The sequence below is a fragment of the Arvicola amphibius genome, chromosome 5 (genome assembly GCF_903992535.2).
Source record: "Arvicola amphibius chromosome 5, mArvAmp1.2, whole genome shotgun sequence".
Lineage (NCBI taxonomy): Eukaryota > Metazoa > Chordata > Mammalia > Rodentia > Cricetidae > Arvicola > Arvicola amphibius.
The window spans coordinates 88557399-88701577 of NC_052051.1; the positions used below are offsets into that span (position 1 = coordinate 88557399).

Below are 144179 nucleotides of genomic sequence, written 5' to 3' on the forward strand. Positions count from 1 at the left end.
ACTGTTTCCTAGCTTTACTGCATGCCAGTGAGTCTTACTTACTTATTGAGGGGTATGGAGGTATGCAGACTTAGCACAGGATAAATATGTAATTTTATTGTGGCCTAAGCAAAGTATAACTTTTTAAAGAAATTAAGCTTTCTATTCCCCTTGTTTTTTAAGACAAGATTCCTTTGTCCCAGATTGACCCTATATTCAATATGTTGCAAAAAATGATCTTGAATTTCTAGTCTTCCTGCCTCTACCTTCCAAATGCTGGGATTATAGGAGTTCACTACTACGAAAGCTAGTTTATGCAGTGCTAGGGATAAACTAGGGGACTTCTTCATCTAGGCAAGCACTCTACCAACTGAGCCATATACCCTTGGGTTTACTGAAACAAAGTTTCACTTGTATCCCAGGCTATCCTCAAATTTCTGCTGCTTTGGCCTTCTTAGTACTGGGGATCACATGTACTCAACACGTATGGCTTGACTTTTTAAAATGAATATTTACAAATGACATGATCTTAGTTCAGGTTTTTTTTTTGATTTTTAAGATATATCTGATATATGGGTCTGAGGACATGGTAGACTATTTGCTGCTCAATCATGAGGACCTGAGTCTGGGTCCCCATAACTTACATAAGAAGCAGCCAAGTATGCCTCTGTAGACCAAGAGCTAGGAGTTGGGGGAAGGAATGGGAGAGGCAGATCCCAAGCTTACTGGCTAACCAATGCAGCCAGTCTTCAGACTATTGAAAGAAATTAGGCTCACCAGTTCAAAGTCATTTACTGTTTCACATCACAGATGACAATATCCAACTTTTCAAGCCATTCTCTTCAACAGATTTGACCATAAGCAACTTGAGCTTGTCTTTAAAAAAATTAAGCTTAATTTCAATGGAAAAAACTTGCCTCTTCATAATGTTCAGAAGAAACTTTTAGAACCAGGGAGTAGCTGGACAGTAGGATCTTTGGGATAGTCTCTGATCACCAAGGCCAGTACAAGTTTTGAAGGAATGACACTCACCTGACTTTAATAATGGTGATATTCTTTTATTTTGGGGGGAGAACAGTTTGGGGTTTTGGTTTTGAGATTGAATCTCATGTAGTCCAGGCTAGCCTCTTACTCAAGAATAGTTCTGAACTCCCTCCTGTTTTGTCCCAGCCTTCAGTATTCTGGGATTGCAAGTATGTCCCACCATGTCTGGGTGGTGATGTCATTTTCCAAGTTTTATACAAATGTAGCATTTGCTGCATAGAAGAACTGCAAATGCATTTCTAAAGAAGTTACCCGAGGCAGAGAGAAGGCTAACCAACAGGAGATTCTCCTGTATTATATGCTCAACAAAAGCCCTTGATTGGAAAAGCCACAGATTTTGACTTTACAGGTATAACAGTGAACTGCTGTGTAGCGAGGGAGCTATTTTTCTGGCTAAACTTGGGGAAAATTATTTATTTGAGCCTCATTGTCTTTGAAATAAAAAAAAACATTACTTTGCCAAGATAGTGTCAGAATTAGAAACAACTTATATAAGTTAACGTGTACAAATATATAAGGAAAGGGGATATTAAAAAATAAGTGAAATGTAGCAAAATGGAGAGGGCCAGAGAACAAGCACATCCCTCTCTCATACAGAGCGCAGTAGACTCAGGACATTGTTCAAAATAAGCATACCTCTTCACCTGCATTCAGCAACACTACAAAATAAACACACATCCTTGTCAGCATTCACTCCAAAATAAGCACATGTCCTTACCCTCATTCACCATCACTTCAAAACAAGCACATTTCCTCACCTGCATTCATCTGCAATAAGGAAAAAAGTTTGGGATCCAGTAGGGGAGATTTAAAATGTTTCGCTGGTAGTGGTAGGCTTGCAATTTATCCTGACTTCCCATCTCTCAAGCTACATCTTTCATCATGAGGAATTTGTGAGCCTGAGGTCCAGGGACAGAATCTGGCTATATCAGGGTTGCAGCTGAGCAGGTATCCATATCTGAAATGTGCAGCCAAACCACAAATGGAGGCTGAAATCCTGTAATGAGTCCAGGACTCTGCATAAGGGCCTGCTAAGGTTCCATTTGGTACTGTTCCTAGTCCTCTTTGCTCTGCCTGCCCAGGGAAGTATTTTTCCCTAATCATGCATCTTTCTGGAGGTCTTGCCATAACACTGTTATATGTTTTTCTTTTCTTTTTGGTTTAAGTTTTGAGGCACTGGGGATTGAACAGCAGAGCCTCACATATGCTTGGCAAGTGCTTTACTACTTAGCTTCATCCCAAGTCCTTTTTAAAAAATTGAGTTAGGTTGTATACCAGTCACCTTTGAGTTACTAAAATAAAATACCTGAGATAGGCTACTGAGACAATGTTCATTTAGCTCAGTGTTGGAGGCTCAAGGGTATGTCATTGGCATTAACTCCATTCTCCATTGTACAACATCAGGAAAGAGCAATGGCATCAATACAGGAGCTGGCAAGATAGTATTTCTCTGACCAGACAGAGGTAGAATTCTTTAATATCTTTTGAGGACTGCTGTCAGTGACTGGAGGACCCATCCTCCAGCTCACTAGATCTTACCCCTAGTGTTTTTTTTTTTTTTTCCACAAATGGCTCCATCCTGGGGGCCAATCCTTTAACACAAGAACGTTTGGGTAACACTTCTTCAGATCATAGAAGACATCCAATTTCACAGGCATATCTATATTTCTGGTTTAACAACAACTGGATATTGGGTTGTTGAGGCAGCACAGCAAGATAATTGAAGATAATATAACCATCCAGAAATTATATATATATATATATATATATATATATATATATATATATATATATATATATATGTGTGTGTGTGTGTGTGTGTGTGTGTGTGTGTGTGTGTGTGTGTGTGTATTTGTTTTTTCAAGACAGGGCTTCTCTGTAGCTTTGGAGCCTTTACCAGAACTAGCTCTTGTAGACCAGGCTGGTCTTGAACTCACAGAGATCTGCCTGCCTCTGTCCCCCAAGTCCTGGAACTAAAGGCATGTGCCACCACCACCCGGCATATCTTTACATTTTTAAAGGAGCTAGAAGAGGCTCATGCAAGAAGACTCACCATCCATACAAAACCACTGGCAAAAGTCACACAGTCAAAGAATAAACAGCATCTCCAAATAAAACTGCAGAGCACAGGGAATTCTCAGCTCAGCTTGCCTCCTTTTTCAAGCCAGGAGACCAAATGCACCAATTGCTGATAGTATTCTGAAAAGTCCTGAATACCCAAGCTACTGAACCTCTACATAGTACTTCTGGGTACATTAAGTGGCTTAGCCTACTTTTGATACTCAGTGTTCATCAGTGCCCAACAATGATGTTCTCTTTCTGCTTTTTGGGACCTTTCTCTCCACAATGAAACCACAGACACAAGCATAAGGCCATTCTCATTTGCCTTGCAGCAGAATTTTCAAACTCCTCTCTAAACATTGATGCACCCCTTCAGTTCTTGACAGTGATAGGTGGAAAAGTTTCCAGAGATATGTGGCAGCACTGTGACCAAGAAGAAATCAGACATTGTTGCCTAATAAAAGTACCGTAAGTGCAGAATGATGAACTACATGGGAAATGAGCTGATAGAGAAGGACACTCAGGAATGTGGAAGAGTATATCTGACTTCAACTTTGTATGACCTTGAAAAAGTCAGAGTGATCTATTTTCCCAAATCCCCCAACTAACAAATTGAGCTATATTTGTCTCCCTAGTCTTTCTGTTGGCTGAAGACCCCACCTTAGCTGTCATCCTTCCTGGGAATCTTCAGCCCTTCCTGTCAGCTTCCTGGACCTTTAGCACCCTTCTTGGAATAGGGCAACTCCTTTCATTAAATCAGCTCCTAGGTGGCGGTAGGTACAGAAATGACTCTCTGTGATAATTCCAAACAGTGGAGGGCAGAGGGTCAGGTCAACAAAACAAGCTGTAACACAAAATTCCTGGCTTGTTTTCTACAGCTGCTCCAAATTTTCCATGGGCTCACCTTTAAATTAAAAGAATTACCTGTACTTTCAAGAATTTCAAAAAAGCCATATGTGAGACTATGAGTACTTTTTTGCCCTTGTTGCTTGCATTCCCTTTTCCACACTATAACAAAAAACAAAAAACAAAAACAAACAAAAACTCCCAACAACTATTTTTTCATGCCACCCCAGAATGCCATATATGTAAATTATTCCATGTGCCCATGTTGTTTAGATTTATTACATTTTAAAATATATCCATTGTTCTCTCTCTCTCTCTCTCTCTCTCTCTCTCTCTCTCTCTCTCTCTCTCTCTGTCTCTCTCTCTCTCTGGTATATCTGTGTATGGTCTAATCCTATGTGTAGGGGGGTGGTATTGTTTGTGGAGAGGATCAGAAGAGAATGTCCCTGTCTTGCTTTCTTTCTCTCTCTACCTTAGTCCTTTGAGACAGGGTCATTTACTGAATCTGGAGCTAGGCTGGCATTTGGCAAGCCCCAGGAATCCTGTCTCTACTGCCCTCAGTGTTGAGGTTATAGGCCAACAGAGCAATGCCCAGATTTTTATGTGGGTGCTAAGATCCAAACTCACATCCTTATATGTGTGCAGCAAGTGCTGTTCCCTACTGAGCCATCTCCCTGTCCACATCTGCACTCTTTTTAACTTAAAAAATGTATATATTTAGTATGCATGTGTAGGCACAAATGGTGTGTACAGAGATCACAGGATTTGTGGGAGTCAGTTCTCTCATTTCATCATGTGAACTCCAGGAATTGAATTCAAGTCAACAGCCTCTGTGCTAAGTTCCCTTACCACTTAAGTGAGCAATCTCACTGATGCCCCTATTATCTCTTAACCAGCAAAGTACAATGAAACTATATATAGAGAAAATCATCAGTTATCAAATTCGCTTTTAAATGCCTCTAAGTGTTTTTGTGTTAAAGGTATGTGTGATAGAATTAGCAAATTCAGAGTTAGGTAGGGTTTTGTTTCTCATCCTTAATAGCTTTGTCATATTGGATATATTAACTTCTTTGATCCTTGATTATTTATTAAATTGTTTACTTTTATTTTAGTCCATTCTGGAGAACAGAATGCTAGAGGCCAAATCTGAGGCTTTGAGTATGCTAGTCAAATGTTCCACCAAGTCATACATCTCTCCCTTGTTTTATTCACCTAACAAATAGCTTTGGTGATGATACACATTGTGCTAAAAGACTAAATGATATTATATGTAAAATGTCTATGAGTGGATGATATAGTAAAAAAATAACAAAGGAAGCTCTTATTTTAGTTTTGTTTCAACTGCTTTATTTTGATTTTTGAGACAGGGCATTGTTAAGTGGTTCTGAGTGGTCTGAAACTCATTATATAGTGCACACACACTGGCCTCAAGTTCACAGTCCTCCTGCCTCAGCTTCTAGAGGGCTGGGTCTACAGTCATGCACTACTGCACCTGGTTTCATTATTAAGTTTTACATGATGTTTTAAACATTTAGGAAAATTAGTGCCAGCAAGATGGCCTAACAGGCAAAAGTGTTTGCCATCAAGCCCAATGGTCTGAGTTCAAGTCTTGGGACCTACATGTTAGAAGGAGAGAGAGAACCAACTCCTTCAGGTTTTCCTGTCTTCCAGATGGAAATACACTGGAAATACAGCTAAGGATAGAGTGCTTACTGGCATGCATAAGGCTGTTGGTCTGATCTCTAGCACCATGACAAACAAAACATCCTCAACTAACTTGAGTGCCTACTGTATGATTATCATAAATTGGTATCAACTTCTGTTGCTATCACAGTATCAAGTTTTGTAACTGTGCATGAAAAGTGCCAGCACATGATGTTTTTCTCTCTACATGAGAGGATTCTCTCTCCAGTAAATTGTGTATCTCCACAGAAAGTGATTTCTGTTTTCATATTCACATGCATGAATACTCAGTTCCTAGTTGGTTGCACTGTTTAGGGAGGTTGTTAGACTTTGAAGCTTAAAAAAGTGAAAAGACTGGCAGACAGGGCTTATATCTGACTCTCTCCCCACTTCCTAGTATATCCACATATGAGCAAGCTCTGGCTACCATGACTTCTGTGGTAGTTTGAAAGAAAATGGCCCCCAAAGGGAGAGGCACTATTAGGAAGTATGGCTTTGTTGGAGGAAGTATGTCACTGTGGGGCTTTAAGGTCTCTTTTCAAGCTTCACTCCGTGTGACAGTCAGTTGACTTCCTGCTGCATTCTGGTCAAGATGTAGGACTTTCAGCTCCAACACCACATCTTCCTGTAGGCCTCCATGTTCCCTGTCATGATGATAAAGGACTGAACCTCTGAAAGAGTAGGTGAGTCACACCAACTAAATGTTTTCTTTAAGAGTTGTGGTTATGGTGTCTCTTCACAGCAATAAAAATTTTAACTAAGAGGTAACCCATATTTAGCATAGGGCTTTTTATTTAATAGCCTATGATGTCTTGCTCCCCTTTATAGAATAACTATTTAAACTCTCTTTATATATGTATAGGTATCACATATCACACTCCTCCCCTCAAGGCTCAGTGATCATTGTGGAAGGAGTGGAAAGATTGTAAGAGCCAAAAATAGTGAAAATATGTAGCAGAACATTATTGACTGAACATTAAGTTCAGTCAGTCACAAAACAAGAAGACATGAAAATCAGTGGGGAACTCTTGGGGAAGAAGTAATTGTCCAGTGGGAGTGGGAAGGTAATGAGGAAGGCAATAAGGGATGAAAATTACTAAATACCTTATAAACACATGTGAAACTGACAAAGACTAAAGAATCTCTGATTGATTAAAAAATATCTTGTCTATAATTTCTCAATTATTGAATTTTAATGTAATAGCTGCTTAAGAAATTTTGCTTGGTTATACAAAGATGCATTGGACCACATTTCATGCTAGGTGCTGGAGCTCTAAGGATACAGGAGAAATGGGCCTGCTCCAGGAAGTTTCTACCTATAGAAATAGATGCATGCTCGTTTGTCTGTTTGCCACCCCAGATCCACTATTTACCTTTCTCTGCCCTGGTTCCTGCCTCAAGGAATTGAACCTTGTAAGCTGCATGACTTACTCCTTGTTCTGTGGTATTTGAGGGAGTGGAGCCATCATGAAGCATGATTTTGATATGTCAGCTCCTACACCACTACAGTACCCTCCCCCAAGGTTCCAGCACTCTAATAACTGGTGTATTATTTCCATCCATCACTGAAAATAGTCTCTTGATAAAATTATTTGCCTAATTTTCTCTGAATGTATTTTCTATTTCTTGAGCAGGAAGCTCTAATTGTTCCAGTAGGAAAATAAATCATTGAAATTAAAAGTATGAAAGTGAAAGAAGTGTCTACAAGTAGAGTGCTGCAATGACCTGGACTTGTAGCACTATGAAGACTGCCTAGAGAGTGTACATACATAGGTTCTTCTTGAGCTGAAGACTGAGGGACAAGTGACCAGTGAAGACTTGGAAGGTGGATTTCTGGCTTGGAGAGGGGGTGAGCCTTGCAACTGCCAGCTGTTTTGATATGAAGCATCAAGTATAGATGCTCCTTGACTTATGCTGGGGTAGATTCTAACAAACCATTGTCAATTGAAACTATCATGAGGCAGATATATTTAATGCATCTACCCAATATCAAAGCTTAAGTTAGCCTGCCTAGAATGTTCTCAGAACACTTACATTTGGCTATAGCTGGGCAAAATCATCTACATAAAGCCTGTTGCATAATAAAGCTGATGATTCTCTCATGTATTTTGTTGAATTAATTGAAAGTAAAAAATAATTTTGTATAATACAAAATACAAGGCCAGGCATGAAAGTAGTGCAAGACTGCAATCCTAATGCTTGTATAGTTGTGGGAGCAGGAGTAGGATCAGGAGTTTGAGGTCATCAGCAGTTACTTAGTGAGTTCAAGGCCAACCTGTGCTAAATGAAATCCTATTTCAAGAAATAAAACATTGGGCTGAAGAGATGGCTCAGTGGTTAAGAGCACTGCCTGTTCTTCCAAAGATCCTGAGTTCAATTCCCAGCAAACACATGGTGGCTCACAACCATCTGTAATGTGATCTGGTGCCTTCTTCTGGCCTGCAGGCACATGTGCAGGCAGAACACTGTATACATAGTAAATAAATCTTTAAAAACAAAAACAAAAACAAAATCCCAAGCAAACAAAAAATAAAAAAGTAGCTATTTTGGGAAATATGTTAGGAACTTGGTTTTTGTCACTGTGATAAAATACCTAAATAAAACAATTAGAGAGAGGTCAGATTTATTTGGTGTCATGGTTTCAGAATCTTCAATCAATCGTTGTGAAGAGATATTCAATTTACTGTGCTAGGAAGTGGAGGCAGAGAGGCAGAGAGAAAGATAGGGCAATGAGGTCTTTTTTTTTTTTTTTTTTTTTTTTTTTTTTTCACAATGTATCCATCTGAGCACCCAGGCCTGCTACACACAAAGCCCCAGGCTTCAGCAGCATTGTTAGGGCTCTATTAATCCAGTCAAGTGGACCAACACAAGACCCACCTGTATGTGGATAGAAGCTGTGAAAGGCAGTAGGGAGAAGTGGGCCAGGCTTAGGCATGTATGAATTTTGTTCATCTATGTATATACAGATGAGCATTTGCATACAAACAAAGCATACACTCTAGGCCAACCACTGTTCTAGGCACCGAGAGTCATTAGGTTTTTTTTTTTTTTTTTTTTTTGTTGTTGTTTTAATTTTCTTTTTTAAAATTTTTTAATTTATTTTTATTATTAAAAATTTCCATCTCCTCCCCACCTCCCAATTCCCTTCCCCTCCCTTAACTCCCCTCCCCCTCCCTTTCCAGTCCAAGGAGCAGTCAGGGTTCCCTGCCCTGCGGGAAGTCCAAGGTCTAACCCACTCCATCTAGGTCCAGGAAGGTGCACATCTAAACAGACTAGGTTCCCCAAAAGCCAGTACATGCGGTAGGATCAAAACCCAGTGCCATTGTTCTTGGCTTCTCAGTCAGCCTTCATTGTCCGCCATGTTCAGAGAATCCGGTTTGATCCCATTCTTTTTCAGTCCCGGTCGGTCGAGCTGGCCTTGGTGAGCTCCCCTTAGACCAGCCCCGCAGTCTCAGTGGGTGGGCGCACTCCTCTTGGTTCATTAGTTAAGAATGAAAAGAAACCACACCTGTCTTAGGGGTTTTATTGCTGTGAAAAGAAACCATGACCACGGAAACTTTTATAAAGGAAAACATTTAATTGGGACTACTTTACAGTTTCAGAGGTTTAATTCATTATCATCATGGAGAGAAGCAGGTGCCATGCAGGAAGATACAGTGCTGGAGGAGCTGAGAATCCTACATCTTGATCTGTAGACAGCAGGAGACTGCCATATTAGGCCTAGCTTAAGCATATGAGACCTCAAAGCTTGCTTCCACAGTAACATACTCCCTTCCAACAAGGTCACATATACTAATAGTGCTACTCCCTATGGGCCAAGCAAACACATGTATCTTCAAAGCACCACAATGATCATATGAACACACAAATAATAATCAATAGATTTAAGATATAGATGAATCACACAAAGTGTAAGAAGGTGGCACACTTATGGTAACGAAAATGTTGAGAGAAGAAAAGGGAGAAGTTGGGTGACAGACAACCGTGCTCTTAGAGAAGAAATGGGCCTTACTGCAGAGACCACACTGAGAAGGTGACTTGCTCGGAGTTGAAGTAATTGAAGGAGATAGATACAATCATTCTAGGCAGGAGTTAACTAGTGCACAGGCACCATGAGAAAGCATGTCTGGTGAATTTACCATCATCATTAATAAAATCAGAAAAGCTAGAGCTGGAGTGGAAAAGGAGACGGTAGTAGATGAAATCAGGGTTTCCGAATAGTGAAGATGTTAGTGGGCTGTGGGCCTTTGTGAAGTCTTACTCTGAGTCACAGGGAGCCACAGGAGACTTCTTTCTGACCAAAGAGATACACTCTGGACAAACTTTATTCTGTAGACAATGAAAATCAACTAAAAGATTAAGTTTGGGTGCAAACAAATAAGAAAGTACTAAGATCCTTGTGTGATATTTTATTTGTTTTCTGACAAAGTTTGCCTGATGCTCAGAGGGCAGAGCTAGTTACTAGTTAACCATAGAAGCCGGGCAGTGGTGGCTCACACCTTTAATTTCAGCACTTGGAACGTGGAGACAGGAAGTGATAAGGTGGAGTGGATACAGGATCTCAGGACTTTTGCATGGAGGAAGGAGACATGTAGAAAGCAGCTGATGGCTGCTCCCAGTTTTCTGGTCTTCCGGATCTTTATTTCCCAACATCTGACTCCTGGCTGTTATTAAGATTAACTAGATGAATGCTTCAGATCCTTGCTAATCAAAATGTAGTTTGGAATGCCATGACTCAAGGACTTGCTCCCAAGACAATAGTTTTCAATTCAATCTTTTAAAATACTTAATAAAATTTAAAATAGCATTTATTTCACATTTTAAAATACTTATGTGCTGTAGGAATTCCTACAGTCAGTAGCCTTTAAGTTACCCGCCCACTTGGGCATGGCCTCTTATACTATATATACCGATGTAAAGCATGTGTCTGGCCTCTCTCTTCCAGCAGTGTGGTTTGGTTTCTGTTCCCCATTAGTGCTGAGAACTGTAATCTGTGAGTCTACTCCTAAATAAATAACCCTCTATTATACTCAATTCTAAACTAGTGTGGAATTTAAGCATCTGTGTTCATTTATGTCATAGATTTTGTTTTGCTATTTTTGGAGGACAGGGTCTCATGTAGCACAGGCTAACCTTGAACTTGGCTTTGGCTCTCCATCCCCCTGCCTCTATTTTCTTAATACTGGTATTATAGATATGTACTACCACCAAACCTAGTTATAATTGTTTTGTTTATTTAGTTCATATTGTCTGGTTGTTTTGAGACACAGTCTTATGTAGCTCAGGTTGAACTTAAACTTACTTTGTGGTCCCCAACCTGAGCCCCTATCTGTACCACCAAGTGATGCAATTGCCGTATGGTGCCCTGCTTTGCTTTGTTTTCTAAGGTCTACTCTGTAGCATTGATTGGCTGAAACTCATTATGTGGCTGAGGCTAGCCTTGAGAGCTCATAGAAAGTCTCCTGTCTTAGTTTCTTAAGTGCTAGGATTACAGGCATGGGTCACTATAACTAGCATGAACTCCTGTTCTGAAAACTGCTGCTAAGAGCTATTACAACACCACAATGTTCCTTAACTAGTTTTTAATTTAATTTTAGTATGAAGGATAAACATTCTACAGTCCTGGAAAGTGTAAAAAATAAAAATTATCAAGATTACATGAAGAAACTGTCATATTTTTATTGTCTATAAGTAGAATAATTCCACACCCCTGTGAATGTATCTGATCTTATCTAATCCAATAGTGGTTTATTATTATTTTTCCATGTTTTAATGTATTTACATGGTACCCAAATGTTCTCCAGGCTCATATTTTCCTTTAATATTCAAATAATAGTAATTTCAGCCCTTACCTTGTAGATGGCAGAGATGCCAGTTGCTTCCACAATTGGCATTGCCTTGGGCTGTGAACTGCTCTCAGATCAGTATCCTCTTGGAACTTATTTGACTTCTATTCCTCATGTGCAGACAGACAGAGACACAAACACAGACACACAGACACACACACACAGAGAAGGTATAAAAGAAAGCAAGAAAGTCACCACACCTCTTGCCTCAAGGTATTGCCCTGTCCTAAGGATGCAAAGTCTGAATCCTAATTCCCTGCTTCTAGGCTTGATTCTAGGGATATAGCATAGAAAGGTTATAGTATCACTTTTCATGACTTCTTTAAGGGAAACTGCCCATTGACACTTCTTAGGCCTAGATCACTGTTCACGATACAAGATCTTTCTTCATGATCCTCCTTTGTAAGCTCTTAGGGTTCATAGCTCTGAGTCTCTGCCCATCTGCTCAGTCTCTCATTTCTTCCCCATCTTCCTCCCCTGCAACATTGGTCAGAAGCCAAGCAGGAAACCCACCTGTGCAACTTTTGCTTTTTTCAAGATAGGATTTCTCTGTGTAACAGTCCTGGCTGTCCTGGAACTTGCTGAGATCTGCCTGCCTCTGTTGCCCCCCCCCCGCCCCCCCCCCCCCCCCCCCCCGCCAGTGCTGGAACTACAGGCATGGGCCACCACAACCCTGACTTTTGTTTTGCTTTTTTTCTGTGATCACTCTGTAGCTTTTCATCTTGGAATTTTTCACAGATATGCTTACTTTTAAGTTTTTATGATTTTGCTTGCTTATTTGAGATAGGATTTTGCTCTGTAGCCAGGCTAGCAACCAACTCTTGATCATCATAGCCTGTTGAGTAGACTGTGCTACCATAACAGTTCAACCTTCTGTTTGTGGTAGCCAAAGTCTACTGGAGTCTTTTTCCAATTGAGAGATATTATCAAAGGCTTAGTGGTTTAAAAAATATTAAAGTTGTGGTGGAAAGATGGACCCACTCTTAAGAGCACTTACAGAGGACCTGACTTTAGTTCCTATCATCATATGGTGGCTTAGAACCATCTGTAACCCCAGGTCCAGGGGATCCAATGCCTCTTTCTGACCTCTGAGGACTCAAGGTACATAAGTAATGCATAGGCACACATGTAGGCAAAACACTCATACACATAAAGAAAAAAACAATAAAAATATTTTAATTAAAAAAGGACTGGAGATTGTCTCAGACTTACTTTTCTCATCATTTTAACAAAGATACTTGGCAATAAGTCTAAGACAGAAAAAGCTAATAGCAGTCCACCATAATGAGAAGGACATGGAGGCTAGAACGCTTTGTCCTTATCAGAGAGAACAAGCATTGTACTTGTTCCTATGGCCCCAATCAGGAGGCAGAAAGAACAGTCTAGAGCCGGGAGTAGTGTAACCTTCAAGGCTCACCTACTTCCTCCAAGCCAAGACCCACACCCCCAATGGCTACCCAGGATAAATTTCCAAGTCATGTGATATATGTGTCTGTTTACACTGTTTAATTTGAATTTTCAATGCTCACAGAATCATGGAACAGATGGTAAGACTCATGTCACTACATAATTGAGAAAAGAATTTATTTCTCTGTAGGTTATTGGGAGAAGCAACAATTATCAAACCGTTGAAGGATTTTACCCTGTTGTCATGGAGCCTGAGAAACAATAAAATACATTCACCAGAGTCATGATGATAGAGCCCAAACTTAAGAAAAAGCTCATTTTCCTTTAAAGATGTGGTCTTACTGCATAGCTCAGGCTGCCCTCAAACTTGTGATCCTCCTGCCTCAGCTTCCCAAGTACTGAGATTACAACTGTGTTCTACACTCAACTCTAAGCCTTTGTTTCAAAGTATCATGGCTACTTCTTAGCAGTGAAGCCTTTGATTCACTTAGGTCCTTACATGTATGACGTAGATGTAAAGCATTTTTGTGGTTCGTTTGGGTTGGCAACTGGATTTCCTGGGAGAGAAAAGTCGAAGTGATTCCAAATGTCTGAATCTGGTGACAGGAAGATATTACAGTGTGAACGTGAGTAGAAAAGTCAGGATTTGAGTTGTTGGCCTAAGGTCCCTGTGGATAGTGCGACAGATGTCAGTTAGTAGAAAGCTGGCTGTGCTTGTCTGTGTTCTAGACAGCAGAATCTGAACAGACTGCTGAGGCAGCTAAGGACAAAATCCTTGGGGTATAAACATGTGAGGGTGGAGCAGAACAGGGGTCAGGAAGGAGTCTGAGCATCTTGCATCTGGGAAAGACCCTGGCACACAGCTGATACTCAACAAGCAATAAGGGATGAACTAAAGGGATGGACACTGATCCTGTGCCCAGTGTCTGCAGTGGGTTTCTTAGGCCACAGAGCTCAGGTCATTCTTGCTCTGTCTGCAAACACGTGCCATGCGCTTGTCTCTCTGGCACTCTCCTTTCCTATTCCCCTCCAGTTTTCCACAGGGGTTTCTCTGAACTGGCTATTCCTGTTTCCTTTGACTTCATGTTCTCCAGAGTGGAGTCCTAAAAGGCAAAATTATTTTTTCAAAACAGTATTTTTTTATGCTTTGAGAATTTCACATCATACACACCCTAATCACACACACTTCCCAGTCCTTTAATGTCTACCCCCTGCCCTTGTGACCTCCCCTAAAAAGAACAATGATGTGGGCTGTCCTTCTGGATGATGTGAATATGCTTTATTACCATTGGTTAATAAAGAAGCTGATTTGGCCAATAGTCAGGCAGAATGCAGAATACAGAATAGATGGGAAATCCAAGCAGAGATACAGGGAGAAAGGAGGCCAAGTCAAGAAGACACCAGCAATCAGGGAAGCAAGATGTGAGGTAACAAGTCACGAGCCTTGTGGTAAAATATAGGATGGAAATGGGTTGATTTAAGTTGTAAGAGCGAGTTAATAAGCCTGAGATAATAGGTCAGTTTATAATTAATATTACAAATAATATTGGTTATTTTCTAAATGGCTGTGGGCCTGGGTGGAAACAACACTGGTGGTGGCAGAGGTGGGTGGGGAGAAGTGGTCCACTAGGACCAGGCGAGACACAAAAAAGTTTCTGGCTACATTTGGCGTGCCAATGTTGGACTCTCGAGTTTCTACATAAGACCTGAAAAGTTTTTTTTTTTTTTAAAAGGATTCGAGCATAGCATGTTGGATTCCTGTCACACTATACAGAGGCATCTCCAAGCTATACAGTGCACTGCATAGTGGATTTAGTTTTTATTCATACAGAAAAAAGATTTATGGGCAGTGTGCTATAAGTTGTTGTTGGTAGCATTGACCCACAGACTCTTAGAATTGGGCCAGTGAGCATGGCTCCCAGTGTAAATCCCAGTCTCTGGCCTCCATCTTTGGAGGCCCCGCCCATGTGCCCCTTGCACCTTGACCCCTCTTCAGAAAAGGTCAAGACCACTCCCTCAGGCTATTTAAACTGCTCCCTCCAAAATAAACAGGCCCGCCCCCCCCCCCCCCCCCCCCCCCCCCCCCCCCGCCAGTTGCTTTGCAGCTTTTCAGTTTCCGAGAGCACAGTAGTCCAATTAAATCTGAATATTTTTTAATTTGGTTTGCTTTGATTTGGCTTGGTTGGGATTTTTGCGTAGGCAGAGAGCTCGTGTTAGAAAATATTCTTAACACCCAGAATTAGTGATGATTGTAGTTTCACCATGTTGGAAAGCCGAATGGAGTAGAGCCAACAGCCAAAATCTGTGCTTTGGTCCTAGCCACGTCCACTTGCCAGTTTAAAATAGTTATCAAAAAATCTAATCTACATAGGAAGTAGAAAAAGACAAGATCTCCTTTGTAAATTGGGAATGTGGGGACCATGGGAGAGGGTAGAAGGGAAGAGGTGAGGAAGGGAGGTGAGTGGAGAAAATATATAGTTCAATAAAAAAATAAAAAATAAATAAAATGATTACAGCTAGACAATAAAGACAGATTCAGACAAAAAGAAACCTCTAAACCTCTAAACCTTTGAACAATGTGTTTAAAAAAATGTATGTAGACTTAAGAAAGAAAATGGGTATAGGCAGTTATAGAAACAGTTTTTAAAAAATAAAACAAACTCTTTAAAGAGACAGTAAAAATAATATAAAAAAAGTCACACACGGATAAAAAATTCACAGGGAATATGGATCCTGTATAGTATTGTGTTGATTTTAAATTTTTTGGTTGCTAAAAAACAAAGGACAAGAGATTAAAAGAGATGCTGATCAAATATCAGATTAAGAGACGCTGATAAACATACCAACTTAAATATTTTAAAAATGTCTTAGCTTTAAAACAGAAGTCAATAAATATATTTGTAAAATGTAACTTAAGAGATGTATTGCTTTGGAGAAGCAGCTTTGCTTTTGTTTCTGTGTGAAATATGGACTTGGAGACATATCAGAATGAACTTGGCCTCTGTGGCTGCAGAGGGGGCTCCAGCTCCGTGACCTCAAGTACTTTCCCTTTGCCTCTTGGCATCTTTTCCCTGTATTTACACTTTAGCTAGTAAATTTCCATATCTCAAAATAAACTCAATGACATTTTAGACAATACAATGCCAGGTACAAATACCTGATTCATAAGGTACCATGGTTTTCTGCGATTCCTCTAAAGTAAGTTTTGCACAGGCTTTGTATCCATGGGAAACTCTCAGACAAGATTCACATAGGGCAACAAAAGGTTTTTGCAGCACAAAGGAAGGATGAGGAGCTGGGTGAAAACTCCAGAGCTAGACCAGGTATAACCCAGTGGGGTTTCATGGCTAGTGGAGGTTGCTTGCTATCCCTCTGGTGCCAGGCTAGTGGGGGACATTATGCCACAGAAACCCTTGGGTGCAGATCACTGCTCTCTGCAATGAAGAGTGGCCACTCATAAGGGTTGAATGCGAAGTGAGGCATTCAGTGAAGGCAGCACTGAGACCACTAAGCTTACTCCTGATGTATGTATAAGAGATGTTTCTGTGATCTGGTTTATTCCTGATACTGGCATGCAGACAAATAAGCATGAGGCTGCCAAAGTCAGCCTTTTTTCAGTTCCAAGGAAAATAATCACTGAGCTCATTATGCATAGGAGCAAAAGTATAATGAGAGACAACAGAGGCATGGATTCAAAAAGATGTTGAGATAACTTTTCTGGTGTGACCAACTGTGACATGGTGTGCAGGAAGTAGAGTGCTATGTTTCAACATGTTGGTGGGAAACTGCATTTCCTTCTTTGTTCCCAGAGCCGGATTTCTGCAAAGTAGGACAGTCATGAGAAATCATTCCCTGCAGTCAGAGGGTCCTGAAGAAGGACCCTAATGATTGTTGGAAGACAATGGGCATTATTCCTGCCTCATCAGCCCCTGACCACTAAAAGTAAACCTGCCTTTCTGGGTGGTGGTGGCAAATGCCTTTAATCCCAGCACTCAGGAGGTAGAAGCAGTCAGATCTCGGTGATTTCGAGCCTGGTCTACAAGAGTTAATTCTAGGACTGGTATATCAAAAAACAAAAAAAAAAAAAAAAAAAAAAAAAGGAAGGAAGGAAGGAAGGAAGAAAGAAAGAAAGAAAGAAAGAGAAAGAAAAAAGAAAGAAAAAAGTAAACCTGCCAAGGTCTTGTGCTTGGGGTTTACAGAAGAAACTCTCTTCATTGGTCAATAATAACTCTTTCTTTTATAGGTGCCAGGCCACACCCTGAAATATATACCCCGGGAATTCCTGACCTGAGGACATGCATACTCAGCACTAATGCCAATGATGGAGGAGAGCACTTCTAGCCTCCTCATTCTCTGGCAAACTAGCAGGTCACTTCCTGAGTTTTAGAGCAGCTCAGAGGCTCCACACAACTTCAGAACATGTTGTGTAGGGCAATCAAATGGTTTATGTTCCAACACCCAACTGCAGACCACCGCCACCAGTTCTTAGCAAGTTCTGGGGACAACAGGAAGATTCCCTTGTGAAAGCCTCCCAGTGGATGTGTTATTGTGGAATCCCTTCCCTACTTCATTGTTGTGTACATTTTCACAGTGCAGAAAAGTCCCCAAGCCTCTCTGTCCTCACAGACGACCCAGGAAACCTACTTGAGCAGATAAAGTGCCTCAGCAGAGCCTTGGGATGTGAATGTGCATCTCTGCATAGCTTCTAGACTGAATTGCCTGAGAAGGTCCAGGGACCCTCTTTCCCAGGCCACCAATAATCATGAAAATGGTGCACTTGTATCTCACTGGTATTGGATAGAGACAACGTACAAACAAATACTGAGGTACAGAGGGAGAATTCCAACAGAATTTACTCTAGTTGGCATTCAGAAGACTTTAGAATGTCTGAGAAGAATCCAAAGGAACAAAGGAACTCTCAGATACCCCTGCTCCTCAGCAGCAGTCACTGTTGTTATGGAACAATTTTTTTTCACAGATAGACTCAATAAAATGATGCCCTAACACCAAATGTAGAAACCAACTGAGTCTAATCCTAGAACAGATGGCAGAGGGCAGAAAATTCCTCTAGACCCTGCAATTCTGGCCCAAGCACTTCTTCCCACAAAGCATCAGAGATCGAGAAAGTCCAATAGGGAAGTAATTGAGTCTGGACATATCCAATCCAACACAAACCCCAGTTGTAATGATCTGTTCTGTCTCTTTAAGAGACAAGCCATGCGCCCCCCCCCACCCCCACCCTGGTCTGCTGAGACAGGCTGATCTTCAGCTTACAGCTTGAGTTCTCCCCCTTTTCCATCTCCCTCTCAAAGAGGCAGCTTCTGCCTCTCCGCACTTCTCCCCTTCCCCCTTTCTGTCTTCCCCCTCTCTGCTCTTCTCCCCTTCTCCCTTCCCCCTCTATAACCCACTGAATAAATATCCAACCTCACTCTGCATGGCGTGCCTATCCATGTCTCTGTCTTTTGCCTGCCACCGCGTGTCTCCCTGCCCTGGACCAGCCATGACTTGGGGACCTGCAGCCATCCCTGCCTGGGACTGGCTGCTCTCAGAGCCCGCTGCCTGCTGCCACATGGCCCGCTTCCACCGCTTGGGGACCTGCAGCGTTTCTGCTTAATTTTTCCATTATACCAGCAACAGACTCACCTACATCACATCAGCTTATTTTGTCACAGGCATCCCAGGGAAATCAAGGTAGAAAAATGGTCTGTTCAGTAGGGGCTGCAGGACAAGTATGGAAAAGGAAACCATAAGGAACCCATTAGAAAACTGAACACAGTCTCAATATTACAGGTGACCCCAGATCCAAACACTACAATGTTCATGTAACAGTTACCGAAGAGACCTTCGTAAGTTTCTGCCTCATAAAAAAGGAGATCAGAAACAACACAGAGAAGATGAACTGTGGACATAAGCTCTGCATCCATCAGCAAAAACAAAACAAAACATTAACAAAAAACAAGCAAACAAAAACCAAACAGAAGCTGGAGCATGGCTAAAAGAGTCCACATCCTAGGACTTCTAGTGGAAACCTGGCGCTATCTCCATGGGAGACAACAAACCCCTGTTCTAGGCCAAGATGGTGGTTCAGTGCTAGGCAGCAGGAGGGAGTGTCCAGGATGACAAGCAGATGTGTTCTTCTCAGCACTCTTACACTTGTGTGACCCCAAGGTTACTGCATGAAGATGTGGGAAAGCAGCAGAATGAACACTGTCCAATGCTGGGGGTTCACTTCCAGCCCACTAGAAGGAGGATGTTGAAGGTAGCAGAAGTATAGGACTTGTTAGAGCTGCTGAGTCTCCATGCAGCTGCTTCTGGGGCCCAGAATGCCTAGAGTTGCACACTCCCCATCCCTGCTGTGGGAGCCAGCCATGATAAGCTAAGTAAGGGCAGGTCACCCAAAGGAAGTTCTTTACTTCTAACCATTATCACCTGTCAGAGTAGGACTCAGCCAACATTCCAACCAGGACACCCCTAGACAAATGTCAGTTAATCAGGGGTCCTAAACCTCAGAAACTCCTTACCCCCACCTTTTCTACTATAAAACCCCATTCTAAGTGAGCTCGGGGTTCTCCGATTATTCCAATATGCTGGACATGCGAAGAGACCGAGACCGAGTTTGCAAACTTGCTTGAAATAAAGGCTCTTTGCTTTTACACATGGGGCTCGGTCTCCTTGTTGGCTTTTGCGGGGACTTCGTGGATTGGGGAATAACACCTGCTCCACATACACTGCTAGATATCAACCCACGCAGAACCCACCATCCATCCTCCTGTTGCCTAACAATGACTTCAAGGCACCAGGTTGTGCTGGACATCCCACATACCACATATACATTTAGATATTAGGCCTTATCTGACGGTATTCCTTACCCCCACACTCATATATTTATGTTCACATACATTACAAGGTGTCAGTTCAGGATGCCTCCCCACCAATGACACAGCAGTAGGAGTCAAGATCCTACAGATATGCCCCTTCCAGCTGCTGTGCTAAAACAGCCTCGCCAGCATTCGGACTGCCTGACATTGCCTCTCCAGACACACACAAATGGTACCAACTAGCTGTTACATCCTGCTACATATACTCTCCCCTAACAACCATCTTTACTTGTACGCCACGACCTCGCCACCGAGGGCCTGCCCCCACACACGACGTCCCTGACTGCGGCGGCTGTGACACCGGAAGTCGTCGATCTCCGTCGGATCTCTAGCCAACCACCGAATTGCTTCTGTGACTTCCGCCGTAGCAACCACAGGAGCCGGAAACAGTAGTCGTGGTGGCGGAAACACTTTCATTTGGAAGCTGAAATGGCTCCATTAGGAGCCGGAAACGCCAATCCCGGAAGGTCCTTGGGAGAGGGAGTCCTAAGACATCACGAGGCCTATCGAGGCCGAGCAGGACTACTCAAACGATTGAAGTGAGTGTCACGACCGCGGGGGGTGGGGCGCCTCTCTGCTCTTCCTCAATATCCTAGACTTCCCCATGCTCTCATATGAGACAAACCGACGTCATGGCAGCGGCAGCCGTGTTTGTGCCAGGGATGACATCATCGCACCTTACCACAATCTCATGCCCCATACACAAGAACAGGCCCCCTACCTAAAGGACATGCCCCTCAAACAACACGCCCCACAATAAAGAACACTCCCAACCCACAAGGACACGTCCATTGCCCAAAGGACATGCCTCCTGCAGCGACAGGTGTCCTCACTCAACCACAAGCCCCTTCTCACAGGGACACACCCCTTCAAACAAAAATACACCTCCTGCTGTGACATTGTCCCTCCCTGAAGGAAAGGCCTCCTCTTAGTGCGCGCCTGCCCCCTCCCCAAAAGACACGACCCCTCTCACAGGAACACACCCCTCTCTCAAGGACACACCCCTCCCACAGTGCACCATGCCACACACACTTACACTAGAACAATTCTACTCTCACAAGACACGACTCATCTCTCAAGGACATGCTTCCTACCACAAGGACAGGCCCCTCTCATAAGGACACAGCCCTATGAAAAGGACAGGCCCACTCCCACAAGGTCATGCCCACACCCTCAAGCAACGCCCCTCTCACTATGACTTGCTCCTTGTAAGAAGGACATGCTCACTACCCAGACAAGCCCACTCACTGGACAAGTCTCATCCCACAAGGAAATGCTCCCTCCAAGAAGCATGCATCCCACCCACAAGGACACTTCCCACAATTATATGCTCTCTCCCACAAGTTCATGCCTCCTGCAAAGACACATCTCCTCTATCAAATCGTGCCTCTTCATGCTAAGTCAAGTCCCCCTCCCACAAGGACACTGCCTCTCCCTCAAGTACTGGCCTTCTAGGGCAGGATACTCGCCCTCCAATAAGGACACACTTCCTGTCACAAGGACACCCCCCCAGGACATGCTCTTTTCCACAAGGACACACTTGCTTTGATGAATATCTGCAAATGAGCTATATCAATCAACATTAATACATGCAAATGTACACTAATCCTCATAAGCACATGCAAACAAGCACCAATAGGAACATATACAAATGAACAGTCAACCACATGAATGTATGCAAATGAACATCCTTCCATACAAATACATGCGCAAGGAAAGCCATATGGAAATATGCAAACGAGCGCTCACCCATAGGAACACATGCAAATGAACACCCTCATGAATATGCACAAATGAGACAGTTCATGGGAATGTATGCAAATGAGCACCCATAGGAATACATGCAGATAAGAACCTATCCATAGGAATATATGAAGATGTGTAACCATAGGAGCCGTTAAAACAGAAAGGCTCTAAGAATTGCCACAGTCCATCCACTACTGTACTCTGCTCTACCAACCAAGCTATCGAAGACCTATGACTGAGCTATCAAATCCCTTCTAATGCATTAACTGGCTGTTTGGAGCCCATTTCCAATGAAGAGAAACCTTGCTCAGCCTAGACAGGAGCAGGAGGGCCTTGGTCCTGTCTCAATGTGGTGATGTGACACAATTTGTTGACTCCCCCACTTACCATCTCTGAGGAGCAGATTGGGGGTGGGGTGAAGAGAAGGTGTGGGGAATAGGGGGGAGGGAGGGGGGAACTGGAAATAGTATGTAAAAAAGGAAAAAAAATAAATAAGAAGGCTGGGGAGACAGCGGCAGTGGTGGAGGCAGCACCAAAGGTCAGACTGCTCTGAGTCTGATCTCTGGTCGACCACCGGAAGCCCTACCCAGACTTCATACAGTTAGTACACTTTCTGATTGCTCACTATTCCATATAAAGCAGAGTAACATTTATTTAACCACAGCTGCCTTGTATTCTGTATCATCTCTAGATGCTGCATGACCCCTAATGCTCTTCTGCTTGAGGAATAACATGAGATAAAACTTTTCCAGACCCATGGATACAGAGTAGTAACTGCTGTTATTATTATTATTGTTCCCTAGTTTACAATAAAGTCATATATGCACATCATAGGACATACATAAGTGTACCCCGCCAGCAGGTCAGCTATTCCTGAAGAGATGCTACCTGAAAGAACATGGGCCGGAGAGAGAAACGAGACCAAGCAAGATTCTATTGTCACTGGACTGAGCTCCCAAGGTCCTGATGAGGAGCAAAAGAGGGAGATCATGAGCAAGGAAGTCAGGACCGTGAGGGGTGCGTTCATCCATTGAGACGGTGGGACAGATCTAACGGGAGACCACCAAGTCCAGTTGGAATGGGACTGATGGAACAGGGGACCAAACCGGACTCTCTGAATGTGGTTGACGCTACAGCATGGACGGGCTCACTGTGAGCCTTGTCAGTTTGGTTGCTCACCTTCCTGGATTTAGGGGGAGTTGGGAGGACATTGGACTTAACATAGTGAAGGGAACCCTGATGGCTCTTTGTCTTGGAGAGGGAGGGAGTGGGGGTATGTGTGGAAGGGAGGTGAGGGAAGGGGGAGGAGGAGGGGAGGAGATGGAAATTTTTAATAAAAAAATGAGAAAAAAAAGAAAAAAACTCCCCAATATTATATAAAAAAGATTCTATTGTCAAGGTCTTCCTTTATTGGGGTAATGGTTGTGGCTTATATAGCCCTTGAATGAGGAACTTGGCTTGGGGTGGGGGTAGGGGTAGGAAGGAACTTTTGCCAGGGTAGCAAAGGTCATCAGTCAGCACCCCTGGTGTAAGCCGAAACATGTGATTCCATTAACATTTTTCAAGATAGTTGGAATATGGGGCGGGTTCCGTAAACAAATAGTTCTCAAGATAGTTGGGATGTGCGGCGGGTTCTCTGCAAACATCCTTAGGGCAATGACCCCTGCTATCTTTTTTTTTTAGGACAATGTTCCCCAACACATAAGAAAAATATACATGATCAACAACAATAAAACACCTAGAATTTGCCAATATTTTCATAGTAAGCAAGAAAAACATGTCGAAGGTCATCCTTGGCTACATAGAAAGGTTGGGGCCAGTCTGGGCTACGCGAGGCCCTGTTTGAAAATAAAATAATTAAAATTAGAATTTGCAAAGCAGAACAATATTTAAAAAAACCAAGTACTTCTTTCTTTCACACTGTTTACCTGTCTGTCAAGATGGGCCCCTTTCCCTAAAAGACCTAGTAGACTTACCCATAATTAGTTAATATGCCTTCATATCCGCTCATCCTCAGGTTTCCCCAGTCACGGCTGAACAGTGACAGCAGGTGTATGACGGGAGCCCCACGGCACTCTCAGTGCTCATTGTGTCTCCCTTTGTGCCTTCTCCCAGGATGATGGTGCAGGGCTACTGCCAGCCCCTGGAGAGCAGTGACCTCTGGTCACTGAATAAGGAAACACACATCAGAAGAAGTCGTCCCTGTGCTGGTAAAATAACTGGAAGAAGGAACGTGCTAAGTTGAGAAAGCGAGTGTCACGTTTCTGTGTTCTCTCAGGCAGATGTGGCCTATGCTGACCTATTGCCTTCCTTTAGCAACTGCGCCCTAAATCCTCTAAATTTCTTGTTCTGGGGAAACTGCATCACCTCCCTAGACTACAGTTTCTCCTTCATCAGATGGGGGTGGAGTGGAAGTGTTTAACACCAAAGGGAACTCCCAGAAACTCCCTCCTGTGTTGTCTGTAAGTTATATACCTTGACATCAGTGATTGATGAGCTCTCCAGAAGGAGAGAGGGGACCATCTGCCAGGCTGAAACTTGGTTCTGCTTCTCAAATGTTCATGCTGGATTGAATGGTTGTTTTTGTTTACACACACACACACACACACAGACACACACACACACACACACACACACACATATATGCACATCATCTATGGGTGTGCATTTACCATAGCATGCTTTTATGGAGGCCAAATTAGGGGAGTTGGTTCTCACCCTTTACAATGTGAGTCCTGGGGATTGAACTTAAGTTGTCAGGCTGGACAGCAGGTGCCACTGAGCCACTGAGCCATCTCACTGACCCTGAGTCTTCATTCTTCTCTGGATTTTTTTAGCTGCTCATGAGATAAATGTCATCTGATGACACTGATCTGATCAGTGCTAGATCAATCATTGCAGCTTTTCTAGACAAGTTGTATTTACTCATCTGGGGCAGATTTGGCCTGAACACTTCTGTTTTGCTGGAGAGGGTATGGCAAGAACTGGCCAACTAGGCTTGAAAGCTGCTACCCAAAGACTGACTCCATGACCCTGTAGGCCCATATTTCTTTTTTTAAAAAATATTTATTTATTTATTTATTTATTATGTATACAGTATTCTGTCTATTTGGTATGGCAGTCAGGCTCTGAAGCCATAGGCCCCACTTGAGGTGGTCACACAGCCCTGCAGATAGGCTGTCACTGCCCTAACAAAGGGTCAGGATGTGGTTTTGCTCCTTTCTTTGTAATTTGGAGGATGCCTGATAGAGATGCTAATTCAAACCTTTGTGACAGTTAGCATACACAGCAGACAGGAGGATGCAAACTTGACAAAACGCCATTTATCTGGTTACCTAGGAGACAGAATGCTAATGTATTTCCCCCTGAATTAAGTTTTGGTTTAAAGACTGTTTGGAGAAAAAAATGAGGATGAATTTTTCAGGATGTAAACTCAGAATATCATGAGGGATCTCTGAGAATCTCCCTCCCAATGAAACCATGTGAGTCATGTCTCCTCCATGCCGTTCCAGAGAGAGATAGTTTATGTTGGGGTCTGGTAAAGAAATAATTAATAATTAATAATAATTAATAATTCGGCTAGCCACCGAACCCCAACATAACCCAGACCTTCAGGGAGGCTCATCTTAGTGAGGGATCACTTGCTCTTTTTTTCCCAAAGGTGTGAACACATTTCATACCTGTGGATAGGGAAGGGCAGGGAACAAATCTTGTTGGGCCAGAACTTGGCAGGGTCACTTATCCAGAGAAAAGGTATAAGCTGAGATGGATTCTGGGCTGCAGGGAGTTCACATGGTGAGAGAAAGCGTGGGGTGGGAAGTCTGCCTTGGTTTCTTTTGCCCTAAGATTTCTATAGAGAAATCTGTCTGGTCTACCCTGCCTCCTGCTCCTGTCTTTGTTTCTGGCCCAGTTCTTCCATGGTTTGTGATAATACTTTGTGTTCTCCTCAGCCTGTGCTCCCCTTATGTAAGGCCATTTGGATCATGTTTCCTGTTGACATGACTAGTGGTTTAGTGGCTGTAGAAAAGAGCTTGGTGGTGTTTTTGTTGTTTTTGAATTAAATGGAGTCACTTACCTATTGTCATTCTGTCCCTAGGCAGATGCCCAAAAGAACTGGAAACTTAGGTTCTGAAAGACTTGTACAGACTTGTAGCTGCCTTGTTTGTGATAGTCCAAAACAGAATCAAACCCAAACACCCACTAGAATGTAAGTAGAAGTTGGAATCGCTGTTCAGAACAGAAGGAGGAAGTGCAAAGCTAAGTGGAAAGTGGACAGGTCATCATCCCTCCAGTATTCAATGCCTAAAGGAACTTGAACAACAAAATGAAGGGTGTGCCAGCAATGTCCAGTGTATCTAATTAAAAGAAAAGTAGAGCTGGAGAGATGGCTTAGTGAAAGTACCTGATGATCTTCCAAAGGATTCTAATTTGGTTCCCGGCACCCATGTTGGACAACTCATAGTGTTTCAAGTTTATTCAAGACATCTTGAGGAGATGGAAGAACTGTCAGTCTCCAAGCTCCATCTTTGGGAACTCATGGCTCAAAGAACTTTTATTTTTTTTTAAGATTTATTTATTTATTATGTATACAGTATTCTGTCTGTATGTATGCCTGCAGACCAGATGAGGGCACCAGATCTAATTACAGAAGGCTGTGAGGCACCATGTGGTTGTTGGGAATTGGACTCAGAACCTCTGGAAGAGCAACCAGTATTCTTAACCTCTGAGCCATCTCTCCAGCCCATCAAAGAGCTCTTACAGAGAGGGACTGAGTTCTACATCTAGGCTGATAACCATACTTGTCATTTAGGAGATATTTACCTTCCTCTCAATTAGAACATTCCCTGTATCAATGACCTTACCTCCTGAGTCAGTTTCCAATTATTTAGGTGAACACATTATTTTTAGGCAAGTGAATTTTTTAATTAATTAATTAATTTTTAACATTCAAAAATTTACACTTCCTCCCTTGTAGCCTAGCCATTCCCCTCCCTCTCCCCCACTCCCCCTCCTCCATCCAGCTCCCTCCTCAAGAGAGGGCAGAGAACCCTGCCCTGTGGGAAGTCCAAGGCCCTCCTAGCTATATCCAGGCCTAGGAAGCTTTGCATCCAAATAGACTCGGATCCCAAAAAAAACAGTACATGCAGGAGAAACAAGTCCAAGTGCCTTTATCTATGGCTTCTCAGTCAGCCCTGATTGTTAGGCACATTCAGAGAGTTTGGTTTGATCGCATGCTCATTCAGTCCCGGTCCAGCTAGATTTGGTGAGCTCCCATTAGAAGAGGCACACTGTCTCAGTGGGTGGACCAACCCCTCGCGGTCCAAACTTTCTTGCTCATCTTCTCCCTCCTTCTGCTCTTCAACTGGACCTTGGGAGCTCAGTCCATTCCTCTGATGAGGGTCTCTGTCTCTATCTCAATCCGTTGCCAGATGAAGATTCTATGGTGATATTCGAGGTAATCATCAGTGTGATAGTAGGCCAAGGCCAGTTCAGGCACCCTCTGCTCTGCTGCCCAAGGACCTAGCTGGGGACATCCCCGTGGACACCTGGAATCCCCTCTAGAGCCAAGTCTCTTGCCAATTCTAAAATGGCTCCCTTAATGCAGATATCTTCTTCCCTGCTCCTATATGTGCCCTTCTTAAATCTCCACCCTTCCACTCCCCCAAGCTTTCTCCAGTCTTTCCTTTCTCTCTTCTCTCTCCCCCTCTCCCCCTCCCCCACCTCCACCTCCACCTCCACGCATACCTCCACCCCCATGCTTCCAACTTTTGCCAGGCAATCTTGACTGCTTCGAGTTTCCAGGAGGATCTATATATGTTTTTCTTTGGGTTCACCTTGTTATTTGGCTTCTCCAGGCTTGTGAACTATAGGCTTAATGTCCTTTGTTTATGGCTAGAGTTCACTAGAGTGAGTACATACCATATTCATCTTTTGGGGTCTGGGTTATCTCACTCAGGATAGTGTTTTCTATTTCCATCCATTTGCATGCAAAATTCAAGATGTCATTGTTTTTTACCGCTGAGTAGTACTCTAATGTGTATATATTCCACACTTTATTCATTCTTCCATTGAGGGGAACCTAGGTTGTTTCCAGGTTATGGCTATTACAAATAATGCTGCTATGAACATAGTTGAACAAATGCTTTTGTAGTATGATTGGGCATCTCTTGTGTAGATTCCCAATACTGGAATTGCTAGATCCTGAGGTAGATTGATTCCCATTTTCCTGAGAAACCACCACACAGATTTCCAAAGTGATTGCACAAGTTTGCATTCCCACCAACAATGGATGAGTGTTCTTGTTATTCTACATCCTTTCCAGCATAAGCTATCATTGGTATTTTTGATTTTAGCCATTCTGACAGGTATAAGATGTTATCTCAAAGTTGTTTTGGTTTGTATTTCCCTGATTGCTAAGGAGGTTGAGCATGACCTTAAGTGTCTTTGGCCATTTGAACTTCGTCTGATGAGAATTCTCTTTTTAGTTCAGCACCCCATTTTTAATTGGGTTAATTAGTATTTTCATGTCCAGTTTCTTGAGTTCTTTATATATTTTGGAGATCAGGCCTTTGTCTGATGTGGGGTTGATGAAGATCTTCTCCCATTCAGTAGGTTGCCTTTTTGTCTTATTGACAGTGTCCTTTGCTTTACAGAAGCTTCTCAGTTTCAGGAGGTCCCATTTATTCACTGTTGCTCTTGTTGTCTGTGCTACTGAGGTTATACGTAGGAAGTGGTCTCCTGTGCTCACGTGTTACAGTCTACTTCCCACTTTCTCTTCTATCAGGTTCGGTGTGGTAGGATTTATATTGAGGTCTTTAATTCATTTGGACTTGAGATTTTTGCATGGCAATAGATATGGATCTATTTTCATTCTTCTACAGGTTGACACCCAGTTATGCCAGCACCATTTGTCAAAGATGCTTTCTTTCTTTCATTGTATACTTTTAGCTCCTTTGTCGAAAATCAGGTGTTCATAGGTTGGTGGGTTAATATCCGGGTCTTCTATTTGATTCCATTGGTCGACTTCTCTGTTTTTTATGCCCATACCAAGCTGTTTTCATTACTGTAGCTCTGTAATAGAGTTTGAAGTCAGGGATGGTAATGCCTCCGGAAGTTTCTTTATTGTATAGGATTGTTTTGGCTATCTTGGGTTTTTGTTTTTCCATATAAAGTTGATTATTGCTCTCTCAAGGTCTGTGAAGAATTTTGTTGGGATTTTGATGTGGATTACATTGAATTTATAGATTGCGTTTGGAAGAACTGCCATTTTTACTCTATTGATCCTACCCATCCAAGAGCATGGGAGATCCTTCCATTTTCTGGTGTCCTCTTCAATTTCTTTCTTCAAAGCCTTAAAGTTCTTTTTTTTTTTAATTTTTTTTTAATTTTTTTTTATATTTAAAAATTTCCATCTCCTTCCCTCCTCCTCCCCCCTCCCTCCCCTCCTCCTCCCCCTTCCCTCCCCTCCTAGTCCCCCTTCCCTCCCCTCCCCTCCACCCATACCTCCCCTCCCTCCTTCTCAAGGCCAAGGAGCCATCAGGGTTCCCCACTCTATGCTAAGACCAATGTCCTCCCAACTCCCCCCAGGTCCAGGAAGGTGATTGATCAAGCTGAGAAGGCTCCCACAGAGCCCGACCATGCAGAAGAATCAGAGCCCAGAGCCATTGTCCTTTGCTTCTCAGTCAGCCCCCGCTGTTGGCCACATTCAGAGAGACGGGTTTGGTCGCATGATCCATCAGTCCCATTCCAACTGGAGTTGGTGTTCTCCCATTAGTTCTGTCCCACCGTCTCCATGAGTGAACGCACCCCTCTCGTTCCTGACTTTCTCCCTCATGTTCTCGCTCCTTCTGCTCCTCATCAGGACCTTGGGAGCTCAGTCCAGTGCTCCAATGTGGGGGTCAGTCACCTTCCCCATCTGTCGCCAGCTGGAGGTTCCCTCACGGTCCTGACTTTCTTTCTCATGTTCTCTCTCCTTCTGCTCCTCATCAGGACCTTGGGAGCTCAGTCCGGTGCTCCAATGTGGGGCTCTGTCATTTTCTTCATCTATCGTCAGGTGGAGGTTCTATGGTGATATGCAAGAAATTAATCAGTATGGCTATAGGAACTGGCCTTTTCAGGCTCCCTCTCCTCAGCTGCCCAAGGAACTAATTGGGGGCATCACCCTGGAAACCTGGGAACCCCTCTAGGGTCAAGTCTCTTGACAACCCTCAGGTAGCTCTTTAAATTAGAATATATATGCTTCCCTGCTCCCATATCCACCCTTCCTATATCCCAAGCACCCCATTCCTCCGAGCTCCCCCCGTTCTTCCCTTCACACTTTTCTCTCCCCATCTTCCCTTGGCCCAGTCTTGCCCAACCCTCAAGTTCCCAATTTTGCCTGGCGATCGTGTCTACTTCCAATATCCAGGAGGATTACTATATCTTTTTTTGGGAGTTCACCTTCTTATTATCTTCTCAAGGATCCCAAATTTATAGGCTCGATGTCCTTTAATTATGGCTAGAAACCGATTATGAGTGAGTACATCCCATGTTCATCTTTTTGGGTCTGGGTTACCTCACTCAGAATAGTGTTTTCTATTTCCATCCATTTGCCTGCAAAATTCAAGATGTCATTGTTTTTTACCGCTGAGTAGTATTCTAGCATGTATATATTCCACAGTTTCTTCATCCATTCTTCCACTGAAGGGCATCTAGGTTGTTTCCAGGATCTGGCTATTACAAATAATGCTGCTATGAACATAGATGAGCATATGCTTTTGTTGTATGATTGGGCATCTCTTGGGTAGATTCCCAATAGTGGAATTGCTGGGTCCTGGGGTAGGTTGATCCCGAATTTCCTGAGAAACCGCCACACTGCTTTCCAAAGTGGTTGCACAAGTGTGCATTCCCACCAGCAATGGATGAGTGTACCCCTTACCCCACAACCTCTCCAGCAAAGGTTATTATTGGTGTTTTGGATTTTAGCCAATCTGACAGGTGTAAGATGATATCTCAAAGTTGTTTTGATTTGCATTTCCCTGATAGCTAGGGAGGTTGAGCATGACCTTAAGTGTCTTTTGGCCATTCGAACTTCTTCTGTTGAGAATTCTCTGTTCAGTTCAGTGCCCCATTTTTTAATTGGGTTAATTGGCATTTTACCGTCTAGTCTCTTGAGTTCCTTATATATTTTAGAGATCAGACCTTTGTCAGTTGCAGGGTTGGTGAAAATCTTTTCCCAGTTAGTAGGCTGCCTTTGTGTCTTAGTGACAATGTCCTTTGCTTTACAGAAGCTGCTCAACTTCAGGAGGTCCCATTTATTCAATGTGTGCAGCTGGGGTTATGCGTAGGAAACGGTTCCCTGTGCCCATTTGTTGTAGAGTACTTCCCACTTTCTCCTCTATCAAGCTCAATGTGTTCAAATTAATATTGAGGTCTTTAATCCATTTGGACTTGAGTTTTGTGCATGGTGATAGATATGGATCTACTTTCATTCTTATACAGGTTGACATCCAGTTATGCCAGCACCATTTGTTGAAGATGCCCTCTTTCTTCCATTGTGTACTTTTGGCTCCTTTATCAAAAATCAGGTGTTCATAGGTTTGTGGTTTAAGATCCAGGTCTTCTATACGATTCCATTGGTCAACTTCTCTGTTTTTATGCCAATACCAAGCTGTTTTCAATACTGTAGCTTTGTAATAGAGTTTGAAGTCAGGGATGGTAATGCCTCCAGAAGAACCTTTATTGTATAAGATTTTTTTGGCTATCCTGGGTTTCTTGTTTTTCCATATAAAGTTGATTATTGTCCTCTCAATCTCTGTGAAGAATTTTAATGGGACCTTGATTGGGATTGCATTGAATCTATAGATTGCTTTTGGTAGAATTGCCATTTTTACTATGTTGATCCTCCCAATCCACGAGCAGGGGAGATCCTTCCATTTTCTGGTATCCTCTTCAATTTCTTTCTTCAAAGACTTAAAGTTCTTGTCAAATAAATCCTTCACTTCCTTGGTTAGAGTTACTCCCAGATATCTTATGCTATTTGTGGCTATTGTGAAAGGTGATACTTCTCTGATTTCCCTCTCTGCTTCCTTATCCTTTGTGTATAGGAGGGCGACTGATTTTTTGGAGTTGATCTTGTAACCTGCCACGTTACTGAAGGAGTTTATCAGCTGTAAGAGTTCTTTGGTGGAGTTTTTGGGGTCGCTTATATATACTATCATATCATCTGCAAATAATGAAAGTTTAACTTCTTCCTTTCCAAATTGAATCCCCTTGATTCCCTTATGTTGTCTTATTGCTATTGCTAGAACTTCAAGCACTATATTGAAGAGATAAGGAGAGAGTGGACAGCCTTGTCGTGTTCCTGAATTTAGTGGGATAGCCTTGAGTTTTTCTCCGTTTAGTTTGATGTTAGCTGTCGGCTTGCTGTAAATAGCTTTTATTATATTTAGGAATGACCCTTGTATCCCTAATCTCTCCAAGACCTTTATCATAAAAGGGTGCTGAATTTTGTCAAATGCTTTTTCAGCATCTAATGAGATGACCATATGATTTTTTTCCTTCAGTTTATTTATATGATGGATTACATTGATAGATTTTCGTATGTTGAACCATCCCTGCATCTCTGGGATGAAGCCTACTTGATCGTAATGGATAATTTTTCTAATGTGTTCTTGGATTCGGTTTGCCAGTATTTTATTGAGAATTTTTGCGTCAATGTTCATGAGTGAGATTGGCCTGTAATTCTCTTTCTTGGTTGAGTCTTTGTGTGGTTTAGGTATCAGGGTGACTGTAGCTTCATAGAAGGAATTTGGCAGTGACTCTTGTGTTTTTATATTATGAAATACCTTAAGGAGTATAGGTATTAGGTCTTCTTGGAAGTTCTGGTAGAATTTCGCATTGAAACCATCTGGTCCTGGGCTCTTTTTGGTAGGGAGGTTTCTGATAACAGTTTCTAATTCTTCGTGACTAACAGGACTATTTAGAGCATTTATCTGGTCCTGGTTTAACTTTGGTATATGGTATTTATCTAAAAAACTGTCCATTTCTTTTACATTTTCCAATTTTGTGGCATACAGGCTTTTGTAGTAAGATCTAATGATTCTCTGAATTTCCTCTGTGTCTGTGGTTATGTCCCCCTTTTCATTTCTAATCTTATTAATTTGCGTGTTCTCCCTCTGCCGTTTGATTAGTTTGGCTAAGGGTTTGTCAATCTTGTTGATTTTCTCCAATAACCAGCTTCTTGTTTCATTGATTCTTTGGATTGTTTTCTTTGTTTCTATTTTGTTGATTTCTGCCCTCAGTTTGATTATTTCCAATCTTCTTCTTCTCCTAGGTGAGTCTGCTTCTTTTTTTTCCAGAGCTTTCAGGTGTGCTGTTAAGTCACCAATGAGTGCTTTCTCCGGTTTCTTTAAGTGGGCACTTAGTGCTATGAACTTTCCTCTTAGCACTGCTTTCATTGTGTCCCATAGGTTTGAGTATGTTGTGTCTTTGTTTTCATTAAATTCAAGAAAGACTTTAATTTCTTTCTTTATTTCTTCCTTGACCCAGGTGTGGGTCAGTAGTTGACTGTTCAGTTTCCATGAGTTTGTGGGCTTTCTGGGGGTAGCATTGTTGTTGAATTCTAATTTTAATCCATGGTGATCCGATAAGACACAGGTGGTTACTAATATTTTTTTGTAACTGTGGAAGTTTGCTTTGTTACCAAGTATATGGTCAATTTTTGAAAAGGTTCCATGAGCCGCAGAGAAGAAGGTATATTCTTTCCTATTTGGGTGGAATGTTCTATAGATGTCTGTTAAGTCCATTTGGTTCATTACCTCCATTAAGTCTTTCAATTCTCTGTTAGGTTTCTGTCTGATTGACCTGTCCATTGGTGAGAGAGAGGTGTTGAAGTCTCCAACTATTAGTGTGTGTGGTTTGATGGCTGCCTTGAGTCCTAGAAGTGTTTCTTTTATATAACTGGGAGCTTTTATATTAGGGGCATAGATATTCAGGATTGAGACTTCATTCTGATGGATTTTTCCTGTTATGAGTATAAAGTGTCCCTTTCCATCTCTTCTGATTGATTTTAGTTTAAAATCAACTTTGCTGGAAATTAGTATGGCCACACCCGCTTGTTTCTTAGGGCCATTTGCTTGATAAACCTTTTCCCAACCCTTTACTCTGAGTAGGTGTCTGTCTTTGTGGTTGAGGTGTGTTTCTTGTAAACAGCAAAATGTTGGATTCTGTTTTTGTATCCAGTCTCTTAGCCTGTGCCTTTTTATAGGTGAATTGAGTCCATTGATATTAAGTGATATTAATGACCAGTGGTTGTTAACTTCAGTCATTTTTAGTAGTAGAGTTTGTGTGTTTCCCTTCTTCTAGTTGTGCTGGTGAAGGGTCACTAGAAGCCTGAGTCATTGTGGGCGTTGTTGGACTCCTTGGTTTGTGATTTTCCTTCTATTAGTTTCTGCAAGGCTGGATTTGTGGCTGCGTATTGTTTAAATCTGTTTTTGTCCTGGAATATCTTGTTTTCTCCATCAATGGTGAATGCAAGCTTTGCTGGGTATAATAGTCTAGGCTTGCATCCTTGTTCCCTTAGTGTCTGTAGCACATCTATCCAAGCTCTTCTGGCTTTCCTGGTTTCCATTGAGAAATCAGGTGTAATTCTGATAGGTTTCCCTTTATATGTTACTTGACCTTTTTCCTTTGCAGCTCTTAATATCTGTTCTTTATTCTGTATGTTTTGTGTTTTGATTATTATATGGCGTGGGGATGCTTTCTTTTGATCCAGTCTATTTGGTGTTCTGTAGGCTTCTTGTACCTTCATAGGAACCTCCTTCTTTAGGTTGGGGAAGTTTTCTTCTATAATTTTGTTGAATATGTTTTCTGGGCCTTTGAGTTGTAATTCTTTTCCTTCTTCTACCCCAATTATTCTTAGGTTTGGTCTTTTCATGGTGTCCCAGATTTCCTGAATGTTTTGTGTTAAGAATTTGTTAGATTTGTTTAGTTCTTTAATCTGTGAGTTTATTTCCTCTATAGTATCTTCAGAGTCCGAGATTCTTTCTTCCATCTCTTGTATTCGGTTGGAAATACTTGTCTCTGAAGTTTCTGTTCATTTACTCAGAGTTTCCATTTCCAGTCGTCCCTCAGATTGTGTTTTCTTCAAACCTCCATTTCATTTATCAGGTCTTGTACTGTTTCCCTTACCTGCTTGATTGCTTTTTCTTGTCTTTCTTGTTTTTCTTGGGTATCTTTGAGAGATTTATTTATTTCCTCTACCTTTTTGTTTGTCATCTCCATTTCTTTATGGTAGTTTTTTACCTCCTGTTTAAGGTCCTCTATTATTTTCATAAAGTACTGTTTAAGGTCGGTTTCTTCTATATCTTCTGGGGTAGGGTATTTAATTCTTGTTGTTTCGGGATGTCTGGCTTGTGGTGATGTCATGTTGCCTTTCATGATGTTGGAGGAGCCCCTGCATTGGCGCCTGCCCATCTCTTCCTTCAAAAGGAGCCCGGAGGCGTTTGGTGTCCTAGACCAATCTTTGCTGTGACTGAAACTGGTTGGATCTCCCCAGTGCCAGAGGAGGACCTATTCCTTGCGTCACAATCTGAAGAAGCCTGCACTCCCTTGCAGGAATCCTCAGACCTGCCTGGAGGCCAGAGTCTGACTCCTCTGGGTGGATGGCCTTAGAACAGGAGCAGGACACCTGAGAACACTAGGGAAAGCTTGGGAGACACAAGCCTGCAGAGGGAAGTGGGGGTAGGGGGTCTGTGCTCTCTTCCAGGGCAGGTTGCCCCAGGGTCCACATTCACTCACCAGTTCAGATCTTAAAGTTCTTGTCAAATAGATCTTTCACTTCCTTCGTTAGTGTAACCCCAAGATACTTTATGGTCTTTGTGGCTATCGTGAAAGGTGATTTCCCTCTCTGCTTCTCTATTCTTTGTTTATAGAAGCGCTACTAATTTTTTCTAAGTTGATCTTGAATCCTGCCACATCACTGAAGGTATTTATTAGCTGTAGGAGTTCTTTGGAAGAGTTTTTGGGGTCACTGATGTACACAATCATATTATCTGCAAATAACGAAAGTTTGACTTCTTCCTTTACAAATCAATTCCCATTGATCTCCTTATGTTGTCTTATTGCTATTGCTAGAACTTCAAGCATTATGTTGAAGAGATATAGAGAGAGTGGACAACCTTGTCTTGTTCATGATTTGAGTGGAATGGCTTTGAGTTTCTCTCCATTTAATTTGATATTAGCTGTTGGTTTGCTGTATATTGCTTTTATTATATTTAGATATGATCCTTTTATCCCTAAGCTCTCCAAGACCTTTATCATAAAGGGGTGTTGAATTTTGTCATGCTTTTTCAGCATCTAATGAAATGATCATATGGTTTTTTTCTTTCAGTTTATTTATATGATGGATTAAATTGCTAGATTTTTGTATGTTGAACCAGCTCTGCATCTCTGGGATGAAGCCTACTTGATTGTAATGGATTTTTTTGTGTTCTTGGATTTATTTGCAAGTATTATATTGAGAATTTTTGCATCAATGTTCATGAACAAGATTAGTCTGTAATTCTCTTTCTTGATTGAGTCTTTGTGTGGTTTTGGTGTCAGGGTAACTGTAGCTTCATAAAAAGAGTTTCTTCTGTTTCTATTATGTGAAACACCTTAAGAAGTACAGGTATCAGCTCTTCTTGGAATTTCTGGTAAAATTCTGCATTAAAACCATCAGGTCTTGGGCTTTTTTTTTTGGTTGGCAGGTTTTTTTTTAAATGACAGCTTCTATTTCCTCATGACTTAAAGGTATATTTAAATTGTTCACCTGGTCTTGATTTAAGTTTGGTATATAGTATTTATCTACAAACAAGTCTATTTCTTTTACATTTTCCACCTTTGTTGCATATAGGCCTTTGTAGTAAGACTTAATGATTTTCTGAATTTCCTCAGTGTCTGTTGTAATGTCCCTCTTTTCATTTCTGATCTTGTTAATTTGCGTGTTCTCTCTCTGCCTTTTGATTAGTTTGGGTAGGGGCTTGTCAATCTTGTTGATTTTCTGAAAGTACCAGCTATTTGTTTCCTTCATTCTTTGGATTGTTTTCTGTGTTTCTATTTTGTTGATTCCAGCCCTCAGTTTGATTATTTCCAATCTTCTACTCCTCCTGGGTGAGTTTGCTTCTTTTTTTTTCATAGAACTTTCAGCTGTGCTGTTAAGTCTCTAATGTGAGCTTTCTCCGTTTTTTTTTTTTTTTTTTTTTTTTTTTCATGTGTGGGCACTATGGACTTTTCTCTTAGCACTGCTTTCATAGTGTCCCATAGGTTCAGGTATGTTGTGTCTTTATTTTCATTGAATTCAAGGAAGTCTTTAATGTTTTTCTTTACTTCTTCTCTGACCCTGGGGTGGTTCAGTAGTTGATTGTTCAGTTTCCGTGAGTTTCTAGGCTTTCTGGGGGTAAAATTGTTGTTAAATTCTAACTTTATTCCATGGTGATCTGATAAGACATGGGTGGTTACTAAAATTTTTTTGTATCTGTGGAAGTTTGCTTTGTTCCTGAGTATGTGATCAATTTTTGAGAAGGTCCCATGAGATGCTGAGAAGAAGGTATATTCTTTCCTATTTGGGTGGAATGTTCTATAGATGTCTATTAAGTCCATTTGATTCATTACCTCCATTAGTTCTCTTATTTCTCTGTTAGGTTTCTGTCTAGTTGACCTGTCCATTGGTGAGAGAGTAGTGTTGATGTCTCCTACTATTAGTGTGTGGGGTTTGATGTGTGCTTTGAGTTCTAGTAATGTTTCTTTTACATATGTGGGTGCTTTTATATTAGGGGCATAGATATTCAGGACTGAGACTTCATTCTGATGAATTGTTCCTTTTATGAGTATAAAGTGTCCATATCCATCTCTTCTGATTGATTTTAGTTTGAAATCAATTTTATTAAATATTAGTATAGCTAACACCCACTTGTTTCTTAGGTCCATTTGATTAAAAAACCTTTTCCCAACCCTTTACTCTGAGTGAATGTCGGTCTTTGTGGTTGAGGTATGTTTCTTGTAAGCAGCAGAATGTTGGATCCTGCTTTCACATCCATTCTCTTAAACTGTGCCTTTTTATAGGTGAATTGAGACCATTGATATTAAGTGATATTAATGACAAGTGGTTGTTAACTCTGGTTACTTTTTTTTTGGTGGTAGAGTTTGTGTGTTTCCCTTCTTTGGGTTGTGGAGGGTTGTTAGATGTCTAAGTTATTGTGGGTGTTGTTTGGTTCCTTGGGTTGTGATTTTCCTTTTATTACTTCTGTAAGGCTGGGTTTCTGGCTATGTATTTTTTAAATTTGTTTTTATCCTGGAATATCTTGTTCTCTCCATTGATGGTGAAAGAAAGCTTGGCTGGGTATAACAGTCTGGGCTTGTATCCATGGTCTTTTAGTTTCTGCAGCAAATATATCCAATAGTTTCTGGCTTTCATGGTTTCCATAGAGAAATCAGGTGTAATTCTGATAGGTTTACCTTTATATGTTGAACATTTTCCTTTGCCACTTTTAATATTCTTTCTTTATTCTGTATGTTTTGTGTTTTGATTATTATATGGTGAGGGGATTTTTTTATCCCTTCCATTTGGTGTTCTGTTGCATCTTGTACCTTCATAGGAATATCCTTCTTTAGGTTGGGAAAGTTTTCTTCTATAGTTTTGTTGAATATATTTTCTGGGCCTTTGAGCTGTAATTCTCCTTCTTCTGCCCCTATTATTCTTAGGTTTGTTCTTTTCATGGTGTATCAGATTTCCTGGATGTTTTGTGTTAAGAATTTGTTGGATTTGCTCTTTTCTTTGATCAATGAGTTCATTTCCTCTATAGTATCTTCAGCGTCTGAGATTCTTTCTTCTGTCTCTTGTATTCTGTTGGCTATACTCGTCTCTGTAGTCCCTGTTCGTTTACCCAGATTTTCCATATCTAGCCATCCCTCGGTTTGTGTTTTCTTCATTACCTCCATTTCAGTTTTCAAGTCTTGAACTGTTTCCATTACCTGTTTGATTGCTTTTTCTTGGTTTCCTAGTGTATCTTTGAGGGATTTTTTTCATTTCTCCAAACTTTTTGTTATTCTTCTCATCCATTACTTTAAGGGTTTTTTTCACACCCTGTTTAAGGGACTCTATCATTTTCATAATGTTACTTTTAAAGTCTATTTCTTCTACTTCTTCTGGATTAGGGTGTTCAAGTCTTCCCGTTGTATGTTCGCTGGATTGTGGTGTTATCATGTTGTTTTTCAGATTGTTGGAGAAATTCCTGCATTGGTACCTGCCCATCTCTTCCTTCAAATGCTGTTAGGAGAGTCTTGGTGGCTTGGTCTGATCTTTGCTGTGGCTACCTGTGTACTTGGGGGTTATTCTTGGTCTGCACTCTCTTAGGTCCCCTCAGCACTGGAGTCTCTTAGATCCTCTCCTCCCTAGAGTAGGCTGTGGTGGTCGATCTAAGGACCCCACAGATGAAAAGAAGTTCTTGGGGGGGGCAAGCTGGTATGGGGTAAGTAGAGAAAGGCAGTAGCCAGGGAGAAGCCCTGCTGAATCGTCAGAAAGTTTAGGGGATTGGAGGGTGCCTGTGCTCCATTTCCAGGGAGTCTGACCAGCTGGTCAGGCACTCATTTACCACTCCTGAGGGATGGAACTTCTGGTACAGGATCAGGCCACCTGCTAGCCAGGGACCATGCAGATAAAAGGGTGCGCTTGCTGGGTGCAGGCTCAGTGGGACAAAGAAACTCCTGCAGCAGTTGCCCTCACCATTTTGTCCCCAGACTCTTATCCCTGAAGCAGGCTGAGTTGGAGGATCCTATGACCCCACAGATGTAAAAAGGTGTTTGGGTGGCAAACTGGGATGGGATAAGAAGAGAAAGGCAGCAGCCAGGGAGAAGCCCCCTCTGAATGGCCAGAAAGTTTAGGGGAATGGAGGGTGCCTGTGCTCCCTTTCCGGGCTCCTGCGGCAGTTGCTCCCACCACTATATATATATATATATATATATATATATATATATATATATATATATATATATATCAGATGAGCAAGTTTTTTCTTTTTGACTCATTAGACATTATACTTGGATTTTAATAGGCTTTTCATTTTCTCTTGGCAAAAATTCCATTTTCCAAGCCTTTCTTTCATTTTTTTCTTTTCTTTTTCCTTTCTTTCATTTTTCTTTTATATAATGCCATTTAATGAATACATGAAAGAACAAAATAAATGAAAATAGAGAGTTGAGTAGAAATGTAACTTTCTGGGGTCCAAACTTTATGTTTTAAAGCTTTGAAAGTCACTACTGAATGCAGTTTTGGGGTGGGGACTAATTCAGAATTTCCTACACATCGCTTGGCTGTGCCTGAATGTTCTCATTGTCATGATGACTCTGTAGCATAGTTAAGGGGGCCTTAATTACTGGGATACTGTACCCCAGGTCAGGAAGCAGAAGCTATGGGTGCTCAGCTTTATGAGCAAGTTATTATCCTACACTTTGATCTTATTTAAAGACCACTGCTCTTCCATGTTCTGACAAATGAAAAACATTCTTTTAGGAGGTTTGGGGACCAGAGGTGGTTCTTTTTTGCCCCTTCTTCCTGTAATAGTTGACTGTAATATCTCATGTGTTAGCCATCATAAGGTTTTTGTTGTTGCTGCTGGTTTAGAAGTCACAACACCAGGTAAAGAGGAATAGAGTATCTTTACCAGGGAGAAATCTGTAAAGGATGGCTTATCTAACAATAGGTAGTGTAAAACAAAATGAAGTAGCTATTAATTACTCTAACAGGTGATGGTTTAAAAGACTAAGGTATGATCTTCTCATACCTATAGTTTTAGTTACCTGTGATCAAACATCATCTGAAAATATTACATCTAAAATTCCATTCTTAAGGTTTAAATTATGCACTATTCTTGTTGCATCATATTCTGTCACCCCGGGTATGAATTGTTCTTTCATCCACTGTGTCCACACTGTCCACACTACCCACCTGCCAGTATTAGATTGGTGGTGCTTATGGGCAAGTGATCCTTAGGTAGCGGCCTAAAGCTGCATCACAGAGCCTGCCATTTGCCTTACTTCATCTGTCATCTCTTAGTATCACAAGAAGGATGAGGACAGAATAAGAAGATGCTTTGAGAGTAACAAAATATGCTGATATTGTGTCATTTTTATTGTAAATGTCTTTTTTAGTTTTTGGTTGACTTGTAGATTAAACTTTTGCCACAGGTATTTACAGGCATTTGTAAGAAAACATAGCCAATAATATCCATGGATAAGAGGGGATACTGTTTGTTTAAATGTGTAAGAACACAGTCTGTGTAGATTTGTGTCTGTAGATGGAGGGAAGAGTCTAGACTTAGGTGACTTCAAACTAGCATTTCACGTGTGTGGAGCCTGCTGGGGTATTTGTCTTCTTCATTCACGACTGGCCTATGTAGGACAGGGCAGAACTACAGAACCGCACAAGAGGATGGTCACTGTGCTAGTCATTGTGACCACCTGAGGACTTAGATTTATGAAACAAGGCTGTTTGAAAGCTTGTGTAGCCGTGGTGATTTGTTTTGTGGTGCTGGAGGTGGTGTTTGTCTTATTTTGTTTCACCTTTGAGATAAACTTTTGACATGTCACCATGCCTAGGCTGGCATTTTCCTTCCTGTGTAGCTGAGGATGACCTTGAACTTCAATTCTCCTGCCTCCATTTGCCAAGTACTAGGACTGTGTGCTCAAAGCATGCTCAGCAGGATTTGTAGTTCTTACTTACAAATGTGTATAAGTTGGATTCATCTTAAGTGCATTTCTGGAGAGATGACTCATACTGCTATTATGGAGGACCCAGATTTGGTTTCCAGTACCTGCATCAGGTGACTCACGACTACCTGTGACTCTAGTTTCTAGGGATCCAACACCCATTTCTGACTTCTACAGGTGTCAGTGCTCATATAGTGTACATACACTCATGTAGGCAAATGCACATACACATAAATAAAAAAATCTTTAATTTCTGCACATAATGTGAGGTCATGGTCTAGCTTATTCTCTGCATGTGGCTATCTAGTTTCCTACCACTGTTTTTTGATTTCGCTTTGTTTTTAGAGAGTTCCTTGCTCTGTCGCATAGGCTGTCTTTCTACTCTTCTTTTTTAAAATTTTTTTATGGTTTATTTTTTTATATTTAAAAATTTCCATCTCCTCCCCTCCTCCTCCCCCTTCCCTCCCCTCCCCTCCACCCATACCCCCCTCCCTCCCTCTCCAGGCCAAGGAGCCATCAGGGTTCCCTACTCTATGTTAAGACCAAGGTCCTCCCAACTCCCCCCCAGGTCCAGGAAGGTGATCGACCAAGCTGAGAAGGCTCCCACAGAGCCCATCCATGCAGAAGAATCAAAGCCCAGTGCCATTGTCCTTGGCTTCTCAGTCAGCCCCCACCGTTGGCCACATTCAGAGAGTCTGGTTTGGTCTCATGTTCCATCAGTCCCATTCCAACTGGAGTTGGTGATCTCCCGTTAGTTCTGTCCCACCGTCTCCATGGGTGAACACACCCCTCACGGTCCTGACTTTCTTTCTCATGTTCTCGCTCCTTCTGCTCCTCATCAGGACCTTGGCCGCTCAGTCCAGTGCTCCATGTCTTTCTACTCTTGATAGTACTCCTGCCTCGCTTCCCAGGTGCTAAGTTTGCAGGCATGACCCACTTTGCCTGGCCTATCACCAGATTTTGAAAAGACTCTTTTATTGCCAATTAATGGGCTTGACGGAAATCGTCTGCTTTTGGATTTTTTTTTCTCCTTGTTTTTTTCCAGACAGATATTTTCTGTGTAGCCCTGACTTTCCTGGAACATACTCTGTAGGCCAGGCTCACCTTGAACTCACAGAGATCTGCCTGCCTCTGCCTTCTGAGTGCTGATACTGAAGGCATGTACCACCACCACCCCAGCCTGCTTCTGGATGTTTAATTTTGGGCCTTTACTTCTACTACACTGGTCCCTATGTAACTTCCTTGTGCCTTTCTTGACATCTGTTGTTTCACAGTAAAATTTTAAATTGAGTAGTATGACATGACATTCACTTTTTTTTTTTTTGCTCATCTGGGTCTTTTGAGTTCCCAGTACAGATATTTCAACTGATCCATCACTTCCTATAAGGCAGCCAGTTGAGTGTCTAATAAGAATTGTGTGTCTGGAGATGAGCTTGGGGCTGCCAAGCCTTTCAGTTATGTTCTCTCATTCAGGTTGCACATCCACCCTATGAGGTAAGTGATGTGGGATGTGCTTCTGTATATGTGTCGCTTTGCTTGATTGATGAATAAAGCTGTTTTGTCCAATGACTTAGAGTAAATCCAGGTGGGAAATCTGGAGAAAGAGAGAGAGAGAGAGAGAGAGAGAGAGAGAGAGAGAGAGAGAGAGAGAGAGAGAGAGAGAGAAGGAGGAGTCAAGGAGATGCTATGTAGCCACTTAAGAAGAAAGGTGCCAGAACATTACTGGCAAACCACAGTCTTGTGGTGATACATAGATGAATAGAAATGGGTTAATATTAAATATAAGAGCTAACTAGGCATACACCTGAGTCATTGGCCAAACAGAGTTGTAATTAATATAGTTTTCCATTTGATTATTTGGGTCTGGGGTGGCTGGGAAACGAAAGCTTAGTCTCCATTTACAGGTAGGCAGGACTTCTAATTTATTTTGACAGAACCTCACTCATTATATTGCCTTTTTTTTCATCAAGCTTGTGATCCCCTGTCTCAGCTTCCTCCAGCACTGGAGTTACAGTTATGCATTGCCATACCTGGCCTACTATGAACCCTGTTTTGCAAAAGAGGAAGTGAGCTTTAGTGTACCTGCAGCTGTAGTCAGCTAGCAGATGGCCCAGGCAGGACTCTGGGCTCCTGAGTCCACGGTCACACCTACTGCGTCAAGCTGCCTCTCTATGGTGACTTGTCTTGGGTTCTGCTTTTTACTCTCTTGACTGTGGGTTGCCTTTCTGGTGGACCCAATAACTGCTTTGCCCTCCTTGTTTTATAGGCAGCCTGTGCAAATTATGTATGCATCTCCTAAAGATCCCAACAAGCCCAAAGGGTTCGATATGAATGAGGAGGTCAAGGTGCTGATTGTCAAGTCCCTCTAGGAGGACAAGGACCCATCTCTGTTCAAGGTGTTATATATTACCTTTGGGCCCTACTTCCTCAAGAGCTTCCTGTTCAAGGCCCTTCAAGATCTGATGTTTGCCGACCCTGAAATCTTGAAGTAAGACCTCTTGCCTGACTTCCTAGTTCCTTTTTTAACTTCCTGGGTGATCCTGCCATGTGCAGGATCAGACTTGCGGCCCACTCCCTTCACCTTCCCCATTTTCATTTAGCTGCTATCTGAGTTGTAGCCACCTACCTGCCACAGAAGCCTCCTGAATACAAAGTTGGGAGAATGTAGGGTTATCTAGAGCAAATATGTGCAGGCAGATTTTATGAGCCTCTGCAAACTGGAAACCAAGAAGACAGCAAGGGGTCCTCTGTCATCTTTCTCTCCATCACCTTGGTCCCAGTGTGCTCTATTTGACCACCTTTGTGTGACTTTCCAGTGGAGAGACAGATCTATCAGTGTGATGATCCTAAGGCAGAGGTCCCTGTTGTAAGAGCCTGGCACCTGGAAGTCATATCACTCCTGTGAAGTAAAGTATTGTCAGACTTCCTGTGGCTCAGGTGGAAATCACTATGGTGACTTGGAAGTACTTCCTTCTGATGTGTGTATCACACTCATCCCCCCATCCCCAGCCACCCAAAGATTGAATATCAACTTAGTGAATGACAGGGAAGCCCCCTACTGGCAGTGCTACTTCTACACAGCACTGCTGTTTGTTAGCACCTGTCTGTAGACATTGGTTCTGCACCAGAACTTTCACATCTGCTTCATCAATGGCATGAACATCAAGACAGCTGTGGTCGGCACTGTCTATAAGTAGGCCAGGCAGCTACACTGAATCTTGTGATCTCCGAATCCAGGATGGCTAATCTGGAGCTCCCCATGACCTGTTTGGAAATTACCAACCCAGCATCCTGAGCAAAGAAATGATGGGGGCCATGGGGACCATGGGGCCAAGGGTAGCCACCATCAAGCTTTGTCCCTTAACAAAGTGGTTCTCAGTGGCTGATGTGTGGGATGTCAGTGAACCCGCAGTGCCTGTGGGCAGCTGGGTTTCTTAGATGGTTTGGCTCTCTCTGATGAAGTCATGGCTGGAGATCCAAGTTCAGGGTCTGAGGAGGCTCACTAGGTAAACTGCAAGCCTGATGACCTGGAATGGGATTCCCCAGAACCATGTAAAGTTAGCATGGTAGTACATGTCTATATACCCAGCTCAAGATAGGAGGTGGGGACAGGAGAATCCCTAGAAGCTCCTGAGAGAGATAGCCTGGGGTACAGAAGTGATGAGACCCTGCCTCAAACAAGCCGGATAACTTCTGACTACCACATGTGCACTATGGCTACATGAGCCTGCATATACATACTCATATATTGTGCAGTTTTTAAAATTTTTATTCTATTTTTCTTAAAAGAAAAGCAATCTGTGTTAAATCTTTAGTTTATTCCTGGGTTTGCTGTCACTCTCACTCTGGATTTGAACTTGAACAGAGGAGGACAAGCTTTAACTATTTATATTTCATGCTGGAGGTGCAAATGATTGGCAGAGACTATCCCAGAGCCATAGCCCCAACTCCACTTCTTTTTTTTGGGGGGGGGGAATTGTTGTTCAGTTTTTTCCTCATAATTTAAATTTTTTTAATTGAAAATAGATTTTTTGTTACAATATGTTTTGATCAAAGTTTCCCCTCCTCCAATTTCTGCTAGATCCTCCACATCTATCCAGATCTACACCCTTTATTTCTTTCTCTCTCTCATTAGAAAACAGGTAACTTCAAGGGACTCAGTGATCTTCCAGCCACTTGTGCCTTGGCCTCTGGGGCAGCACCACCACCTGGCTCACAGGCTGACAAGAGTGGCGGCTTTCCTAGTCTTTCCTACCCCTGTTACACTCGCCTGTTAGCTTGAGTCCTGGTGCATAGGCTGCAGCCTAGACCAGTGGGATCATGAAGCAAAGTTTGTTGTGTTCAGTAGCACAAGTGTATTTTTTAAGTCTCCCCACATGATTATGTACAACCATGCTTGAGAACAAGTGTCCTGGATGGATATCTCCTCTAGAGCAGCTTGCTCCTGATACCTCAAGACACTTTAGGTATTTTCTGGGTAGAAGCCAGAGACTGCCTTGCAGTCTGTATGCAGACTGGCCTAACAAAGCATTGTCTAGTTCCCAATGTCAGAGTGCCAAGGTCAATAGCCTTGTGTTGAGATCTGGGGCCAACAGCATGGTCATGACCTTTGAACTTTTTAAAAATCCAGAATCTTAGCCTACCACTACTACTAGCCTACTACTGATCAAGAAGCCACAGCGTTCCACCCTCAAGTGACATGCCTGTGTACTGAAATGTGCAAGACCATGTTTAGAAAGTGCTCAGGATAGGGAGGAGAAAGATCAGCAGTTACCACTGTCCCGAGTCTTGTCCAGGGCCTGGGGAGAGTCCACAACTCTTTGCCTTCACCTGGAGGATCAACTCTTCCCTTCTCCTGTATCCCACAGGCCCTTGTGATCATCAGTTCAGCTAGAAAGTCTTTTGCAGTTGGGGAGGTCTTATGTCCTTATGTCGGTGGATGCCCAGTGCTTCATGGACTTGGCCGCATATGTTAACTTGGTCTGGTCATCCCCTCTGCAAGTCATCCTTTCCCTCTGGCTCCCATGGCTGGTGTGCATTTACTCTTGGTCTCCTTGTGCAAGGAGGGCTGACCTTGACCTTGTCTAGGCCCTGACAGGGAGGGTATGGATGGGAAAGAACTTTTCTTGCTGTCATTTACATTTTATTTTCTGGTCTATTAGTCAGTTTCTGGTTATTTTATTCTTGTGTTATCAGGATTAATTTCCATTTGGTGGCTTGGTATATATATGCATCCTCTCTCTCTCTCTCTCTCTCTCTCTCTCTCTCTCTCTCTCTCTCTCTCTTTCTCTCTCCCTCTGTGTGTGTGTGTGTATGTGTGTGTGTTCAGAAGTGGAACTCAGGTATTCTCCCCAATCTTTCTCCATCTTATGTTTTGAGAGAGTGTGTCTTGCTGAGCCTTGGCTCACTAATTTAGCCAGGGTAACTGGCCGATGATTTTGTTTTTGCTTCCCCTGCCTCAGCATTGGGATGACAAATGGATACTGCCACATTCAGTTTATTTTCCTTTTGAGACAGGGTCTTGCTATGTTGTCCTTGCTGACGTAGATCTTGCTATATCTACCACGCTGTCTTCAAACTCACAGAGATCCTCCTGCCTCTGCTTTCAGTGCTGAGTAAACAGATATGCATCACCATGATTGTGTTAGTCTTTTTATGAAATATATATAAGTAATGACCTTTTATATGGTTAACTCATCAACTTTCTCCCACTGTACCCCTCAAATGTGAAACTAATTTATTTATTAGAATGTAAATATATTGGCTAAGAGTTCTTTGTTGTAAAGAATAAAAATCAATCTTAGCCTGAGCAGACAAGAGGAATTATGGGGGAGGAGTTCTCATACTTAAACAATCCAGGGATCCCCAGGTGTGGAAGGGTCCAGGAGAAATGCTATGTTTAGGGGACTCTTGCTATTTCTTGGCCCTGCTTTCTTTAATTGGCTTCATTCACAATGTCCTTGTGTCATCTTTACAGACAATATAAGAGAAGAGCAGATGACATTCATTGTCTCCATGGGTCTCTCCTGGGACACTGTGATTAACCAGCTCAGTCCTTTTTCCATCTTTGAACTTCCCAGGCTGTGGCCTGGGATGGAGAAGTCTCTGACAGGCCACCCTGAGTCATGAGTCCTCCCCATTGCAGAAAGATGTGATAGATCCAAGACTGAGAAGATGGTGAGCCAGGATGCTCCCGAAACAGTCCATGCTCTGTCCATTCCCCCATGAATTCTTTCTTTCTTTTTTCCCTTCCTTCTTTTTCCTCCGCCTCTCAGTACTGAGGATGAAACTTAGGGCCCCTTTGTATGCTAGGCAAGTGTTTTACCACTGAGCTTCATCTACAGCCAAAGGCATTACCCTCCTTACTCCCAATTGATGATTCTTAACCTGTCCTTCATGGACTACCTCCCAGTGCAGGCATGTGTCACTTTCACATGTGTGAGTGTGGGCACATGGTGGCTCAAGTGTCATGGCTCTAGGGGCAGTAGGACCTGGGAGAATGGAACCAATAAATGAAGTAAACTAAAGACTCATTCAATAGCCAACTTTATTCAGAACCCCAGACAATATATACTCTGAGGGTTAAGAGAGGTCACATGAGTAAAGTTCTCATAACTCAAGCTAAATATAATTGCAAGGACAAGCCACATGTGGCTAAAACATGTTTTTCCATAGAGGCATGTAAGTGATAATTTAAATATTTAACAACACCAGCAAGCAATAATGAGTAATATAAAATAAACTCACTCCTACCCACTTGCTATAAGCTGCAACATTATACAGTAATTGCTCAACCATCTTTTCATGAGCAACTTATCAGAACCAAGGGATCTGATAAAGGCTAAACCAAAAAGCAAGGCTTTTTGGCTTTATGGATTTGTGAATAAGTGGCTGTCCTTTGCTGTAGATTTTTCGCTGTAGCTGACCTCCCTTTCTGATACATATTTGGAAATTAATTCCCTAGTTCAAAACAGTTGCCCACTGCCAGGCCTCTGTTCTTCTCCCCTAGGTAAGTGTAGAGATCTGCCTTCCTGCAATTATCTTTATCAACAGGCATTTGGTCAGTGCTTAGGGTCCAGGCATAGAGCATCCCATTTAAGACATTTAAGATCTCCAAGGACATAGAATTACTACCTGCCCAGGCTGCAGCTCTGGTTTTACCCCACTTAGAAGATTCTTAACTCCTTATGCTCACTTCCACCTCCGTTTACTGATGATTTTAGTTCAGGACTCTCAAGGACAGCAGAAGGGATAAATAACTGCAGCCCAGAGAAAGACCCACAACACCCATGATCAGAGTGACGATAATAGCATAGCCCAGAACTGATAATTTATAGGCCTGGGTCTTCTTCACTTAGAGCAGTAAGTCTAACTCCAGACCTAGGCCCATAGAAACTACAGTGTCCAGTGTATGTGCTATCTGATCAAGAGCCATCAGCTTCCCCTAGGTTGCCTAGTTACCTTGCAGCCTTTATGCATACTGGGAGAAAAGAAGCGGTGTGTTGATTTAAACAATCCATTTCCTATTCACAATTTTATTTAAAATAAACCTTTTAGATCTTACTAACCACCTAAAAATGTAGCACAGCACATGAACCTTCCCCTCTAGAATCCTTTGATGATTTAATTCCTTTCTTAACTAATTTTCTCCATTAAGGCATTCACCAGACATATACTAGCCACTCCCATGTCTCTCTCTCTCTCTCTCTCTCTCTCTCTCTCTCTCTCTCTCTCTCTCTCTCTGTGTGTGTGTGTGTGTGTGTGTGTGTGTGTGTGTGTGTGTGAAAAATCTTATCCAATTTTCTACAGGGCAAAATAATTCTGGCTCTGGAACCAGCTAGGGCTGGGGAATTGCTGGTTTTAAGGGTATATATGACTGGGGACATTTGTAATAGGTAGAACAGTGAGGACAAGGAAGAATGATGTAGAACTAAGAACAATGTAGAAATAGGTTAAGCAAAGAAGAATAAGGATTATGAGAAGAATAAAGAAACATGGACAGACAATTCCTGTTGTGAATCTTTACCCTCAGAATTCTAGCCCCCTTTAGCTATTCATGGCATCTTTAATTGAACCCTGAAAGGGAGTCTTAAAGGTAAAAACTTTTAAGGTCCCTACTACCCACTATACTTGGGAAGAGCAAAAAACTACATTCCAAGAACTATTCCATGTTTTCAGGAAAATGAGGTCACCAGATGATGTGGGATTCCCCTCTGTATGTTGTGAATACCATTGATTAATAAAGGACTGCTTTGAGATTATAGCAGAGTGGGGCAGACAGAGCTACACAGGGAAAACTAAAGTGAATGCTGGGAGAAAGAAGGGCAGAGTCGGGGAGAAGCCATGTAGCCCCGCTGAACACAGATGCTGGAACTTTATCTCGTAAGCCACAGCCTTGTGGCGATACACAGACTAATAGAAATAGATTAAATTAATATGTAAGAATTAGCCAATAAGAAGCTAGAGCTAATGGGCCAAGCAGTGTTTTAAATATTTTAGTTTCTGTGTGATTATTTCAGTTCTGGGCGGCCAGAATGAACAAGCAGCCTTACTACAATCAGACTCTCATCTTGCTTTCTTGGATTGTTCTCATAAGCTCTTAGAATTCTCATAGGAATCTGTTCCTGTACCCTGTTCTGATGCTTGAGGTTAGAGGATAATTTTGGATGTTGGTACTCATCTTCTACCTTGTTTGAGACAGGATCTCTTTGTTGTTCCCAGATGTATATGCCAGGCTGGCTGACCTGCAAACTTCCAGGTTTCTCCTAGCTCCACTTCCCTTCACACTGTAGGTCTTAGAGTTTACAGTGCAGACTTAGAATCTGAGGATCTGGACTCAGGTCACATGTGTCTAGGACAAACATGTGACCTACTGACCCAGCTCCCCAGCCCTCCCTTTTTTTGAGTCCCAGTATCCTTAGTATAGGAGTGCATCAGATTTGATCTTCTGAGGTAGATTTATGGCCTCATGGTGTACTGTCCTTGATACCCATGGATGTTAGCTTCTTATGAACTTCATGTCTCTGGTGGGTGTTATACCTGATCATACCAGCAAAAACAAACAAACAAACAGCCTCAACCCCCCCAAAACAAACCAAAGCAACAACAACAACAATAAAAATCAAGCTCTATCTGTTGAATGATGTTTACATTTAAACTTTAAAAAATTACATTTATTGTGTGTGTGTCATAGTTCATGTGAAGGTCAGGGGGCAACTTATGAGAGTCAGTTCTCTACTTCTACCATGTGGGACCTGGGGTTATCAGACTTGTTGACAAGAGGCTTGCAGACAACACATGACCCCATCGTCCCAGCACTTGTGTGGCAAGCACCCGTGCTGACAGCCGGCCATTTCACCAGTCCCACTGTTTTGTATAGGGATGAGTGGTGAGTGAAATGCTTTGATGATGCATCTGAGAAAGCAAAACAGCAGACCCAGGACCTGGCTGTTACGGAGCAAGCCCTGCACTGTGGCTCTAGCCACACGGAGAACATAAATAGCTAAATACAGATCTTCAAGTGGATACCATGGAGTGCACCTTTCCTAGGAACTATAGTCCACGTGAAAGGTTGAGAAGCCTCCATGGTTGGCTTGTGAGTCATAAAGAAGGATATGATGAAAGCTGGTCAGCCTATACAGTAAGGCTGTCTTGAGACCACAGCAGGACTTCTTTATTCAGACCACCAACCTCGCAGTATAGGAAGGTGGCTGCTGAGGTTGCCCTGAAACTAGGCTGTCTCTTCCATTCTGGGTTCTATGACCTTGGGTATCTTCTCCCCTCCCCCAGTTGAGAAATATTTATTGTAACAGTGTGTGTCCTTAATGTCCTAAATTGCAGCTATTGGCTAAATGAGTATGTGATCCTCAGGGAGACTAAGCAGATATCAAAATTATTATAAAATTTATTTCTTAATATATTTATATTGTATGATAAACCAATAAGTTGGCTGGAGAGATGGCTAGGGTTATGGTGCTTGTTGCTTTCAGAGAATCCAAGTTTGGTTCCTATCACCATGTCAATTGCCTGTAACTCTAGCTCCAGGGGATCTGATTTCTTCTGGCCTCTGCTGACCAGCATATGTGGCATTTTTACACATGCACACATAGGAATATAGATCAATTTACAAAGTGCTTGCCAGATAAGCACAAAGGTCCAAGTTTGATCCCTCAGACCCTCCCCTCAAACAAAACCAAACAAAGCAAACAAACCTCTGTATTATAAGAATTGTGGCATCTGAGTCAGAGAAAAGACAGATTTCTAGGGCTCACTAACTCACTAACTCACAGCCAAGCCAGCCAAGATCTAGGCCAAAGAGAGACCCCATCTCACAGAATAAGGCAGATGTATCCTGAATTTGAACTCTGATCTCTCTCTCTCTCTCTCTCTCTCTCTCTCTCTCTCTCTCTCTCTCACACACACACACACACACACACACCACACGTACATTTGTATGCTTGTATGCTGTACCCCCTATGAGCACCCAACATATGTATAGTAGTCCTCATGCACATACACTTGTGTAACGTATCCTGCCCAACAAGCACAAGCATATATTCAAATGATTATAATAAGTAATATTTAAAAAAACAATGCATTTGATCATAGAATGCTCTGCTAGACTATGCTGGGAGTGTCATGAAGTGTGTGATGTGTACTGTATCAGGGTCCCCAGAGCCATATCAGGCTTGAAGATTTTCTAGTTGGATAGTAGAATAAGAGTTGATTATAGAAAACCATCAGAGGTGCTTGGAGATGGATTAATCCATAAAAGGCCTGCTGTGCAAACATCAAGGCCTGAGATTGAATCTTTGTTACCCATGCAAAAAGCTGGGCCCAGTAGATTATGTCTATAATCACAGCATTGGGAAGAAGTGAACTCCAACAACCTCAGGCTGAGCAGGCCTGAGGTAGTGACCTCCACAGGAGCAGGCTTGAGCCAGTGACCTCTGCCAGAGCTGGCCCGAGGCAATAGCCTCGACAGGATCAGGTACAAGGGAGACACAAGGAAACAGGCCTGAGACAGAGACCTTTGTGTGACCTGGTGGGAATCAGCAACCTCCGAGGGAACAGGCACAAGCTGGTGACTTATCCTGGAGCAGGCCTGAGCCAATGACATCTGCTAGAGCAGACCCAATGCCATGGCTTCAGTGGGAGCAGGCCCAAGCAAGTAACTTCTGTGGGAGCAGAGACAAATTGATGGAGGAGGGTCTTCTGTTATGTGTTGATTTCATTGGTTAAATAAAGAAACTACCTTGGCTCTTTGATAGGACAGAAAATTATGTAGGTGGAGTAAACAGAACAGGATGCTAGGAAGAAGGCAGTGAGGCAGACACCTCAGACAGTCGCCATGCTTCTCCTACCCAAGACGGTGGGTAGAATCTTCCTGGTAAGCCACCACTTTATGGTGGTACACAGATTATTAGAAATGGGTTAATCAAGATGTGAGAGTTAGCCAATAAGAGGCTAGAGCTAATGAGTCAAACAGTGTTTAAAAGAATACAGTTTCCATGTAATTATTTTGGGTAAAGCTAGCTGGGTGGTGGGAAATGGCCTGCCGCTCCTTCTACAGATTGGCGCCCAATGTGGTAAACTTGATCCATGTAAAACCTAAGAGAGCTTAATTCGCTACTCGTCTCATCACTACAAATGGAGCCTATAGTGAGGAGCAGCAGGCTGTGTTCCTGCTGCCCAGCTCCCAGCTGTCAGGTCAGACATGCTGAATCTTTCCCGGTAAGACACCACTCATGGTATTACACAGATTATTAAATAGTTAAAGCAAGATGTGAGAATTAACTAATAAGAGGCTGAAACTAATGGGCCAGGCAGTGATTAAATGAATACAGTTTGTGTGTTATTATTTTGGGTTGTGGGTTTGAGCCCCACGTTGGGCGCCATTCTGCAATGTGAGCTGTTGCAGGAAGGATGAAAAGCAGGCCTGCCCACAACAGCTCACACTACAGGAGCCCAGATATGGATAACTGAATCCACAGAAAGCCTGACAAAGCTTGGGAAAGAATAGAGTAAAGCATATTTACTTGGTAGCAGCAATTTCTCAGGTCTGCTCTGCTCGCTAGGGGCAAAGGCTCTCATTTAAGAGAGGCATTCTGACTCAGCTTTAGCTGTAAAACCTTGCAGCTCTTTTAAGAGGTCCTGCCACGAAACACTTAAATGGTGTTGATGAAAAGCTGAAGGCATGCTTTTTGGTTTTCAGCTGTAGCAGGAAAAAAGTTTTAAAATGCCGACTTTCTGAGTCATCCTGCCAGGGCAAACTCTGACTCTTTCAGGCAGGCGGTCCAACTGACTGTGGTCTGTGAGCAGAATGCTGCAGCTTGCTTGCTGGCAGGGACCTTGAAATGCCACAGAGTTGTGGCAATAAAAATGGCTCCAGAGGTACCTCTGCTACGAGGCTGGAAAGCTAAGGAATGGGCTGGATCCAGCTGTCAAAGCCATGGCTTTAGTCCTACCAATGTTGCTTGGTAAATTAAAGACTTGTGTGGTCAGAAAAAGAGAGATATACAGTAAAGAGAGATTCAAAGACAAAGAAAACCTCTAATGGTTTACAGTGTGTTAAAAATATATGTAGGCTAAATGTTAAAGTTCTTAAGAAAAAAGAAGAAAGAGAGTAGTTGGGTGTGGTGGTACACACCTTTAATCACAACACTTGGGAGGCAGAGGTGGATTTACCTCTGTGACTTCAAGGTGTGGCAGGACACACCTTTAGTCCCAATGCCTGGGAGGCAGAGACAGACAGATCTCTGAGAGTTCAAAGACAGCCTGGTCTACAGAGTTATTCCAGGACAAAGATATACAGAGAACCTGTCTCAAAAAAAAAATAAAAGTAAAAATAAGTGAAATAGAGGTTAAAATAAAGCCACAAAAGATGGAAAATACACAGAGAATCTTGATATTGTATGCTATTAGGCTCTCTTTGAATTGTTTGAATGCTGAGGAAGGAGCAACAGCTGCTAAAAGATATTTGTTTATAAATGCTTCTAAACTAATCCAAGATAGATATTTTGAAAATACCTTGACTTCAAAATTTGGATCTAAGGTTAGGATGTTTTGGAAAAGTTCTTCTTTTGTTTTCACAGAGGATGAGACCCTGTGGATTGCTTCTATCCCAATACAGTATGATAGACCACGCCCTCCTGAAAGGTTGCTGTGAACACCCTCAAAAAATACTTCACTCAACTGCCAACTGAGAGGAACCTAGCACACAGGTTATACCATGAAAGACCTAAATAATAGCACCCCCATTCAGCAGTTAGCAGCTTGAAGAGAAAAAACTGTGCCCATATTCCCAAATATTGCTTATGAATGTTCTTTTACATTTAAAGGGGGAGATGATATAGATATGAATAATTTGCATTGGTATAAATTTTGCCTTACTGATAGAAACTTAAGGTCTATTTTGTTATATGTATATGTATTTCTGATCTTGATTAAGATATTATGATTGTGTAGTTCATTTAAAAATGTAATGTATAATTAGGAAATATAGCTTATTAATGGATAATCATCAATAATAGTCAAGCTTGTAGTCATGTTAGTTAGATTTTCTAGATATATAGAGATATATTTAAGTTAAATAGGCATTCTTCATATCTTTCAAAGACTACAGAATATGGCATTTTAAATGTTTTAATAACTTAGGGTGTGAACACCCTCAAAAATTATTTCATTCAACTGCCAACTGAGATGAATCTAGCACACAGGTTATACCATGAAAGACCTGATTAACAGCGCCCCCATACAGGAGGAAGCAGTTTGGAGAGAAAACAACTGTGTTCATATTTCCAAATATTGTTTATAAATGTTCTTTTACATTTAAAGGGGGATATGATATAGATATGAATAATTGGCATTGGTATAAATTTTGTCTTATTGATAGAAACTTAAGGTCATGACAATGAGACACATCTGCTCCTGGCAGCTCCAATCTACTTCAAGAGGAAGATGGGTATCAAATAGGCTCCTTATGGAGTTGGTTAGCCATTTGGGCAAGAAACTGCTCTTGCCTGTACTGTTGCATAAACTGGACACAAAGAACCCACAGAAAGAGGACTGCTGAACTTGCTTAAAGGTGAGATGGTCTTTTGGGGTTCCTGACTCATGAAAGAGTCTGAGAGACATTCTGCAGGACACAGAAAAAAGTGATTGAACTGTCTTTGAATTTTCCTGCTTCATGGAAATGTCTGTTGGATACTATGGGCCTGTAGGCTGAAGATGGATGCCCCAACCGTACAAAAGAACTTTGGGTGACTGTACAGGCAACGAGATGTCTCTGTCATTTCTAGAGTTTGGAAGTTGCTTATTTCTTGTTTAGTTAGGTAATATTATATCCTTCTTGAGTCTTTGATGGAGTTGAAGAATGGATAGATAGTTATAGTTTTCCATTGTTATGATGAAGGATAAAATAGTTATAAATTTTATAACTGTAATTCTTGCTTGACAACTGTTTTGCTGTATGTAATTTTGCTGTGTTAAAACAGAAATAGGGGAAATGATGGAGGAGTGTCATCTGTCTATGTGTTACTTTCATTGATTAATAAAAAACTGCTTGGCCTGATAGGTTAGAACATAGGTGGGTGGAGTAGACAGAACAGAATGCTGGAAAAAAGGGAAGTGAGTCAGATGCCATGATTCTTCTACCTGAGATGGATGTAGGCTAGAATTTTTCCCGGTAAGCCACCACCTTGTGGTGCTACACACATTAATAGAAATGGGTTAATCAAGATGTGAGAGTTAGCCAGTAAGAGGCTGAAGCTAATGGGCCAAGCAGTGTTTAAATGAATACAGTTTGTGTGTAATTATTTTGGGTAAAGCTAGCCGGTGGCGGCGGGAAGTGGCCTGTAGTTCTTTCCACAAGTGGCCCCCAGTAAGTGGCTGAAGCTAATGGGCCAAGCAGCATTTAAATGAATACAGTTTGTGTGTTGTTGTTTCGGGTGTAAAGCTAGCCATGCATCTGGACCCGATGAAAAGCAGGCCTACTCACCTCATCACTACAACAAATGACTCCAAGGATTACAGAGTGACCCTCAGGAGTGCTAAGCCACCTCAGGGAACACTGAGTGACCTACAGAGTGACTGGAGCCGTGGCCCTGACTGCACCACAAGGAGCAACTATCTGAAACTTGGATCCACTGGCACCTGGAAGACTGATACCAGAGACACAACCTCAACTACAACAATCAGAGGAAAAGATGGGTAGACAAGGTTAGAACACAACCAATACCATAAAGAGCAACATAACACCAACAAAAACTAGTGGCCCTATAACAGCAAGACTTGAACACCCAAATATACATGAAGCAGAAGAAAATGACCTAAAAAAATAACTGTAGGAGAATGTTTGAAGCCCTTAAAGAGGAAAGGAAAAATTCCCTCAAAGAAATGGAAGAAAAGACAAACAAAAAATTGGAAGACATCGACAAATCCCTTAAAGAAAAACAAGGAAAAGCAACTAAACAGATGAAATGAATGATTCAAGACTTGAAAACTGAAATAGAGAAAATAGAGAAAATACATACTAAGGGAATTATAGAAATGGAAATTATGAGAAAATGATCAGAAACCACAAATGCAAGTATAAATAGCAGAATACAAGTGATGGAAGAGAGAATTTAAAGCACTGAAGATACATTAGAGGAAATAGACTCATCAGTCAAAACATTAAATCTAACAACAGTTTAATACAAAAATATCCAGGAAAAATGGAACACCAAAAAAGATCAAAACTAAGAATAGTAGGGATAGAAGAAGAAGTCTAACTCAAAAGCACAGAAAATGTATTTAACAAAATTATAGAAGAAAACTTTCCCAACCTAAAGAAATATATAAATAGGAAGATACAAGAAGCTTACATAACACCAAATAGACTGGATCGGAAAAAAGTCCTCTCGCCACTAATAATCAAAACACTAAACATACAGAATAAAGAAAAAATATTAAGAACTACAAAGGAAAAAAGGTCAAGTAACATATAAAGGCAGACCTATTACATTTGATTTCTCAGTGGAAACAATGAAAACCAGAAGGCCCTGGCAAGCATTATGCAGACATTAAGAGACTATGGATGCCAGCCCAGACTATTATATCCAGCCAAACTTTCAATCACCATAGAAGGACAAAACAAGATATTACATGACGGAACCAGATTTAATCAAACCTAGCCACAAACCCAGTCCTATACAAAGTACTAGAAGGAAATCTCCAACCCAAGGATGTTAGCTAAATCCACAAAAACACAGACAATAGATGACGTCACAGCACCAACTCCCAAAGAAGGGAAAGAACACACAATAACACAACCAACAATGAAAACTAAAATAATAGGATCTAGCAATCACTGGTCATTAATATCCTTTAATATAAATGGACTCAACTCACCTATAAAAAGACACAGGCTAACAGATTGAATACAAAACCAGAATCCATCCTTCAGCTGCATACAAAACACACACCTCAACCTCAAAGACAGACATTGCCTCAGAGTAAAGGGTTGGAAAATAATTTTCCAATCAAATGGACCTGAGAAACAAGCTGATGTAGCTATCCTAATACTAACAAAATAGACTTCAAAGTAAAATCAATCAAAAGAGACAAAGAAGGACATTTCATATTAGTCACAGGAAATATCAATCAAGAGGAAATCTCAATACTGAATATCTATGCCCCAAATTCAAGGGCACCCTCATATGTAAAAAAACACTACTAAAGTTTAAATCACACCTTAAACTTTACACACAAATAGTGATAGACTTCAGCAACACACATTACCACTGGACAGGTCTGTCAGAGAGAAAATGAACAGAGAAATCAGAGAACTAACATGTTATGACTCAAATGGACTTAACAGAAATCTATCGGACATTCTGTTCAAACAGAAAAGAATATAACTTCTTCTCAACCACTCATGGAACCTTTTCAAAAACTGACCACATACTAGGTAACAAAGCAAACCTCAACAGATACGAAAGAATTGGGATAAACCCATGTATCTTCCATGTATCTTAAAGGCTTAAATTTGGAATTCAATAGCAACACTAATTTCAGAAAGCCCACAGCCACATGGAAATTAAACTGCTCACCTGAATCATCAATGGATCAAGGAAGAAATAAAGAGAAAAATTAAAGACTTACTAAAATTCAATGTAAATGACTATACAACATTCCCAGATTTATGATGGGACCCAATAAAAGTGGTGTTAAGAGGAAAGTTCATAGCACTAAATGTCTACATAAAGAAGCTGGGAAAGGAAACAAGCTCTACAGGGAGCAGAAGCCAGGAACAAATTCAGTCCCGGCAGCTAACCCAGTCCCGAGACACGGGCAGATCAGGATTGAGCCAGCAACCAGATCCAGAGTCAGTGATATCCACTGGAACAGGTACAGGGGAATAACCGCTGAGTGAGTGAGCCAAAGCCAGAGAATGCTGAGGGTCTGGACATGAATCTGGGACCTTCAAGGGAGTAGACCTAAGCTGGGGCCCCAGTGGGTCTGGGTGTGAGTCTAGGACCTCCCAGGAACTAGGCCTGAGCCAGGACCTCTGCCAGTCTGGTTGTGAGTGAACCTGGGACCTATAAGGGAATAGGCAGGAATCAGACATCTTGGCAGGGCCAGGTGTGATTAAACTATGCTGTCCCAAAAGATCCTCCCATCTCTGTTTGCCTGGTAACAGAACTACAGGGGTCTGCCACCATGTCTGCCTTTTTCACATGGATTCTGGGGATCAAATTCAGGTCCTTGTGTGGCAAGCACTTTATGAAATAAATCATCTGCCGACTCCCCACAGCAGGTATCTTACCAGGTCTTTATAGGATGAGTTATTGGCCTCATTTGAATTCATTGCTTCATTGGTTAAAGGACCTTCCTTATGAGACCACACAGACCAGCCAGTAAGGCTGGCATTCCTTCCCCATGGCAAGCAGGGCTGAGGCTGAGGATGGAGCTTGGAGCAGGAAGGTGACTCAGCCAGCCTTAGCCAGAGAGGATACAGAGGCTATAATTCTGGGTTTTGTTTTGATTTTTTTTTACAATGATGGAGAAACATACTGGTTCTTCCTAATTATAAAGTAGCAATGTGTGTAGGAAGGAATGCTGTTTGAGGAAAAATAGCAAAACCAAAGCAAATATTCCCATCCTTTATGCTGTGCATATCAACTTCTAAAGAATGGCAATTGCTCTTGAAGAAGAGACTGTCATCTGTTGCCAGTCTGTACACATTTTGCTCAGCATGCCAGCACAGGCAGAACTGAGCATCATAGACTGGTCTCGTGGTGGGTTTGAGTGGAAGAATAGTGAAAGTTACTGTGCAAAACACAAACATCAGAGTCAGGCATGGTGGAGTACACCTGTTAGCTCAACACTAGGGAGGCTGAGATCAGAGGGTTGGAATAGCCTGGCCTATGTAGAAAGAACAAGGAAATGCAAATCAAAACAACTTTGAGATACCATCTTACACATGTCAGAATGGCTAAAATAAAAAACACCAATGATAACCTATGCTGGAGAGGATGTGGGGTAAGGGACACACTTATCCATTGCTGGGGAATGCAAACTTGTACAACTACTTTGGAAATCAGTGTGGCGGTTTCTCAGGAAAATGGGAATCCACCTACCTCAGGATCCAGCAATACCACTCTTGGGAATATACCCAAGAGATGCCCAATCATACTACAAAAGCATTTGTTCAACTATGTTCATAGAAGCACTATTTGTAATAGCCAGAACCTGGAAACAACCTAGGTTCTCCTCAATGGAAGAATAAATAAAGGAAGTGTGGCACATATACTCATTAGAGTACTACTCAGTGGTAAAAAACAATGACATCTTGAATTTTGTGTGCAAATGGATGGAAATAGAAAACACTATCCTGAGTGAGATAACCCAGATTCCAAAAGATGAATATGGTATGTACCCACTCATTAGTGGATTCTAGCCATAAACAAAGGTCATTGAGCCTATAGTTCATGATCCTAGAGAAGCTAAATACTAAGGTGAACCCAAAGAAAAACATATATGGATCCTCCTGGAAATTGGAAGCAGACAAAATTACCAGGCAAAATTTGGGAGCATGGGGGTGGGGAGAGGTGGGGGAAAGGGGAGAGGGGGAGAGAGAAGAGAGAAGGGGAGGATTGGGGAGAGCTTGGGGGAGTAAGATGGTTGAGATGGAGGAAGGGCGGATATGGGAGCAGAGAAGAAGATATCTACATTAAGGGAGCCATTTTAGTGTTGGCAAGAGGCTTGGCTCTAGAGGGGTTCCCAGGTGTCCAAGGGGATGTCCGCAGCAAGGTCCTTGGGCAGTAGAGGAGAGGGTGCCTGAACTGGCCTTGTCTCATAGCCACACTGATGATGATGATATCTTGAATATCACCATAGAACCTTTGTCTGGCCATGGATGGAGATAGAGGCAGAGACCAACATTGGAGCACTGGACTGAGCTCCCAAGGTCCAGCTGAAGAACAGAAGGAGGGAGAAGATGATTATGGAAGTCAGGACTGCGAGTGGTTCGTCCACCCACTGAGACGGTTGGACTGACCTAAGGGGATCTGGACTGGGACTGAATGAGCATGTGATCAAACTGGACTCTCTGAATGTGGCTGACAGTGGGGGCTGACTGAGAAGCCAATGATAATGGCACTGGGATTTGATTCTATTGCATGCACTGGCTTTTTGGGATCCTAGTCTGTTTGGATGCTCATCTTCCTAGGCCTGGATGTAGGGGCGAGGGCCTTGGACTTCCCACAGGGCAGGGTACCCTGCCCTCTCTTAGGACTGGAGGGGGAGAGGAAGGGTGAGTGGGAGAGTGGGAGAGAAATGGGAGGAGGGGAGGAGGTGGAAATTTTGAATGGTATTATTTATAAAGCAAAAAATAAAATGTTTGAATAAAAAACAAACAAACAAACAAAAAGAAAGAAAGAACTTGTCTTAAAAAACAAGGGCTGGAGATGTAGCCCAGGGGTAGAGTGCCTGCTTCACGTGCACAGCGCTTGAATTTAGTTCTTAGCACTGCAAACACCATGGGACTGTCAAATGCAGATTTGTGTGGTGACCTCACAGTTCCTTCATCTACACTCTTGGGTGGTGTTTCTCTCCCTCTTAGAGTTTCCTATTCAAATGGTTCTTCCCAACTCTCTGAATTACCCTTCTCTGCACACTGCCCCCTCCAGCACTGGTTCTAGCCTGTGGTTCATTTTGTCTCCATCTCTGGAGTCCAAGAAGGGCTCTGCTGACTTTGTCCCTTGCTGCTTCTGCCTGACACAGGGTGTGTCCTCCTGAGAGGGAGAGGGAGAGGGAGAGGGAGAGGGAGAGGGAGAGGGAGAGGGAGAGGGAGAGGGAGAGGGAGAGGGAGAGGGAGAGGGAGAGGGAGATAGGGAGGAGAGGGAGGAGAGGGAGAGGGAAGAGAGGGAGAGGGAGAGGGAGAGGGAGGAGAGGGAGATTGTGTATGTGTGGTGTGTGTGTGTCCCCAAAGTCTTTGGACCTGAGCCATGCCACCGGGTCCCAAGAGCCAAGCTACCTCTAGTCTCTACAGGGCTGTGACAGTTTCCTTCATGGTGCTGATGGGGTCAGGTCTCTGCTTTGCTCATAGACACAGATCCTGGTCACACATGGCATCGGCTCCCTGGCCCAAGTGAATGTCATCATTGTTATGAGTGGCGGCCAGAGATAGGTTCCTACCAGGAGCTGCTAGACCGGGATGTGGCCTTCGCCAAGTCCTGTGCACCTATGCCAGTGCTGAGCAGGACCTGGCCTCAGAGGATGACAGTGAGGATGGCAGGGGGGACTTTCAGGAACTGACTCTGATCATCATAGCTGCTTATGGGAGGGTTTATCTGTGCCCTGGGGGTGCAATTTATGAGAGTATTGGGTGACAAGACCAACAAATGGATAGACCTGCTTAACCTTGCAGGTCGCTTGACACCCAGGTACACAGGGTTGGGCTTTGGCTTTGTGAACTCAAGATTAGTCTCTGTCCTTCCTGTAAAGTACTTTCTCCTGTGGACTTTAGGCTCCTTGATGGCTAAAATGGGGACAATAATAATTATAGTTTTCTCTGTTCCCAGGGACCTGAGTACCAGTGACAGCCATTATGTAGCCCAGAAAAGCAAAGCATGAGGACATCGTGGCCATGTTCCTCAGAGCTTTGTGCCCCAGGGCCCCCCCGTAAGACCCTCCTAGCTGTGTCTCTATCCCTGCCACATCCAAAGAGCAATGCAGGGCCAGCCTGACATGTGCTGGTGATTAGTGTGGTCTTGGGTATATGCGACATCCTGGGTGCTTAATAACTATAGCTGTATTGTTTCCCCTGACACATGGCACCACAGGCCTGATTATTATAGCACCCCACCTGTTGTCCTGGGCCTGTGCTGTTGGCACAAGGTTTATGTGCCTGTTGAATCTGCCCCTGGAGACTTGGTTGCTGGGGGACTTAAGAAGCAGGTGCCAGACTCCAGCAGCCTCAGTGACCAGCAAATTGGGGATCATCTGCAGCCTTCTCAGGTAGCCTCTGATTCTATCAGTCAAACAGGCTCTCAGAGGGCCATGTGGTTAGCTGCATCTGGGGAGCAGTGGCCGCAGTTGACAAAGATGATGCCAGCAATGCCTGCTTTACAGCCCACAGGGACACCCCTATGAACTGGACACCCTACTTTGGTTACAACTATTGTAAAATGTCTGAAACTTGTTTGAAAACCCCTCACCTAGCCAAAGCCTCTCTGGGTCATGCATGCTATCCTATACATCCCAGATAGATCTTCGGAACATGGCCCTCAGATGCAGCTGTAGGGCCACTCCCATTGCAATTTCCCAGGGGTAAAACTCTTATCAGAGCCAATGAATGGGGAACCTGCAGGTGGTAGCCTGCAGTTCTAAGGGCTGGCCTGAGTCCTTGGTGTCACTCAGAAAAATGTTTTTGCTGTCCATTTACCTGGCCATTTGAGCATTATGGAGCACCTACTGTATGTGAAGTACTTATGTTGTCTCAGGTCCTGTCTCAGGTTTTCTATTGCTATGACAAAACACCATGACCAAAAAACGCTTCAGCATTGCTGTTCATCATTGAAGGAAGTCAGGACAGGAACCCAGACAGGGTAGGCTCTCAGAGACAGGAGCTGATGCAGAGGCCGTGGAGGGGAGCTGCTTACTACCTTGCTTTCCCTGGCTTGCAGTCCACCTTCTTAAAGTACCGAGAACCAGCAGCCCAGGGATGGCACCACCCACCATGGGCTGGGCCCTCCCCGCTTTCTCACTAATTGAGAAAATGCTTTACAGCTGGATCTCATTGAGGCATTCTCTCAACTGAGGCTCGCTCCTCTGATGACTCCAACTTGTGTCAGGTTGACTCACAAAACCACCTAGTGCAGGCCCATACTACACTCCTTCCCCTGAAAGCAATTCCGGTGTCAGAGCTTTGAGTCTGGAAGTTCGCTGTAGAGTGTGGGGCTGTGTTGTGCTCAGGTCCCTCTCTTCACATTCACATCCTTCACCCTCCTTCACCCACAGGGTTCCTCTTGCAAAGTGCTGGGGCTCCAGGCATACACTGCCATGCCTAGCTCACAGTCAGCTCTTTGTAAAGGAAGCAGTAAAATGGAGGTTGGGCCACCTGACTGCAGGGGGCTCACCTTAGGATAATTTCTGTCTCAGACATTGTCATAGTCTGAGGCTGGGGGTGATGGCTTCACATGGAACTTACAGGGGGACATAACACAGTTCAGGTCTGGGGACAAGATAACATGAAAATCCCTCTCCTAGTGGACCTTAAAATGTAGAGGTAGAAGACAGATTTATGTACTTAGGATTCAACATAGGCTCTGGGAGCCTCTCTGAGGGGCTGATAGTCATGGGGAAGAGCATATTCAGAGGCCTCAGGACCATGCTGCAAAGGGGTAGGAGATAGAAAGTGAGGCAGTGAGCTGCTCACCCTTCAAGGAGAGCCTTGATGGAGTAGTTTTGAATTTTAGTCTAAATTTAGTGGGGAACTCTATTATTATTCATTTTTGTTTTAAGTGTACATGTATATGTGAACTTGAGTGTAAGTATGAGTACTGTGTGCAGAAGGAGACCAGCAGAGGGAGTCAGATCCTCTGGAACTGGAGATATAGACAGTCGTGAGCCACCGTGTGGGTACTGAGAATCAAACTCTGGTCCTCTGCAAGGTCAGCCAGTGCTCTTAACCACTGAGTCACCTTTCCTGGCCAAGCTGGGAAACTCTCGAATCCTTGAATGTCAGAGAAGAGAAATCTGGTCTAAGGACACAAAGTGACAATAGCAGGGCCACTCACATCTGGTCTCTCACGTGGGAGGAGTGAGGCCCTCAAACATTAGGGTGTCACGGAGGTTGAGACAGGGTCTCGCTATGTAGTTCTGGATGGCTTGGAAGTCTCTGTGTAGATTAAGTAGGCCTTGAACTCAAAAAAGACCCATTTTCTTGATGCTGGGATTAAAGACATGTTCTACCACACACACCATATCATAGTAGTTTTTAATAAATGTGATAGAAAGATGCCAAGTGTGGTAATGCACACCTGTAATCTCAGCACTGGGGAGGCTCAGGCAGATGGATCACTGAGAGTTTGAAACAGCAGCTCAAAAACCTTTATTGGGCTATAATTCAAATACCAACCATATGTCCATTGGTTTGTGTCAACTGGTATTTGTTGATGTACTGTAGCCACCATGATTAACTTCAGGACATTCTTGTCACTCCAAAGGAAAGGAAACCCCAGATCCATTTACATGCCCACATGCACACTGCCAGGTTTTTCTTTTTTTTCTTTTTCTTTTTTTTTGCCAGAGTCCCTTGATAACTGCTCTTGTATTCCATCTCTGTGGACTAGTCCACTCTGAACTATCCATTCTGCAGTACATGGTATTTTCTGGCTTCTTTCAGTTTCGTATTCTCAAGGCTTGTCTGCACTGCAGCCACACCTCCTTCCACAACTGCATAATTCTTCATTGTACTACAGTGTATTATAGACTTATAATTTACTCATTCATGGGCCTGGGGTCAGGTTGCTTCTGCTTGCTGACTGTTGTTAATTATCGTTCTGCTCTCTAGTGGTCAGAAAGAAAAGCTACAGTACTAATCCCAGCAGCTGGGAGGCTATGGAGGACTCGAGTTTGAGGATGGTGTGTGCTAGAGACACATTGAGACCCTACCTTGAGGATGAGGAGCACTGGCTTGTTTTTGCTGTGTGACAGCCTGCATTGCTGTCAGCATTCATATCTGACCATACATGTCCCATAAGCTCACACCCTGTGGTTGCAAAGGTCTGCCCTAAGTCTGGCCTATTTGTTCTTAGGCAGAATTGTCCTTACCTCTTAATCCAAATGATGGATTGTGGCATCTTTCTTTGTCACTGCATTTCACTCGCTCATTTCCAAATCGATGTGTAATGGTTTTCTTGAGTCCCTGTTTGTGAAGGAAGTCTGTCTGTCTCAATAGTCCTGTCCCCAGTCCCCAGCCAGGTGAACCCTTTGTACACAACATGGAGGACTGTGTTTCTTAGTTGCCCTTTTCTTATATTTTAACAGAGTTCTACATGTATTTGGCATATATGTGCATATGCATGTGGGCATATAGAGGACTTAGAGGACAGCTTGCAGGGATTCAAACTCAGATCCTCAGGCTTGAACTCTCTCGTTGACCCTAGTTATTTTCTGTGCACATCACACTTTATTTGACAATGAGTGTTCCATCTTCCCCACCACAGTGGTGGGCTCATTTCCCCAGTTCAACCACCCAGCCCAGGCAGGAGGATCACAGGTTTGAAAACAGCCTAGGCTACTGTTTCTTGCCCTGAGAAACACAGAAGTTCCTCACTTCCTGGCCATCATCCTAAGCAGCAGACACAGAGAGTTCTACCTGACAGTTTTCTCTCACAGCCCTCAGCAACTGCTTGTCTTCCTCATGGTTCTGAGATGTTGGAAAGTGATGCTGAAGGCCTGACATTGGGTGCTGAAATTGCCCAGGTCTATTTTGGGGCAAAATATGAGGAATCCACCGCAAAGCAGTTGAGCTGTCCCCTCAAGGAAGGCAAGCCTACTGACCCCAGGAAGAGTCCCAGAGTCTTCTTGAGTACAGGTACCATTGGCAATTCTTTGGTTTCTACTTGAAGGTGGCAGGTAGTTACAGCTAGGCAGTGCATCTGTGCTGTGGGGTGGAGACAGTGCCTGGACTGTAATCCCAGTGACCCTAACTCAGTGCTGGGCGAGACTCCGGGGACATTCTGTGAATGATGCCTTTTATGTGACAATATGTTTTAGAATACTGATAAGGGACTGGAGCAGTAGCTGACTGGTAAGAGTGCTTGCTCTCATGAGAATCTGAGTTAGACTCCCCCGTGCCACCTGTGTGACTGTCAGGAGCCCCCTGTAAAAAGAGCTATAAAAACATCTGAGCAGAAGAGGGCTAAGCTCATTTTTCCCATGTCCTTCAGGTTTTGTAGCCAGTTTGGTACCTAGACCGAGGGTAGGGTGTGGCTGCTTTGATGCTCTGTAGTGTTCCATCTCCTATGCGAGGTGCACAAAGTGCCTGTATTGGATGGTGGCCCTTTCCTGTGCTGTGTAACTTCATGTGGTGCAGCAGGAGATAAGACCAAGTCTGTGTGCTAGAGTCTGGAAGGAGAGACATATTAGATTACAATGTCAAGGTGGTACCTGCATCAGTAGGAGAGACTGAGTCTTTGGGAGCACACAGAGAAAAGGCTCCACACCACCTTGAGCTGGGGTCCAGGACACATCTGAGCCAAGTGGCCTCAATCTCACCTTCATGCTGATCCTCATGTAGCCATCCAAATGGAAGGGTATGTTGGGGCCTGACTTTCCTTAGGGAGCAATATATTCACCCAGCCTCCTACTGTCGTGCTTTCCCTGAGCCTGTAGTCTGCCTTCATTTCCCCGACTGCAGAACTTTCCAGTCTCACTTTCCCCAGCAATGTGGGAATGGAAGTCAGGGCTTTGCTCATGTCAAGCCAGTGCTCTATCTCTGAGCTAAGCCATCACACCTTTTTCTTCTTTATTGCCCACATTGGAGACCAGACCCTAGTATAGTCTGGGAAAATACTGACTGAGCTGCATCCCCAGCCCTCCTTTTTTTTTGTATTGAAATGTTGCTCAGGCTGTTCTTGAACTTGCCATCCTCCTGACTCAGCTTTAAAGGGGGAATTCTCTGTTAACTTGTAACCTCCCCTAGTCCCATCCCTTCTAGCCTGTCTATGGCCCTCAGGACTGTCATGAGGGAGCCTGTCTCTGCATTTTGTATTGATCTGTGTGAGTCCTGACAGTGTTGCTAGCCCTGCACTTTCATCTGTGAACATCCTCTACCCTGCATACATACATCGATTGTCCTTCTCTCTCAGTACCAAAGAATGGAGAAACCAGTGTAAGAAGGGAGTCACATACTGATGGTTGCTGTTGAGTAGGAGGGACAGTGGCACTTGGTACCTTTAGTCACCATCAAGTGCCATTGGTTCTGATCTTGTTGACACCCAGTGGATCCTTCTGGGGTTAGGACAGGCATCTAACAGCTGTACCCCATGTGACCTCACCAATGGTTCAACATCAAAACCTTCTTCCTAGAGACAGGGTGGTGTGGGAGGTCCTTCTGCCTATGTGTTGCTTTTATTGGTTAATGAATAAAGAAACTGCCTTGGCCTGTTTATAGGACAGAACTTAGATAGGTGGGAAAAACTGGACTGAATGCTGGGAGAAGAAAGGCAGAGAGAGAGAGAGAGAGAGAGAGACCATGGAGCTGCCAGAGATGTGCTGCAACTTGCTGGTAGGCTATGACTTCGTGGTGATATACTGATTAATGGAGATGGGGTAAACTAAGATATAAGGATTATCCAATAAGAAGGTAGAGCTAATGGGTCAAGCAGTGATTTAATTAATACACTTTCTGTATGATTATTTCAGGGCTGAGTGGCCGGGAGCCAACAAGCAGCTCTCTTTCTCCAACAGCATGGATGTTCTGGGTATCTCCTGATAATCTGATCACATAGGATGAACTATGCACTGAGGGGCCTCTGGACCTTTGATCCCTCGAAAAGCCAAGCCTGATGACCAAGCAGTACCCACATGTGGAAAGTGAGAACTAGCTTCCTTGAGCTGCCTCTGATCTCTATGCATGCTCTGTAGCATGAATAAGTAAGTAGAAATTAAAAACAATAAAGAAAGGCAGGTAAATTGTGTTTATAATCCTGGTGCTAAAGAGGCAGAGACAGAAAGACCCTTGGGGCTCATGGCCAGGCAGTCTAGCCAGTGAGAGAGCCTGATTCAGAAGCCAAGGTGGAAAAGAGATCAAGGAAAACATGACATTGACTTCTGATCTCTACAAAGACTAATATGCATATACACAAATGTCGTGTGGTGTGGTTGTATGGTGGGCATGGTGCTGTGATAGCAAGGCATGAGCCACACACTGCCATGCCCTGTGGATGAACCTCACAGCTGCTGCAATGATGATGGGGAGATACCAGACTGAGAACTCGTTCTACTTCACTTCATGGGAAGGAGGTTTAAGAACAATGCAGTGATGGTGGTGACTGAAATCAGAGGAATGGCAATGGCTGGGGGAAGAGATCATCCGGGAGCCTCTGAGGAAACTCTGGGCATGGAGAGCTTGATGGCCTTCTCCAGGTGTAGATGAATGTGAGATGGCAGTTTTCATTTGTGGCTGAGAATGGAGCCTCAAGTCTCATGTGTGCTGGGCAAGTCTGCGACAGAGGATTCTCAGCCACAGCCTTGAGTCAGTGTTCACTCAGTGATGTTGCTCAGAGGATTTAGTACACCCCACAGCCACTGTCATTTCTATGTTACTATGGCAAAATACCTGACCTAAACAACTTAAGGGAAGAGATTTTCTTCTGTTCACAGTTTCAGTGCTGTCTGTTTTTGTTGGTAGGGAGGGCGTGGCATGGTCAGGAAGCAGAAGATGTTTGTGCTAGCTTCCTTTTTTATTTATCCAGACTTCATCCAGACTCCCAGAATGAGATGGTGTCTCTCACATTCAGGGCAGGTCTTCTGGCCTCAGTCAATCCTCTCTGGAAAATCCCACACTTGTACTCAAAGGTGTACTTCTCTGATCATTTTGGTGGCTCTTAATTAATGTTCCAGTCACTGCTACAACAGTATTTGTGTAGAACAGTTTAAAGGTGACTTTGAGATAGACGTATTTATAGGTACCCACAGAGCCTGTCCTTCTCTGAGAAAGGTCTAATCATCATACTCAATTCTGTCTATCTAATGTAGGCAGATTTTCTTTCCTGCCAGCCAGTTCTCAAATAACCACACAGGCTTATTATTAATTGCAAATCCTTGGCCAATAGCAATTGGCCAATAACAAGTCAGGGGCTCAGGGTTGTCACTAGCTAACTTTTACATTTTAAATTAACCCATATTTCTTATCTGCACTCTGTACATGGCTTGGTTCCTTTTCTCAGTACAGCAAGTTTATCTCCTACTTCCTCTGCTTCTCCTCATGACTCCCAATACTCCTCCTCTTCTTCCTCATGCTCTCTTTTTGTCTGCCAGTCCTGTCTAACCTCTACCAGTCCAGCTATTTGTCAGTCAGCTTCTTTATTAAATCAACCACAGTGACATATATTCACTATCTATATGTCTGTCTGTCTACCTACTATCTTAATTTTGTGGTTCTGGAAATAGAAACTAAAGTGTTAGACCAGTATCTTCCACTTATCCATGCTCCCCCCCACATCCCCTTGTATAATATTTCTATCCATACTATTCTCAATATATTAGTTAAATTCTCATGACTAATAAAAACTCAATGACCAAGACACCTCATCAAAGGAGGGTTTATTTGGGCTTACAGTTCCAGAAGGAGAAAAGTCCATCACCATCACATCTGGGAACCATGGACACAAATACCTTCTATGATGGCAGGAACTGCTGAGAGCTCACATCTTGAACAATACAAGATTCCCCATACAAGGCAGCAAATGGGGAATGGTACATGGCTTTTAAAACCTCAGATCTGGCCCCAGTGACATACTTCCTCCAGCAAGGCCATGCCTGCTAAACCTACCCAAATAGTGTCACCAGCTGGGGGCCAAGTCATACTTTTAAGCCCGTGAGGCACATTTTCATTCAAACCACCTTAGTCAGTATACATTTCTTTTGTAATGTTAAAAACAGGGCCAATGAGATGTCTCAGCAGATAGGACTAGCTCAGCTCTTGCTGCACAAACCTGATTCTCACATCCCAAGATGGAAAGAGAGAACTGACTACCTCTCTGACCTCCACACATGCATTCTGGCATGGGCATGCATATATACTGCTCATACATACACCATGCACACATACACAAACTCATCAACATTATCATATAAGATTTAAAGTTAAATAATGACAAGTGCTTTTCCTAAGAAACTTGTGTAATAGGTGAAACTGCATAATTCAGCTAGGCTGGAACATGGTTGCTGTTTGGTGTTTGCTGTTTGAATGCTTATTTGGTGTTCATGGCAACTGCTGGGCACACTGCCGAGGTGTGCTGTGACGAAACACCATGACAAAAAGCAACTTGAGAAGGAAGGGGTTAATTGCACTTACCATTCCATATGACATTTCATCATTAAAAGCAGAGAGGACAGGGACTCAAGCAGGGCAGGAACCTGGAGGCAGGAGGTGATGCAGAGGCCATAGAGGGTAATGCTTACTGGCTTGTTCCCCATGACTTTCTCATTCTGCTTTGTTTTAGAACCCAGGACATCAGCCCAGGGATACTTCCTCCACCTCCCCTCCCCCTGCCTCCACAGTAGACTGGGCCCTCCCATCAATCATTAATTAAGAAAATGTCCTAAAGGAGTCATTTTCTCAACTGAGGTTCCATCCTCTCATATGACTTTAGCTTGTGTGAAACTAACATAAAACTAGCCAGCACACCTATATAGTTTTTATAAGGGTTGATGTCTTTGTAGTCTTTTTTTTCCATCCTGTTTGGCATTTTCGGAAAATAAGCAACTCCTGTCTCCTTTCCTCTCAGTGGAGTCACTCCTGTCCCTTCTTGACTTGGCCCCTATTCCTTGTACCTGGCCCTGCCTCCTGCTGACCTGTGCTTGTCACCCTATAGAATGAAGATCATTGTCAATTCCTTTCTGTGTCCCCATCCCAGTCAGCTAGGAGCAGGAGAGGTGGCCCTCCCCAAAGAAGAGCACATTAATTGGGTGTCCAGTGCCAAAGTGTCAGCCCTGAAAACATACATTTGGACTCACAGGTTGTATCTAGGAATGTATATATGTTTACACACACTTACAGACATGCAGTAATGATGAGGGAAAGAAGAGACCATGAATTGAAGGAGAATAGGGATGGGCGTATGGGAAGGCATGGAGTTGTCATGTGTGTGAAACTGCTGACATAGGCAGTTGCTCCTGGTTTAGTGGCATGCACAGGGTTCCATGCTTGACATGTATGTGTGAGAGACATGTGCAATGAATTTGCATATGACCATGTGAGACTCACAAAGAAGAACCAGTAGCTCTTACCTGCTGTCCTCACAGTCTACTGTGCAAAATGGCTTTAGTGTTGCTATTATACAGAAGAAACCAAGACTAAGAGATCTCAGTGACCTGGCCTGGATTTCTGTGTTAGTAGCAAATGAAGACTAAAGAGGTCTGCCAGTCACAAAGCGTCTTTCTGAACCTGTACTGTTGGGGGAGGAAAGCCCCAAACATTTAGAGTTTCTGAGAGGCCAAGCAGTCTGGAAGTCATTTCATCCTGCTCTTGCCTAGGCATGGACCCAAAGAGGAGGCCACTTTTACCTCTTTTTCTTCACACAAGAGCAAGAAAGAGCACTGCCTAGGTTTATAGGTGGCAGACAGGCGATATGCATCCGAGTAACTGTGGCTACTGTCACTGACATTACTGTCCCACAGTTCACCAGGAAAGCAGCCCATCTCCGGGATTTTGATCTCTGGAGGTGTCAGCCATGTCTAGCTTCTCCCAGAATATCCCAGGAGGATGGCACGATGGGCTAGCATTGATTCTGTGCCTCTCTCTCCCACGGAGGTTCTATGTGGCTTCCTCCAGACAGCTGAAGCGCCTCGAGTCTGTTAGCCATTCCCCTGTGTACTCACACTTCAATGAGACCTTGCTGGGGATCAGTGTCATCCATGCCTTTGAGGAGCAGGAGCGCTTCATTCGCCAGAGTGACCTAAAAGTGGATGAGAACCAGAAGGCCTATTACCACAGCATTGTGGCCAACAGGTGGGTGCAGTGGTCAGTAGGATAGAAGAAGCCAGCTGAGTGCCAGTCCCTCAGCCTCTGTTTCTTCTGGAAGACAAATGGAAACAGTGGGGCCATTCCACATGCACAGCAGCATGGTGGCACATGCCTGAAGGAACATTACCATGAGTCTGAGGTTCTCTGGCGAATTACAGGCCAGCTAGACTATAGAATGAGACTTTGTCTCAAAAATAAAGCTGCCTGGGTGATGTGGGAGGGTCTTCTGTTTGAGTTGATTTCAGTGGTTAATACAGAAACTGCCTGGCTCATTTGATTGGCCAGCCCTTAGGTGGGCAGAGTAGACAGAACAGAATGCTGGGAAGGGGAGTTAATAAATCGCCATGCCTCACCTCTCTGGGGCAGATTGCCGTGCCTCTCCTCAGGGAGAGAGATGCGATGAAGCCAGCCGCCAGGTCAGACATGCTGAATATTTCCTGGTAAGACACCGCTCATGGTGTTACACAGATAATTAGATATGGGTTAGTCAAGATGTGAGTAAGAGGCTGAAATTAATGGGCCAGGCAGTGTTTAAAAGAATACAGTTTCTGTGTAATTATTTTTGGGCATAGGGTGGCAAGAAGCCGGCCCACAGCTCCACACTACAGAATGGTGCCCACATGGACAACTGAATCCACAGAAAGCTTGAGAAAGCTTGGGAAGGAATAGAGTAAAGCATGGCTTCTTGGTAGCAGCAATTTTTCGGGTCTGAACATGTGCTTTTCGGTTTTCAGCTGTAGCAGGAAAAAAGTTGTGCTGTTTTAAAATGCCGGCTTTCTGAGCCATCCTGCCAGGGCAAACTCTGACTCTTTGAAGCAGGCGCTCCTGACTATGGAGCTTTTGATTGTTTCACACTGTTGCAGCTTGCTTGCTGGCAGGGACCTTGAAATGCCACAGAGTTGTGGTAATAAAAATGGCTCTAGCAAGTACCTCTGCCATAAGGCTGGAAAGCTAAGGAATGAGATGGATCTAGCTGGCAAATCCATGGCTTGAATCCTACCCATATTGCTCAGGAATTTAAAGGCTCATGTGGTCAGAAAAAGAGAGAGATACAGTAAAGAAAGATTCAAAGTTGAAGAAAACCTCTAAATGATTTAAAGTGTGTTAAAATATATGCAGGCTAAAGATTAAAGTTCTTATGGTAAAAAATGAAGAAAGAAAGGAGTTGGGTGTGGTAGTAAACACCTTTAAACCCAACACTTGGGAGGCAAGGTAAATTGACCTTTTCAAGGGGCAGAGGTAGATTGACCTCTGTGACTTCAAGGTGTGACAGCATACACCTTTAATCCCAGTGCCTGGGAGGCAGAGACAGACAGATTTCTGTGAGTTCAAAGTGTTGTAGCACACACCTTTAATCCCAGGCTGAGACAGTGGATCTCTGTGAGTTCAAGGATAGCCTGGTCTAAATAAAAGTAAAAGGAAACGAAATAGAGGTTAAAATAAAGTCGTATAAGATGGAAAATACACAGAGAATCTTGATACTGTATACTATTATGCTCTCTTTGAATTGTTTGAATGCTGAGGAAGGAGCAACAGCTGCTAAAAGATATTTGTTTATAAATGCTGCTGAACTAATCCAAGATAGATATTTTGAAAATACCTTGACTTCAGAATTTGGATCTAAGGATATAATACTTTGGAAAAGAGATTCTTCTTTTATTTTTACAGAAAATGAGACCCTATGGATTGCTTCTATCCCAGTATGGTATGATAGACCACGCCCTCCTGAAAGGTTGCTGTGAACACCTTCAGAAAATTACTTCACCCAACTGATGACTGAGATGAACCTGGCACACAGATTACACCATGAAAGATCTGATTAACAGTGCCCCCATTCAGCATGAAGCAATTTGGAGAGAAATAACTGCGCCCATATTCCCAAATATTGTTTATAAGTGTTTTTTTACATTTAAAGGGGGAGATGATATAGATATGAATAATTTACATTGGTATAAATTTTGCCTTATTGATAGAAATTTAAGGTCTATTTTGTTATATGTATATGTATTTCTGATCTTGATTAAGGTATTATGATTGTGTAATTCATTTAAAAATGTAATGTATAATTAAGAAATATAGGTTGTTAATGGATAATCATCAATAATAGTAAAGCTTATAGTAATGTTAGTTAGATTTTCTAGATATATAGAGATATATTTAAGTTAAATAGGCATTCTTCATATCTTTCAAAGACTATAGAATATGGCATTTTAAATGTTTTAATAACTTAGGGCTTTTCATGACAATGAGACATGTCTGCTCCTGGCAGCACCAATCTACTTCAAGAAGATGATGGGTGGGCATTGAAGAGGATCCTTATAGAGTTTGATAGCCATTTGGGCAAGAAACTGCTCTTGCCTGGACTATTGCATAAACTGGACATAGAGAACCCTCAGAGAGAGGACTGCTGAACTTGCCTAAAAGTGAGATGATCTTTCGGGGTTCCTGATTCATGAAAGAGTCTTTGAGACATTCTGCAGGACACAGCAGATACTGGCTGAACTGCCTTTGAAATTTCCTGCTTCATGGAAAAGTCTTCTGGATACTATGGGCCTGTAGGCTGAAGATGGATGCCCCAACAGTACAAAAGAACTTTGGGTGACTGTCCAGGCAGGAAGATGTCTCTGTCATTTCTAGAGTTTTGGAAGTAGCTTACTTCTTGTTCACCTAGATAATATTATATCCTTCTGGAGTCTTTGATGAAGCTGAAGAATAGATAGTTATAGTTTTCCTTATGTATGATAAAAGATAAGATATATATAAATACTGTATCTGTAATTCTTACTTGATAACTGTTTTGTTATATGTAATTTTGCTATGTTAAAGTTAAAGCCTTCTTTTTTGTTTAAACAGAAAAAGGGGAAATGATGTGGGAGGGTCTTCTGTTTGAGTTGATTTCATTGGTTAATACAGAAACTGCCTGGCTCATTTGATTGGCCAGCCCTTAGGTGGGCGGAGTATACAGAACAGAATGCTGGGAAGGGAAGTTAATCGCCATGCCTCACCTCTCTGGGGCAGACTGCCATGCCTCTCCTCAGGGAGAGAGATGCGATGAAGCCAGCCGCCAGGTCAGACATGCTGAATATTTCCTGGTAAGACACCGCTCATGGTGTAACACAGATAATTAGATATGGGTTAGTCAAGATGTGAGTAAGAGGCTGAAATTAATGGGCCAGGCAGTGTTTAAAAGAATACAGTTTCCATGTAATTATTTTGGGGCATAGGGCAGTGGGAAGCCGGCCCACAGCTCCACACTACACCTGGGGGCTGGAGAACTGGGCTGGTGGCTGATATTGCTTACTGTGAAAGCATGAGAACCCACATTTTTGTTCTTAGCATTATGGGGTGCAGGTGGGGGTGGTCCTAAGAGCTCAGTGTCCAACTTTGGAAAGAGCATCTTGTTTCTTCCTCACATTGAGGTTCATCTCTTGCCAAGGGACTGACTTTCTTTACTTATTTTTTTCTAAGTAGAAGGAACTTTTATTTTTTTGTTTTTTTTTAAATTTTTTTCCATTCAATTATTTACACTTCCTTCCCTCCTCCCAATTCCCTCCCACCCCCCACACCTCCTCTTCCCTTTCCCACACTGCTTGAGAAAGGGCAGGGAATCCTGCCCTGTGGGAAGTCCAAGGCCCCTTTCCCTACATCCAGGCCTAGGGAGCTGTGCATCCAAATAGACTAGGGTCCCAAAAAACCAGAACATGCCATAAAAACAAGTCCCAGTGCTTTTATCAATGGCTTCTCAGTCAACCCCCATTGTCAGCCACATTCAGAGAGTCAGGTTTGATCACATGCTCATTTAGTCCCGATCCAGCTGCATTTGGTGAGCTCCCATTAGAACAGGCACACTGTCTCAGTGGGTGGACCAACCCCTCACGGTCCTGACTTCCTCGCTCATCCTCCCCCTCCTCTGCTCTTCAATTGGACCTTGGGAGCTCAGTCTGTTGCTCTAATGAGGGTCTCTGTCTCTATCTCCATCTTTCACCAGACAAAGATTCTATGGTGATAATCATATTCGAGATAATCATTAGCGTGATAGTGGGGCAAGGACAGTTCAGGCACCCTCTGCTCTGCTGCCCAAGGACCTAGCTTGTGGACACCTGGGATCCCCTCTAGATCCAAGTCTCTTGCCAACCCTAAAATGGATCCCTTATTGTAGGTATCTTCTTCCCTGCTCCTATATCCACCCTTCCCCCATCTCCACCCTCCCACTCCCCCAAGCTCTTGCCAGACCTTCCCTTCTCCCTTCCCTCTCCCCTTCTCCCCTTCCACCAAACTCACCCCCACCCCTGCCCCCACCCCCATGCTCACAGCTTTTGTCCTGCAATCTTGTTTGCTTCCAATTTCAAGGAGGATCTATATATGGTTTTCCTTGGGTTTACCTTGTTATTTGGCTTCTCTGGGCTTGTGAACTATGGGTTTAAGGACCTTGGTTTATGACTAGAGTCCACAAATGAATTAGTTCATACCATATTCACCTTTTGAGGTCTGGGTTATCTCACTCAGGATAGTGTTTTCTATTTCCATCCATTTGCATGCAAAATTCAAGATGTCATTTTTTTTTTTACCACTGAGTAGTACTCTAATGTACTACTTTCTTTATCCATTCTTCCATTGATGGGCATCTAGGTTGTTTCCAGGTTCTGGTTATTACAAATAATGCTGCTATGAACATAGTTGAACAAATGCTTTTGTAGTATGTTTGGGCATCTCTTGGGTATATTCCCAAGAGTGGTATTGCTGGATCCTAAGGTAGGTTGATTCCAATTTCCTGAGAAACTGCCACACTGATTTCCAAAGTGGTTGCACAAGTTTGCATTCCCATCAGCAATGGATGAGTGTTCCCCTTACACCACATCCTCTCCAGCAAAGGCTATCATTAGTGTTTTTTGTTTTAGCCATTCTGACAGGTGTAAGATGGTATCTCAAAGTTGTTTTGATTTGCATTTCCCTGATTGCAAAAGAAGTTGAACATGACCTTAAGTGTCTCTTGGCCATTTGGACTTCTTCTGTTGAAAATTCTCTGTTCAGTTCAGTGCCCTATTTTTAATTGGGTTAATTTAGAATTTTAAAGTCTAGTTTCTTGAGTTCTTTATATATTCTGGAGATCAGACCTTTGTCTGATGCGGGGTTGGTGAAGATCTTCTCCCATTCAGTAGGATGCCTTTTTGTCTTAATGACACTGGAGCACTGGGATTAATTACGAACAGGAAAATCACCCAGTTTTAAAATATTTTCCAGTTTCCCATATGACTTATCTTTCTGTCTTCCTTTCTTTTCTCTCTTCTCTCTTTCCACTCTTCCTCCCTCCCTCCCTTCCTCCCTCCCTCCCTCCCTTCCTCCCTCTTCTTTCTTCCCCCCTTCCTTTCCCTTCTTCCTTTTCTTCCCATCTCTCTTTCTTCCATCCACAGTGCCGAGGTCAGTAGAAAACTCTGTAGAATCATTTCTCTTGTTGCATTTTTACATAGCCCTGGAGGGTGGAACTCAGGTTTCAGGCTTGCTCAACAAGTGCTTTGTCCACAGAGCCACCTCACAGCTCTTGACTGCTTTCTGACAACTTGTGTGGACCATGTGTTACCTTGAAAGGTGTGATCCCTAAGAGATGCAGTGTGTCCACTCTGGTGATGGCTCTGTAGGTCACTCATTTCTGTATCTGTGGAATGATGTGATGTATACTTAATGAAAATGAAGCCATGCTTTTCCCAAGAGACCCCACATAGCTCTCTCCATTGGCAGATAACTTCCTACTTGAACTGGATGGTTCGAATGTCCTCTGAGATGCAGACCAACATTGTGGCCATGGAGAGACTCAAAGAGTATTCTGAAACAGAGGAGGAGGTAAGGCAGGATCCAGTTTGGCCCCTTGGCCTTGGCCTTCCAGACACGCTTGGGTGTCCTCTGACTACTCAGAGGGTGAACTATGTGCCTGCCAGGCCCTCTTGGGCTTTTCCTGTCTGTTTCTTTTTTTTGAGACAGCCCTAGCTGTCCTGGAAGTAGCTCTTGTAGACCACACTGGCCTTGAATTCACAGAGATCCACCTGCCTCTGCCTCCCAAGTGCTGGGATTAAAGTGTGCACCACCACCGCCCAGCTTTCCTATCTGTTTTTAACACTTATTAAGAATCACCTTGTTTTAGAGGAAAATATCCCTTAGTAAGTTACACATTAGTAATTACACAGTTATCCTGGGGAAAAAAAGGAAACAATGTGGACAATTTTTCTCATAAGTTGAGGAATTAAGCAGAAATGAATTGATTAGAAGTGCTAGACGGGGGCTGAGAAAATAGCTCAGTGGGTGAAGAGTTCAGATCCCCAGAGCCCACATAAAAGACTGTTTTTGACAGCTTGAACTTGCCAATTTCTCTTATCTCTCTTCTTGTGATCCAGGCTTCCTGGCAAATCCAGGAGACAGCTCCACCCAGCACCTGGCCCCATTTGGGCCATGTAGAGTTCTGGGACTACTGCTTGAGGTATTGAAAGGACTTGGACTTGGTTCTCAAGAACATAAATGTCACCATCGAGGGTGGAGAAAAGGTGGGTTGCACCATTCTCCATTCCCATTGATTTAGGCTCCAGCATGAACTCTCCACATCAACCTGCTCACACTGTGGGATTGAGGTGCTTTAACAGGGAGCAGTCATGGGAATAAAAGATGCTGAGTGTATTCAACAGGTGGCACAGTGAGCCACTGAAGGACGAGACTCCCATACATGCAGATATGTTTTTAGAAAACTTTTGCGTGAACTATAAATACTAAAAAAAAAAAAAATCTGTGATCCATAAAATGCTCCCTCTGCTTTTCTTGTATGGTTGGAACATGTAGCAGTTCTGCCCACCCCCTGCAGGTCTGTCTAGAAGAATCTAGCCCTCCAGCTCACCCCAGCTCCTCCTGTGTGTCCCTTTACTGGAGTTTGTAAACACTAGAGTAATGGAGTGACACTACCATCCCAGGACAGCTTATAGGGACATATAGCTCCAAGCTCTTCCTCGAAGGCATTCCAGACCATGACCCATAGAACTTTCTCAGACACTTGGTCAGGGATCACCCTAGGCATTTGCATACTGTAATATTGAATCGTTAAATTGTCCATCCACATATGACCAGGTGTTCTGTTTCCATGAGGTAAATCTCTGAGTCTTATGGGCATTCATGCATGGGTGCTGAGCATTCATGCATGTGTTACAGGCACTCATGCATGGGTGCTGAGCTGTGATAACTGTGGAGGAGCCTATCTCAAGCCCAGATGTAAAAGAGAGGAGAAAGACCTGTCATTGGACATTGGTAATGTTAGCCATTGACCAGTAACTGGGGTACCCAGGCTGTATCAGAGAATTTCAGAAGCTTTTCTTAAATCTGAGGTATAGTCATGGCTCCAGGAAGGAATTCCCATCATAGGAGAGAGGGACCATGTGAGAATCCAGGAAGCACCTCATTATTTTTGGACTCTCTCTAATTGAACATAGCACAACTAAACATTCCTCTATCTGCACTCTATCCCTTTGAGCATCTCTTATGACTTAGGAAAAGTCCTTAGCTTCTGTGAAGCAAAGGGCATCTTTTCCAACCTTTTGTCAAAGTAGCCCCTGAAGGTGGATCTTGGAGAAGCTGGGGGTAAGCACCGTAGTGGAAGCTAGATCAACCAGATGACTACGGCTCTGACACAGCCACCTGCTGGGAGAAACTTGAGTCTGTAGCATTCCCACATCAGCACAGCCTCTTCCTGTTCTGCAGGTTGGTATTGTGGGCTGTATGGGAGCTGGGAAGTCATCACTCATCCTGGGTTTGTTCCAAGTCTGCAGAAGGGGAGATTATCATCGATGGGGTGAACATTGCTAAGACTGGCCTGCACAACCTGTGATTCAAGGTCACTATTATCCCCCAGGTGGGCAAGGCTGGTGGGTCCTGCACACACTGAAGCCACACCCTCTGTATTCATAGACTTGGCCAACTGTAGATGGAGAATGGTATTTTTGCATTCATGTATTTATTGGGAGGAGGAGAACAGACCATGCGTGTGAAGGTGAGGACAATCTGCAGGAGTCAGTTCTCTCCTCTACACGTGTATTCTGAGGATCAAATTCAAGGCCATCAGGCTTGGTTGCATGTAGCTTTGGTTGCTAAACCCATGATTAGTTTTTCTTTTTCCAGATTTAGCATCTGCACTTAATATCATACATAGACTTTTACCCCCAAATGATGGTCAGCTATTTTCCTAGTATTTCTTGGTATTAGATAGTACATGGCTGTATATAGGAACTGAGTACTTTATGTGAAAATGCTATACTGTTTCATACAAAAAACCAGAGCATCTGAGGATTTTGGTGATAACACTGTCTTCTCTGCCAGTTGCAGGAGTCAGTGTGTTAATCTCTAACACTTCTGGATCTATGCTACAGATTAGAATTTTCTAAACCATTCCCTGTGGGCAAGAGTTCCCTAATGCATTTCTTGTGGTTTTTGTGATTTTTCCTTGTTTCTCTGAGTCTTTCCTACAGGTGGGGTTGAGTGAGAACATTAGTTACATTTCTGTTGCTGTGATGAAATAGCACCACTAAAAGCACGTAGAGAATTGGTATATTGAAAATTTGGAGAAGTTTTGAAAAAAAAGTTTTGGTCTGGTTTACACAGGGTTTTCCAGACATTTTCTGTTATAGACATCCCACAGAGTTCATATTCTGGAGGGACCGTGAGATCTCTTCCTGTTCTGGTGTGAACATCTCATATCTTATATCTGTGAGTTTTCCTTGTTAAATGTGGTGTGATTGTCATATGCTGTTAGTTACTTTTTTGATAGTTGTGCAAGAATTCTTGATGGAGTCATTTTCAGGGAAGAGAGGTTCATAGTATCACAGGCTTGCTGTCCATCATAGTGGGGAAAGCATGGTCATACAGTAGGTATGTGTGGTGGTGACATCAAGCAACTAGGAAGCAGGGAGTGAGCCAGTATCAGAGCCAAGCCTAACCTTCAGAGGTCTATCCCCAGAAACCTGCTTTTTTTTCAGACAGGCTCAACCTCTCTAAAAGCTCCACAACATCCCAAAATGACTCCACCAACCAGGGAACCTTCTAGATTCAGACCCTCATACATGCTATCTGCTGTTCTTTCACAGGATCCTGTTCCCCCCCCCCCCCCTCGGGTTCTCTCCGCATGAACCTGGACCCTTTCAGTCAGTATTCTGATGAAGTCTGGATGGCCCTGGAGCTTGCTCACCTGAAAGGCTTTGTGTCAGCTTTGCCTGACAAGCTGAATCATGAGTGTGCAGGAGGTGGAGAGAACCTGAGGTAGGTAGGCAGGCAGGGGCCAGTGTGTGAAGATTCTTTCCTCTTGCCATTGTGCTAGCTTCAGTTACTCATCACCAGGGCATCCAGCCTCCATTCTGCTTCAGTCAGTGGTCAGTCAATGGCTGTGCTGCTGACCTTGACTGGGCTCATTCATGAGGAAAGGAAGGAGGTGCAGCTGACTGTTGGCTGATCTACTTGGCCTCAGTGGGATCAGTGCATCTGTTTTTCATCCTCCAGCAGACTTGTCCAGGCATGCTGTCATGGTGAAGGCAGATGTATAAGGGTGAATATGATCAGTGTCCATTCCCATGTTAGGCCTCTCCTGACCATTCATTGGCCAGCATCCCGTTGACTAAAGCCAGGCTCATAGCTGAGCCCAGCCAGTGCTGAGTCTGTGGCAGGTCATGGATAGTGAGCCACCTTTGTTATCCACTCTGTCACCCACACCAGAATGGCCTGATACTTTGTGAATATCACCTCTGAGCCTTTTGTTGGGAATGATTCTAAGCCCATTTCCTGCTCACATGGAAGTATAGCATGATTGATTAGTAATGTCTGTCACAGGCATGGACATTGCTCTCCTGCCTAAAACCCACCCCCAGACTGTGTGCTAGCCTTCTCCCCCCCAAGCCTGGTTCAGGATCAGGGTAGTTTGAGCCCTTGTCTCTGAGATTTTTCTCCCTTCTTAGTGTTGGCCAGCACTAGCTTGTGTGCCTGGCCCGGGCTGTCATTTTGTCTCGTTGACCATGTCCTTTGCTTTCCAGAAGCTTTTCAGTTTCAGGTCTCATTTATTAATTGTTTCTCTCAGTTTCTGTGCTGTGGGGGTTCTATTTATGAATTTGTGCCCTGTGTCAATGCATTCAACTGTACTTCCCACTTTCTCTTCTATAAGGTTCAGGGTGGCTGGCTTTATGTTGAGAGGTCTTTGATCCATTTGGTCTTGAGTTTTGTGCATGGTGATAGATATGGGTCTATTTTCATTCTTCTACATGTCGATATCCCAAGAGCATGGGAGATCTTTCCACTTTCTGGTGTCTTCTTCAGTTTCTTTCTCCAAAGATTTAAAGTTCTTGTCATACAAGTCTTCCACACATTTGGTTATAGTTACTCTGAGATATTTTATGCCATTTGTGGCTCTTGTAAAGGGTGTTGATTCTCTGATTTCTTCCTCAGCCCTTTTATCATCTGTGTACAGGAGGGCTACTGATTTTTTTTGATCCTACTACATTACTGAAAGTGTTTATGAGTTGTAGAAGTTCCTTGGTAGAATTTTTGGGATCACTTATGTAAACTATCATATCAGCAGCAAACAGTGAGAGTTTGACTTCTTCTTTTCCAATTAGTATCTTTTGATCTTTCTTTGGTGTCTTATTGCCCTAGCTAGGACCTCAAGAACTATACTGAATAGATATGGAGAGAGTGGACAACCTTGTCTTGTTCCTGATTTCAGTGGAATTGTGGGAGTTTTTCTCCATTTAGTTTGATGTTGGCTGTTGGCTTGCTGTATATTGTCTTTATTATGTTTAGGTATGTTCCTTGTATCTCTGCTCTCTGTAAGTCCTTTATAATGAAGGGATGTTGTATTTTGTCAAAATCTTTTTTAGCATCTAATTAGATGATCATGTGGTTTTTATTTTTCAGCTTGTTTATATGGTGGATTATGTTGACAGATTTTCATGTGTTGAACCATTCCTACATCTGTGGGATTAAGCTGACTTGGTCATGGTGAATGATGGTTCTGATGTGTTCTTGGATTCAATTTGCTAATATTTTATTTAGTATTTTTGCATCAATGTTCATGAATGAGATTGGTCTGTTATTATCTTTCTTAGTAATGTCTTTCCATGGTTTGGATATCAGGGTAATTATAACCTCATAAAAAGAGTTTGGCAATGTTCCCTCTGTTTCTATTCTGTGGAATAATTTGAGGAGTATTGGTATTAGTTCATCTTTGAAAGTCTTGTAAAATTTTGAGCTGAAACCATCTGGTCCTGGGCTTTTTTTGGTTGGGAGATTTTTGATGATTGTTTCTATTCCTTTAGCAGTTATAGGTCTGTTTAGTTTGTTTATCTGGTCTTGATTTAATTTTGGTAAATGATATTTATCCAGGAAGTTGTCCATTTCCTTTAAGTTTTTCAATTTTGTGGAATACGGGTTTTCAAAATATGACCAGTTGATTCTCTGTATTTTCTCCATGTCTGTTGCTATGTCCCCCTTTTCATTTCTAATTTTGTTAATTTGGATATTGTTTCTCTGCTTTTTGGTTATTTTGGTTAGTTTGGATAAAGGTTTGTCTATTTTGTTGATTTTCTTGAAGAACCAACTCTTTGTCTCATTGATTCTTTGTATTGTTTTTTTGTTACTATTTTGTTGCTCTCAATTTGATTATTTCTGAACATCTAGTTCTCTTAGGTGAGTTTGCTTCTTTTTGTTCTAAAGTTTTCAAATGTTCTGTTAATTCACTAGTGAGGGATTTTTCCAGCTTCTTTATGTAGGCATTTAGTGCTATGAACTTGCCTCTTTTTTAATTTTAATTTTTATTTTTCCATTCAAACATTTAGACTTCCTTCCCTCCCCCCAATCCCCTCCTGCTTTCCCACTCACCTTCCTCCCTCCCCATCTCTGCTAGAGAGAGGGCAGGGAACCCTGCCTTGTGGGAAGTCCAAGGACCTCCCCACTAAATCCAGGCCTAGGAAGCTTTGCATCCATATAGACTAGAGTCCCAAAAGTCAAGAACATGCCATAAAAACAAGTCTCAGTGCCTTTATCAATGGCTTCTCAGTCAGCCCCTATTGTCAGCCACAATCAGAGAGTCCAGTTTGATCATATGCTCATTCAGACATTGTCCAGCTGGATTTGGTGAATTCCCATTAGAACGGGCATACTGCCTTAGTTGGTGGACCAACCCCTGGTAGTCCTGACTTCCTTTCTCATCTTCTCCCTCCCTCTGCCCTTCAATTGGACCTTAGGAGCTCAGTCCATTGCTCTGATGAGGGTTTCTCTCTCTATCTCCATCCATCGCTGGACAAAGATTCTATGGTGATATTTGAGATAATCATCAGCGTGATAGTGGGGCAAGGCCAGTTCAGGCACCCTCTCCTCTGCTGCCCAAGGACCTAGCTGGGGACATCCCCGTGGACACCTGGGATCCCCTCTAGATCCAAGTCTCTTGCCAACCCTAAAATGGCTCCCTTAAATGTAGATATATTCTTCCCTGCTCGTATGTCTGCCCTTCCTCCATCTTCACCCTCCCCCTCCCCCAAGCTCTTGCCAGTCCTTCCCTTTTCTCTTCCATCTTCCCCCTCCCCTTCTACTAACCTCACCCCTACCCCTACTCCCATGCTCACAACTTTTGCCTGGCAATCTTGTTTGCTTCCAGTTTCAAGGAGGATCTATATATGTTTTTCTTTGGGTTTACTGATGGAGAACTCTCATTGGTTAATAAAGAGACTGCCTTGGCTTTTTGAAAGGGCAGGATTTAGGTGGGTGGAGTAGACAGAACAGGATGCTGGGAAGAGAGGCAGATGCCTCAGGCAATCATCATGCCTCTGCTCAGTGAGACAGTTGCCACAAATCCAGCCACCGTGTCAGATATGCTGAATCTTTCCTGGTAAGCTACCACTTCATGCTGCTACACAGATTACTAAATATGGGTTAATCAAAATGTGAGAGTTAGCCAGTAAGAGGCTAGAGCTAATGGACCAGGCAGTGTTTAACAGAATACAATTTGTGTGTTGTTATTTTGGGTGTAATTCTAACCATGCAGGAGTCGGGCGGGAGGAAAAGCAGGCCCACCACTCTACTGCTTTTGCTACAGTTCACCTTGTTATTTGGCTTCTCTAGGCTTGTGAACTATAGGCTTAATGTCCTTGGTTTATGGCTAGAGTCCACAAATGAATGAGTACATACCATATTCATATTTGTGGGTCTGGGTTATCTCACTCAGGATAGTGTTTTTTTTTTATTTCCATCCATTTGCATGCAAAATTCAAGATGTCATTGTTTTTTACCGCTGAGTAGTACTCTAATGTGTATATATTGCACACTTTCTTTATCCATTCTTCCATTGAAGGGCATCTTGGTTGTTTCCAGTTCTTGCTATTACAAATGATGCTGCTATGAACATAGTTGAACAAATGCTATAGAAACTAGAGACCATGGATGCAAGCCCAGACTACTATACACAGCCAAGCTTTTGTTCACTATCAATGGAGAAAACAAGATATTCCAGGATAAAAACAAATTTAAATAATACGTAGCTACAAATTCAGCCTTACAGAAAGTAATAGAAGGAAAATAAACTTGCCTTTTAACACTGCTTTCATTGTGTCCCATAAATTTGGGTATGTTATATGATCATTTTCATTGAATTTTAGAAAGTCTTTAATTTCTCCTGTTATTTCTTCCTTTCGCATTGATGATTCAGGTGAGATTGTTTAATTTCCATGTGTTTGGGGTTTTCTGGAATTAGTATTGCTGTTGACTTCTAGTTTTAAGGCATGGTTGATGTAGGTGTGTCTTCTATCTGTTGATTTCATTGGTTAATAAAGAAACTGCCTTGGCCCATTTGTTTTGTTTTTTTTTTGTAATACTTTTATTATGCACTCATGACTATTGCTTTTTGTTCAGTTGATTGGATTTAGACTCGCTATGGAAACATGCCTCTGGGTTTGTCTAGGACATTTCCAGGAAGGTCTAACTGAAGATGTGCATTAACTGACTGTTGGTGGGACCATCCGGGACCCCAGAACAAATGGAAAAAGAGAAAGCAAAGTGAAGAGTAGAATTCATCTCCGCTTCTTGTCTGCAGATGGAGTGGGACTAGCTGTCCCGTGCAGCTGACATCATTACTTCCTGTCCTTCACAGACTGCACCTTTGCACTGTGGGCCAAAAGAAACCCTTCGCGCCTCTCGTAGCCTTTGTCAGGTCCTTTGCACAACAACAAGGAAAGTGTCTGTCCCAGAAGATTGGTACCAAGGGTGCGGTCTTTGCTGTGATGAACCTGACCATGTGATCCGACGGCCTTTGTACCTTCGTGGGAGGAAGGCAGAAGAATTTGGAGCACTCAATAAAATTTCCAGAGCTTAGGTGGGTGGAGTAGACAGAACAGAATGCTGGGAAGAGGGAAGTGAGGCAGATGCCTCGGGCAATCGTCATGCCTCACCTCTCTGGGGCAGATGCCATGCCTCTCCTCTCTGAGACAGATGCGATGAAGCTCTAGCCCAAGATGGACTTATGCTAGAATCTTCCCGGTAAGGCATCACTTTGTGGTGCTACACAGATTATTAGATATGGGTTAATCAAGATGTGAGTAAGAGGCTGAAACTAATGGACCAGGCAGTGTTTAAATGAATACAGTTTGTGTGTTGTTATTTTGCGTGTAAAGCTAGCCATACGGGAGCCGGGTGGCAGGATGCAGCCCGCCACTCCTCACTACACATGGTGATCTGATAAGGTACATTGGGTTATTCCAATTTTTTTGTATTTGTTGAGGTTTGTTTTGTTACCTAGTATGTGTTCAATTTTTGAGAAGGTTCCATGAGGTGCTGAGAAGAAGGTATATTCTTTTCTATTTGGATATAATATTCTATAGATGTCTGTTAAGTCCATTTGAGTCATAACATCTGCTAGTTCACTTCTCTGTTCATTTTTTGTCTGATTGATCTGTCCAGTGGTGAGAGGGGAGTTTTGAAGTCTCCCACTATTAGTGTGTGTGGTTTAATACATGATTTAAGCTTTATAAGTGTTTCTTTGACATATGAGGGTGCCCTTGTATTTGGGGCATAAATGTTCAGCATTGAAGTTTCCTCTTGATGGATTTTTCCTGTGACCAATATGAAATGACCTTCTTTGTCCCTTTTGACTGATTTTAGCTTGAAGTCTATTTTGTTAGATATTAGGATAGCTACACCCGCTTGTTTCTTAGGTCCATTTGATTGGTATATTTTTTCCCAACCCTTTACTCTGAGACTGTGTCTGTCTTTGAGGTTGAGATGCGTTTCTTGTATGCAGAAGAAGGATGGATTCTGTTTTCATACACCAATCTGTTAGCCTGTGCCTTTTTATAGGTGAGTTGAGTCCATTTACATTAGGGATATTAATGACCAGTGGTTGCTATCTTTTGTTCATTTAGTTTTCATTGCTGGTGATGTTAATTTGTGCATTTTTTTCTTCTCAGCATTTGCTGTAATGAGATCATCAATTGTCTGTGTTTTTGTTGGTGTAGCCATCTTCCTTGGGTTGGAGTTTTCCTTCTTGTATTTTGTGTAGGGCTGTGTTTGTGGCTAGGTATTGGCGAAAACTAGATTTGTCTTGGAATATCTTGTTTTGTCTTTCTATGGTAATCGACAGTTTTGCTGGATATAGTAGTCTGGGCTGGCACCCATAGTCTGTTAATGTCTGCTAATGCTTGACCATGACTTTCTGGCTTTCATTGTCTCCAATGAGAAGTCACGTGTAATTCCTATAGGTCTACCTTTATATGTTATTTGGCCTATTTCCTTTGCAGCTCTTAATATTCTTTCTTTACTATGTATGTTTAGTGTTTTGGTTATTATGTTATGAGAGGACTTTTTTCTTTTGGATCTAGATACTTGGTGTTCTATAAGCTTCCTGTATTTTCATAGGCATATCTTTCTTTAGGTAGGGAAAGTTTTCTTCTATGATTTTGTTAAATAAATTTTCTGTGCCTTTGAGCTGAACTTCTCCTCCTTCTTCTATACCTATTATTCTAAGATTTGGCCTTTTTATGGTATCCCATATTTCATGGATATTTTGGGTTAAGCTTTTTTTAGATTTAATGTTTTCTTTAACTGACCAGTCTATTTCCTCTATTGTATCTTCAGTGCTTGAGATTCTCTCTTCCATCTCTTGTATTCTGCTGTTCATGCTTGCATTTGTGGTTCCTGCTCTTCTCCTCATGATTTCTGTATCTATAGTTCCTTCGGCTTGTGTTTTCTTTATTGTTTCTATCTCAGTTTTCAAATTTTGAATAGTTTCTTTTATAGGTTTGATTTCTTTTTCTTGGTTTTCTTTAAGTGATTTGCTGATATCTTCCAATTTTTTGTTTGTTTTTTCCTCCATTTCTTTAAGGAAATTTCTCATTTCATCTTTAAGAATTTCAAATATTATCTTGAGGTTTTTTTTAGATCATTTTCTTCTGGTTCATCCATATTTGGTTGTTCAGGTCTTGCTTTTGTAGGGTCCTAAGGGTTACTAGTATTGTGTTGCTCTTTGTGGTGTTGGATGTGTTCTTACCTTTTCTACTCATCTTTTCCTCTAATAGATGTGGTTGGGGCTGTCTGAGATTCTGTTGAATAATCTAGGTGCCAGTGAATCCAAAGCTCAGATGGTTGTTCCTCGTGTACAGTCAGTGTCACAGTTCTAGTTACCTCATTGGTTACTCAGTGTTCCTGGAGATAGCTCAGTGCACCTTGCTTTGGTCTGCTCCCTTTGAGTTTGCTTTCTCAGGGGTACTTTGGCTTGAGTGTCTGGCTTTGTTCTGTTTCTGTAAATCCTGTTCTGGATCTCCTTCTCCAGAAATCCCTGGCTTGGAGTTGGACCTGTTCTGGCAGAGATCTCTGACTCTGGATTTGGTTGCTGGGTCAGTCCTGATCCTCCAGTGTTCCAGGACTGGGTTGGCTCCCAGGTCTAGATTTGCTCCTAGCTTCTGCTCCAGGTGGAGCTTGTTTCCTCTGTCCTAGGTGTCTAGTTTAGTTCCATTCCTGTGGAATTTGTTGCCCAAGGTGGAGATCCTTGCCTCAGGGCAACTTTGGCCTAGGTTACCAGCTTTGACCTATATCTGTAAATCCTGGTCTGGATTCTCTCCTGCAGAAGTCCCTGTGTTGGAGGTGGACCTGGAAAGGTTTCTGATGCCAGTCTACTTCCTCAGAGGTCCAAGGCTCAGGTGTGCCCAAACTCTCAGAGAACCTGCTTACTTCCTCAGAGGTTCCAGACTTGCGCTCATACCCTCAGGGTTTCCAGGTTCCTGCCTATTCCCTTTGATGTCCCAGACTAATTCCTGAACCCACAGATGTCCTGGCTCAGGTCTACTCTCTGAAGTTCTAGACTCGTGCCTGGTCCCACCAAGATATCTGGTTCCTGCCTATTTCCTTGGAGGACCTAGGTTCACTCACACCCAGACTGGCAGAGGTCCTGACTCAGGCCTAGTTCCTGAGAGGTCCTAGACTCACTCCCAGACTCACCAGGGTGTTGGACCTTGAAGGTTCTGGATTCATGTCCTGATCCTCAGTAGTCTCTGTTCCTGGATCACTTGCTCAGTGGTTATTCCCCTGTACCTGTTCCAGTGGAGATTGTTGAGTCTGGATCTGGTCACTGGCTCAATCCTGATCTGCCCCTGTCCCAGAACTGGCTTTGCTCCTGGCTTCTGCTCCTGGTGGAGCTTGTTCTCTCTCTCCCATCACCATTCTTATGCTGAGGAGCAACAGCAGTTGGTGAGACTATTCTGTCATGAGAAGAACAGGTTATCCAGGATTATTTCAGTCAGCATATTTATATGCATGAGGGGTCTGCTATGTGCCTCATGTTATTTTGGACTCTGGGGTTACCTCTCACACAAAGCTTAGGAAACATCTTAAGGACCAGGACACTTAATTAAAAGAGAGGGACAGCTTGGTGGTGGTGGCATATGCCTTTAATCCCAGCACTTGGGAGGCAGAGGCAGGCGGATCTCTGTGAGTTTAAGTCCAGCCTAGTCTATAAGAGCTAGTTCCAGGACAGGCACCAAAAGCTACAGAGAAACCTTGTCTCAAATATAAAAACAAACAAACAAACAAACAAACAAACAAATAAATAAATAAAAAGAGAGACAATGATCACAGCAACAAACATTAATGTCAGACGTGTGCTAGGTACATGTGATAACGAGGAGGAGGTGGTAGGGTGGATACCCATCTCTCTAGTCCCTAGAGTTTGTAATACTTTCTGCAGGCAGGCAATCCCATAGACATCAGACACATCTTTGCATAATGCTCACATCTACATCCCCTCACATGCAGGGTGATTGTCTTGGACAAAGGAGAAGTTCAGGAGTGTGGTGTACCCTCTGAGCTCCTGCAGCACAGGGACATCTTCTATAGCATGGCTAAGGATGAAGGCTTGGTGTGAGTTGTGCCCTGGTGTAATGGTAAGAACAATAGGGCCAGCATCCCAGTGTCCAGGGATTAGCCATCAATCCTGAGAACCCAAGCTTCCCAGATAGAAACCAAAAAATAAATAAAGAAAAAGAAAACCAAACTAAAAAGAAGCAAAACACACAAAGCAGCAGCCACCATCTGGTCCCTTTCTGGATCTGACCTTGAAGAAACTGGGAGACAGATGTACTCCACTTTAAACACAAGCCGGGACTTTGGTACCACTTGTGAGGTTCCCTGGAAGTTCACCCATGCTCCTGTAGGGCCTAGGGCAGCTGAACTGCTGGAGAAATTGCTGGTGTCAAACATACTAGTTAGTGACCAAACAGCTACTGCCTCGTGTTTCTCCAGCCACATCCATGGATGCCAAGCCCTGGAGCCTCTCCTGACCCTGCCAGCTCTTCTATCACTTCCCATGGTCCTGTTGGTTCCAGAAGAGTGCTTCCTGTCTTCAGACCTGCAGTTGAAAGCAAGGGAACAACAAGAACAAACAAAACAAAACTCCAAACAAAACAAACAACAAATACAAAACTGTTGCCTTAGAGTGATGTCCCCTTGCCTGCCATCTGGTCTTCAGGCACCCTGACACTCTTCCCTGCACCTAATGCAGTTCTCACAGGACTTGCTTTATGTGCAGGCTTGTGAAAAAGGACCGGAGCAGAAAGCTTTGAACCAGGCCAAGCAATACTCCCTTCACAGGGACTTACATCCTGCCCATCCCCATCCCTTCCTTGCTTTCTGCCTCTTCCTGTCCATTGCTGGGGAGGAGGGCTTACTCCTCTCAGAAGGTCTGTAAGTAGTTATGAACAGCAGAAGTCATGAGCACGAGGGTACCCACAGATGAGGAGAGTGGTATCAAAGACAGAGTCAGAGTCCTTGTCCCCCTAGCACAAGAAGAGAGCCATTCACAAAAATGAATGATCCCCCCACGCTCACACCATTTTAAAGCACCATTCCAGGGAGAAAATCAGTACCCAGAATTTGATATCTTGGGAGGAGGTACTGAACTCAGGGAGTAGCCACACCCAGCTTTGCACTTGAGCCTCAGTTTGAATTCTTCAGAGTGGGCCTCTAGGTGTTTGGGTTGCAGACCAAAGAGAGAATCTATGGGCAGCAAGAACTTGCTGCCAGCCACAGTTCATACTTGTTATGAATTTTGGCACTGATTTCCTTTTTCTTTAGGTGATTTCCTTTTTCTTTGGGTGGCAATATATGTATTTATTATTTTTGTAAGTTGTACCATTCTTTCACATTAAAGGACCCAAATTTCTCCTGGTGGTCTTTTTGTAACGACATTGGAAACATGAATATTTACAAATAATTTGCAGTAAAGAAAAATATTTTATTTCTTTCTAAACAACCATCCTATTTCCTTTTGGGTACAGAGGTTTCCAGCCTCCATTCTGGAAGAACCAGACTAGGAGAGCCATGTCACTGCTGTTGTCAGAAGTGGCAGGGCAGGACTGGAGAGGTGGCTCAGCAGTTATGAGTGCTCCTCTTACAGGGGACTGAGGTTCAGTTCCCAGCACTTGTGTCGGTGGTTTCCAGGAGTCCAGTGCCCTCTTCCAGGCACACAGTTAGAATTAAAACAAAGTGGGGGAGACCAAGGTCTGGGGCCTGGCAGTGAGTCAGAATGGCAAAGTACACAAATGCTTTGGTTTGAGTCCTGCTGTCATGTGACCCTGGGCAAGGCACTTAGGCTGTGTGCCTAAGTTCTGTCTGTGTAAGGTAGCCAAGTTTAGGTTCTGAGATAAAAGTCACAAGTGGCCCAAATTCTTCTCTGTAGTGGGTAGGACTGAGTTGCAATAATGAGGCTTAAGATCTTGGGAAATGTGGCTGGTGAGATGGCTCAATTGGTAAAGTGCTGTCTGTTCATGAGACCCTACATTTCAATCCTCAACATAAAAGCCAGTATATGCATATATGTTTATATACAGATATATGTGCATATAATCCCAGCACTGGGGAGGAATCAGGAGCATCCCTGGGGCTCTCTGGCCAACCAGCCTAGCCAAATCAGTGAACTTTTTGTTCAGTAAGAGCATAAGGTAGGGGCTGGAGCAATGGTGCTTAAGAATGCATGATGCTCTTGCAGAGGACCCAGGTTCAGCCCCCAGCATCCATCTTGGGCAGCTCAGAGCTGTCTGTAACTTGGGTTTCTGGCCTCTGAAGGTCATCTGCCCTCATGTGGACATGATCACAAAGTTTTGCACATACACATAATTAAATATAAAATGAATCATAAAAAGCAAAAAGATGAGCTGGAGATATGGCGCAACAGTTAAGAACACTGACTTTTTTTTCAAACCTCCAACTTGGGAGATTCTCAAATGAATCTCTCAGTTAAAGAAGGAAAGGAAGCTTGCCTCTAGCCTCTGCCCTTGGGATGGAAGTTGGTTCTGGGTATGTGCTGAAAAGATGGGGAGGTCGTGTTGACTGGAAGGGTGGGCTACTGAGCAGAGATTGCCATCAAAATTCTCTGGCCTCAATTTTCTGTCATCCATAAAGGAACATAGGAAGGAAGGGCTTGATGATAGGTTTCATCCCCAGCATCACATAAAAGGGAGAAAAAGCCTACAGGAATAGTCAGAGGCTGAGGATGATGGGGCTGTTTCCTGTTCCTCCCACCAATTGGGCACTGCCAGCAGGAGACCTTGGCTCAAGGGACTAATGGCTGGATCACCCTGATGGCTTGTGAGATGCCCCTATATCATGGCCACTCTATGGCCAGCCTCTATTCCCATCTGAACTTAGAGACACACAACAGTTCTGCTTGAGGTCAGGCATCTGAGTAGTTGGCTAAGTTTCCCAGTCTCTGCTTCCCCAAGAGCAGAATTGCCAGCAGGGCCACTGGAACAGGGTGATTAGAAGCCCAGGTACATGTTTCTGCTTGGTCACTGAGCACCTTGTGTTCCCACGTTATAGCTTCAGGTTTCTCTTCTGCACAACAAATGCAGCCATGATGAGGCTGACACAAAGGTAGCCATGGTGATGAGGCTGACACATAAAGGTAGCCATGGTGATGAGGCTGACACATAAAGATAGCTATGGTGGTGGGGCTGACACATAAAGGTAGCCATGGGATGTGCCCTGTGAGGACAGTCCCACTCTGACAAGGACACATCTCCTCCCACAAGTACATGCCCCATAGCACAAATTCACCCCTGCAAAGACACTCCTGCATCAAAGTCATGCCTCCTAAAAGACATGCCTTTTCCCACAAGAACACACTCCCTCCCAAAAGGACATGCCCACTCCCACAAGGACACTCCTAGTAACACAAGGAGATGCCCCCCAAACAAAAAATGCACCTTCCCACAAAGACATGCCCCCTCCCACAAGGATGCTCCTACTCTCACAAGGGCATACCTTCCTCAATGACATGCCTCCTACAAGAAGGATGTGCCTTCTTCCACAAGGATGTGCCTACACTCACAACAATATGTCCTCAAGGACACGCCCTCTCCCACAAGAACACACCACCTCCCACAATTACATGCCCCCTCCTCAAATCTCACCCACTGCAAAGACATACTTCCTGTATCAAAGATATGCCTCCTCATACGAAGACATGCCTCCTGTCACGAGGGCATGCCCCCCCCCCCACAAGAAAGTGTCCACTCACAAATGGACATGCTCTGGCAATGACATACCTCCTCCTTCAACAACATGACAATTCCCAAAGTGGTCTGTGCCCTCCCCTAAGGACATGCTTACTCCCACAGGTACATGCCCCCTGCCACAAGGACATGCCCAGTCCCTCAAGGACATAGCTCCTCACAAAGGATGTGCCCCTCCCACAAGGATGCACCCATTCCCACAAGGACACATCTACTATCACGAACTACTTCCTCCACAAGGAAATGCCCCTCCAACAAGGAAACACCTCCTGCAATGACATAGCCCCTCTTATAAGAACATGCCTTCTCCCACAAGGACACTACTCCTCCCAGAATGACATGCCTCCTCGTAGGAGGTGATTCCCCCTTCCACAAGGATACCCTTCCTCCCACAAGTGCATGCCCACTCTGACAAAGACATTCCCCCTCCCTCAAGTTCAGGTCACATCCAAATACATACCTCCTCCATCAAGGTCCTGCCACCTCCCAGAAGGGCATATCTTCTTTCACAGGGAGGTTCTACCTCTCAAAAGGACACACCTCCTCCCACAAGGACATGCCTCCTCCAAAAAGGCTGTGCCCCTTCCCAGGAGAAAACACCCCCTCCCACAATGGCACATCCCTCTCATGTGGACATGCCTCCTCCCACAAGGACAGGCCTCCAGCAATGACTTGCCTCCTATATCAACAACATATCACAAGGGCACACCCCATCAAGAAAGGACATGCCCCTTCCCACGAGGATACACCTCCTACAATGACCCACCCCTCCCTGAAGGGTACACACTATCTTTCAGTAATACACCCCCTCTCACAGGGACACACTCCTGCAATGACACACTTCCTCCCACAAAATAAGCCCCCCTTACAATGACACACCTCTTCCCACAAGTACTCTCCTCTCCCAATAGTTCATGATTCCTGCAGACGTGACTCCCACATCAAAGTCATGCCTCCTCATGTGAAGACTTGCCTCCTTCCACAAGGACATTCTTCCTGCAAGAGGGGCATGCCTTCTCCCACAAGGACATGCCCTTCACAAAGACATGCCTCGTACAATAACATTGCCCCTCCCAGAAAAAATGCCCCCTCCAAAAAGGACATGATCCATCCCATGACCCTGCAATGATGTGCATCCTCCAACAAGGACACACACCTACCCATATGGACCTGCCCAATTCCACAAATACATGCTCATTCCACAAAGACATGCCTTCTTTTTTTTGTTTTTTTTTTTCTCATTTTTTTATTAAAGATTTCCATCTCCTCCCCTCCTCCTCCCCCTTCCCTCCCCTCCCTTCCATCCATATCCCCACTCCCTCCCTCTTCAGGTCAAAGAGCCATCAGGGTTCCCTTCACTATGTTAAGTCAAAGGTCCTCCCAACTCCCCCTAAGTCCAGGAAGGTGAGCAACCAAGCTGACAAGGCTCACAGTAAGCCCGTCCATGCTGAAGAGTCCAAGCCCATCGCCATTGTCCTTGGTTTCTCAACCTCCTCCACCATCAGCCACATTCAAAGAGTCTGGTTTGGTCGCCTGTTCCATCAGTCCCATTCCAACTGGACTTGGTGGTCTCCCATTAGTTCTGTCCCACCGTCTCAATGGGTAAACACACCCCTCATGGTCCTGAATTCCTTGCTCATGATCTCCCTCCTTTTGCTCCTCATCAGGTCCTTGGGAGCTCAGTCCAGTGCTCCAATGTGGGGCTCTGTCATTTTCTCCATCCAATGCCAGGTGAAGGTTCTATGGTGATATGCAAGATATTCATGAGTATGACAATAGGATCTGGACATTTCTGGCTCCCTCTCCTCAGCTGCCCAAGGAACTAGCTGGGGGCATCTTCCTGGATACCTGGGAACCCCTCTAGAGTCAAGTCTCTGCCACCCCTAGAATGGCTCCCTTAATTAAGATATATAATTCTTTGTTCCCATATCCACCCTTCCTATATCCCAACCATCCTATTCCCCCAAGCTCTTCCCATCCTCCACTTCTCACTTTTCTCTCCCCATCCCCCATCCTCCCATCCCACCCCACCCCCAAGTTCCCATTTTTTGTTCGGCAATCTTGTCTATTTCCAATATCCAGGAGGATAACTATAGTTTTTCTTTGGATTAACCTTCTTATTTAGCTTCTCTAGGATCATGAATTATAGGCTCGATGTCCTTTATTTATGGCTAGAAACCAATTATGAGTGAGTACATCCCATGTTCATCTTTTTGGGCCTGGGTTACCTCACTCAGGATGGTGTTTTCTATTTCCATCCATTTGCATGCAAAATTTTAGATGTCATTGTATTTTACCGCTGTGTAGTACTCTAATATGTATATATTCCACACTTTCTTCATCCATTCTTCCACTGAATGGCATCTAGGTTGTTTTTAGGTTCTGGCTATTACAAATAATGCTGCTATAAACATAGTTGAACAAATGCTTTTGTAATATAATTGGGCATCTTTTGGGTAAATTCCCAAGAGTGGGATTGCTGGGTCCTGGGGTAGGTTAATCCTGAATTTCCTGAGAAACCGCCACACTGCTTTCCAAAGTGGTTGCACAAGTTTGCATTCCCACCAGCAATGAATGAGTGTACCCCTTACTTCACAACCTCTCCAGCAAAGGCTATCATTGGTGTTTTTGATTTTAGCCAATCTGACAGGAGTAAGATGGTATCGCAACGTTGTTTTGATTTGCATTTCCCTGATTGCTAAGGAGGTTGAGCATGCCCTTAAGTGTCTTTTGGCCATTCGAACTTCTTCTGTTGAGAATTCTCTGTTCAGTTCAGTGCCCCATTTTTTAATTGGGTTAATTAGCATTTTAAAGTCTAGTCTCTTGAGTTCCTTATATATTTTGGAGATCAGACCTTTGTCTGATGTGGGGTTGGTGAAGATCTTTTCCCAGTCAGTAGGCTGCCTTTTTGTCTTAGTGACAGTGAAGGACATGCCTTCTACAACAAGGACACACCCCCTCTCAAGGTGTCATGCCTCCTTAAACAAGGACATTCTCCCTCCCACGATACCATGCCACCTCAACCAAGGACAAGTGTTTCCCACAAACTCATGCCCAATCCCAGAAGTACATGCCTACTCTCACAAGGACATGCCTATTCCCACAAGAACATGCCCCCTCCCACAAGCACACACTTGAAACCACATGCATCTTCCCACAAAGATAGGGTCCCCTACCACAAGGAAATGCTTCCTAAAATGATATACCCTCTCCCTGAAAGGCATGCCTCCTCCTTCAAGGACATGCCCCCCAAGGACACATCCCCTCCTTCAAAGACATACCCTCTAGGCAAAGGACATTCTACTCTCTCAAGGACATGCCCACTCCCACAAGGACAGGCCCCATAAATAAAGGACACGCCCTTCAATAAAGGATGCGTACTTCTCACAAGGTCATGACCTCTCAATAAAGGACACATTGCCTCAATAAAGGACATGCCTCCTCACAAAATGACATGCACCTCAGTAAAGGCATGCCCCTTAATTAAAATACATGCCCCCACAATTAAGGAAACACCCTTCCCACAAGGTCATGTCTCCTGCAAAGACACATCCTCTCTGACAAGGACACATCTTCTACAATGACACATCCCTCTCTGAAAGGCACACCTCCTCCTTCAAGGACACACCCCTCCCACAAAGGCACACCTCCTCAATGACACACCTCCCACAAAGACATGACCCTTCCCTAAAAGACATGCCCACTCCCCAAAATTAACTCCTCCTGCAAAGAGGACATGCATCCTCCCACAATTTTTATTCCTTCACAAGAGCACACTCCCTCCTACAGGTTCTCACTTGCATCAAGGTCATACCTGCTCCCAGAGGACACACCCCTCCCCAAAAGAAATGCCCCCTCCACAGGAACATACCAAATACCACACCTCTTTGAAGGACACATCCCCTCTCACAAGGAAACACCTCCTACAATGACACACTTTTTCCTTCAAGGACCTGCCTCTTAAATAAAGTTCATGCCTCCTCCCAGTAGGTAATACCCCTTCCCCTAAGGACACATCCCTCCAACAAGGGCACAACTCCTGCAATGACACACCTCTCCTGTCACCAATAAGCCCCCACCCTCAAGGTCATGCCTCCCCAAAAAAGGACATGCCACATCTTCTAAAATGCCATGTCCCCCACACAAGGACTTGTTCCCTACCAAAATGATATGTGCCCTCCCACAAAAACAACCTCCTGCAAATACATGCTTCCTCCCACAAGGACATACACCCTCCCAGAAGGACACACTCAATTTCACATGGGCATGCCTGCTTTCCCAAGTATTGCCTCCTGCAAGCAAAAGCCCCTTACCTAAAGGAAATGTCCTCTTCCACAACACATGCCCCTTTCCACAAGGACACCTCTGCATTGACATGACTACTCCCAGAAAGACTCCTCCCACAAGGACTGACCCTTTCCTCAAGGACACACTTCCACCATCAAGGACACACCCTATCTCACAAGGATAGCCTAGTAGAAGAAGAAAATACCTCCTTGCACAAGGATGCACCTACTCTCACAAGGACGTGCCTCAAGCAAAGACAAACCCCTTGCATGAAAGTCATGCCTCCCAATGAAGATATGTCCCACCCAGCAAAGACATGCCCTCTGTCTCATGGAAACATCCTCTCCAATAAATACTTAGATCTTCCTCCACGGACATACCCCCTCCCACAAGTATGCATTCTTCCCACCAGGACATGGCCTATCCCACAAGGACAGACCCTTCCCACAAGTACACACCCATTCTCAAAAAGACACACCCCTTTCACAGGGAAACACCCATTCCCATCAGGACATACCTGTTTGGAAAGGACACACCTCCTCTCTCAAGGACACGCCCCCATCCACAATGACATGCCTTTTCCCTGATGGAAATGCTTGCTCCCACAAGGACACATCTACTCTCAGGAAGGTTAACCTCCTCTGTAAAGGACACACCCTCTTCTATAAGGTCATGCCTTCTCCCAGAATGACACACTTCCTCACAGAAGGTGATACCCTCTCTCCCAAGTACATGGCCCCCTCCAACAAAGACATACACCCTCCCTCGAGTTCACATCACCTCTAAATACACTGGTCTACCATCAGTGTCACCCCATCTCCCAGAAGGACAACCCCCATAGTGAGATGTAACCTCCCTCAAGGACATGCCTACTCTCACAAGGACATGCCTCCTACAGTGATTCTCCTCCATCAAAGACATGCCCCCTTTTACAAGGAAATGCCCACTACCACAATGACATGCCTACTCCCACAAGGACAGAAGGAAATGCCTATGTGGACATGCTTCCTCCCACAAGGACAAGCCTCTTGCAATGGTATGCCTCCTCACAGAAAGACATACCTCTGCCCACAAGGACATGCCCCCTCCCATAAGGATATGCCTCCTGCAATGACAAACCTCTTCCCAGAAGGACATGCCTCCTTCTACAAAGATGTGCCTGCTCCCAAGATATCAAGTCTCCTCAAACAAGGACACGCCTACTCCCACAAGAACACACCTCTTCCCTGAATGACAAGCTTCCTTGCAAAAGTGATGACTTCTCCCACATGTACATGCCTCTGCCTACAAATACACACCCTCTCCAACAAAGACATACCCCCTTCCTCAAATTCATGCCAACTCCAAACACACATCTCCTCCCAGAAGAACATGTCCTCTTCAAAGTGAGATACCACATCAAACAAGAACATGCCTCATCTCACCATCACACACCACCTGCAATGATATTCCTCCTCACTCAATGACATAGCACCTCCCACAAAAACATGGCCCCTACAACAATGGCATATGCACTGCCACAAGGACATGCCTAATCCCACAAGGACATGCCTCTTCCTAGGAGGAAACATCCTCTCCCACAAAGGCACACCTCCAATTAGTCATGTCTCCTTCTACAAGGACAGGCCTTGTTCAATGACATGCCTTCTCCATCAACAACTTGCCTCCTACCACAAGAACGTGCCTTATCACAAAAGAATGCACACTCTCCCTAAGGTTACACCTAGGACACACCTTCTACACTAACATCCCTCTCACTCAAGGACTCACAGACTCCCAAAAGGACTTGTCCCCTCCTGCAAGGACACTGTAATGACATTCCTCCTCCCTCAAGGACAGGACCCCCTACCACAATGACACACCTACCCTCACAAGTGCAGGCCTCCTTCCCAAGGACATACCCCCTCCTCCAAGGACACTCCCACTCTCAGAAGGAAAAGCCCCCTTTTACAAGGACATTACTTCCACTCAGACGTGCCCTCCCAAGATGTCAGGCTTCCTCAAACAGTGACTCACCCACTCCCACAAGGATACACTTCCTGCCATGACAAAGCCCCTCATTTAAAGATGTAGTCTCCTTCAAGGACACATTTCTACCACAAGGACTCAACTCCTAAAATGACATGCATCCTCTCACAAGGACACACTCTATACCACATGAACATGCCCACTACACAAAAACATGTCCTCTCAATAAACAACATGCTCCATAAATAAAAGATGTGCCTCCTATAAGGACACATTCACTCCCACAAGGACATACCCACTTCCATAAGGATACACTTACTTTCAAATTACAGACCTCCTCCCTCAAGACATGCCTCCACCCACAATGACACGCCTCATCCCAGATGGAAATGCCTCATCCCACAATGACACATCACTCCCACAATGACATGCTCACTCCCAGGGGAAACACCTACTCTCACAAGGACATGCCTCCTTCATCAAATCCATGCCCCTGCAACAAGGACACATCTCCTTCCAGAATGACATGCTTCCTGCATGACTCCTGACAGATACCTCTTACAAGAAGGATGTGCCTTTTCCCACAAGGACGTGCCTACACTCACAACAATATGCCTCCCTCCTCAAGGACACGCCCTCTCCCACAAGAACACACCACCTCCCACAATTACATGCCCCCTCCTCAAATCTCACCCACTGCAAAGACATACTTCCTGTATCAAAGACATGCCTCCTCATACGAAAACATGCCTCCTGTCACAAGGGCATGTCCCCTCCCACAAGAACACACCCACTCCCTCAAGGATATGCCCCATCACACAAAGTCATACCTCCTTCCACAGTTTCTACCCTGGTCTCCCAAGGGTAAGCCCTTCCTACCAATTCATGCCTCTTGTATCTCTTGCACCAAGGTAACACCTTCTCCCAGAAGGACACACTTCTGAAGATGGAAGTCACAGAATAATTTCACACCAGTTTAGAATTATAAATAATAAAAGGGTTATTTATTTAATGGAAAAACTTACAGATAACTGTTCTAAATAACATTCCTCTGTGCTAACAGGAACAGAGTCTAGCAGCAGGAAGCAGGAGCTGGAAGCAAGAGAGCAGACTTATGTTTAAAGCTGCTTTTACATTAAGTGGGCTGGTATCTTAAAGGCTATTGGCTGAAAGGGCAGACTGTGCTCCCACAACACCCCCTTTTAAATAAGAGGTTTCCAATCCAAAACTACATACACTAGGAATAGATATCAAATATATTAAAAATTACAGCCAGTATAAACAATATTAAGCAAGGAATGTATGCTAAATGTTTGTATAAACATCTTATGCTAAGGAGTCTAAGTCTTTTATAGGAAATGGCTTGGCTAGATCATGAGTATAGTACTACAACTATCTAATCTTCAACCCCATTGAAGGCCTGAGAAGGGAGAAAATATTACTTGAGCAGGCAGGAAGTACAATCAAGCAGCTCCCAAAGCGAGCAATATATGACGGAGACAATTAGCTACATCACCCAAAGTCTCATTTTGCAACCAACTTTGGCTAAGGCCTAGAATAACTGACAGACCATTTTCAGAGGCAGGGAATTTTTCAGAATCATTTTACCCTGTCTTGGCAAGATTTGGCAGTCTTTTTCCTGGTTTCCTGCTTATCCGTTTCGGATACCATGTACTTTGTCAGTCATTGAGGTATGAACAGTTCCTTGTCCAAACCAATGGTGCCAAGAAGAAAGCAAACTTCAAGTGGAGTGTCTTCAGTGCTCAACATTCTCTCAAGAGTAGATTGATGCTGTCAGGAGCAATCATGTCTCATGTCAACAGAACCCTAAGTTATTTAAATGCTATGTTCTACAGATCTTTGAATTGGTTGAAGATAACCTATCTAGACAGAGTACAATCTCTATGTATCTAAAGAACCTAATTGATCTGACTGTATGTAGAACAAATGAACAATTATTGGCCTATAATACTTAATACCTGGATAACATAAAGACTAAAACTTCATGTCATAATATTAAATAATTTGTAAACAAATGTGCAACAAATGAAGATGATGACCTCAAAATGTAAACAATCTATAAGCATCTTTATCAGAGGTAGGAGTAATATATTATTCAATATGAAAATCCTAAAAGTTGTATCAATATACAAAATGTCCAAAACACAGGTAGAAGCATGCATATATACAATCTGACAGAATAAATTTGCATAGGTGTACAAATAATGTAAACAAAATAACAAATATAATTTGAACTTGTATCAATATACAAAACTATAATAATTAAATTATCCATAAATAATTGCTCACTCTATCACCCACTATTATTATCCCCCCTTTTTTGAACATGGTTTTCACCCCAACCCTCTAGCTAGTGGAAGTAATAATCAACAACCCCTAAACAGTGTTCCTAACCCTAAGGACAAACTTTTTTGGGATGGGGGGCATCATCCTCTAGAATTGCTTCTCACTGTCATGGGGCCAATGTTCTCTTAATGGGATCCTGAAAAAGTAAAGTGATGGTTAAGTTTCAAAATTACTGTCTAATACAGTTGTAAAAAAATTCCAAGCAGTCAATAGGGTTTTTTTTTCAAAGTTCTTATTTGGAGTTCTGACCAGAACGTCATGAGAAGGTGCATCATTTCAGCAGCTGGTTCCCACAAAACACGGTCTTAGAGTTGCTCTGTCAGCATCACAATGTCGTCTCCACTAGGTGGAGTTGTTGCTGTGAGGCCCCATCTTCTTCCTAGAAACTTCAAAGATTACTGCAAGAAAAGGATCTGTGGGAAAATCTATTGTTCATGGTGGAAAACTTAAACATCATTCATATAAACATATATTTAATAAAGAATAAAATATAGACAAAATAGAGATGGATAAAGTAATTTTTTTCTAAAGTCTTCCTTCTGTCCCATACCAGATGGCTGCCAACATGAGACAGAAACTCTGAATGTTCCTTTTAACAACACACTTGGATTCAGAGAAGTACAGAGCCATTGTCCAACTCCCAAACCAGCTCTCCTCTCTCTCTCTCTCTCTCTCTCTCTCTCTCTATATATATATATATATATATATATATATATATATATATATATTCCATAAAGTGGAACATATATATCTGCCAGATCTCATTCCTCTGAGTACCCGTTGAGTTACTCCTTGCAGGCAATGGTGTTTGATTATTGAAAGAGCAAGTATGGCATTCTTTTATAATCTCCATAGCTTGTTGCCATGTAATAGAAAACTCTTTCTTTAAACCTTTGCTATTGACATGTTTCCTTTTTTATGAAATTCTGAGGCCTGCAACACACTTCCAATTAATAATTGATCAATTTCTGCATTACCTTGTGCAGACTCATGGGATCAGATGTGTGCTATGTATATAGGACAAAGCCTATTCCTGATTGTGTCTTGCACCTGGATGAATAATGAAGTCAATTCCATGTCATCTGGTATAAATTCTGCAGTTTCAATATGAAAGACAACTCTTTCCACATATTGTGAACCAGTAACCATATTGAGAGGTTCTTTAAAATCTCTTACTACCATAAGAATAGCATATAATTCTGCCTTCTGGACAGAATTAAAAGGGCTTCCTTCCACCTTACTTAATTCTTCAGATTTGTAACCTGCCTTTCCTGATTTATTTGCATCAGTATAAAATGTATGGGCTCCAATTATTGGTGTATCATATACAATTCAGGGAATAATACAAGAAGTTCTCTTTATAAGGTTAAGCTTTGGGGATAATTGCTATTAATTTGTCCCCCAAAATTAGCACAAGCCCTTTGCCAGGGTTCATGGTTTTTCTATAACTTTTTTTCCTGATTTTTTATTACTTTATAAATAATACCAATTAAAATTTCAACTTCCCACCTCCTCCCACTTCCCTCCAGCTCCCCAAATGCCCCTCCCCCTCTTCCTAAGAGAGGGCAGGGTACCCTGCTCTGTGGGAAGTCCAAGGACTCCCCTCAATCCAGGCTTAGGAAGGTATGCATCCAAATAGAATAGGATCACAAAAAGCCAGTACATGCAGTAGAGAAAAATCCCCGTGCCATTATCATTGGCTTCTCAGTCTGCTTCAATTATAAGCCACATTCAGAGGGTCCAGTTTGATCCCATACTTGTTCAGTCCCAGTCCAGCTGGATTTGGTGAGCTCCCATTAGTTCAGGCACACTCTCTCAGTGGGTGGACCAAACCCTTGTGGTCCTGACTTCCTTGGTCCTATTCTCCCTCTTTCTGCTCTTCAACTGGACCTTGGGAACTCATTCCAGTGCTCCCATGTGGGTCACTGTCTCTATCTCCATCCATCGCTAGACAAAGGTTCTATGGTAATATTCAAGATAGTAATCAGTCTGACTATGGGACAAGACCAGTTCAGGCACCCTCTCCTCCACTGCCCAGGTTCCTAGCTGGGGACATTCCTGTGGACATCTGGGAAACCCTCTAGAGTAAAGCCTCTTGCCAACTTCACAATACCTCCCTTATTTAAGATATCTTCTTCCCTGCTCCCATATCCGTCCTTTCTCCATCTCAACCATCCCACTCTCCCACTCTCTCCCAAGCCCTCCCCTACTCCATTCTCTCTCCTCTCTCCTCTGTCCTGCAACCCAACCCCATGCTCCCAACTTTTGCCTGGCAATTCTGTCTGCTTCCATTTCCAGGAGGATCTATATGGTTTTTTTTTGGGGGGGGGTTCATCTTGTTACTTAGATTCTCTAGGATCATGGACTATAGGCTCAATGTCCTTTGTTTATGGCTAGAATCCACTAACGAGCGAGCACATACCATATTCATCTTTTGGGGTCTGGGTTATCTCACTCAGGATAGTGTTTTCTATTTCCATCCATTTGCATGCAAAATTCAAGATGTCATTGTTTTTTTAATGCTGAGTAGTACCCTAATGCGTATATGTGCCACACTTTTCTTTATCCATTCTTACATTGAGGGGTACCTAGATTGTTTCAAGGTTCTGGCTATTACAAATAATGCTGCTATGAACATAGTTGAACAAAGCTTTTGTGGTATGATTGGGCATCTCTTGGGTATATTCCCAAGAGTGGTATTGCTGCATCCTGAGGTAGGTTGACTCCCAGTTTCCTGAGAAACCGCCACACTGATTTCCTAAGTGGTTGCACAAGTTTGCATTCCCACCAGCAATGGATGTGTTCCCCTTACTTTACATCCTCTCCAGCATAGGTTATCATTGGTGTTCTTAATTTTAGCCATTCTGACAGGTGTAAGATGGTATCTCAAAGCCGGGCGGTGGTGGCGCACACCTTTAATCCCAGCACTCGGGAGGCAGAGGCAGGCGGATCTCTGTGAGTTTGAGACCAGCCTGGTCTACAAGAGCTAGTTCCAGGACAGGCTCCAAAGCCACAGAGAAACCCTGTCTCGAAAAACCAAAAAAAAAGATGGTATCTCAAAGTTGTTTTGATTTGCATTTCCCTGATAGCTAAAGAAGTTGAACATGTCCTTAAGTATCTTTTGGCCATTTGAACTTCTTCTATTGAGAATTCTCTGTTCAGTTCAGTGCCCCATTTTTTAATTGGGTTATTAGAATTTTAATGTCTAGTTTCTTTAGTTCTTTATATATTTTGGAGATCAGACCTTTGTCTGATGTGGGGTTGGTAAAGATCTTCTCCCATTCAGTAGGTTGCCTTTTTGTCTTAATGACTGTTTCCTTTGCTTTATAGAAGCTTCTCAGTTTCAGGAGGTCCCATTTATTCAATGTTGCTCTTATTGTCTGTGCTTCTGGGGTTATACATAAAAAGTGGTCTCCTGTGCCCATGAATTTCAGGCTAATTCCCATTTTCTCTTCTATCACGTTCAATGTGGTTGGATTTATATTAAGGTCTTTAATCCATTTGGACTTGAGTTTTGTGAATAGTGATAGACATGGATCTATTTTCATTCTTCTACAGGTTGACATCCAGTTATGCCAGCACCATTAGTTAAAGATGTTTTCTTTCTTCCATTGTATAATTTTAGCTTCTTTGTCAAAAATCAGGTGTTCATAGGTTTGTGATTTAATATTTGTGTCTTCAGTTCTATTACATTGGTCAACATCTCTGTTTTTATGCCAATACACAGCTGTTTTCATTACTGTGGCTCTGTAATATGATGTCAGGGATAGTAACGCCTCCAGAAGTACCTTTATAGTATAGGATTGTTCTGGCTATCCTAGGTTTTTGTTTTTCCATATAAAGTTGGTTAGTGTTCTCTCAAGGTCTGTGAAGAATTTTGTTGTGATTTTGATGGGGATTGCATTGAATCTACAGATTGCCTTTTGTAGAATTGCCAATTTTACTATGTTGATCCTCTAATCCAAGAGCATGGGAGATCTTTCCATTCACTGGTATACTCTTCAATTTCTTTCTTCAAAGACATAAAGTTCTTGTCAAATAGACCTTTCACTTCCTTTGTTAGAGTTACCCCCAAGATACTTTATGCTATTTGTGGTTATAATGAAAGGTGATGTTTCTCTGATTTCCCTCTCTGCTTCTTTATCCTTTGTGTATAGAAGTGCTACTGAGTTTTTTTGAGTTTATCTTGTATCCTGCCACATCACTGAAGATATTTATCAGCTGTAGGGTTTCTCTGGTAGAGTTTTTTTGTAGTCAATTATGTACACTACCATATCATCTGCAAATAATAAAGTTTGACATTTTTCTTTCCCATTCGAATCCCCTTGATCCACTTATGTTGTCATATTGCTATTGCTAAATCTTCAAACACTGTATTGAAGAGATATGGAGAGAGTGGACAGCCTTGTCTTGTTCCTGATTTTAGTGGGATCACTTTGAGTTTCTCACCATTTAATTTGATGTTGGCTGTTGGATTGCTGTATATTGCTCTTATTATATGAGATATGATCCTTGTATCACTAATATCCCTAAGACCTTTAGCATAAAGGGGTGTTAAATTTTGTCAAATGCCTTTTCAACATCTAATAAAATGATCATATGGTTTTTCTTTCAGTTTATTTATATGATGGATTACATTGATAGATTTTTGTACATTGAACCAGCCCTGAATCTCTAGGATGAAGCCAACTTGATAATAATGGATGATTTTTTGATGTGTTCTTGGATTTGGTTTGCCACTATTTTATTGAGAATTTTTGCATCAATATTTAAGAGTGAGATTGGTTTGTAATTCTCTTTTTGGTTGAGTCTTTGTGTGGTTTTGGTATCAGGGTAACTGTAGCTTCATAAAAGGAGTTTGGCAATGGTTCTTCTGTTTCTATTATGTGGAACACATTAAGGAGTATAGGTATTAGCTCTTCTTGGAAGTTCTGGTAGAATTCTGCACTAAAACCATGTGGTCCTGGGCTTTTTTGGAAAGCTTTTGATGACAGCTATTTCCTTGGATATTATAGGTGTATTTAAATTGTTCACCTGATCTTGATTTCATTTTGGTATATGGTATTTATCTAAAAAAAGTTCATTTCATTTACATTTTCCAATTTTGTGGCATATGGGCTTTTGTAGTAATACCTAATAATTCTCTGAATTTCCTGTGTCTGTTGTTTTGTTCCTCTTTTCATTTCTGATCTTGTTAATTTAATTGTTCTCTGTCTACCTTTTAATTAGTTTGGATTGGGGTTTGTCAATCTGGATCAAAAAAAACACCCCCTCACCATATAATAATTAAAACACAAAACATACAGAATAAAGAAAGAATATTAAGAGCTGCAAAGGAAAAATGTCAAATAACTTATAAAGGTAAACATATCAGACTTACACCTGACTTCTCTATGGAAACCATGAAAGCCAGAAGGTCCTTGATAAATGTACTGCAGAAACTAAGAGACCATGGAGGCAATCCCAGACTACTATACCCAGCCAAGCTTTCATTCACTATCAATAGAGAAAAAAAAATATTCCAGGATAAAAACAAATTTAAACAATATGTAACCACAAATCTAGCCTTACAGAAAGTAATAGAAGGAAAATCACAAACCAAGGAATCAAACAAAGCCCACAATAACTCAGACATCTAGAGACCTTTCACCAGCACAACTCAAAGAAGAGAAACACACAATCTCTAACACCAAAAAAGATGAAAAAATAACCGGAGCTAACAACCACTAGTCATTAATATCACTTAATATTAATGGACTCAATTCACCTATAAAAAGGCACAGGCTAAGAGATGGGATACAAAAACAGGATCCAACATTCTGCTGTTTACAAGAAACACACCTCAACCACAAAGACAGACATCTACTCAGAATAAAGGGTTGGGAAAAGGGTTTTCAATCAAACAGACCTAAGAAACAAGTGGGTGTGGCTATACTAATTTCTAACAAAATTGACTTCAAACTAAAATCAATCAGAAGAGATGGAGAGGGACAACTTATACTCATAACAGGAACAATTCAACAGGATGAAGTCTCAATCCTGAATATCTATGCCACTAATATAAAAGCACCCACTTATGTAAAAGAAACATTACTAGAACTCAAGGGAGCCATCAACCACACACACCAATAGTAGGAGATTTCAACACTCCTCTCACCAATGGACAGGTCAATCAGACAGAAACCTAATAGAAAAATAAGAGACTTAATGGAGGTAATGAACCAAATGGACTTAACAGACATCTATAGAACATTCCACCCAAATAGGAAAGAATATATCTCCTTCTCAGCAGATTATGGAACCTTCTCGAAAATTGATCACATACTCAGTAACAAAGCAAACGTCCACAGTTACAAAAAAATATTAGTAATCACCTGTGTCTTATTGGATCACCATGGAATAAAGTTAGAATTTAACAATAATTCTACCCACAGAAAGCCTACAAACTCATGGAAACTGAACAGTTAACTACTGAACCACACCTGGATCAGGGAAGAAATAAAGAAAGAAATTAAAGACTTCCTTGAATTCAATGAAAATTATGACACAACATACTCAAACCTATGGGACACTATGAATACAGTGCTAAGAGAAAAGTTCATACCTCTAAGTGCCCACATTAAGAAAATGGAGAAAACTCACATTAGAGACTTAACAACACAGCTGAAAGTTCTAGGAAAAAAAAGAAGCAGACTCACCCAGGAGGAGTAGAAGACTGGAAATAATCAAACTGAGGGCTGAAATCAACAAAATAGAAACACAGAAAACAATCCAAAGAATCAATGAAACAAAGAGCTGGTTCTTTGAGAAAGTCTACAAGATTGACAAACCTTTATTCAAATTAATCAAACGGCAGAGAGAGAACATGGAAATTAACAAGATCAGAAATGAAAAGGGGGACATAACAACAGACACTGAGGGAATCCAGAGAATCTTTAGGTCTTACTTCAAAAGCTTATATGCCACAGTTGGAAAATGTAAAAGAAATGGACTTGTTTTTAGATAAGTACTATTTACCAAAATTAAATAAAGACCAGGTGAACAATTTAAATAGACCTATAAGTCGTGAGGAAATAAAAGCTGTCATCAAAAACCTCCCAACCAAAAAAAGCCCAGGACCTGATGGTTTTAATGCAGAATTTTATCAGAACTTCCAGGAAGAGCTGATACCTATTCTCCTCAATGTGTTTCACATAACAGAAACAGAAGAGTCATTGCCAAACTCTTTTTATGAAGCTACAATTACCCTGATTCCAAAACCACACAAAGACCCAACCAAGAAAGAGAATTACAGACAAATCTCACTCTTGAATATCCATGCAAAAATTCTCAATAAAATTCTGGCAAAAAGAATCCAAGAACACATTAAAAATGATCCATTACGGTCAAGTAGGCTTCATCTTAGTGATGCAGGTCTGGTTCAACATACGAAAATCTATCAATGTAATCCATCATATAAATAAACTGAAAGAAAAAACATAATCATTTCATTTGATGCAGAAAATGCATTTGACAAAATTCAACACCCCTTTATGATAAAGGTTTTGGAGAAGTTAGGGATACAAAGATCATACCTAAATATAATAAAAGCAATATATAGCAAGCCAACAGCTAACACCAAATTAAATGGAGAGAAACTCAAAGCCCTTCCACTAAATTCAGGAACAAGACAAGTCTGTAAACTCTCACCATATTTCTTCAACATAGTTCTTGAAGTTCTAGCAATAGCAATAAGACAACATCAGGAGATCAAGGGGATTTGAGTCAGAAAGGAAGAAGTCAAACTTTCATTATTTGCAGATGATATGATAGTGTACATTAGTGAGCCCCAAATCTCTACCAACGAACTCCTACACCTGATAAATACCTTCAGTGAAGTGGCAGGTTACAAGATCAACTCAAAAAAAAATCAGTAGTCCTCCTATACACAAAGGACAGAGAAGCAGAGAGGGAATTCAGAGAAACTTCACCTTCTACGATAGCCACAAATAACATAAAGTATCTTGGAGTAACTCTAACCAAGGAACGAAAACTTTAAGGCATTGAAGAAAGAAATGAAGAGGACACCAGAAAATGGAAAGAACTCCTATGCTCTTGGATGGGTAGGATCAACATAGTAAAAATGGCAATTCTACCAAAGGCAATCTATAGTTTCAATGCAATCCCCAATAAAATCCCAACAAAATTCTTCACAGACCTTGAGAGAACAATAATCAACTTTATTTGGAAAAACAAAAAACCCAGGATAGCCAAAACAATCTTATACAATAAAGGAAATTCTGGAGGCATTACCATCCCTGACTTCAAACTCTATTACAGAGCTACAGTAATGAAAACAGCTTGGTACTGGCATAAAAACAGAGCAGTTGACCAATGAAATTGAATAAAAGACCCGGATTTTAACCCACAAACCTATGAACACCTGATTTTTGACAAAGGTGCTAAAAGTATACAATGGAAGAAAGAAAGCATTTTCAACAAAGGGTGCTGGCAGAACTGGTTGTCAACCTGTAGAAGAAAGAAAGATCCATATCTATCACCATGCACAAAATTCAAGTCCAAATGGATTAAAGATCTCAATATCAATCTGAACACACTGAACCTGATAGAAGAGAAAGTGGGAAGTACTCTACAACATATGGGCATAGGATACCACTTCCTATGTATAACCCCTGTAGCACAGACAATAAGGGCAACATTGAATAAATGGGACCTCCTAAAACTGAGAAGCTTCTGTAAAGCAAAGGACACTTTCAATAAGACAAAAAGACAATCTACTGATTGGGAGAAGATCTTTTTCAACCCCACAACAGACAAAGGTCTGATCTCCAAAATATATAAAGAACTCAAGAAACTATACTTCAAAATGCTAATTAACCTAATTAAAAATGGGGTACTGATCTGAACAGAGAATTCTCAACTGAAGAAGTTCAAATGGCTAAAAGACACTTAAGGTCATGTTCAACCTCCTTAGTGATCAGGGAAATGCAAATCAAAACAACTTTGAGTTATCATCTTACACCTGTCAGAGTGGCTAAAATCAAAAACACCTTTGCTGGAGAGGATGTGGAGTAAAGGGAACACTCATCCATTGCTGGTGGGAGTGCAAACTTTTGCAACCACTTTGGAAATCAGTGTGGCGGTTTCTCAGAAAATTCGGGATCAACCTACCCCAGGATCCAACAATACCACTCCTGGGAATATACCCAAGGGATGCCTTATCATATTACAAAAGCATTTCTTCAACTATGTTCATAGCAGCATTATTTGTAGTAGCCAGAACCTGGAAACAACCTAGATGCCTCTCAACGGAAGAATGAAGAAAGAAAGTATGGAATATATATGCATTAGAGTACTATTCACCATTAAAAACAATGACATCTTGAATTTTGCATGCAAATCGATGGAAATAGAGAACACTCTCCTAAGTGAGGTAACCCATACCCAAAAAGATGAATATGGTATGTACTCACTCATTAGTGGATTCTAGCCACAAATGAAGGACATTGAGTCTATAATTCTTGATCCTAGAGAAGCTAAATAGGAAGGTGACCCCCACGCAAAAAAAAGCATGTAGTTATCCTCCTGGATATTGGAAGTAGACAATATTTCCAGGTAAAAATGGAGATCTTGAGGGTGGGGGTAGGTTGGGGTAAGGGGAGATGGGGAGAGAAGTGAGAAGGGAATGATGGAGGAGAACTTGGGGGAATTGGACAGTTGGGATGGAGGAGGAGTGGATTTGGGAGCAGGGAAGTATATATCTTAATTAAGGGAGCCATTTGAGGGTTGACAAGAGACCAGACTCTAGAGGGGTTCCCAGGTGTCTAAGGAGATGTCTCCAGCTTGTTCCTTGAGCAGCTGAGGAGAGGGTGTCTGAACTGGACCTATACTATAGCCACTCTGATGAATATCTTATATACCACTATAGAACCTTCATCTGGTGATGGATAGAGATAGAGACAGAGACCCACGCTGGAGCACTAGACTGAGCTCCCAAGGTCCAAATGAGGAGCAGAAAGAGAGAGAACATGAGCAAGGAAGTCAGGACCGTGAGGGGTGCGCCCACTCACTGTGACGGTGGGGCTGATCTAATGGGAGCTCACCAAGGCCAGCTCGACTGGGTCTGATGGAGCATGTGATCAAACCAGCCTCTCTGAACGTGGCTTACATGGAGGGTTGCTGAGAAGCCAAGGACAATGGCACTGGGTTTTTTTTTTTTTTTTTTTTTTTTTTTGGTTTTTCGAGACAGGGTTTCTCTGTGGCTTTGGAGCCTGTCCTGGAACGGCACTGGGTTTTGATTCTACTCTATGTACTGGCTTTGTGGGAACCTAGACTGTTTGGATGTTCACCTTCCTAGACCTGGATGGATGGGGGAGGACCTTGGACTTCCCACAGGGCAGGGAACCCTGACTGCTCTTTGGACTGGAGAGGATGGGGAAGGGGGAACAGAGGTAGGGGGAGGGAAGTGGGAGGAGGTGAAAATTTGTAATAATAATAATAATAATAATGAAAAAAAATTTAAAAAAGACATAAAGTCAACCTACTGATTGGGAGAATATCTTCACCAACCATACATCAGACAAAGGACTGATCTCCAAAATATATTAAGAACTCAAGAAACTAGACATTAAAATTCTAAGTAACTCAATTAAAAAATTGGGTATTGAACTAAACAGAGAATTCTCAACAGAAGAACAAAAGATACTTAAGGACATGTTCAGCTTCCTTAGCTATCAGGAAAACGCTAATCAAAGCAACTTTGAGATACCATCTTACACCTGTCAGTATGGCTAAAATCAAAAACACCAATGAAGAGGCTGAAGAAGATGTGGACTAAGGGGAACACTCATCCATTGCTGGTGGGAATGCAAACTTTAGCAATCACTTTGGAAATCAGTGTGATAGTTTTTCAGAAAATTGTTAGTCAACCTACCTCAGGATGCAGCAATATCAGTCTTGGGAATTTACCCAAAAGATGCCCTAGCATACTAAAAAAGCATTTGTTCAACTATGTTCATAGCAGCATTATTTGTAATAGCCAGAACCTGGAAACAACCTAGATGCTCCTCAATGGAAGAATGAATAAATAAAGGGTGGCACAGCTACACATTAGTACTACTCAGTGGTAAAAAACAATGACATCTTGAATTTTGTTTTTTTAAAATTTTATTTATTAATTATGTATACAGTATTCTATCTGTGTGTATGCCTGCAGGCCAGAAGAAGGCACCAAACCTCATTTCAGATAGTTGTGAGCCACCATGTGGTTGCTGGGAATTGAACTCAGGACCTTTGGAAGAGCAGGCAATGCTCTTAACTGCTGAGCCATCTCTCCAGCCCGACATCTTGAATTTTGTATGCAAATGGATGGAAGTAGAAAACACTTTCCTGAGTGAGATAACCAAGACACAAAAATATGAATACAGTATGTACTCACTCATTAGTGGATTCTAGCCATAAACAAAGGACATTGAGCCTATAGTGCATGATACTAGAGAAGCTAAGTAATAAGGTGAACTCAAAGAAAAACACATATAAATCCACCTGGAAATTGGAAGCCAACAAGATTGTCTGGCAAAAGTTGGGAGCATAGGGGTAGGAGGTAGAGAAAGTGGAGAAGGGGGGAGAGGGGAGAAGAGGAGGGTTTGGGAGAGCTTGGGGGAGTGGGATGGTTGAAATAGAGGAAGGACAGATATGGAAGCAAGAAAGGAGATATCTTAATTGAGGGAGCCATTTTGGAGGTGGCAAGAGGCTTGGCTCTGGAGGAGTTCCCAGGAATCCACGGGGATGACCCCAGTTAGGAGCCTGGGCAGTGGAAGAGAGTGTGCTTGAACTGGCCTTATCCCATAGTTAGACTGATAACTATCTTGAATATCATCATAGAACCTTCATCCAGTGACAGATGGAGACAGTGACAGAGACCCACATTGGAGAACTTGAGTGACCTTCCAAGGTCCAGTTGAAGAGCAGAAGGAGGGAGAATAGAAGCAAGGAAGTCAGGACCATGAGGAGTTCACCCACTGAGACAGTGTACCTGAGCTAATGGAAGCTTACCAACTCCAGCTGAACTGGGAATGAAGGAGCATGGGATCAAACTGGACCCTCTGAATGTGACTGACAGTTGGGGCAGACTGAGGGACCAATGAAAATGGCCCTGGGATTTGTTTCTACTGCATGTACTGGCTTTTTGTGGTCCTATTCTCTTTGGCTGCACACCTTCCAAAGCCTGGATGTAGGGGCGAGGGCCTGGGTATTGTCCTCTCATAGAACTGGAGGGGGCGGAGAGAGGGGGTGGGGTGAGCACTGTGGAAGTGGGAGGAGAGGAGGAAGTTGGAATTTTGATTGGTATTATTTTTAAAGTAATAAAAAAGAGAAAAAAAGAAGTAGAGGGGATATGGGAACAATTGAGAGAGCAGAAAAACATGATCAAAATATAATGTATGAAAAACATGTTTCACCAGGTGGTGGTAGTGGTGTCCCATGCCTTTAACCTTAGTAGTCAGGAGGCAGAGTCAGGAGGATCTCTGAGTTTGAGACCTGCCGGGCCTATAGAGCGAGTTCCAGAATAGGCTCCAAAATTACACAGAGAAACCCTGTCTCAAAAAACTGAAAATAAAAAATTTCAATTATAAAAAATGGTGAAGATGAACACAGTTCTCACAGAATTACAGTTCACTTCCAAAAGAGCAGAGCTTCCTGTAGTATGTGGTAACCTCTCCTCACAATTCACACCACAATTCCATCTGCAATGCTGTCATACAGCCAGAAGACACCTAGGAGAACCAAGCAGATGCCAGCCCCATGTTCTTTTACCCGCAGTCTACTATAAGCTAAAAAAGCTTCTTATCTTGCTTCCAGCTTCGGCTTTGTTTTTGTAATCTTGTCTGATGTGGGATGTCTCTCTGCATCTGTGAATATTTTAATACCATTGATTAATAAAGAAGCTGCTTTGGTCTATGGCAGGACAGAATATAGATAGACAGGAAATCCAAACAGAGATATAGGGAGAAAGAAGAAGTAGTTAGGAAAACACCAGTTGTTGCCAGAAGATTAAGATACCAGTGCCTTACCAGTAAGCCATGGGGTTGATTTATATGTAAGAGTTAGCCGGTAAGGAGCCTGAGCCACTTAGGTGCAAGGAGGTGGCTTTTTCTGAAGGGGCCTTGATCCTGGAGAGTATATTTTCATGCCTTCAAGGTGTCCCTGGCTTCCTCCAGCCCTCTCAGTTCTCTTAAGAGGTTCTGTCAGGGAAGGAATGGAAATCAGACATAGTAACAGTCTCTCAGGTCCCCTGGCAAGAAAAAAGTCAGGGCCTATTCACCCCTAGTAAACAAAAGGCAAGGAAGAAAACCCACACCATGAACACCCTGGTTGGTGGGAATGGGGCTCACTGGTGGCTCACTTGCCTGGCACATAGTGCTCTTACTGCAGCAGCTCCATCAGAGAAGGCTCTCCTCCTGGGCTGTGGTCTGTTCCAGTGCATGCTGGAAATGTTCATACCTAGAGGAGGAAGGCAGCTGAGACACCAGCCTGGTAAGGATCTGCCATGACAGCATTTGAACCCTCACTAGCTCTATTCATCTGAACAACCCAGAATTAGCTTTCAGCTGAACACATTACTTACTTCCTCAAAGGAAAGGGTTAGAGAACCTGGGTTATATTTTTTTCTCAAGTTTTGAAAACTGGTAGAAGTTAACTGGAAAATATATACTGTGCTGAACTAAAAAAAAAGCTAGGATGTTTCTCCAACAGTCCAAAAACATTATTTTGGAGAAATATTAATGTCTGAGTCACAGTTCAGGGAAGATATTCATGGCCTTGATTAGATACCAGGTGAATATGAACATCCTGTAAATCTCTATGTCTGCCCTCTAGTGGAGCCTACATGACACTGCAGAGAAGGCTCTGATTATCCTACAGCTCAGACCCTGAGTTGGGTTAATTTGTCACCTTCTAATCTGGTTATGGGCAGAGTAAATCTTCTCACAGTAAACTGATGAACCCTACAGGGAGCCTGTAATCAACAGGAGTGTGCTGCATTCAAATCTGCTGAAGAGTAGAAACTTATCTCTAAAGGAGATTTTTCTAAAGGAAAATAAATTGGTGGAGAACACACTGCCCTTCACAATTGACCCTCCTCCTTTTAGGTTTGGGGATTCCATGACAATATTTGTGGGGAGACCTAACCTAAGGGATAAGATACTCAGACAATACTAGAGATATCAGAACAGAAGAAGGGGACACAATCCCCATCAAGCATAATGTTTTCTGGGCAGAAGTTCCTGATTAGCCAGATTGATATTCTGAGGTATTCTTTCCCTGCTGTGGCTGTGAGCCTTGACGAATGGGCAGAATCCCCAAGAAGATACAGATTCAGGTACAGAGACCCACTAGACTCCACCTACTTCTGCCGGCTGGGGCTCCAACCTCATCTGGGACACAGTGAAGTGATGCTGCAGCTTTATTGCCAAGTCTGTTTGCTGGGTAATCAGCTCCTTCTGCTTCAGTGGGGACTGAAGATATTCCTCCAGTCTTTGATGTTCTTATTCATTAGAAGATTGTATTCTTAGGGCAGGGTTGCATGCCCCAGTGTAGATATGTGTGCATGTATACTGCATTGCATACTGCAGTATACAAGCATACTGCATTGCATCCACATGTTTAGTTCCTAGATAACAGTAATGTAAGAAGAGATTACCTGTGATACTATAGAGAAGAGAGTTAACTTTCTTTACCCCACGCCGCTCTACCCATATTTCAACCCAGCGGCAGGAAAACACAAGATGCTCTGAGCACAGGGATGTGTACTTATGCTCTGTTTTGATATTTTTATTTTATTTCTACTTTATATGTGCAGGTGTTTTGCCTGCCTGTGTGTCTGTGCACCACATGCATGCCTGGTAACCTGGGAGAAGAACTCAGTGGGCAGATCAGTCAATGTAGTGCTTGCCTTGTAAACCCAGTACACAAAATGTTTTCTTGACCAGTTATCCAAGCTAGCATAGCAAGTTTTCAAGTCTGTGCATTAAAGGCTTAGTTTTCCAGCACAGAACCACTGTATGATGTTGGACCAGCCCCGTGCTCTTATTTAATGCTTCCCACTGGTTTCAAGGAGGGCAGCTTCTTCCAAAAGGAGATTTCTTTTTTTTTAATATGTTTTTTTTCTCTCTCATGGTTTTTTTTTATATTTAAAAAATTTCCATCCCCTCTTCCTCCCCCTTCCCTCCCCTCCTTCTCCCCCTTCCCTCCCCTCCCCTCCACCCCTACCTCCCCTCCCTCCCTCTCAAGGCCAAGGAGCCATCAGGGTTCCCCACTCTATGCTAAGACCAAGTTCCTCCCAACTCCCCCCAGGTCCAGGAAGGTGATCGACCAAGCTGAGAAGGCTCCCACAGAGCCCATCCATGCAGAAGAATCAGAGCCCAGCGCCATTGTCCTTTGCTTCTCAGTCAGCCCCCGCTGTTGGCCACATTCAGAGAGACAGGTTTGGTCGCATGATCCATCAGTCCCATTCCAACTGGAGTTGGTGATCTCCCATTAGTTCTGTCCCACCGTCTCTATGAGTGAACGCACCCCTCACGTTCCTGACTTTCTCCCTCATGTTCTCGCTCCTTCTGCTTCTCATCAGGACCTTGGGAGCTCAGTCCAGTGCTCCAATGTGGGGCTCAGTCACCTTCCCCATCTGTCGCCAGCTGGAGGTTCCCTCACGGTCCTGACTTTCTTTCTCATGTTCTCTCTCCTTCTACTCCTCATCAGGACCTTGGGGGCTCAGTCCGGTGCTCCAATGTGGGGCTCTGTCATTTTCTTCATCTATCGTCAGGTGGAGGTTCTATGGTGATATGCAAGAAATTCATCAGTATGGCTATAGGAACTGGCCTTTTCAGGCTCCCTCTCTTCAGCTGCCCAAGGAACTAACTGGGGGCGTCTCCCTGGAAACCTGGGAACCCCTCTAGGGTCAAGTCTCTTGACAACCCTCAGGTAGCTCCTTAAATTAAGATATATGCTTCCCTGCTCCCATATCCACCCTTCCTGTATCCCAAGCACCCCATTCCTCCGAGCTCCCCCCATTCTCCCCTTCACACTTTTCTCTCCCCATCTTCCCTTGGCCCAGTCTCGCCCAGCCCTCAAGTTCCCAATTTTGCCTGGCGATCGTGTCTACTTCCAATATCCAGGAGGATTACTATATCTTTTTTTGGGAGTTCACCTTCTTATTATCTTCTCAAGGATCCCAAATTATAGGCTCGATGTCCTTTAATTATGGCTAGAAATCGATTATGAGTGAGTACATTCCATGTTCATCTTTTTGGGTCTGGGTTACCTCACTCAGAATAGTGTTTTCTATTTCCATCCATTTGCATGCAAAATTCAAGATGTCATTGTTTTTTACCGCTGAGTAGTATTCTAGCATGTATATATTCCACAGTTTCTTCATCCATTCTTCCACTGAAGGGCATCTAGGTTGTTTCCAGGATCTGTCTATTACAAATAATGATGCTATGAACATAGATGAGCAAATGCTTTTGTAGTATGATTGGGCATCTCTTGGGTAGATTCCCAATAGTGGAATTGCTGGGTCCTGGGGTAGGTTGATCCCGAATTTCCTGAGAAATCGCCACACTGCTTTCCAAAGTGGTTGCACAAGTGTGCATTCCCACCAGCAATGGATGAGTGTACCCCTTACCCCACAACCTCTCCAAAAAGGTTATTATTGGTGTTTTGGATTTTAGCCAATCTGACAGGTGTAAGATGATATCTCAAAGTTGTTTTGATTTGCATTTCCCTGATAGCTAGGGAGGTTGAGCATGCCCTTAAGTGTCTTTTGGCCATTTGAACTTCTTCTGTTGAGAATTCTCTGTTCAGTTCAGCGCCCCAATTTTTAATTGGGTTAATTGGCATTTTACAGTCTAGTCTCTTGAGTTCCTTATATATTTTAGAGATCAGACCTTTGTCAGTTGCAGGGTTGGTGAAGATCTTTTCCCAGTCAGTAGGCTGCCTTTGTGTCTTAGTGGCAATGTCCTTTGCTTTACAGAAGCTGCTCAGCTTCAGGAGGTCCTGTTTATTCAATGTTACCCTTAATGTCTATGCAGCTGGGGTTATGCGTAGGAAACGCTTCCCTGTGCCCATTTGTTGTAGAGTACTTCCCACTTTCTCCTCTATCAAGCTCAGTGTGTCCAGATTAATATTGAGGTCTTTAATCCATTTGGACTTGAGTTTTGTGCATGGTGATAGATATGGATCTACTATCATTCTTCTACAGGTTGACATACAGTTATGCCAGCACCATTTGTTGAAGATGCCCTCTTTCTTCCATTGTGTACTTTTGGCTCCTTTATCAAAAATCAGGTGTTCATAGGTTTGTGGTTTAAGATCCGGGTCTTCTATAGATTCCATTGGTCAACTTCTCTGTTTTTATGCCAGTACCAAGCTGTTTTCATTACTGTAGCTCTGTAATAGAGTTTGAAGTCAGGGATGGTAATGCCTCCAGAAGTACCTTTATTGTATAAGAATTTTTTGGCTATCCTGGGTTTCTTGTTTTTCCATATAAAGTTGATTATTGTCCTCTCAATCTCTGTGAAGAATTTTGATGGGACATTGATTGGGATTGCATTGAATCTATAGATTGCTTTTGGTAGAATTGCCATTTTTACTATGTTGATCCTCCCAATCCACGAGCAGGGGAGATCCTTCCATTTTCTGGTATCCTCTTCAATTTCTTTCTTCAAAGACTTAAAGTTCTTGTCAAACAAATCCTTCACTTCCTTGGTTAGAGTTACTCCCAGATATCTTATGCTATTTGTGGCTATTGTGAAAGGTGATACTTCTCTGATTTCCCTCTCTGCTTCCTTATCCTTTGTGTATAGGAGGGCGACTGATTTTTTGGAGTTGATCTTGTAGCCTGCCATGTTACTGAAGGAGTTTATCAGCTGTAGGAGTTCCTTGGTGGAGTTTTTGGGGTCGCTTATGTACCCTATCATATCATCTGCAAATAACGAAAGTTTAACTTCTTCCTTTCCAAACCGAATCCCCTTGATTCCCTTATGTTGTCTTATTGCTATTGCTAAAACTTCAAGCACGATATTGAAGAGATAAGGAGAGAGTGGACAGCCTTGTCGTGTTTCTGAATTTAGTGGGATAGCCATGAGTTTCTCTCCGTTTAATTTGATGTTAGCTGTCGGCTTGCTGTAAATAGCTTTTATTATATTTAGGAATGACCCTTGTATCCCTAATATCTCCAAGACCTTTATCATAAAAGGGTGCTGAAATTTGTCAAGTGCTTTTTCAGCATCTAATGAGATGACCATATGGTTTTTTTCCTTCAGGTTATTTATATGATGCATTACATTGATACATTTTCATATCTTGAACCATCCCTGCATCTCTGGGATGAAGCCTACTTGATCGTAGTGGATAATTTTTCTAATGTGTTCTTGGATTCGGTTTGCCAGTATTTTATTGAGAATTTTTGCTTCAATGTTCACGAGTGAGAATGGCCTGTAATTCTCTTTCTTGGTTGAGTCTTTGTGTGGTTTAGGTATCAGGGCAACTGTAGCTTCATAGAAGGAATTTGGCAGTGACTCTTGTGTTTCTATATTATGAAATACCTTAAGGAGTATAGGTATTAGGTCTTCTTAGAAGTTCTGGTAGAATTCTGCATTGAAACCATCTGGTCCTGGGCTCTTTTTGGTAGGGAGGTTTCTGATAACAGTTTCTAATTCTTCGTGACTAACAGGACTATTTAGAGCATTTACCTGGTCCTGGTTTAACTTTGGTATATGGTATTTATCTAAAAAACTGTCCATTTCTTTTACATTTTCCAATTTTGTGGCATACAGGCTTTTGTAGTAAGATCTAATGATTCTCTGAATTTCCTCTGTGTCTGTGCTTATGTCCCCCTTTTCCTTTCTGATCTTATTAATTTGTGTGTTCTCTCTCTGCCGTTTGATTAGTTTGGCTAAGGGTTTGTCAATCTTGTTGACTTTCTCCAAGAACCAGCTTTTTGTTTCATTGATTCTTTGGATTGTTTTCTGTGTTTCTATTTTGTTGATTTCTGCCCTCAGTTTGATTATTTCCAGTCTTCTACTTCTCTTAGGTGAGATGCTTCTTTTTTTTCCAGAGCTTTCAGGTTTGCTGTTAAGTCACAATGAGTGCTCTCTCCGTTTTCTTTAAGTGGGCACTTAGTGCTATGAACTTTCCTCTTAGCACTGCTTTCATAGTGTCCCATAGGTTTGAGTATGTTGTGTCTTTATTTTCATTAAATTCAAGAAAGACTTTAATTTCTTTCTTTATTTCTTCCTTGACCCAGGTGTGGTTCAGTAGTTGACTGTTCAGTTTCCATGAGTTTGGCGGCTTTCTGGTGGTAGCATTGTTGTCGATTTCTAATTTTAATCCATGGTGATCTGATAAGACACAGGTGGTTACTAATATTTTTTTGTAACTGTGGAAGTTTGCTTTGTTACCAAGTATATGGTCAATTTTTGAAAAGGTTCCATGAGCCGCAGAGAAGAAGGTATATTCTTTCCTATTTGGTTGGAGTGTTCTATAGATGTCTGCTAAGTCCATTTGGTTCATTACCTCCATTAAGTCTTTCAATTCTCTGTTAGCTTTCTGTCTGATTGACCTGTTCATTGGTGAGAGAGGAGTGTTGAAGTCTCCAACTATTAATGTGTGTGGTTTGATGGCTGCCTTGAGTTCTAGAAGTGTTTCTTTTACATAAGTGGGAGCTTTTATATTAGGGGCATAGATATTCAGGATTGAGACTTCATTCTGAAGGATTTTTCCTGTTATGAGTATAAAGTGTCCCTTTCCATCTCTTCTGATTGATTTTAGTTTGAAGTCAACTTTATTGGAAATTAGTATGGCCACACCGGCTTGTTTCTTAGGTCCATTTGCTTAATAAACCTTTCCCTAACCCTTTACTCTGAGTAGGTGTCTGTCTTTGTGGCTGAGGTGTGTTTCTTGTAAACAGCAGAATGTTGGATCCTGTTTTTGTATCCCATCTCTTAGCCTGTGCCTTTTTTTTTCTTTTTTTTTCTCATGGTTTATTTTTTTTATATTTAAAAATTTCCATCTCCTTCCCTCCTCCTGCCCCCTACCTCCCCTCCTTCTCCCCCTTCCCTCCCCTCCTTCTCCCCCTTCCCTCCCCTCCCCTCCACCCATACCTCCCCTCCCTTCCTCTCAAGGCCAAGGAGCCATCAGGGTTCCCCACTCTATGCTAAGACCAAGGTCCTCCCAACTCCCCCCAGGTCCAGGAAGGTGATCGACCAAGCTGAGAAGGCTCCCACAGAGCCCGTCCATGAAGAACAATCAGAGCCCAGAGCCATTGTCCTTTGCTTCTCAGTCAGCCCCCGCTGTTGGCCACACTCAGAGAGACGGGTTTGGTCGCATGATCCATCAGTCCCATTCCAACTGGAGTTGGTGATCTCCCATTAGTTCTGTCCCACCGTCTCCATGAGTGAACGCACCCCTCTCGTTCCTGACTTTCTCCCTCATGTTCTCGCTCCTTCTGCTCCTCATTGGGACCTTGGGTGCTCAGTCCAGTGCTCCAATGTGGGGCTCAGTCACCTTCCCCATCTGTCGCCAGCTGGAGGTTCCCTCACGGTCCTGACTTTCTTTCTCATGTTCTCTCTCCTTCTGCTCCTCATCAGGACCTATAGGTGAATTGAGTCCATTGATATCAAGTGATATTAATCACCAGTGGTTGTTAACTCCGGTTATTTTTTTTTTGTAGTAGAGTTTGTGTGTTTCCCCTCTTCTAGTTGTGCTGGTGAAGGGTCGCTAGATGCCTGAGTTATTGTGGGCGTTGTTGGACTCCTTGGTTTGTGATTTTCCTTCTATTACTTTCTGCAATGCTGGATTTGTGGCTACGTATTGTTTAAATCTGTTTTTGTCCTGGAATATCTTGTTTTCTCCATCAATGGTGAATGCAAGCTTTCCTGGGTATAGTAGTCTAGGCTTGCATCCATGTTCCCTTAGTGTCTGTAGCACATCTATCCAAGCTCTTCTGGCTTTCCTGGTTTCCACTGAGAAATCAGGTGTAATTCTGATAGGTTTCCCTTTATATGTTACTTGACCTTTTTCCTTTGCAGCTCTTAATATCTGTTCTTTATTCTGTATGTTTTGTGTTTTGATTATTTTATGGCGTGGGGATGCTTTCTTTTGATCCAGTCTATTTGGTGTTCTGTAGGCTTCTTCTACTATCATAGGAACATCCTTCTTTAGGTTGGGGAAGTTTTCTTCTATAATTTTTTTGAATATGTTTTCTGGGCCTTTGAGTTGTAATTCTTCTCCTTCTTCTACCCCAATTATTCTTAGGTTTGGTCTTTTCATGGTGTCCCAGATTTCCTGGATGTTTTGTGTTAAGAATTTGTTAGATTTGTTTAGTTCTTTAATCTGTGAATTTTTTTCCTCCATAGTATCTTCAGCGTCCGAGATTCTTTCTTCCTTCTCTTGTATTCGGTTGGAAATACTTGTCTCTGAAGTTTCTGTTCGTTTACTCAGAGTTTCCATTTCCAGTCTTCCCTCAGCTTGTGTTTTCTTCATTACCTCCATTTCATTTATCAGGTCTTGTACTGTTTCCCTTACCTGTTTGATTGCTTTTTCTTGTTTTTCTTGTTTTTCTTGGGTATCTTTGAGAGATTTATTTATTTCGTCTACTTTTTTGTTTGTCATCTCCATTTTTTTATGGCAGTTTTTTACCTCCTGTTTAAGGTCCTCTATTATTTTCATAAAGTACTGTTTAAGGTCGGTTTCTTCTATATCTTCTTGGGTGGGGTGTTCAATTCTTGTTGTTTCAGGCTGTCTGGGTTGTGGTGATGGCATGTTGCCTTTCATGTTGTTGGAGGAGCTCCTGCATTGGTGCCTGCCCATCTCTTCCCTCAAAAGGAGCCTGGAGGCGCTTGGTGTCCTAGACCAATCTTTGCTGTGACTGAAACTGGCTGGATCTTCCCAGTGTCAGAAGAGGACCTATTCCTTGTGTCACAATCTAAAGAAGCCCGCACTCCCTTGCAGGAATCCTCAGACCTGCCTGGAGGCCAGAGTCTGACCCCTTTGTGTGGATGGCCTTAGTACAGGAGCAGGACACCTGGAAACACTAGGGAAGGCTTGGGAGAGGCAGGGACATGAGAAACAAGGACAAGCCTGCAGAGGGAGCTGGGAGGAGGGGGTCTGTGCTCTCTTCCAGGGCAGGTTGCCCCAGGGTCTGCAATCACTCACCAGTCCAGATGGAAGTTCAGGGCACAGGATCAGGGATTCCAGGCATCCCAGGGACGCCGCCCGGACAAAAGGGCCAAGGTGGAGGCAGGGCGGGATGGAATATCACACAGTGAACCTGGCAGCACAATCTGAAGTACCCCACACTCCCTTGCAGGAATCAGACCTGCCTGGAGGCCAGATTCTGACCCCTTTGGGTGGGTGGCCTTAGTAGAGGAGCAGGACACCTGGAAACACTAGGAAAGGCTTGGGAGAGGCAGGGACATGAGAAACAAAGACAAGCCTGCAGAGGGAGCTGGGAGGAGGGGGTCTGTGCTCTCTTCCAGGGCAGGTTGCCCCCAGGGTCTGCAATCACTCACCAGTCCAGATGGAAGTTCAGGGGACAGGGGACTTCTGATTTTTTGACTTAATCTTGTATCCTGCTACATTAATGAAAGTGTTTATTGATGCAGTTGGGTCTTCTATTTTGTGTTGATTTCATTGGTTAATTAAGAAACTGCCTTAGCCATTTGATAGGCCAACCCTTAGGTGGGTGGAGTAGACAGAACAGAATGCTCGTAGGAAGAGGGAAGTGTGGCAATTGCCATGCCTCTCCTCTCTGGGTCAGTCGCCATGAAGCCAGCCACCAAGTCAGACATCCTGAATCTTTCCCGGTAAGCCACCACCTTGTGGTACTACACAGATTATTAGAAATGGGTTAAGCAAGATGTGAGAATTAAACAATAAGAGGCTAGAACTAATGGGCCTGGGAACTGTTTAAAGGAATACAGTTTCCATGTAATTATTCTGGGGCGAAGCTAGCAGTGTGGGAACCAGGCGGGGTGAAAAGCAGGCCTGCTCTTCTCCTCACTATAGTTGATGAGTTGTAGAAGTTCCTTGGTAGAGTTTTTTGGATTGGGTATTTACACTATCATATCATCAGCAAACAGTGAGAGTTTGACTTCTTATCTGATTTGTATCCCCTTGATCACCTTTTGTTGTCTTATTGCTTTAGCTAAAACCTCAAGAACTATATTGGAGAGATATGGAAAGAGTGGACAACATTGTCTTGTTCCTGATTTCAGTAGAATCACTGGAAGTATCTCTCCATTTATTTTGATGTTGGCTGTTGGCTTGCTGTATATTGCCTTTATTATGTTTAGGTATGTTCCTTGCATCTCTGCTCTCTTTATCATGAAGGGATGTTGTATTTTGTTGAAAGCTTTTTCAGCATCTAATGAGATGATCATGTGGTTTTTATTTTTTGGTTAGTTTATATGGTGGATTATGTTGACAGATTTTTTTTTTTTTGATTTTTCGAGACAGGGTTTCTCTGTGGCTTTGGAGCCTGTCCTGGAACTAGCTCTTGTAGACCAGGCTGGCCTCGAAATCACAGAGATCTGCCTACCTCTGCCTCCCGAGTGCTGGGATTAAAGGCGTGCGCCACCACCATCCGGCTGTTGACAGATTTTTGTATGTTAAGCCATCCCTGCATCACTAAGATGAATCTGACTTGATCATGGTGTATGATGGTTCTGATGTTTTCTTGGATTTGATTTGCCAGTATTTTATTGAATATGTTTGCATCATCATGTTCATGAGTGAAATTGGTCTGCAGTTCTCTTTCATAGTAATGTCTTTCTGTGGTTTGGGTATCAGGGTAATTGTAGCTTCATTAAAAGAGTTTGGCATTGTTCCTTTTGTTACTATTGTGTGAAATAATTTGAGGAGTGTTGATTTTAGCTCTTCTTTGAAAGTCTTTTAGAAGTCTGAGCTGAAACCATCTGGTCCAGGGCTTCTTTTGGTTGGGAGATTTTGATGACTGTCTCTATTTCTTCATCAGTTATAGATCTGTTTAATTTGCTTATCTGGTATTGATTTAATTTTGGCAAGTGATATTATCCAGAAAGTAGTCCATTTCCTTTAAGTTTTCCAATTTTGTGGACTAAAGGTTTTCAAAATGACCTGATGATTCTCTGTATTTCTTTCATGTCTGTTGTTATGTCCCCTCTTTCATTTCTGATTTTTGTTAATTTTGATATTCTCTCTCTTCCTTTAGGTTAGTTTGGATAAAGGTTTGTCTATTTTGTTGATTTTTTTCAAAGAACCAATTCTTTGTCTCATTGATTCTTTGTATTGTTTTCTTTGTTTCTATTTTGTTGATTTCAGCTCTCAGTTTATTTCCTGCCCTCTAGTTTTCTTAGGTGAATTTGCTTCTTATTGTTCTAAAGCTTTCAAATGTTCTCTTAATTCACTAGTGTGGGATTTTTCCAGTTTCTTTATGTAGGCATTTAGTGCTATGAACTTTTCTCTTAACACTGTTTTGTGTCCCATAAATTTGGGTGTGTTGTGCTGTCTTTTTATTGAATTTTAGGAAGTCTTTAATTCCCCCCTTTATTTCTTCCTTGACCCATTGATAATTTGGGTGAGCATTGTTTATTTTTCATGTGTTTGTGGGCTTTCTGGAATTAGTGTTGATGTTGAATTCTGGTTTTAAGTCATGGTGATGTGATAAGATACATGGGGTTATTCCATTTTTTGTATCTGTTGAGTTTTTTTGTTTCCAAATATGTGATCAGTTTTAAAGAAGGTTCCATGAGGTGTTGAGAAGAAACTTTATTCTTTTATATTTTTATGGAATATTCTATAGATGGTTGTTAAGTCCATTTGAGTCATAACATCTGTTAAATCTCTCATTTCTCTGTTCATTTTTTGTCTGATTGAACTGTCCAGTGGTGAGAGGAGAGTGTTGAAGTCTCACACTACTACTGTGTGGGGATTAATGTATGACTTAAGCTTTAGATGTGTTTCTTTTACATAGGAGGGTGCTCTTGTATTTGGGGCATAGATTTCAGTATTGTGATTTCCTCTTGATGGATTTTTTCCTGTGACTTTTATGAAATGGCCTTCTTTGTCTCTTTTGAATGATTTTATCTTGAGGTCTATTTTTGTTAGATGTTTGAATAGCTACACCACTTGTTTCTTAGGTTCATTTGATTGGTATATTTTTCCCAACTCTTTACTCTGAGGCAATGTTTTTCTTTGAGGTTGAGACATGTTTCTTGTATGCAGAAGTATGGATTCTGTTTTTGTATCCAATCTGTTAGTCTGTGCCTTTTTAAAGGTGAGTTGAGTCAGTTTACATTAAGGGATATTAATGACTAGTGATTGCTATCTCCTGTTAATTTAGTTTTCATTGTTAGTGATGTTAATTTGTGCATTTTTCTCTTCTTTGGGATTTGCTGCTATGAGACCATCACTTGTCTTTGTTTTTGTTGATATAGCCAAATTCCTTGGATTGGAGTTTTCCTCCTAGTGTTTTATGCAGGCTTGGGTTTGAAGAATGCAATGATGATGGTATCCACCACAACTCTATTTAACTCCTCTTTTTCAGTCTACAGATGGATGGATTTTAAAGAATAAAGGCTGCTTATCACAAATTTAATTAAGTAGTGATACCAATTGCAACTCCAATACCACATGTGGTTTCTTGAGAATTTTTGCATCGATGTTCATGAGTGAGATTGGTCTGTAATTCTCTTTCTTGGTTGGGTCTTTGTGTGGTTTTGGAATCAGGGTGACTGTAGCTTCATAAAAGGAGTTTGGCAATGACTCTTCTGATTCTATTATGTGAAACACATTAAGGAGAATAGGTATCAGCTCTTCTTGGGAGTTCTGATAAAATTCTGCATTAAAACCATCAGGTCCTGGGCTTTTTTGGTTGGGAGGTTTTTTATGACAGCTTCTATTTCCTCATGACTCATAGGTCTATTTAAATTGTTCACCTGGTCTTGATTTAATTTTGGTAAATGGTACTTATCTAAAAACAAGTCCATTTCTTTTACATTTTCCAACTTTGTGGCATATAAGCTTTTGTAGCAAGATCTAATTATTCTCTGAATTTCCTCAGTGTCTGTTTTTATGTTCCTCTTTTCATTTCTGATCTTGTTGATTTGCATGATCTCTCTCGGCCTTTTAATTAGTTTGGATAAAGGTTTGTCAATCTTGTTGACTTTCTCAAAGAACCAGCTCTTTGTTTCATTGGTTCTTTGGATTGTTTTCTGTGTTTCTCTTTTGTTGATTTCAGCCCTCAGTTTGATTATTTCCAATCTTCTACTCATCCTGGGTGAGTCTGTTTCTTCTTTTTTCAAGAGCTTTCAGCTTTGCTGTTAAGTCTCCAATGTGACCTTTCTCCATTTTTTAATGTGGGCACTTAGAGGTATGAACTTTCCTCTTAGCACTGCTTTCATAGTGTCCCATAGGTTCTGGTATGTTGTGTCTTTATTTTCGTTGAATTCAAGGAAGACTTTAATTTCTTTCTTTATTTCTTCCCTGACCCAGGTGTGGTTCAGTAGTTGACTGTTCAGTTTCCAAGAGTTTGTAGGCTTTCTGGGGGTAGAATTATTGTTAAATTCTAACTTTATTCCATGGTGTTCCGATAAGACACAGGTGGTTAGTAATATTTTTTTTGTAACTGTGGAAGTTTGCTTTATTACTGAGTACATGGTCAATTTTTGAGAAGGTTCCATGTGATGCTGAGAAGAAGGTATATTCTTTCCTATTTGGGTGGAATATTCTATAGATGTCTGTTAAGTCCATTTGGTTCATTACCTCCATTAAGTCTCTTATTTTTCTATTAGGTTTCTGTCTGATTGACCTGTCCATTGGTGATAGAGGAGTGTTGAAGTCTCCTACTATTAGTGTGTGTGGTTTGATGGCTGCCTTGAGGTCTAGAAGTGTTTCTTTTACATAAGTGGTTGCTTTTGTATTAGTGGCTTGAGACTTCATCCTGTTGAAATTTTCCTGTTGTGAGTATAAAGTGTCCCTCTCCATCTTTTCTGATTGATTTTAGTTTGAAGTCAATTTTGTTAGAAATTAGTATAGCCACATCCGCTTGTTTCTTAGGTCCGTTTGATTGAAAAACCTTTTCCCAACCCTTTACTCTGAGTAGGTTTCTGTCTTTGTGGTTGAGGTGTGTTTCTTGTAAACAGCTGAATGTTGGATCCTGTTTTCGTATCCAGCCTCTTAGCCTGTGCCTTTTTATAGGTGAATTAAGTCCATTGATATTAAATGATATTAATCACCAGTGGTTGTTAGCTCTGGTTATTTCTTCTTCTTTTTTTTTTTTTTGGTGTTAGAGATTGTGTGTTTCCCTTCAGCACCAGTTGTGCTGGTGAAAGGTCGCTAGATGTCTGAGTTATTGTGGGGTTTGATTTCTTGGTTTGTGATTTTCCATTACTTTCTGTAAGGCTAGATTTGTGGTTACATATTGTTTAAATTTGTTTTTATCCTGGAACATTTTCTTTTCTCCATTGATAGTGAATGAAAGCTTGCTTGGGTATAGTAGTCTGGGCTTGCATCCATGGTCTCTCAGCTTCTGCAGCACATCTACCCAAGATCTTCTGGTTTTCATGGTTTCCATAGAGAAGTCAGGTGTAAGTCTGATCGGTTTACCTTTATAAGTTACTTGACCTTTTTCCTTTGCAGCTCTTAATATTCTTTCGTTATTCTGTATGTTTTGTGCTTTGATTATTATATGGTGAGGGGAAGGTTTTTCTTTGATCTAGTGTATTCAGTGTTCTCTATGCTTCTTGAACCTTCATAGGAATATCCTTCATTAAGTTGGGAAAGTTTTCTTCTGTAATTTTGTTGAATATATTTTCTGGGCCTTTGAGCTGTAATTCTTCTCCTTTTGGTCTATTTATTGTGTCCCAGATTTCCTTGATGTTTTGTGATGAGAATTTGTTAGATTTGCTGTTTTCTTTGATCAGTGCATTTATTTTCTATATAGTGTCTTCAGCATCTGAGATTCTTTCTTCTATTTCTTGTATTCTGTTGGTTTTACTTGTCTCTATAGTCTCTGTTCATTTACCTAGATTTTCCATATCAAGCCGGCCCTTGGTTTGTGTTTTCTTCATTGCCTCCATTTCAGTTTTCAAGTTGTGAACTGTTTTCATTATCCATTTAATTTTTTTTTCTTGGTTTCCTATGGTATCTTTTAGGGATTTATTCATTTCTTCAAATTTTTTGTTATTTTTCTCATCCATTTCTTTAAGGGAGTTTTTCACATCCTGTTTAATGGACTCTATCACTTTTACAATGTCTGTTTTTTTTACTTCCTCTGGATTAGGGTGTTCAAGTCTTCTTGTTGTATGTTTGCTGGGTTCTGGTGTTATCATGCTGTTTTTCAGTTTGTTGAAGGAATTTTTGCTTTGGCGCCTGCCCATCTCTTCATTCAAGTGTGCGGGTGCACACTTAGCCCTCTGGGTGGGTAGCCTCAAACTATATCCCTCTTTTTAAAAAGATTTTTTAGGTTGTATGTGGATCCAAGCCAGATGATGGGCATCATTTTGTAATTAGAGACTACACATTCATTTCTTAGCTGCCCAGACTCAAATAATCTCACAAAAGCTATATTTATTACAACAATGTTTGGCCCATAATCTCAGGTTTCATATTAAATAACTCTTATATATCAAATCAAGCCATTTCTATTATTTTGTATTTTATCACGAGGGTCATAGTTTACCAGTAAGGTTCTGTGATCTTTTTCCTCGGGCAACTACATGGCTTCTTGCTGACTCTGCTGTCTTTTCCCATGCATTCAGTTTAGTTTTTGAGATTGTTGTTGATTATATTTGATTTATTTACTTTGCAAAATCAAATTTAAGTTTAAATTTTTCTTTTCCTTCAATTTTACAAGGTTAATATTAAAAAGGGTCTTGATCTGTGATTTCCTTATTTGTTCTTGTTAAAATTTCTTAGATTTTTTTTTTAAAATACCAATCCAAGGTTCCACTCCCTCCCCTCCTCTCATTCCCTCCACACACCCTTCCACCCCAATCACCATATAATTCTCAGGGAGGGTAAGGCACATTGCCCTCCTCTCATTCCCTCCACACACCCTTCCATCCCATACCCATATAATACTCAGAGAGGGTAAGGCACATTGTTTGTGGAAGGTGCAAGACCCTCCCTACTATATCCAGGCTGAGCAAGATAGACATCCAAAGAGAATAGGATCTCAAAAAGCCAATACATGCAGTATGGATAAATCCTAGTGCCATTGCCAGTGGCTCCACAGTCTGACCCAGCCATGCAACTGTCAACCACATTCAGAGGAACTAGTTCTATCCTATGCTTGTTCCTTCCCAGTCCCAGCTGGTGTTTGTGAGCTTCCATTAGCTCAGAGAAACTGTTTCAGTGGGTGAACCCATCATGGTCTTTACCTCTTTGGTCATATTCTCATTCCTTCCACCCTTCAACTGGACTTTGGGAGCTCAGTCCAGTGCTCTGGTGTGATTCTCTGCCTCTGCCTCTGCCTCCCTCAGTTGCTGGAAGAAGGCTTTATGGTGATGTTTAAGATAATCATCAGTCTGACTACAGGGCAAGGCCAGCTTGGGCCCCCTCTCCTCTATTACCCAGGGTCCTAGGTGTGAGTCATCTGTTTGATACCTGGGAATTTCTCTAGAGCCAAGTCACTGCTAACCCTATAATGGCTCCTTTGGACAAGATATCGCTCTCTTTGCTCTCATCTCTGTCCTTCCTCCATCTCAACCATCCCATTCCCTCAAGTTCTCCTCTACCCTCCCTCTTTCCCCTCCCCTTTTACTCCTACCTTCCCTTTTCCCCCACCCCCATGCTCCTAACCATTCTAGTCAATTCTGTCTGTTCCCAATTTCCAGGTGGGTCTCTATATGTTTTTCTTTAGGTTCACCTTACTATGTAGTTTCTCTAGGATCAGGAACTATATGCTCAATGTCTTTTGTTTATAGCTAGTATCCACTTATGAGTGAGTACATATCATATTCATCATTTTGCATCTCTGTTACCTCACTCAAGATAGTGTTTTCTAATTCTATCCATTTGCATGCAAAATTCAAGATGTCATTGTTTTTTACCACTGAGTAGTACTTTAATGTGTAAATGTACCACATTTTCTTTATCCATTCTTCATGTGAGGGGCATCTAGGTTCTTTCCAGGTCCTGACTATAACAAATAATGCTGCTATAAACATAGTAGAGCAAATGATTCTGTAGTATGTTTGAGCATCTTTTGGATATATGTTTAAGAGTGGTATTGCTGGATCCTGAGGTAAGTTGATTCCCAATTTTCTGAGAAACCACCATAGTGATTTCCAAAGTGGTTGTACAAGTATGCATTCCCACCAGCAATGGATGAGTGTTCCCCTTACTCCACATCCTCTCCAGCATAAGCTATCATTAATATATTTGATCTTAGCCATTCTGACAGGTGTAAGATGGTACATCAGAGTTGTTTTGATTTGCATTTCCTTGATAGCTAAGGAAGTTGAACATTTCCTTAAGTATTTTTTGGCCATTTGAATTTTTTTCTGTTGAGAATTCCCTGTTTAGTTCATTACACCATTTTTTAAAATTGGATTATTTAGAATTTTAATATCTAATTTCTTGAATTCTTTATATATATTGGAGATCAGTCCTTTGTCTGATGTAGGGTTGATGAAGCTTTTTTCCCATTTAGTAGGCTATCTTTTTGTCTTAATGACAGTGTCCTTTGCATTACAGAAGCTTCTCAGTTTCAGGAGGTCCCATTTATTTATTGTTGCTCTCAGTGTTTGTGCTACTGAGGTTTATTTAGAAAGTTGTCTCCTGTGCCCATGCATTGAAGACAACTTCCTGCTTTTGTTTCTATCAGGTTTAGAGTGGTCGATTTACATTGAAGTCTTTAACTTGAGTTTGGTGCATGGGGATAGCTATGGATCTATTTTCCTCCTTCTACATGTTGACATCCAGTTATGCCAGTACCATTTGTTGAAGATTCTTTTTTCCATTGTATAATTGTTGTCTGTGGTTTTTGTCCTGTCTGATTAAGCCCCAAAGAAATCACACAGAGGTCTACATTAGTTATAAACTGATTGGCCTAGAAGCTCAGACTTCTTATTAACTCTTATAACATATATTAGCCCATGATTCTTGTCTATGTTAGGTACCTTACTAGGTCTATGGCTTGGTACCTTATTCAGTGAAGCAGTCACATCTTGCTTCTTCTGTGGCTGTGTCATAACTATGGAAATGAGCATTCTTCTTCCCAGGATTCTCCTGTTCTCTTTCCCCACCTATACTTCCTACCTGGTCGTCCCACATATACTTTCTACCTGGCTACTGGCCAAACAGCGTTTATTAAAATACAATTGACAGGGTACAGACCATTTTCCCACAGCATATAATTTTAGCTTCTTTGTCAAAAATAAGGTGTTCATAGATGTGTGGATTAATATCCAAGTCTTTGATTCAATTCCATTGGTCAACTTCTCTGTTTTTATGCCAATACCGAGCTGTTTTCATAACTGTAGCTCTGTAATAAAGCTTGATGCCAGGGATGATGACGCCTCCAGAAGTTCCTTTATTGTACAGGATTGTTTTAACTATCCTGGTTTTTTGTTTTTGTTTTTTCATATAAAGTTGATTATTATTATTCTTTCAAGGTCTGTGAAGAATTTTATTGGGATTTTTATGGATTTGCATTGAATCTATAGATTGCTTTTGGTAGGATTTCCATTTTCACTCTGTTGATCCTAACTACCCAAGAGCATGGGAGATCTTTCCATTTTCTGGTATCTTCTTTAATTACTTTCTTCAAAGACTTAAAGTTATTGTCAAATAGGTCTTTCATTTCTTTGGTTAGTGTTACCCCCAAAATATTTTATGTTATTTGTAGCTATTGTGAAAGGTGATGTTTCTCTGATTTCCCTCTCAGCTTCTTTATCATTTGTGTATATGATGGCTACTGATAATTTTGAGTTGATCTTCTATTTTGCCACATCACTGAAGGTATTTATCAGCTGTAGGGGTTCTCTGGTAGAGTTTTTGGGGTCACTTATGTACACTATCATATAATCTGCAAATAACAAAATTTGACTTTTGTCTTTACAATTAAATCCCCTTAATCACTGTTGTCTTATTGTTATCATTAAATCATAAAGAACTATGTTGAATAGATATGGAGAGAGTGGACAGTCTTGTCTTGTTCCTGATTTTAGTGGAATTGCTTTGAATTTCTCTCCATTTTATTTGATGTTGGCTGTCAGCTTGCTATATATTGTTTTTATTATATTTATATATGATCCTTGTATCCCTGATTGTTCCAAATCCTTATCACGAAGAGCTGTTGGATTTTGTCAAATGCTTTTTCAGCATCTCATAAAATGATCATATTTTTGTCTTTTAGTTTATTTATATGATGCATTACATTGATAGATTTTCATATGTTGTACCAGCCCTGCATCTCTGGGATAAAGCTGACTTGTTCATGATGGATGATTTCTTGGATGTGTTCTTGGATTCAGTTTGCCTGTGTTTTATTGAATATTTTTTGCATCCATATTCATGAGTGAAATTGGTCTGTACTTCTCTTTCTTGGTTGAGTTTTTGCATGGTTTTGGTATCAGGGTAACTATGGTCTCATAAAAAGAGTTTGGCAATGTACCTTCTGTTTCTATTATGTGGAACACTTCGAGGAGTGTAGGTATTAGCTCGTCTTGGAAGTTCTGTTAGAATTCTGCACTAAAACCACCCAGTCCTGGACTTTTTTTTTGGTTGGGAGGTTTTTGATGACAGCTTCTATTTACTTATAGTTTGTAGGTCTATTTATATTACTCATCTTGTCTTGACTTAATTTTGGTATATGGTATCTATATAAAAATTGTCCATTTCTTTTACATTTTCCAATTTTGTGGAGTATAGGTTTTTGTCATATGACCTAAGGATTTTGTGATTATCCTCAGTGTCTGTTGTTATGTCCCCCTTTTCATTTCTGATTTTGTTAATTTGGATGTTCTCTCTCTGCCTTTTGATTAGTTTGGAAAAGGGATTGTCTATCTTGTTGATTTTCTCAATGACCAGCTCTTTTTATAATTGATTCTTTGTATTGTTTTCAGCCCTCTATTTAATTATTTCCTGTTTTTTACTCCTCCTGGGTGAGTCTGCTTCTTTTTGTTCTATAGCTTTCAGGTGTGCTGTTAAATCAGTAATTTGAGCTTTCTACATTTTCTTTATATGGGTACTTAGTTCTATGAACTTTTCTCTTAGCACTGCTTTTATGGTGTCCCATTGATTTGGATATGTTGTGCTTTCATTTTCATTGAATTCAAGGAAATCTTTAATTTCTTTCTTTATTTCATTCTTGACCCGGGGTAGTTCAGTAGTTTACTGTTCAGCTTCCATGAGTTTGCAGGCTTTATGAGAGTAGTATTTTTATTAAATTCTATCTTTAATCCATGGTGATCTGATAAGATACACGGGGTTACTCCAAATTTTTTGCATCTGTGGAGGTTTGCTTTGTTACTGAGTATGTGATCAATTTTAGAGATGGTTCCATGAGGTTCTGAGAAGGCATATTTTTTTGTGTTTGGGTGGAATATTCTATAGATGTCTGTTAAGTCCATTTAATTCATGACAGACATTAGTTCTTTTATTTCTCTGTTAAGTTTCTGTTTGGTTGACCTGTCCATTGGCAAAAATGGAGTGTTGATGTCTCCTACTATTAATTTGTGGGGTTTGTTGTGTGATTTGAGTTTTAGTAATGTTTCTTTTACATATGTAGGTACTCTTATAGTGGGGGCATAGATGACGTTCATGATTGAGACTGCATCTTGATGAAATGTTCCTGTTATGAGTATAAAATTTCCTTCTCCATCTCTTCTACTGATTTTCTTTTGAAATGAATTTTGTTAGATATTAGGATAGCTACACCTGTTTGTTTCTTTGGTCCATTTGATTGGAAAAACTTTTCCCAACCATTTACTCTGAGGTAGTGTCTGTCTTTGAGGTTGAGGTGCGTTTCTTGTATACAGCAGAAAGCTGGATCATGTTTTCATATCCATTCTCTTAGCCTGTGTCTTTTTATAGGTGAATTGAGTCCAGTGATATTAAGTGATATTAATGACCAGTTGTTGTTAATTACAGTTGTTTTTCAGTAGTAGTTTTTTCTTTCTTTCTTTCTTTTTTTTTTTTTTTTGGTTTTTCGAGACAGGGTTTCCCTGTAGTTTCTAGAGCCTGTCCTGGAACTAGCTCTTGTAGACCAGGCTGGCCTCGAACTCAGAGATCCACCTGCCTCTGCCTCCTGAGTGCTGGGATTAAAGGTGTGCGCCACCACCGCCCGGCTTTTAAGGGAGTTTTTCATTTCCTCTTTAAATGTCTCCATCATTTTCATAAAGTAATATTTAAAGTCATTTTCTTCTACTTCTTCTAGGTCAGGATGATCAAGTCTTCCTGTTGTATGACCTCTGGGTTCTGGTGTTACCATGTTGCATTTTAGATTGTTGGAGGAATTCTTGCCTTGGTGTCTACCCATCTCTTCCTTCAAATGAGGCTAGCAGTGTCTTTGTGTCTTGGTCCAATCCTTTCTGTGGCTGTCTGAGTATTTGGGAGTTTTCCTTGGTCTGCTTTCTACTGTCAATGTCTGTCTGAGAAAACCTCTGAGGTCTCTATAAGCTCTCTTTCTCGGTCTTCTCTCCTGGTTTGCTCTCTTGGTGCTCTCTCTTAATCCCCTCAGTGTTGTAGCAAGTTCATGGTCCTTCTTAAGTCCCCTCAGTATTTGAGCAAGCTGTGTTTCAGAGTTCCACTGAGGTTTCAGGAGTATATGCAGATTTGGTAGCATGATGTGGCTAGTAGTTTGGATGGCAGCTGGATGAGTTTGGATTTGGGGGAATGCCTAGTCATGGAAAACTCCCAATTGGTTGGCTAGAAAAGCCAAGGGCATTGGGGGAGGGCCCAGGAATTTTTGTCCCACTGGGAAGGTCCTAGAGAGAGGGGTGTCCCACTGTGTGGCTGTTCACTCACCTCTTAAGTCCCTTCAGTATTGGAGCAAGCTATGTTTCAGAGTTCCACTGAGGTTACAGAAGGATAGGTATTTTTGGAGGCAGGGTGTGGCTAGTAGTTTGGATGACAGCTTTATGAGTTTGGGCTTGGTGATCCTTGCCCTCAGTTTAGTTTTTACACCCATCTCTATTCTGAACTGCCATTAAGCAAAGAAACCTCTTTATTAATCAATGGTAATAAAACATATTCACAGCATACAGAGGGGTATCCCATATCACAAAGTCATCTCCCACCACCATACTTCCTTCCACAGGGTCACACCTAATCTAACAAGGCCATTCCTCCTCCTATGAGGTTATGGGACCAATTGCATTCAAATTAGCACAGTGTTTGAAGATATTTTCCTGATAATAATGTAAGCATGTTTTAATTTATAAATATCATCCAAATACACTTCTGAGTGCCAAATGGTATTAACAAATGTAATCTCAAAGAATTACTTTTGTTAATTTTGCATATTGGGCCCTACAATATGAATATGTTTCTTCTCTTCTGTATTTCTCTTACATAATGAAGTATCATGAGAAATGAAATATATATTTAAACTTTACTTATTTAATAGTTTTGTATTAAAATGCCTTCAATTGTCTCCAATATACACTATATATTTTCAAGTACAATTCTTATAAAATTAGGAATTCAGGTATGTTCTTAGAAATCAAATCATGCCTTTCTAAAACTTGTTACCAGTACTCATTTGACAGAGTGAGTCTGACCCTAATGGACTGCAGGAAGCTTCAACAGACCCCCCAATCATCCAATATGGATATTGATGGACTGCAGGATGTTTCAACAGACACCCCCCAATCATCCCATGTGGACATTGGCGAAGAAAAAAAATGTACTAAGGCATCTAGAGCAAAGTAAGTGGTACATTTTAAAATATACTTGCTATTTTCAGTATAGGTATGCAGAACAGAACCCTATCTAAGTAAACAAAATATTATCAACTGAATATGTAGAAAGCAAAAGAACAAGTATAATGGTAATAATGCACACACATATAATAAATCTGAGCACCAGGTAAAATTTAAATTGTCAGTGAAGGAGTCCTTTCTCCCACATCTCCCAAGTTTCCATATTTAATTCACATTATCTTCAGAAATATATGAGATACATCTGAATATTTAAGTATATGGGTCTCCCACACAGCTATCCAGACCTGATTAGTCAAAACTAAAACCCTTGTTTTCACACAGAGATCCTTTAATAAGCAAAAAAGTAAAATTAAATATTTCCACTTAATTCAAATTATTGCTTGAGAAATGGAAAATAAGTATTTTCTCATCTATAATTTGTATTAATTATAACAAGGAATAGTTTTTTTTTTACCTAAATGATCATTATACTTTCCCTAGTGAAATATGTGCACTTCCTAACAGAGTCTGTCATGGAAGACCAGAAGCAGACCTCAGAAGAAGAGCAGATACAGGACAGTGGTAGAAAAAATAAAAGGACATTCGTAAGTAAATGCTTAAATTTACATTGCCCACTTCATGTTGTTTCCCAAATAATGTTTCATAGGACAAATAAGGTTAAATTTAATATATCTTTTAGAAATAATACATCAAAAGTAAATGTTTGTTGAAACAGTATTGTTCTTTATTCTTTGAAACTTCCATTCACCACTGACTTCCCCAGTCTGCTACTCATCAAACTTCTTTCTCTTGGCTTAACATCTCTTAAAATAATTATTAATAGCCCACTGAGTCCAATTAGGGCTGAGCGGCTGTGAATGTTTGTGAGTACACCTACTGGCTATGAACAACCTGCCAGCAGCCACAAGCCCTTAGATAAATCAGTCTCCTCCTTTCACAACCATCAGTTGCCAACTGCTCCTCAGCTAGTGCTGGGGCCTTGGGAGACACTTGCTCACTCATGCTGGAATCTTGATTGGCTTGATCGTGTGCAAGTCTAGTATAAGACAACAACTACTTTGAGTTTATGTGCATATCAGGTATGTCATGTCCCCCAAAGGAACACTGTTTTGTTTTCTTTTTAATTTATTTTTTTTATTTCTTTAAAAAAGAAAACAAACTGCTCCTCATCAGGACCTTGGGAGCTCAGTCCGGTGCTCCAATGTGGGGCTCTGTCTTTTACTCCATCCATCGCCAGGTGAAGGTTCTCACTCAGAATAGTTTCTATTTCCATCCATTTGCATGCAAAATTCAAGATGTCATTTTTTATCGCTGAGTAGTATTCTAATATGCATATATTCCACAGTTTCTTCATCCATTCTTCCACTGAAGGGCATCTAGGTTGTTTCCAGGTTCTGACTCTTACAAATAATGGAGGAGCAGAAGGAGGGAGAACATGAGAAAGGAAGTCAGGACCGTGAGGGGTGTGTTCACCCATGGAGACGGTGGGACAGAACTAACGGGAGATCACCAAGTCCAGTTGGAATGGGACTGATGGAACATGCAACCAAACCGGAGTCTCTGAATGTGACTGATGGTGGAGGCTGACTGAGAAGCCAAGGACAATGGAGATGGGCTTGGATTCTACGGCGTGGACGGGCTCTGTGTGGGCCTTGTCAGCTTGGTTGCTCACCTTCCTGGACCTGGGGGGAGTTGGGAGGACCTTGGTCTTAACATAGAGTAGGGAACCCCGATGGCTCCTTGGCCTAGAGAGGGAGGGAGGGGGGTATGGGTGGGGGGAAGGGGAGGGAAATGGGAGGAGGAGGGGAGGAGATGGAAATTTTTAAATATAAAAAAATAAACCATTAAAAAAAGAAGGTGGTAAAGAAGGTAAATAAGGTGGTAAAGAAGGTAAAGTAGGTAAAGAAGTTAAAGAAGGTAAAGAAGGTTGTAAAGAAGATAAAGAATGTGGTAAAGGATTTAAAGAAGGCTAAAAAAGGTAAAGAAGGTAAAGATGGTGGTAAAGAAGGTAAACAAGGTTGTAAAGAAGGTGGTAATTTTTAATAAAAAAATGAGAAAAAAGAAAACAAACTCTTTTCTCATTATATACATAGCAATCCAAGTTCCTTCTCCCTCTGCTCCTCTCATTCCCTCCACATACCCCGCTATCCCACCCACATCCACTCCTCTGAGAGGGTAAGACACATTGCTTTGGGGAAGGTCCAAGGCAAGATATCCTTCCAAAGAGAATAGGTTTCTAAAAATTTAGTACAAGCTGTAGGATAAATCCTGGTGCCACTGCCAGTGGCCCCTCAGTCTTCTCCATCCATGCAACTGTCAACCCATTCAGAGGGACTAGTTTGGTCTTATGCTTATTCCTTTCCTGTCCAGCTAGAGTTGGTGAGCTCCTATTATCTCATGTAAACTGTTTCAGTGGGTGAACACATCATGGTCTTCACCTCTTTACTCATAATCTCATTCCTCCCACTCTTCAACTGGAATTTGGGAGCTCAGTCCAGTGTTTTGGTGTGGGTCTCTCCCTCTCTATCAGTTTCTGGATGAAGGTTCTGTGGTGATATTTAAGATATTCATCAGTCTGGCTGCAGGGCAAGTCAAGATTGGGCCCCATCTCCTTTATTGCTTAGGGTCTTAGCTAGGGTCATCTTTGTGGATTCCTGGGATTTTCTCTAGAGCCAGGTTTCTTGCTAATCCCATAATTGCTTGAGTCAAGATATCTCTTTCCTTGCTCAGAAAAGAGCATTGTAATGTACTTCTCTTTAAAATAAAACTCATATTTTTTCTGACCATTCTTTCTCATTTTTTCATGAGCTTTCAGTAGTGGGAGGTTAATACAAATGACCCATCCATAGATGAGTGCTCATAGTAGCCGAATGTTATCATGTTGACTAGTCATGAGTCTCTGCATTAATCACTACACTATGTAAAAAGTATTCTCTGAACAAAGTTTAAAGTAGAACAAACTATGAAAATAAACAGGAATAATAATACCACTAGTTTATTCTTTTTCTATACCATATGACTATCCCATACATAAGCTTTTGATAAGGTTTACAGCATCAGGCATTAAATCCAGTCTGTGGGGCAGGTATCACATCTATTCATAACAAGCTTGGTCATTTATATAAACACTGTGCAACCGTTGTGCACAGTTTGCCTGGCTCTTCAGTGTTGTTATGTGAAAGATCCAAGACTGGACAGATCCTATGTTTCACCACCAGTATTTTACCTCCAGTGGCCTAAACTACAACTTTTCTTGCTATGAAAGCCAGAGTTTCTATGTCAATTAGAGATTGCATTCTAAATGTTTTGTTACTAGACTGTGTGGTGTCTTCAGGAAAGGGAGTCTTACCATTTAGCTTTGACAACCAACCACCATGTGTAGTAATAGCTTGTTTTGGTGGAGGTGGAATGGAGGCCTAACTGACCAGTAATGAATAAAGGGGAATCTTTTCCCTGATTCTTGAAGTATCACCAAAAATCCCATGTCTTCTGGGCAAAGTAAACACATTCCAGGTACCTGGACTAAACTCTATTTATTTCATCTTTTAAATTGGTTTGCAAACTTATAACTTCCACAAGACTTCATAGATCCTTATATTACCCCAATTAACACTTTAGTGTCTGCTCTTACTTATTCTTCTACCTTCATTGACACTTAAACCTTAGCCCAGTATTACTTTTTGTGACCTGCATTCTTCCTCCCCACAAAACATATTTTATTTAATTTGTAAGATCATAAATTTCTATAGAGTTTTTCCATAGCATTCACCCTTCACTCCTTCATCCTCCAACCCCTCCATGATTGAGGCTATCAACATCCAGTATCCTCTTCTCTGATTTAATTTTGCATATATTTTACTCTGCCCTTCTCAGTGGGTCCATCTACAATAGACCACATCTAATTTCTTGGCTTGCTCATGTCATCCAAGTTAAACACACAGGATTCTAGGATACAAATGAGGACAACATGTCCATTTGTTTTTTCTAATCCTGGTGGCCCTCAGTGAGTAAACATTTTCTAGATATATCAGTTTACTTGCAAGTTTTATTATTTCATTTTTCTTTACACTGAGTAATATTCCATTGTGTGTATATAACAATTTGCTTATCCATTCATCTGCTGATGGCTATCTAGGTTATTTCTATATCCTATTGCTTTTGAGTGGGAGTCTTTCCTTGATATATATTGTATTCAGTTTGTCAGCACTGATTTTGGTGCTAAATTTATATACTACTAATTTGCTATAGTGCTTATCAGCTGGAAGACTTTCTGTGAAGCCTTAATCGCAGTTACAGAGGAGAAAATCCTACCATGTGTGAGAAGGGACACTAAGAGTTCTTTGACAGTTTGTATGCTTTAATAAACTTGTTGCCTTATTTGTCTATCTAGGACTTCAGCACTTTATTGACAAAATATGGAGAGTGTGAACAATGTTTGCCTCGTTCTCATCATAGTGGTTATATTAAGAGTTTTTCTCCATTTAAGTAGATTTAGGTCATAGATTTGTTGTTTATTGCTTTTATAATTGTGCTATATTCTCTGTCCATACCTTGCTTCTCTATAAGATTTATCATTAAGGTTCAAATGTTCAACTGTGTTAGTGGCCATTAGTGCATATACTGAGATGTTCATGTGAATTCTTTCATTCTATTTATATGATATGTGATTTTATTGATTTATATACATTTGTCTTTTCCTGAATTGTTGTTTGGAACAAAAATGGTCATAATGAGTAATCTTTCTGTTGTGATCTTAAACTGACTTTGCCAGTTTCAGTTTTTAATGTCTACATGTATTCTTCTCTATGGCATGTGTGCTTGATTTACTCAGAAGCCAAAAGAGAGTATAAAATTCTTCGGAACATGAGTTACAGACAGTTGTGAGATGTCAAATGGATGCTGGGAATTAAACCTGGGTCCTTTGAAAGAATAGGCAGTTCTTGTAAATGCTGGGCCATCTCCACAGACCCAGTTTGTCAATATCAGATATATAAGTTTTGTATTTATGTTCACCATGAAAATAGGTCTGTGGTTTTAATTCTCTTTGTCTGGAGCCTTTATATAGTTTGGGATTCAAGGGATTACTGGCTTCAGAAGAAGAATTTAGTAAACCTCCT

The 144179-nt window shown here is 42.1% G+C and overlaps 1 pseudogene; it reads left to right on the forward strand.

The window, feature by feature from the left end:
- The first annotated feature begins 14427 nt into the window (after positions 1–14427).
- On the forward strand, positions 14428–82487 carry LOC119815284 (annotated as a pseudogene).
- The last annotated feature ends 61692 nt before the right edge of the window (positions 82488–144179 follow it).